The sequence below is a fragment of the Prunus avium genome, chromosome 8 (genome assembly GCF_965620075.1).
Source record: "Prunus avium chromosome 8, drPruAviu1.hap1.1, whole genome shotgun sequence".
NCBI lineage: Eukaryota > Viridiplantae > Streptophyta > Magnoliopsida > Rosales > Rosaceae > Prunus > Prunus avium.
In genome coordinates, this window is record NC_142291.1 from 30,856,965 (window position 1) to 30,977,617 (window position 120,653).

Consider the following 120,653-nt stretch of genomic DNA (forward strand, 5'->3'; position numbering starts at 1 on the left):
TTTCAAGTTCTCTGGAAGGGGTTTTAGCAGACTATTATCTACTCCAGATTATTATCTACTCCAGATTTGGATTTTAGAATAGGGAGCTCAGGAGTTGGAGAAGAAATGAAGAACACAGAGAGATTTCAAAATGAGCAGATGAAAAATTGGTAGAAAAATGTGAGTCTGTAATCTCACTTTTTAATTCCACACTCAAACACGCACACTACATGCTTGATATAGAAACAGTTAGGAATAAGAACATTCCTCTCTTACATCAGCTCAATCTAACCATTCAAACCTCTACCCTATGAGATAAGAGACACATGGCAAATACAAACACTCATACCTCAGCTTAAGATCCTAGCCATCCATTGAACTATGATTTAATGGTTCATATTTAAACACTCAGCTAGCATACTTACAGAACCTAAACAGAACATTTCAGCTAATTACACTTATATTTCAACAGTTGCCGCTAGCACTTCTTCTGTTCCTCCTCAACTGCCACATTGTCTCTTCAGCATCCACCATCAAGACCCTGCCGGGCTTTTCCGGCGAATCCCGTTCGAACTTGAAACCGGGTTCGTACTTTTTAAACTGAAATATAAAATTATAGGCTTAGTCAGTTGTATACAATCTCGTATATACAATTTTATACATTATCATGTTGGTTCCAGCATGAATATTATTATATCAGTTCATACGTACAACACATCGATGAGAATAAAAGCTATGGGGTTTAATGATATGAAGGTACCTAGGGGTGGGCGATTCAGATGATGTGCAGCTCTTTTATTACTTCGTGGAGTCGGAGAGAAATCCCAAGGAAGATCCTCTAGTGCTTTGGCTCACCGGAGGTCCTGGCTGCTCTTCTTTTTCTGGGCTTGTATATCAAATTGGTACATGATCATAAGCTCACTTCTTAACCTTGTCCTCTACTTTTGCTGATGGATTGAGTTCTTTCTTTTTTGGAAGGTCCATTGGTATTTAACTACGCAAATTCTAGTGGGAACCAACCAACATTTGTGTTAAATCCATACTCATGGACAAAGGTATGTATGCGTATAGTTAGTGCCAAAACTTTGTGATTTGCTAATAATTATTTTACCCACCCTAAGGCACTGAAACTTTTTCAGCTCGCGAATATAATATTTTTGGATCAACCTGTTGGTACTGGATTCTCATATGCAAAAAGTTCTCAAGGATACATGACAGGTGATGCATTATCAGCAGCGCAAACTGATGAATTTCTAAGGAAGGTGAAATAATGGATTAATTAAGTTACACTAATGGATTGAAAATTATGTATAAATCTCATTAATTAATTTACTATTTAATTTACTATATATATACAGTGGATTACAGGTCACCCTCAATTTCTGAAAAATCCACTGTACATTGGTGGTGATTCATATTCAGGCAAGACCGTTCCCATCATTACTCAAGAAATATCCAACGGTAAACTTTTGTTGTGGATGAAGACGTTTTCACATAATGTTACTGCCTTTTTATTTATTTATTATGAACAAGTCTTCTTATATCTAAACTGTTGTAGGAAATGAGGTTGGGCTTGAACCACCAATGAATCTCAAAGTACGTAAGAATTCAATCTGACTTGAGATGCTTGTTTTTCATTTTTTCTTTTTACTTTTTCTGGATCAAAAACTGATATTCTAAACTAAAAGGAAGGGGTTTTCTCTCACACACAACTAAAATGTCATGGGGGTTCAGACATGAGGTCAGTCTTCAAGTCAAAAATTGGTTTAAAGACGCTTTTAATCATTTGCTCGTAGACTCTTTGTTTGTATATGTTGTGGTCTTCTTCATATACCCCCTCCTTATCTTATCTGTCTCCGCATGTTACACGTGAAGAGAGAGAGAGAGAGTGAGGGGCAGAACAATGTAGAAGGCTGCCAGGCTTAGCTGGCCGAAAATCCCAATATTTTCTTCATGCATCAGCCGTTCTTTTCGAGCTTTCTAGCTTTCTAGCCTAGCCCACTCCAGCCCATGAGGACAAATTTGTTTTAGCCCAAGGTAACCCAGACTTAAAAGCTTCACTGGTGCACATTCTGAATAAGGATGGTTTACCCAGCCCTCACCCCTAGTTTGCATAGAGGCATTTTGCAGGTGGCGACGTTTAGAGCAGCTCTGCCACGTCGGTGTTATGGCTACTTGCAGCTTGCATTTAGTTTGTTTTTGCTCGTCCTGTCTGTCTGGGACTTTTTTCCTTGTTTGGTTTCGTTTTGGTGGCTGCGTTTTGGCCTGTTAATGAAATCCTCCCTTTTGACCCAGAAAAAAAAAAGCTGGTCCAATCACTGAAAATGCAAATAATGCTAGGGGATATAAACCGGTGACATGCAACTTTTTATCCTTGTTTAAGCTTTGGGTTGTTGTCGTTGATTTCCACTCATCTGATTTAGCTTGGGATTAATGCTTTTCTTTGACCATCATAGTTCTTTGACAATTTGAAACCCCCAAGTCGAAAACCCAATTAATTTAGAAGGGAAAAAAATCCATGAAACTAATCAAAAGAATCAACTATGCTTCACTATCTCGCCGCCCACGGCCCGTCTTCTTTCTTTTCACTTCAATTGTTTCATTTGTGTAGAACATCAACAATTTAGAAAAAATGCCGCAAATTTTAGGCTTAAATTCATTTCTTAATGTATACTTTCAGCTTTGAATTTAGACTCAAACTTGTAAAGGTTGGTTTTAGAGTCGAACTCATCTCCTGCTCCTAAATGCCCCTCAAGTGACTCTAAAACCGACATTTGTGTATCATACGATTATGAGTCAGTTTTAGAGTAAAATCCGTCTCCTCTCGAAAAATTACTATAACAGTAGAACTTAAAAAACAAGGGTCATTTTTCTTTTGACTTATTGAACTAGGTGATTTGAAAATAACCCCGAGAGGATATATGTGAAGCATATGTTTCTTCAATCTATATAGTAGACAATAGAAATATAAGGGGCTTTGTAGCTCAAGAAGTTAAGAGCACTTATCTATGCATTCAATGTCTCAAATTCGATTCCCCCTCTCCAATATCGCTTGTATATAATGTTTTTATATATAAAAAAAAGTATACAATATCGCTTGGGTATATGACTATTTCACTTTAAAGTTTAACTTCAATTCCTCATTTTTATTTATTTATTTCAATTTAGATTTAAAATTCTTGATTACGTTTTTCATTGATAACTAAATGCTCTTTTGTATTGAACACAGGGTTACATATTAGGCAATCCATTTACAGATCCAACATATGACGTGAATTCACGAATTAAATTTGCTCACAATATGGCCCTTATATCTGATGAACTCTATGAGGTAATAAATATTCTCAACTATATTTTCCTTTTTCTGCTTATAATTTTTTAAATACGAGACTTGAACTCTTTTTTCTCTATAGATATATGTTTCTAGGTATTTGTATTATTATTGCACTGACAGAAGCACATTTGTATTTATAAGTTATAACTTAGGTATTCAGACCCCAAAAAAAAGATATATATATATATATATATATAGTAATTATTTTTCTGCCTTTGTTAGTGAATTAGATTAAATTTAAAGAAATATGGGCGGATTAGTATAGAATGTATGTAGCAAATAATGTAATTTTCGTACGAATAATGTTGGAAAAGAGAAATTAATAATCAATTTTTATTTATTATTGATAGATAATATAAGATCTAATCACTTGGTATTATAGTCAACTAAAACAAATTGCAAAGGGGAGTATGTTCAAGTAGATCCAAGCAATGCACCTTGTGTGGAAAACCTTCAAGAAGTCACTCAGGTGAGAATTACCTCAATATTAATGTTCTTGGTTTACATTTATTTATTGGCCTAATGATCGATTTGCCACTCGAATAAACTTGTAGTGCCTTCAAAAGATAAATAGTCCCCAAACATTGGAGCCAATATGTAGCACATTGTCTCCAAAACCAAAAGGATCCAAATGGGATCAAAATTTTGTTGGGGAGAACTTCTTAGATATGCCTCATCGCTATCCAGAACCATGGTGTCGTGTAAGTTTTTTGCTCATTCTCTCTCTCATTTATACCTAACAACATAACTAAAATCCCCAAAATTGAAATGGCATAAACAAAAAATGAGTCATATTATACAGACTAATTAAAAATATAGTTTACAGACTAATTAAAAATATAGTTTAGTCATATATTTATATACATCATTGAAATATGCTGCATGCTAATATCTTACTACCCTTACTTTCTTTGCAGGCTTATAACTATCTGTTCTCCTTCATTTGGGCTAATGATAAAACAGTCCAAAATGCTCTTCACGTTCGAGAGGTAAGTTAATTAATTTTGAGAATTACAATACCTATATAAAATATTCACGATTTTATTTACCATTACAACCTGCAGGGAACAATAAAGGGTTGGGAAAGATGTAATCAGAGCTTCTCTAGCAGTTATGCACATGATGTTAGAACTAGTCTTGACTATCATCGAAACCTCACCAAGAAAAACCTCAGAGCACTGGTTTACAGGTACACCTATTTCCACCCCCTAGTCTATTTCCCCACCCAACTATGTAAATTTGAAAAAACACAATCCTATCATTCCATCCACTATTTTTCATAAAATACTCTTTAATTATTAATTCAAACAAATTCTCTTTACTAATAATTAGTAGTTGAGATATGGAGACGATCAAGTTGTGTTTGACGTATTGGATAAATATTTTAGTCTAATATTTTGATTTTCTAGATCTTTTAGTTTTTTATTCTTTGCCTTGTTTTTTTTTGTCAAACATTAGAATAGGTGGGTTACATGAGTTGAGGTTTTTTCCCCAAGTCCTTAGAAGTCATTTTACAAAGGGGTAAATTTGTCTTAATTTTTTTTGAAAATAATGTAGATGGGAAAATAGAACAGAGGTGGTAATAATAGCACTGATCCTATTCTTAATATTAATTTTCCACATTTCCAAGTGTTGTCTATTCTTAAAGTACCACGAACGTCATGCCAAAACTTATATAGCTATGAGCTATTTAAAAAATTTGCAAATAATTTGATGAACAATATCCCACAAACGCTAACTACTTGTTTTGCCCTACTCCACAACCATCTCACATAATTCGAACTTTTTACTTTTTAGGTCATCATTGGAAGATGATCCCTGCAAAAGTTCATTTAAATTAGAGAACGTTTAGTTGTGATGAAATAAATAGATGAACACAATATTTTCAATAAACAAGAAAATGTTCACGATACCAATTATTGGGTGAATGATTTCCAATTTGGATGAAATTTCGCTTGAATGATTTTTCAACGAGGACCTAGAAATTAGTAGGTTCGGATTATAAAATTATATTGTTAGTATGACCAAAATAAGTGGTTATTATCGGACTAATTGATTAGTGTTTGAGCTCTATTGAATAGTTGAATAATTCCTCTCTCCTAAAGATCAAAGTTAATTTGTAACAGTGGTGATCATGACATGCTTGTTCCATACGTGGGCACTGAAGAATGGATAACATCTCTAAATTTGAGTATTGATTACACTTGGAGATCATGGTTTGTCAATGGCCAAGTTGCCGGGTTGGTTTTGCTACTATCAATTTCACTCCATCATATCATTGTTTTACAATTCATAATTTCACTGCAATTTCTAAATACATTATTATTATTATTTTTATTTTTATTATTTTTATCACAGGTATACGAAAGCATATACAAGGAAAGCGTACAGTTTGACATATGCGACTGTAAAGGCAAGAAGAGAAAATTAATCCTTCCCAATTATGTTTCTCAAGAAGTAAATAGTGGAAATTAACTTTTGTTTAACCTGTACAGGGAGCTGGCCACACAGCTACAGAGTACAATCCTAGGGAATGTTTTCCCATGATTGATAGGTGGTTTTCATATTACTATATTTATCCCATTAATTAGCTGCAAACTTTATGATTGAAAAGAGTTAAGAAAATTCGTGCATTGGATTTGGAGGTGAAACTTGGCTATCTCACCTATTATTACCTTGCTTGGCTATCAAGGCTGCAGGAAAGAAATCAATAATTGCAACTTGAAACTAAAGTTTCAATATTTTGTGCCCCGGCTTCTTTGATGCTGCAGCCTGTAGTGCTTTGGTGAATAAATTTGTAAGAATATTGTCACTTAGATGCTCGTGGCGATTGCATTTTCTTGTTTTGTTTTAGTTGTTAGGGTTTAGTTTATTTTGGATATTCTGGATTTTTACTAGGAAAATGCTAGGCTTACCACATTTTTCATACCACATTCATACCACCTCTCTAATAGAGGTGGGCCCCATTGTATTGGTGGGCTCCACCTCTATTAGAGAGGTGGTATGAATGTGGTATGAAAAATATGATAAGCATAGCATTACCCTTTTTACCATGTTGGGCTTTATTTGTAACCCTTTTTAACAAATAAAATTGTCACTTAGATTAGATGTCAATATCAAGAAATGAATAATTGATAAACATTTAAAGTTACAAGAGAAGGCCTCAGTAAAGCTCTCAATTGAAAACCCCAATAGCTCAAGCCCAAAACAACAAAAAGCCCCCAAATTACAACAACCCTAAAATCAAACCCCACACGAATGAAGCAGTCGCTGCCACAAGAAGACCAAAGTCCAAAGAAATCAAGGAACGAGATCTGTAGAGGATAGGTTTGGGTTTGAGCACCATTTTCTTTTATGCTCTTAGCTGCAAAAAACACAAATAATTGTGGTCTATGTTCGAAGGCCGTGGTACAACCATTACTAGGCTGACGATGTTGTCTATAGGAATATATTCATTGCTATAGGACACGAAAGAAATATTCGTGTAAGACAATATAAAGCATGAAAAACAGTATTTGTACTTGTATTCTGCTAAGTTACTTCAGTGACTTCATCAATTGATTAAACATATGAACATGCACAATTATAGAATCGTGCTCAATGCTATATATTTTATTTTAAAAAATATTACAACCCAAGTGCACACGCGCCTAGACTGGATTCCACTTTTTTTTTACACACTAAATGCAAACATGCCGGAGCAAAAATTATAATAAAAAAAATGCAAACATGAAAAATATTGAAGAATATAAAGTCCCACATCAGAAACTTGACAAAATAAACTACAATTTATAATAAGTGGTTCCACTTCTAATAACATCGAGGCCTTTTGTGATAAAACTCCACACCTACTGGGCTTTGTAAATGGTTAAGTTAAGGACAATATCGGTGTTGCTAGTAGCGGGCTTGTCTCTCTGAAAATTAACAAAAAATTCTAAATAAATACAATGACACATAAAAAAAAATAATCTTACGTGTCATTGTGTTATTAGTCAGGATAATAAAAAGTGATATCTCCGTTATATGAAAGTTTCTCTCTTAAGTCGCCACCGCTCCACTACTTGCCTCTATGACTGTTGGAAAATGAATATGAGAGTTGAAATCTCTTTTTTGATAGTCACACACACCCCATGTGCACTACTTTATCAACACTTTTTTTTTTCTTTATCAAACATTCTCCACGTCAGCACCCAGCATTTCATAATCAAGATTATTATATGTCATTATTTTCCTATATTTTGAAAATTTTATACTTTAGTGATTTTCAACTTTGGAGAGGAAGGAATTGGTGAGGAGAGAAGGGGAAGCCGAGAGGAGAGATGGGTGGTGGTAAGGAGCATGTCTTTCTTTTCATATCGTCTTTTAGAAAACATGCATAGAGGTTAATCAAATTTGTACATACATCACTTTTAGGATTATAATTTATCGTTTGAAGAAGAAGAGAAGGAACATGAAAGTGAAAAATAAAGCGATATGGTCAGTCTCACAATAATTTACGGTCATATGAGTAGATTTATCTAATTATAAAATAAAAGTTTGTGGGAAGTGTTAAAATTGGGATGGAGTGACAACCACACAATTTTTTCCTTTCATTAATAGAGAAGTATATATCAATACACAAATGACCACTTTTGAAATTGTTGGCACTAAAACTGAACAGATAGAGATGAGTGCAACTTACAAGTGGTGAGGACGATCTAGCAGATCGATTGAGTGATAGATGCAGATTCTTCTTGTCCTTGGATGCAGATCCTGAATAGAAGAGAGTAGAGACTCGTGAGGTCTATGGAACCGGTGTGGAACCAGCCTAAGACCCTCCGATGCTAAAGTAAGTTTGTTTTCTAAGAGCCCACGCTGTTGACAATATATTAGTATAAAAGTCAAGCTGGAAAGTCTTACCCCTGTATTGTAGTGAATGGGCCTATTTATAGAGGGGATTTTGTATGCTCTTAGCACTTAATTTCGATGTGGGACTCGTGGGAGGGCCCTACGAGGTTGACACGAGTCCTTAGATATTTCGGGCGGGTGCTTCGAGGTTGATTCTGCAGAATCGGTGGGGAATACTGATTGTAGACTGTGCTGGGCCTGTAGCGATCTTTTGCTGCTTTGAGATAGTACCATCGGTAGCCGATGCTGATTGTTCGGAGCCTTGGACACTTGGGGAGTTTAAGTGATCCACGTATCAATTGATAAGTGGAGGATCAGATATGGTACAAACAGAAATCATGTTTGATATTATTCGTTAATTTCCTTATCTTCCTTTGTTTGATGAACTTTTCAAGATCTGTGGCTTTGACTGTCTAGAATGCTTAAAGTGGACTTTTCTCGTCGTTTTGTGAACATCTTCTCCCTACACAACTCTACTTTCCTGGTCGCATGTTCTTCAGAAAGTCTCGAGAGCTATGATGTAAGCGATTATGTCACCTTGAAAAACCCCTCTGTCTTCTCCATTTGGGCTGTCAATTACCTTTCGTTCTTTCTCGATAATCACAGCATGCATTATGAAGAAACTCATACACGCATCTATTATCCATGCATCACACTGAGATTGTCTAAAACTATATCGTGACAACAATATCGATCACATATCGACACTTATTATCCAACTTCGAATTTGTAGTATTCTTAATCAATCTCATCACATGACTAGTCAATTAACTTGACTAAATCAACAGACGTATCCAACGGGGAAATGCAAAATTTTCTTCCTCAGTCAGTATACCAAGGAAAAATCCCAACTCTTCTTGATAACATCAAATTCTCACATAGCCTACTTCTATATTTGACGTTCATGTCGAAGCTAAGTATCACAAACACGAAGACCAATTTCATCATAATTTTTATAAAACCTATACTTCATCTTCTTTTCAACTCCCAAACATGGCTAGCCAAAACCGACCATTCCATGTATTCTTGTTCCCTTTCATGGCTCATGGCCACATGATACCAGTCTCAGACATGGCAAAGCTATTTGCAGCTCAAGGAGTGAAGACAACCATAATCACAACCCCTCTAAATGCCCCAACATTCTCTAAAGCCACCCGATCAAGAAAAACCAACTCCGGTGGCATCGAAATTGAAATAAAAACCATCGAGTTCCCTTCTCTAGAGGCTGGGCTGCCAGAAGGGTGTGAGATTCTGGACTCACTCCCCACACCAGAATTACTCTATAGTTTCTTCAAAGCAGCGGGCTTGCTCCAGGAACCGCTCGAACGGCTTCTACTTGAAGACCAACCGACTTGTCTTGTGGCTGACATGTTTTTTTCTTGGGCAACTGATGCCGCTGCAAAATTTGGCATACCAAGACTGATTTTTCATGGGACTAGTTTCTTTTCCTTGGCTGCATCAGATTGTGTGGGGCGATATGAGCCTTTCAAGAACACTTCATCTGATTCAGAACCCTTTGTGATTCCCAATTTTCCAGGGGAGATCAAGATGACAAGAGCCCAGGTGCCTGATTTTGTTAAATACAATATTGAAAATGACTTGACCCCGTTGATAAAACACGCTAAGGAAGCTGAGGTGAGGAGCTATGGGATTGTTGTCAACAGTTTCTATGAGCTTGAACCAGTTTATGCGGATTATTTCAGAAAGGTATTGGGGAGGAAGGCATGGCATATTGGTCCTCTTTCTCTGTGCAACAGGGACAATGAAGAAAAAGCATACAGAGGAAAGGAAGCATCCATTGATGAGCATGAATGTTTGAAGTGGCTTGATTCAAAGAAACCCAATTCAGTGGTTTATGTTTGCTTTGGGAGTGTGGCTAAGTTCAACAATTCTCAGCTCAAAGAGATTGCAATTGGGCTTGAAGCCTCTGGGGTGGAGTTCATTTGGGTTGTGAGGAAAGGCAAAGATGATTGTGATGTGGGCAAAGAGGATTGGTTGCCTGAAGGGTTTGAAGAGAGGATGGAAGGAAAAGGGCTAATCATAAGAGGGTGGGCTCCACAAGTCCTGATTCTTGATCATGTGGCTGTTGGGGGTTTTGTGACTCATTGTGGATGGAATTCAATGTTGGAAGGAATTGCTGCTGGGCTGCCTATGGTGACATGGCCAGTGTCTGCAGAGCAATTTTACAATGAGAAGTTGGTGACCCAAGTGCTGAAAATTGGAGTTGGTGTTGGTGCTCAGAAGTGGTGGATTAAAGTTGTGGGGGATTGTGTAATGAGGGAAGCTATTGAGAAAGCTGTGACTCAGATTATGGTGGGTGAAGAAGCAGAGGAAATGAGAAGCAGAGCCAAGGGACTAGCAAAGCAGGCAAGAAGGGCTATTGAAAAGGGAGGTTCATCACATTCTGATTTGAATGCTCTCATTGAAGAGTTGAGTTCTCATAGGTAAAGGTGGACCTCACATACGTACAACATGAGATATTACTTTGATGGGGAGGGGTTGCAGGGAAGATAGGGTGTTGTGGTTTTTTTCCCATAGTTAATGCAATTTTGCATATCGTTTGAAAAAGAAAAGCATAAAACCGATATTAGGTTGATGAATTTGTAAACTTTGATGAGAAGAATGGTTAAAATGTTTACTAGTTGTTGGATTTTTGAAATAGCCCCTTTGTGTTGATGGAATATGAGAAGATGAGATTATGAGAAATGAAATTATGAGAAGACGAGAAGATGATGAAGCAGCAGAGCCAGAGGGCACCTCTTGCCCCAACTGCTGCCAAAAAAGACGATTTTGCCCATCGATTTTACGGAATAATTGATAGGACTTTGACGGTAGGATCGTTTTGATACTAAATGGAAAGTGGAGAACTGTTGAAATGAAAAATTTAGTCTGTGGATTAAAATGAAACTTGAGCAACAATTGGGAGACCATTTCGGTCAAAAACCCTAATTTTATTCATAAAAATAAATACGATTAATTATGTTTCCTTAATGTTACCGAAAACCTAGTCATATTTCGCTATAAATAGATTTCGATATACTAATATACTATAACGGGTGTGTGCGTTTCTGCACCTATTTGGGTACGTGACAGTGGACATACAACTTGGACACCTAGATTTTCTCCATGCAAAATTTGCATGAAAATGTTAGGAAGCAGCACCTACCTTCTTCAAAGGCCCCATTGTTTAGCGTGGGTCCCTTCCACCTTCATCATCAGACCCTTGAGGGCCAGACACAAGCATCCCAGCTTCATCACTTGCCACCACTCCACTATTTGCCGTTAGAGTTTTCTTTTGTTATGGCAAAAAGGGATCTAAGCTCCAAAAACAACCTTCACTCAAGGAAGTGGATCATGAAATTGGTCGAGCCCAAAGGCAAGATTTACTTGGGCAAGTTGACATTATGCTAACATCATCAACCAATTTAAATACCAACAAAATTTTTATAAAAAAAGGAAAACAAAAAACAAAAAAATAAGAATTTTTTTTTCTTCTATAAATACATAGCCGTGTTCTTCACTTTTCACACCAAAATCCATACAAATTCCTCTCCTCACATCTTATGTGAATAGTGATTGTCCTTGGATTGCTATGGCAATGGGTGAAAATGCATTCAAAAAATTGTTAAAGCAGTCACTATTCATTGCCCTTGTACTTTGTCATGTTACAACAGATGATGAAAGTGCTCTTATATATGACTTTTGGAAAATGAATATGAGAGTTGAAATCTCTTTTGATAATCACACACACCCCGCGTTGCACTACTGCATCAACACATTTTTTTTTCTTTATCAAACATTCTCTATGTCAGCACTCAGCATTTCATAATCAAGATTATTATATGGCATTATTTTCCTATATTTTGAAAATTTTATTCTTTAGTGATTTTTCAACTTTTGAGAGGGGAATTGGTGGAGAGAGAAGGGGAAGCCGCGAGAAGAGTGACGGGTGTTTTTTATTTCTTTCGAATCGAATAATTGGTCAATATACTTGTTCTGAATTTCAATTTAACAAACTTCATACAAACTTCATAGTGGAAATAGAACATGTCTTTCTTTTCATCTCATCTTTTATAAAACTTACATAGGTGAATTAAAATTTGTACATAAATTGCTTTTAGGGTTACAATTTAACGTCCAAAGAAGAGAAAGATGAATATAAAAACGAAAAATGAAGCGATATGGCCAATTTGTCGATAATTGAGGGGAACATGAGTAGATTTATCTAATTATAAAAGTTTGTGGGAAGTGTTAAAATAGGGATGGAGCGACAACCACACAATTTTTTCCTTTAACTTCTTCATTATAAAGATCAGTGTCAAATACACAAATGACCACTTTTGAAATCATAAGTTCAATATTATTCATTAATTTCCTTATCTTCCTTTGTTTGATTTTTCCTAGATCGGTTGCTTTGACTGTTTAGAGTGCTTACTTTTCTTCTTGTTTTGTGAACATCTTCTCCTACGCAACTCTACTTTCCTGGTCGCATGTTCTTCAAAAGTCTCGAGAGCTATGATGTAAGTGATTATGTCACCTTGAAAAGTCCTAATATTATGTGCTTACCAAGTAAGTTCCCCGTGTCTTCTCCATTTGGGCTCTCAATTTGTCTACATCCACTTTAAACCAAGCGCAATTTTCCCTTTTCAGGAGTTAGGAATACCTTCTACTTTTTTTAATGGCAAAGAACTTTTCAATTTCTTTTACATTAAAAATCTAGTGCACGTCTATCTTTAGCAAAATGCCAAATGCCAAACTTAGTTTCAAACATACCATGAAGATTAGCATTTGTACTCTTGGCATCCGTCATTTACCAAAAATTAGAAGAAAATGAAATCGCTAAACATTTAAAAAAAAAAAAAAAAACTATAATTAGAATCGTAAATCAAGTGAAGTGGTGTAGTATGAATGTGAGTGCATTATTCATAGTCTGGAACGTGCATAACTTGATAAAATGTAAAGATTCCATAAGTTTATGTTCCTGAACTTTTTTAATGATTTGATTCCATTTACCTTTCGTTCTTTCTCAATATTCACAACATGCTTTATAAAGAAACTCATACACACATCTATTATCAATGCATCAAATTGAGATTCTCTGAAAATATATCGATAACACGTCGGTACATATCATCACATTATCGATCCACACTTATTATCCAACTTGGTATTTGTAGTTTTCTACTAATGAATCAACTTGACTGACAGACTTTTATCAACCGACGTATCCAACGGGGAAATACAGAATTTTCTTCCTCTGTCAGTATTGGAAAGAAAAATCCCAACTCCTCACATGGCCTACTTCTATATATGACATTCATGTCGAAGTTAAGTATCACAAACACAAACACAAAGACCAATCCCATCCCAATTTTTATAAAACCTATACTTCGTCTGCAATTCAACTCCCAAACATGGCTAGCCAAAACCGAGAGTTGCATGTATTCTTGTTCCCTTTCATGGCTCAGGGGCACATGATACCAGTCTCAGACATGGCCAAGCTATTTGCAGCTCAAGGAGTGAAGACAACGATAATCACAAACACTCTAAACGCTCCAACATTCTCTAAAGCCACCCGATCAAGAAAAACCAACTCCGGCGGCTGCGGCATCGAAATCGAAATCAAAACCATCAAGTTCCCTTCTCAAGAGGCTGGGCTGCCAGAAGGGTGTGAGAATCTGGAATCACTCCCCACACCTGAATTAGCCAGTAATTTCTTCAAAGCAACGGGCTTGCTCCAAGCACCACTCGAACAGCTTCTGCTTGAAGACCAGCCAACTTGCCTTGTGGCGGACATGTTTTTTCCTTGGGCAACTGATGCCGCTGCAAAATTTGGCATTCCAAGGCTGGTTTTTCATGGGACTAGTTTCTTTGCTTTGGCTGCATCAGATTGTTTGAGGCGATATGAGCCTTTCAAGAACACTTCATCTGATTCAGAACCTTTTGTGATTCCTAATCTTCCAGGGGAGATCAAGATGACAAGAGCCCAGGTGTCTGATCTTCTTAAGGACAATACTGAAAATGACTTGATCCGGTTGCTGAAACAGTCCAGGGAAGCTGAGGTGAGGAGCTACGGGATTGTTGTCAACAGTTTCTATGAACTTGAACCAGTTTATGCCGATTATTACAGAAAGGTGTTGGGGAAGAAGGCATGGCATATTGGTCCTCTTTCTCTATGCAACAGGGACAATGAAGAAAAAGCATACAGGGGAAAGGAAGCCTCCATTGATGAGCATGAATGTTTGAAGTGGCTTGATTCAAAGAAACCCAATTCAGTGATTTATGTTTGCTTTGGGAGTATGGTCAAATTCAATAATTCTCAGCTGAAGGACATAGCATTTGGGCTTGAGGCTTCTGGGCTAGAATTCATTTGGGTTGTGAGGAAAGGCAAAGATGATGATGAAGTGGGCAAAGAGGATTGGTTGCCTGAAGGGTTTGAAGAGAGGATGGAAGGAAAAGGGCTAATCATAAGAGGGTGGGCTCCACAAGTCCTGATTCTTGATCATGGTGCTGTTGGGGGTTTTGTGACTCACTGTGGGTGGAATTCCACATTGGAAGGAATTGCTGCTGGGCTGCCTATGGTGACATGGCCAGTGTCTGCAGATCAATTTTACAATGAGAAGTTGGTGACCCAAGTGCTGAAAATTGGAGTTGGTGTTGGTGCTCAGAAGTGGGTTAGGCTTGTGGCAGAGAGTGTGAAGAAGGAAGCTATTGAGAAAGCTGTGACTCAGATTATGGTTGGTGAAGAAGCAGAGGAAATGAGAAGCAGAGCCAGGGTACTGGCAGAGCAGGCAAGGAGGGCTATTGCAAAAGGAGGTTCATCACATTCTGATTTGAATGCTTTAATTGAAGGGTTGAGTTCCCAAAGTTAAATTTGTACCAGATATTCAAATAAGACTTCACTTTATGAATGTATATTGTGATACTTGATGAATACTTAGAATCAAACAGTCTTAGCTAGAACATTTATTCAGAAAAGAATGATGCATTTTGAGGATTGGTTTCTATGTTAATTTATTTTTCATAGTTTTGACTAAAAGTTGTTTGTTTTTGTCTTTTGAACAATTATGAGGAGAGAAACTTACCAACACTTGGGATGCAATTATAATGGTATCTCAAGTTAATCATGCACTATCACAGTACGTGACTCATTTGAGATACCGTCACACAAATGACATTCTCGTTTTTAAAAAAAAATTGTAACATTTTCTATCCGCTTTTACTTTGACCATTCTTGACCATGCATTTTTACCTGTCTCAGTGCTAGAAATGTCTTCTCCATTTGGATTGTTAATTTGTTTTTACATAGAAATTTAGTTGACAAATAGTGAATCACGTGCTTAATACGTGACATTCAAACGAAAAATTGGATAAAATTGCATGAAAACTACCTACATGTGCTTTATTGGCTATTTAAAATAGTATGAAGGCTAAATTAACTGAAAAAAAATCATCTAAGGTGTTAAATTCAACAAGAGTGATAATTCAGGAGGTGTTCGTCAGTTTACCTTTGACAAAATGGCATGTTGTTTTTTTCATCATCACATAAAGAACACTTATAAATTTCTTCCACACTGAAAATCTAGTGCGCCTCTAGCTTTTAGCAAAAAGCCAAATGCCAAACTTACCCTAGTTGTAAACACGACCATGAATTGTCATCCGACACATCTGTGGCATTGGGAAGACTTGTGAGACGCCTAGCTGGTCTATTATCTGACATCGACATGGGCAATTTCAGCCAATGAATTGGTATTCTAACATCAGCGATTATTTCTTTCCTCCATTAAAAACTTAATCGAAGTTTTTGTTCTTATCTCCCGTGTCACATGACTAACAAATCAAAGTATGTTATTTTTGTCAACAACAGTGTACAGTCAGCCAAAATTTTCTTCCTCTTCGTGGTAGCTTCGTATCCTGACAGAGCCTACTTTTATATATAATCTTCATGTCCATCAAAGTTTCACAACCACAAATATAAACACAGTACATCTCCACCCCAATTTTTCTAAAACCCTATACTTCTTCATCTTCATTTCTACCCCCAAACATGGGTGGTCAAAACCGAGATTTCCATGTATTCTTGTTCCCTTTCATGGCTCATGGCCATATGATTCCAGTCTCAGACATGGCCAAGCTATTTGCAGCTCAAGGAGTGAAGACAACCATAATCACAACCCCTCTAAACGCCCCAACATTCTCTAAAGCCATCCGATCAAGAAAAACAAACTCCGGAGGCATCGAAATCGAAATTAAAACCATCAAGTTCCCTTCTCAAGAGGCTGGGCTGCCAGAAGGGTGTGAGAATCTGGACTCACTCCCCGCCACACCAGTATTAGCAGATAGTTTCTTCAAAGCAGCGGGCTTGCTCCAGGAACCGCTCGAACGGCTTCTACTCGAAGACCAACCGACTTGCCTTGTGGCTGACATGTTTTTTCCTTGGGCAACTGATGCCGCTGCAAAATTTGGCATACCGAGACTAGTTTTTCATGGGACTAGTTTCTTTTCTTTGGCTGCATCAGATTGTGTGAGGCGATATGAGCCTTTCAAGAACACTTCATCTGATTCAGAACCCTTTGTGATTCCTGATCTACCAGGGGAGATCAAGATGACAAGAGCCCAGGTGCCTAGTTTTATTAAGGACAATACTGAAAATGACTTGACCCGGTTGCTGAAACAGTCCAAGGAAGCTGAGGCGAGGAGCTATGGGATTGTTGTCAACAGTTTCTATGAGCTTGAACCAGTTTATGCCGATTATTACAGAAAGGTGTTGGGGAAGAAGGCATGGCATATTGGTCCTCTTTCTCTGTGCAACAGGGAAAATGAAGAAAAAGCATACAGAGGAAAGGAAGCATCCATTGATGAGCATGAATGTTTGAAGTGGCTTGATTCAAAGAAACCCAATTCAGTTGTTTATGTTTGCTTTGGGAGTGTGGCTAAGTTCAACAATTCTCAGCTGAAGGAGATTGCAATTGGGCTTGAAGCCTCTGGGGTGGATTTCATTTGGGTTGTGAGGAAAGGCAAAGATGATGATGATGTGAGCAAAGAGGATTGGTTGCCCGAAGGGTTTGAAGAGAGGATGGAAGGAAAAGGGCTAATCATAAGAGGGTGGGCTCCACAAGTCCTGATTCTTGATCATGGTGCTACTGGGGGTTTTGTGACTCATTGTGGGTGGAATTCAACATTGGAAGGCATTGCTGCTGGGTTGCCTATGGTGACATGGCCAGTGTCTGCTGAGCAATTTTACAATGAGAAGTTGGTGACCCAAGTGCTGAAAATTGGAGTTGGTGTTGGTACTCAGAAATGGATTAGAGTTGTGGGGGATAGTGTGAAGAAGGAAGCTATTGAGAAAGCTGTGACTCAGATTATGGTGGGAGAAGAAGCAGAGAAAATGAGAAGCAGAGCCAAGGGACTAGCAGAGCAGGCAAGGAGGGCTATTGAAAAAGGAGGATCATCCCATTCTGATTTGAATGCTCTCATTGAAGAGCTGATGAGTTCCCATAGTTAAATTTGGACCCCACATTGAATAATGAGACCTCAGTTGATGAGTATTCTAGATTAACAATCTTAGCAAGAACATTTACTCATAAAACAATGATGCATTTTGAGGAGATTGGTTTATTTTATTTGATTTTCATAGTTGACTTGTTTTGTATGCTTTTGGCTTGGTGGCGCCCTTGAAATATGGAGCATGATGAGTCAATCAAACATAAAATCCCAACGTCACATTTCTTTGCGTTTCAGTTTTGTCTACCAAGGTGCTACGGTGCTCAGGGGGTTTGAAGATGAGATCATTAGTCTATAAATCAAGATCCTTTTGCAACCGGAATAGACTCCATTGATGGAATAATTTTTCTCCTTTAATTCTGTGGTCTAGATTATGTTGTGCCCTACACCAGGCTCTCCTCTGTTTTATGTGAATAATATCCCAAATCATCTCCATCAACCTTTGACTGAGAATACAAACAAGCATCTCATCAGCTTTTTACGGTCGTCCCAATAAAACAAGCTATAGAGGTAGGGACCTTTGTAGATCTTAAGAAAGTGAAAAATAAAATTGTAGGTATTAATATTGATCAACAAAGCTTTTCTTTTTCTTTTGTCTTTTTTAATTCACTTCGGCAAGTATGTAGATTGACCTAAAAAAAGTAAAAGAAAGCTGCAATGTGAACAAATGATGTAAGACAATACGTATGCAATGATAACAAGCCATATTTATGGGTCTCGCTTTAACTTAAAGAATCATTTTTCCTCGTCAATTAACCACCAGAAAATCTTCGCCTTAATCATTATTTTTTATTTGGCTTTTTATCACAAATAGTCCTTTAGTTTACAAAATTATCACGAATCATCCTTTAGGTTTTTTTGTGACACTAATAGTCCTTCAGGTTATCATCTACCCGTCAAAATGGTCCTTCCAGTTAATTTCCGTCAAAACTAACGTTAAAAAATCACTGCCCATTCGACCAAACCCAACCCTCAGAACTCTGTCCCTCCATTTCCTCCTGGGTCCTTCCATTTTGGCGCCCCAGTACATAACCAATCTTGAAAAGTAAATTCTAAAGAAATTAAAACAATCCAAGCTCAAGAGAAAGACCAACAATGGAGAACTCCAGAGAAAGACTAAATTCATACTCATGGATCAATATGAAATATAGAAGAAGTCCTGCAAATTCATTATCGATGGCACATCAAATACTGAGTTTTTTGAGTACTGATGTGATTCAATAGTTTTCAACATCCAGTACGGAACAGAGTATGACTAAGACTTCATTTATAGCTGCAAATCTCAACGTGGCCGCCAATTTATTCACACCTAATTATGGTTACCTTTCAGTACCAAGCTAAGCTTTTGCAGAGTGTCTTAATCTTGTGGCTAATTGCTTATAGTTGTCCTCATTCATTATGATTACCTAGGGGAAGAAAAACATGTGTAAAAAGAAGAAGACAGTAGAGTAAGCTTAAGACATCAAATATACAGTTTGTTCATAGCTAACTCAACTCTGTTTCTTTTTTTTTTTTCTTTTTCTTTGGTCTTCTTTTCCCCTTCTGCTTTCCTATATAAAGGCACACAATGCAACAATTAGAGCAAGCTCTTTGATTCTTTGGAGTGCCCTCAAATCCTCACACACTCCTTAGTTAAAAGAGCTTAACTCCCAGAATGGCAGCCCCTGATGCTTTCCTCTTGGCCTCTGTTTTTGGCGTTCTATGTACCCTAGCTACTTAGTTCTTCTACCTCCTCTAACCAACCCCCCCTGTATTAATAATTGGGTTACTTTTTCTTTTCAATTTTGGCTTGGTTTTCAATTCTAAATTCTCTCTCTCTCTCTTCCTCTGTTTTTCATTTTCACAAGTAACATCGTGGCCTTCGTGGTGTACCTAGCGCCACTGTAATCTCTCTCTCTCTCTCATGCACATATGGGATTTCCTGCATCGTCTGTAATTGTTGTCTAACTTTTTGCTTGAGCTCGGATTGTTTCAATTTCTTTAGAATTTACTTTCCAAGATGGGTTATATACTGGGGCACCAAAATGGAAGGACCCAGGAGGAAATGGAGGGACAGAGTTCTGAGGGTTGGGTTTGGTCGAATGTGCAGTGATTTTTTAGCGTTAGTTTTGACGGAAATTAACTTGAAGGACCATTTTGATGGATAGATGATAATCTGAAGGACTATTAGTGTCACAAAAAAACCTGGAGGACGATTCGTGATAATTTTGTAAACCTGAAGGACCATTTGTGATAAAAAGCCTTTTTATTTTTGGCTTGTCAAAAAATAAAAAATTATGAAAAAGAAACAACAAAGCACTCCCTCCTAGTCCCAAGACCTTACTTATGCTGAGTTTTATTAATTTTTTAAAGGAGTTTGTGCTAAAATAGCCCCCTTTCACAACTTTTATTCTATAATAGTCCTACCCCATAGAGTGTCTCCTTGTTGTCCTTATAGTTCATTTTTGTTTTTGAGTACAAACGATATTCTAAATTAGAGGGGAGGGGGATTTCTCACACACACACAACTGTGGTATCGTAGAGATTCGAACCTGAGACTTCTAGTATGGAAGTTAGTGCCCTTTTTCATTGGGCTAGACTCCGTAGGCTTATATTTCCCTCTTTGTTGTCCCTATAGTTCTTTGTTTGTTGTTTGTTCTTATGGTGCGTCTTTAACGTAAATGGGGTATTTTAGAATAGAAGTTGTGGAAAGGGGCTATTTTAGCCAATTTCACTTTTTTAAACTATTCCAATGTATTGAAAAGAGGATCGAACTCAAGTACAAAAAACCGGCATGCTGCTTCCCCAACTGACCTAAACTTATCTGCTACTTCAGCACCTTAAAACTTTGTGCATCACAGCTATATCCTCCCAAGGCCCCATGGAAATTGAATCTCATCGGCAGCTTCACATGTTCTTCTTTCCATTCATGGCTCAAGGCCACAACATACCCTTCATAGACATAGCCAAGCTATTTGCTTCTCATGGTGTAAAATCCACCCTAATAACCACCTCTGTCAATGCACCACTCTTCTCCAAAGCAATCCAAAGCAGCAAAAATTTGGGGTTTGAAATTGAACTTCTTGTCATCAAATTCCCAACTGAGGAAGTTGGGTTGCCTCAAGGATGTGAAAGCAGTAACTTGGCTACAACAATTGAGATGAAGGAAAAGTTCTTCAAAGCCACCTTCCTGCTTGAGCCACAGATTGAGCAGATTTTAGACCAGCACCGCCCTCACTGCCTTGTTGCTGATTCTTTCTTTCCTTGGGCTACAGATGTTGCTGCCAAGTTCGGAATTCCAAGGCTCAATTTTCAAGGGACTGGTTTTTTCCCTTCGTGTGCTTCACTGACTGTGATATTGCATCAGCCTCACAAGAAGGTGGAATCTGATTCAGAACTTTTTACTATTCCTAATTTCCCAGTTGAGATCAAGATGACACGAACCCAAATACCGAGATTTTTTGAGAAAAATTCTGAATCAATAATGACCAAATTATTCAAAGAATCCAGAGAGAGTGAGGAAAGGAGCTATGGGATTATTGTTAATAGTTTCTATGAACTTGAGCCAGATTTTGCAGATCATTACAGGAATGTTTTTGGGAGGAAGGCATGGCATATAGGCCCAGTTTCTCTATGCAACAAGGCAGCAGAGGATAAAACAGAGATAAGGGGAATGGAAGCCTCCCTTGATGAACATGAGTGCTTGAATTGGCTAAACTCTAAGAAACCCAATTCAGTTGTTTACATATGTTTTGGAAGCCTGACCAATTTTGCTGATGTTGAGCTGCTAGAAATTGCATTGGGGCTTGAGGCTTCTAGGCAGGAATTCATTTGGGTTGTGAAGAAAGAAAAGAAAGAAAAAGATGAGTGGTTGCCTGAAGGGTTTGAAAGTAGAATGGAAGGTAAGGGACTAATTATAAGAGGTTGGGCTCCACAAGTGCTGATTCTTGAGCATCAAGCAATTGGAGCCTTTGTGACTCACTGTGGGTGGAACTCTATCCTTGAAGGAGTGTCTTCTGGGGTGCCAATGATCACGTGGCCGGTGTCCCCCGAGCAGTTTTACAATGAGAAGTTGGTGACTGATATACTTAGAACTGGGGTTTCTGTTGGTTCTAAACAGTGGGCTTCATTTGTAGAAGTGAAGAAGGAAGCCAGTGTGAAGAGGGAAGCTATAGAGAAGGCTGTGACTCTAGTCATGGTGGGTGATGCAGCAGAGGAAATGAGAAGCAGAGCCAGGACACTTGGAGAGATGGCAAAGAGGGCTGTTGAAGAAGGTGGCTCATCATTCTCAGATTTAACTGCTCTAATTGAAGAGTTGAGGTCCCTTGGAGCTTAAAGATTTCGCCAAAATACCAGCATTTGTTTGACTAAGTAAGAATTGTTTGTTCAAAGTTTAGAACAAGCTTAGAGCCTTATATTGTTGTTTCTTTCTGTGAGTATCTTCAGCATATCTTAGACAAGTTGTCGATCCTATTTTCCTTTCGATAAAATATTCTCATATGGCAGGCTAACTTTAAAATAAAAAATATCAAAAGAAAGTAAGTCTTCATGCTTAAAAAGCTTTTTGTAGATCTATCAAATTCAGCAGCTCCACCTCCAATTGTGCTTGGGGATCAAGGGGGTTAGGAGATGTTGTGATATTCTATGGAATGTCTTGGTGGAAGTTGAGCGGTTATGCCCTCCACTCTTGGGGTGTTTCCTGTCCCATGAAATTTGAGAGATTTTTCTCTATCTTGATCTTATTAAAGCACAGGATGCTGCAGAATTAGGGTCATCCTCATCTGTAACTCCTTGTTAGTTGGGTTTCAAGTTATATATTTGTTTTCTAACTATCTTGTAATACTTGTGTTTAGTTAGTGTTGTTGTTACAGTCTCTGTATTGCAAGAATCTCCTTCCGGAGCTGTGTTCTTACTATTGTATCCTGGGTTTGTGCCCTATTCTTCAATTGAATCTCTACTATTTCGAAAAATTAAAAAAACAGCTTTTTGTACAGAGTATAAAGCTAGTGAATTTCATACTTTAGAGCATCCAAGAGAAAACTAATTGACTACGGATGAAACTTTAAACTACTGTGACTTGTGTAGGGGCTTTTTTCTCCCGGCAACAAGTGGGCTGGGCTGATGCAGTTATCCCCTCTGTTTGAGTTCGAAAATTAAGCCCCAAAATGCTTCGAAAGGGCAGCAGAGCCTTAGGAAGTATTTTGGTTATCTTCTCCAACAAAAATAATAAAAAGTTACAGATAATTTCTTCACATTCACAGATGAACTTTTGGACTTGGCATGAGGGGCATGTGACATGAGAGCAAAATTACCATGGGTTTAGCACTTTGGGAAAGGAAAAGTTTGTGGGTTCCTATGAAGGTCAGAGGTTCTAATGGAAGAGAGGAGAGGTTCTAAGGAGGAGAGTTTTGGGTGATTTTCGCAGCTTCCGGCAGCTCGACAGTGACTCTGTCAGAGCTGTAGCAATTTTGCCAAAACAGGGGAAATGGGCTAGCAAAGCACGAAAATTGGCTGGGTTTGCAAGAGAGAGAAAGCTTGCTCTCTGAAGGTGGTGGGTTGGTTTGTGTTGGGTAGGAGAAGCCATATTTATAGTTGCTGGGGTTTGTTCTTCTTCAAGAAACCCTAATGGTTTCTTCCCATCTTAGCTAAGTTTTCCTCTTCCTTTCTTCTCCTCCTTCTTGACTTATCTCATGGTGGCAAAGCCAACTCTGCCCTATCCCACAAAATCAGAGATTTTGGGTGCTCTAAGTTTCTTCCAGCGGCTACCTCAAAGGGGAGCCTCCCCTTTTCACCCATCTTCTTTCTCCTCTTTCTTCCTCTTTCCATGGCCAAACCTGATGAGGGAAAGGAAGTAGATGTGCCTGCTGGTCTAAGAGATGGCATCCTCCCTTGCGTGCCAAAATCCCTTGGTTTCTTGAATTCTTGCATTTGGAACTTGTTCCCAGCAGCCACCCACGTGTAGATTTCCAACGTTCCTTGGTGGTTTTGTCTCCAAACTGGGTGCCAGGGCTTGAGCTGTTTTTTATCCTAATTATGTTGGCTTTTGGGACAACCACAAGATCTATCCAATGGATGGGATAACTTTGTCAAGTGTTGGGCTTATTTTGGCTAGTTTGTTCTAATTGGGTCAATGGGCTTATTTTGACTAGGTTATTCTAATTGGGTTAATGGGCTATTTTGACTAGTTTATTCTAATTGGGCCAATGGGTTATTTTTTGGTTGAGGCAATGGTCCATCTTCTTTCTTGTGCTTACCCATGTTTGGGCCTAAGAAAATGGGCTTGAGTCGAGGCCCCCCAAGCGACCCGAGACTTCCATTTCTTGGCCCATCGATGGGTCCCATGATAACTTGTTACCATCCATACCACAACCCACTCAAGCAAGCCCCGGGCATTTGAGTGGCTTGGGCCCACTTAAGCTTGCAGTGCAATTGGGTGTGAAATAACGATTTTGCACTTGGCATGGCATGTTGCTCGGCATGCTTTTGATTACGATGCTTGATAAGACAATTAGCATGGATTCGCAGAGCTAAATGCTTTTTATGCTTTTAATCTTATTTTCTAGCATAATGGATTTTCATTTGGCATGGCATGGAAAGTATAACTCGTGCATGGCAGATTTTTGCGTGCTCCAAATTGAGTCTTTTCTCGATAATATATCGCTTTGGGCTTATGAATTTACCCGGGCCCAACCATAAAACAACTTGGAATTTTTAATGTGAGATTTAATATGATATAAAAGCTTCATCAGCTATTGGGTTTAAAATATTGTCCCTATATTTGGAGTGATGAACATGGATTGAATCTTTGTCGGCATAATAATACAAAAATAAAGATAAAAATTGGAGGGTATCGAACTCTAAACTTATGAACCCTCTTGCACCACACGGGCTAACCACTGGTCAAGATTGCCATGTCAACAAAGATTGATTAGACTATGGAGCAGTAGTGTTAAGAGTCAGTCTATTTTCTTAGAGCTAAAAGCTTAATCTCAGTGTATAAATACACTTGTAACAACACTTCTACTCATTCAGATGAATAGAAGAATCAATTTAGCATTTTCTCAATCTGTCTTCTCTGTTTTCTTTCTACTCTTACATGGTATCAAAGTCAGGTTCATCCACATGTTAAGTTTGAAATTTCGCCACACGTGGGGTCACGCCGGGCATTTGTTCTATCTATTTGTCTCTTCTGAATTCATTCAGCATATTCGGTTGTAATCAGATAACAAAACCATTTTTGTCTTGCCTTAAGAACCAGCTTTGCTTGTCACTCATGTAATAATGTTCACTTAACAAATAATTTATTGCAATCCAAACTTGTTTCCGATCGAACCCAACAACAAAGCCTTGCCAAAGAAAAAAAACAAAAACAAAAAACACAACAACAACAAGGCCTCCCAAGTCTAAGTATCTTACTTATATAAATGGATACTAAACCCATCAGAAGCTTCACATTTTCAGTTCATTTTTAATGGTCAATTCAAACTTCATCACCAAAATCATTGTGTAACAAATGGAAACTAAACCCCATCAGAAGCTTCACATTTTCTTCTTTCCATATATGGCTCAAGGCCATATCATCCCCCTCATAGACATTGCCAAACTATTTGCTTCTCATGGTGTAAAATCCACCTTAATAACCACCGCTCTCAATGCACCGCTCTTCTCCAAAGCAATCCAAAGCAGCAAAAATTTGGGGTTTGAGATTGAAATTCTTGTCATCCAATTTCTAGCTATTGAAGTTGGGTTGCCTCAAGGATTTGAGATTTCTAGCATGGCTACAACCCATGAGATGCAAGAAAAGTTCTTCAAAGCTACCTTCCTGCTTGAGCCACAGATTGAGCAGATTTTAGACCAACACCGCCCTCACTGCCTCGTTGCTGATTCATTCTTTCCTTGGGCTACAGACGTTGCTGCCAAGTTCGGAATTCCAAGGCTCATATTTCATGGACCTGGTTTTTTCCCTTTGTGTGCTGCAACCATTGCCATATTGCAGGAGCCTCAAAAGAAGGTATCATCTGATTCAGAAGTTTTTACTATTCCTAATCTCCCGGTTGAGATCAAGATGACACGAAACCAAGTACCGACTATGTTGGAGAAAAATGCTGATACAATATTGTCCAAGTTGTTCAAAGAATCCAGAGAGTGTGATGAAAGGAGCTATGGTATTATTGTTAATACTTTCTATGAACTTGAGCCAGCTTTTGCAGATCATTACAGGAAGGTGTTTGGGAGGAAGGCATGGCATATAGGCCCGGTTTCCTTATGCAACAAGGCAGCAGGGAATAAAACAGAGATAAGGGGAATGGAAGCCTCCCTTGATGAACATGAATGCTTGAATTGGCTCAATACTAAGAAAATCAATTCAGTTGTTTACATATGTTTTGGAAGCCTGACCAATTTCAGTGATCCTCAGCTCCTTGAAATTGCATTGGGGCTTGAGGCTTCTGGGAAGGAATTCATTTGGGTTGTGAGGAGAGAAAAGAAAGAAAAGGAAGAGTGGTTGCCTGAAGGGTTTGAACAGAGAATGGAAGGCAAGGGACTAATTATAAGAGGTTGGGCTCCACAGGTGCTGATTCTGGAGCATCAAGCAATTGGAGGCTTTGTAACTCACTGTGGGTGGAACTCTATCCTTGAAGGAGTGTCTTCTGGGGTGCCAATGATCACATGGCCTGTGTCCGCCGAGCAGTTTTACAATGAGAAGTTGGCGACTGAGATACTAAGAATTGGTGTTGCTGTTGGTTCTCAAAAATGGGCTTCATTAGTAGAAGTGAAGAAGGAAGCCAGTGTGAAGAGGGACGCCATAGAGAAGGCTGTGGCTCAAGTCATGGTGGGTGATGAAGCAGAGGAAATGAGAAGCAGAGCCAGGGGACTAAGAGAGCTGGCAAGGAGGGCTATTGAAAAAGGAGGATCATCATACTCTGATTTGAATGCCCTAATTGAAGAACTCAGGTCCCATAGTTAGTATTGAAAAGGATTTCAGTTTTTTTTTTCCTGTGTCTTATGTCTTATATATAAGAAAAATTTGAGTGACAAGTATATTTGAGGGACACCCTTGTAGGGCTGTATTTCAATAATCCGAACTGTTTAGTTTTTAGATATTCTCTCAAAGATCATCTTTACAAAAACTAAAAAAAACTATAAAAACTATAAAAAAAAACTTGGATCCGAAATCATTTGATCACTCAATTAGATGGTTGTTATTATTGTATTTTCTTGAAGTACCGTATTCATTTATTTTGTAGGTCCCGACTAAATGCCGGAATGATTTTTAATTTTCCTGATTTTTGGAAGGATGATCTATGCAATTGCAAGGAGCTCACAATCGTTGGAACCAAATTCAGTTCTGTACATATGTTTTGGAAGCATGTTCAATTTCACTTGTGAGCTCCTTGAAATTGCATTGGGGCTTGAGGGTTGTGGGAAGGAATTCATTTGGGTTGTGAAGAAAGAAAAGAGAGAAAAGGAAGAGTGGTTGTCTGAAGGATTTGAACAGAAAATGCAAGGTTAAGGGACTAATTATAAGAGGTTGGGCTCCACAAGTGCTGATTCTTGAGCATCAAGCAATTGGAGCCTTTGTGACTCACTGTGGGTGGAACTCTATCCTTGAAGGGGTGTCTGCTGGGATGTCACTGATCACATGCAGGGGCGGAACTAGCCCAAGGGCTGGAGCCTAGGGACGGTTTTGGGGAAAAAAATAACTAAACATATATAGCCTAATATTTTAAACTAAAAAAAAATAAAAAAAATATACAATTGTATACCCTACCACACCAATAGGCATAGTCAAAGGTGTTCCACATTTGTATTTGGTTTCAGAGCTTGTCCCAAACATCAACTTTAACAATGGGCTGAATTTATAGAGGTGAAGAAGAAAGCCAGTGTGAAGAGGGAAGCCTAGAGAAGGTTGTGACTCAAGTCATGGTGAGGGATGAAGCAAAGGAAATGAGAAGCAGAGCCAGGGCACTTGGGGAGATGGCAAGGAGGGCTGTTAAAGAAGGCGGTTCATCATTCTCAGATCTAACTGCCCTTGTTGAAGAGTTGATGTCCCTTAGAGGTTGAAGCTTTAGACAAACATGCCAACATTGGAAGGAATTGCTGTTGGGGTGCCAATGATCACATGATGAACAATTTTTTAAGGAGAAATGTTCAAAATTGGGGTTAGTGTGTTGAGTGTGTAAATCCCACATTGGAAAATTAAAGTCTCGAATAAGAGTTTAAAAAATTTGATAATCACATTCTAACATGTGTTGGTGATCAATAAAGGAGAAGCTTTTGTTAAAGCTCTAGTTGAAGAATTGAGTTCCCATAGTCAAAGTTGGACCACACATTCCAATTAGAGTTCACTTGATAAATAATTTAGATTAGCAGTCTTTTTTGACACAATCTAGCAAGTATATTTTCTTTTAAGATAACGGTGCATGTTGACGATGGAATTTATTTAATTTTCATATTTTGACTCAAACTTGTTTGTTTTCTTGAATCAAACTAAAATATTAAAAAATTACTAAACCAAACTCGTAATGTTAATAAATGATGTAAGAGCCTTGACCAAAAAAAAAAAAAAAATGATGTAAGAGACTACGCATGCAATGAGAAAAGTCATTCTTGGCTTTCCTTAAAGAAGCATTTTTGAAAAAGAAATAAGCACTTCATCTTCATCATTCTTATTGTGCCAGTCTGCTTTGTGCACTACAACAACAGTACTTCCATCAAAGTCCCCATGGAAACAAAATCCCATGAGCAGCTTCGCATTTTCTTCTTTCCATTTATGGCTCAAGGCCACAGCATACCTCTCATAGACATAGCCAAATTGTTTGCTTCCCGTGGTGTAAAATCCACCTTAATAACCACTCCTCTCAATGCACCACTTTTGTCAAAAGCAATCCAAAGCAGCAAAAGTTTGGGATTTGACATTGAAATTGTTGTCATTAGATTCCCAACTGAAGAAGTTGGGTTGCCTCAAGGATTTGAGATTACTAGCATGGCTACAACCCGTGAGATGAAAGAAAAGTTCTACCAAGCTACCTTCCTGCTTGAGCCACAGATTGAGCAGATTTTAGACCAACACCGACCTCACTGCCTCGTTGCTGATTCATTCTTTCCTTGGACTACAGACGTTGCTGCTAAGTTTGGAATTCCAAGGCTCATATTTTATGGACCTGGTTTTTTCCCTTTGTGTGCTTCACTTAGTGTGATATTGTATCAGCCTCACTTGAAGGTATCATCTGATTCAGAAGTTTTTACTATTCCTAATCTCCCGGTTGAGATCAAGATCACACGAAACCAAGTACCGACGTTTGACCAAAATGCTAATCCATTCTTGTCCAAGTTGTTAAAAGAAACCTGGGAGTGTGAGGAAAGGAGCTATGGGATTATTGTTAACACTTTCTATGAACTTGAGCCAGCTTTTGCAGACCATTACAGGAAGGTGTTTGGGAGGAAGGCATGGCATCTAGGCCCAGTTTCCTTATGTAACAAGGCAGCAGGGGAGAAAACAGAGATGAGGGGAATGGAAGCCTCCCTTGATGAACATGAGTGCTTGAATTGGCTCAATACTAAGAAACACAATTCAGTTGTTTACATATGTTTTGGAAGCCTGACCAATTTCAGTGATCCTCAGCTCCTTGAAATTGCATTGGGGCTTGAGGCTTCTGGGAAGGAATTCATTTGGGTTGTGAGGAGAGAAAAGAAAGAAAAGGAAGAGTGGTTGCCTGAAGGGTTTGAACAGAGAATGGAAGGCAAGGGACTAATTATAAGAGGTTGGGCTCCACAAGTGCTGATTCTGGAGCATCAAGCAATTGGAGGCTTTGTAACTCACTGTGGGTGGAACTCTATCCTTGAAGGAGTGTCTTCTGGGGTGCCAATGATCACATGGCCTGTGTCCGCCGAGCAGTTTTACAATGAGAAGTTGGCGACTGAGATACTAAGAATTGGTGTTGCTGTTGGTTCTCAAAAATGGGCTTCATTAGTAGAAGTGAAGAAGGAAGCCAGTGTGAAGAGGGACGCCATAGAGAAGGCTGTGGCTCAAGTCATGGTGGGTGATGAAGCAGAGGAAATGAGAAGCAGAGCCAGGGCACTTGGGGAGATGGCAAGGAGGGCTGTTGAAGAAGGTGGATCATCATTCTCAGATTTAACTGCTCTAATTGAAGAGTTGAGATCCCTTTGAGCTTGAAGCTTTATAGAAAAAATACCACCATTTTGTGTTCTTTTGCTTTTAACATTGTGGGTGGAACTCAACGATTGAAGGAACTGTTGTTGGGGTGCCAATGATCACATTGCCGGTATGTGATGAGCTATATATCTTATAATGATAAGTTGGTGACCCAAGTGCTAAAAATTGGGGTTGGTGTGATGAGAGTGTAAATCCCACATTGCAATTCTTACATGAGAGTTTAAATGATATTGGATATCTCCAATTAATTCTGAGTTTGATTTGAATGCTCTAATTGAAGCACTGAGGTCCCATAATTAAGGTTGGCAAGAACAGTTTCTTATGAAAGAATTATGCATTCAGCACTGATTTTTTCTACTTAATTTTCATATATTGAATAAAAGTTGTTTGTTTTTTTGTTGACCCATGATGAGACATTCATTCAGCATATTCGATTGGTAAGGTCGGTGGATTAAATAAATTATTATAATCGTTCCTATGTAGATAGAATCAAACTAATATCTTAAAAGAATACTTAAATAAACCTGTAATGTGAACAAATGATGTAAGAGACTACGCAAGCAAAGAGATAGCAAAGTCATTTTTGGCTTGCCTTAAAGAAGCATTTTTTAAAATGAAACAAGCCCTCCCCTCCCCTCCCAAGTCTCTATATCTTATACTTCATCAGCATCATTATTATTGTGCCTGTCTACCAGAGTTCCCATGGAAACAAAATCCCATGAGCAGCTTCACATTTTCTTCTTTCCATATATGGCTCAAGGCCATAGCATACCTCTCATAGATATGGCCAAAATATTTGCTTCTCATGGTGTAAAATCCACCCTAATAACCACTCCTCTCAATGCACCACTTTTCTCAAAAGCAATCCAAAGCAGCAAAGAATTGGGGTTCAAAATTGAACTTATTGTCATCAGATTCCCAACTGAAGAAGTTGGGTTGCCTCTGGGATGTGAAAGCGCTAGCTTGGCTACAACCAATGAGATGAAGGAAAAGTTCTTCAGAGCTACCACCCTTCTCCAGCCACAGCTTGAGCAGATTTTGGACCAACAGCGCCCTCACTGCCTCCTTGCAGACACTTTCTTTCCTTGGGCCACAGATGTTGCTGCCAAGTTTGGTATTCCAAGGCTCATATTTCATGGCACTGGTTTCTTCCCTTTGTGTGCTTCACTTAGTGTGATATTGTATGAACCTCACTTGAAGGTTTCATCTGATTCAGAAGTTTTTACTATTCCTAATTTTCCAGTTGAGATTAAGCTGACAGGAAGCCAAATACCGGCTTTTCTCAAGACAAATGTTGAAACAGAATTCACGAAGTTGTATAAAGCATCCAAAGCCTGTGAGGAAAGGAGCTATGGGGTTATTGTTAACAGCTTCTATGAGCTTGAACCAGTTTATGCAGATCATTACAGGAAGGTGTTTGGGAGGAAGGCATGGCATATAGGCCCGGTTTCGTTATGTAACAAGGCAGTAGAGGATAAAGCAGAGATGAGGGGAATGGAAGCCTCCTTTGATGAACATGAGTGCTTGAATTGGCTTAATTCTAAGAAACCCAATTCAGTTGTTTACATATGCTTTGGAAGCATGACCAATTTCACTGATCCTCAGCTCTTTGAAATTGCATTGGGGCTTGAGGCAAGTGGGAGGGAATTCATTTGGGTTGTGAAGAAAGAAAAGAAAGAAAAGGAAGAGTGGTTGCCTGAAGGGTTTGAAAAGAGAATAGAAGGTAAGGGACTAATTATAAGAGGTTGGGCTCCACAGGTGCTGATTCTTGAGCATGAAGCAATTGGAGGCTTTGTGACTCACTGTGGGTGGAACTCTATCCTTGAAGGAGTTTCCTCTGGGGTGCCAATGATCACATGGCCCGTGTCCGCCGAACAATTTTACAATGAGAAGTTGTTGACTGAGATACTGAGAATTGGGGTTGCTGTTGGTGTTCAACAGTGGGCGACATTTGTAGATGTGAAGCAGGAAGCCAGTGTGAAGAGAGAGGCCATAGAGAAGGCTGTGACTGAAATCATGGTTGGTGATGAAGCAGAGGAAATCAGAAGCAGAGCCAAGGCGCTTCAAGAGATGGCAAGGAGGGCTGTTGAAGAAGGTGGTTCATCTTTCTCAGATCTAACTGCAGTTATTGAAGAGTTGAAGTCCCTTAGAGCTTGAAGCTTTAGCCAAACAACTAACGTTTTGTGTCTGTATGTGTGTTTTTGTTTTTGGTTTTTTATCATTGAGAAGGAAAAGTATCTATTCTAATTATTTAGCAACAGAATTGTGAGTACAATATGTTAATAGAATCCTAATGCAAAACTGGAGGCATCTATGTATTGGGAAGAAGATACAAGCCTTGGCCCTTTAAGATTCAGTTAAATAAATTATGTATGTACAAAAATAAGATAAATACAAACCTCCTTGTTTTGAAGGGTACAAGGAGAGGAGATTAGATTATCACTACTCTTCTTCATTAGGAGCCAAATAAGAGAGAGAACAAAACCAAAAAGTATACATTTTCAAAGGCTAGGTTTAGAACTGACAGATTAATCTATTGTAAATCATTGACTACACAAACTGGACACATTTTTTTTAAAGCCCTCTGTGCCTTTCCTCCCAAGTCCCAAAGTACTATAATATACCAAGTGTATCTCCTATCTCTTTCAGTCAAGCCTTATCAGTTCAATCTCTTCTCCAATCATAACCATCAGTTCAATCACTTGTTGGAATTTTATGAAGTAAGGGTGAGAGAAAAGAGAATCCAAGAAGGAATTCTAGGGTATTTACAAGGACATTAGAGGGTTTGAGTAAGGGTGAGAGAAAAGAAAGTTAGGGTTCTTGTGAGAGCTAAAGGGGTTCTAGATTGTAACCAAAGCCATTTTTACATATACTAGTGAATTTCTTGGGTGGATCCCCAAGATGACGTAGACACGAGGCCAAACTCCTATAAATCTTTGTGTTCTTGTGTGTTTGTTTTATTCTCTTCGTGGTGTGTGCGCTTTATTCTCAAAGGAGTTTGTATGTGTACTTTATTCTCAAGGGGTTTGTGTGTGTGTCGTTGTATAGTTCATCAACGACAAAGTCTTGGAGTGTTTCCACACAACACTCTTGGCTAATTCTCACCACCTTGAGTTAATTAGCTAGATAGCTAACTTATTAGAGCATCCGCAATGGGCTCCATAAACCACCTCCTTAGACAAATTTTAGGGAGGAATTGTAAAAATGCAACTCCAACCATGCTCCCTATCCACCTCCTAAAATAGGGAGTCCTCTAGGAGCTCCTAAATCTGAGGAGAGAGAAAGTACTCTTAGGGGCTCCCTATAATTTAATGCTGTCTTATTTAATGAGTATTTCAAACCTTTATTTAATGCTAACTTTTTTTTTTTTTTAATAGAGATGGACCAATCAAAAAAGAGTTATAGCATTTATGACTCTCCAAATTAGGGAGTATGGTTGGAGTTGAAATTTTTTAGAGAGCTCCTAAAATAGCTTTCTTATATTTTTAGCTAAGAAATAGAGAGCATCATTGCGGATGCTCTTAGTCTTATTAGTTTAGGTTGCTAGCTTCTAGCTTAATTACAATGAGTAGGTTTAATGCCTATTTATAGATTATTGAACCCACTAGATAGGTCGGTTGTATAGCAAACCGACTTCAACATGTAATTCTAGCCGGAGTATATTGTGGCTCTTGTCTAGAATTTTCTACTATTTTCATTTATGTTTATGGGGTCATCTTCTAGTTTGTGAGACTATTGTATAATTAATCATAAAATTTTGAGTTCTTACATCATCACTAATATTTTTCACCATTGTTGTCCTCGTTAGCACACTACCTCTATTAGCATTCTACAATGCATTATCTAACAAATAAAATAGTCATTTTCTCAATGTAATCGTGTGTCGTTTGTGTGAGCAGAGAGATAGACACAAAAAATAAAGGGTAAATTACTCAAATGGTCCTCAAATTTGTACTCGATTTACATTTTGGTCCCTAAACTAAATTATTCATTCAAATGGTCCACCAACTCTTTATTAATCGTCGCTTTGGTCCTACCATTACATTTTAGGGATCTTTAGTAATATACCCAAAATAAGGGCTGAAATTATAAAAAAAACCCCACATGGAATGCACTTTATAAACATACCCAAAAACCATTTACTACATAATAAATGAGTGTTGAAGTTCCTATATATTACATCTCTACCATTAATTAACTTAAAACAAGCCCAACACAAAAAGCTCAAAAAAAACTCAAAACAAGCCCAACCCAAATTTTTTTCAAAAACCCAAATTTAAAAAAAAATATCGCGAAAATCAAGGAGCTTTCCTTACAACCCTTCTCCATCGAACCTTAGTACATTGTTAATACCATTTCATAGAAGTACACTGTTAATACCATTTCATAGAAGCACATTGTTAATACCATTTCATAGAAGTACATTGTTAATACCATGTTATAGAAGTACACTGTTAATACCATATCATAAAAGCACATTGTTAATACCATTTCATAGAAGTACATTGTTAATACCATTTCATAAAAATACATTGTTAATACCATGTTATAGAAGTACACTGTTAATACCATGTCATAGAAGCACATTGTTAATATTATTTCATAGAAGTACATTGTCAATACCATTTCATACAAAAAAATTAAAAAAACCCAGCAAGACATCCAATATCTTTTGCAGGAACCACCTCTAATTGTCCAAAGTTTCACCACATATAATCACAAAGGCAAAAGGAAATACCTCTACAAGAAAGAAAAAAAGTACACTGTTAATACTATGTCATAGAAGATGTCGTGAGTACTAAATTCTCCAGAAGCTCTGATTACCACCTAGTAAAACAACATCCAAACTTACACAACTACGTAGTGCTTACATTATCAATGATAGACTCAAGAAGATCTCTGACAATTTCAAGTCAGATTCCATCATTATGGCAATCACCATTTGCTTAACCTGAAACCAAACAGAGGCTGCTTAATTTAAATATCGTGTTCATGTTCATACAAGGTATCGAACGTAAAAATACCCATAAAAACATAAATTTCCTTGGAGATTTAGACAGTAAAAAAGTAGTACAAGACTCACTTCTTCTCGCTCAATGAACCCGGTTTGTCTTAGATCATAGAGCCTAAATGCAACTGCAAGTAATTAACAAACAATATAAGATAACAAGAAAGACACACACACAACATTTAGCTTTGCCTCTTATAACAGTAAGACTTACAATCAATTTTATTATCTGTATGGGCATATGGATGGAAGACATTGAGTGCATGAACAAACTCATCAAATTCAAAGACACCATTTCTTTTCATCAAAGAGATCAAAAACCTGGAAAAGCAAAATACAGTTCGCGTAAGTAGGTGCAGGGAATAATATATATATATATCCTAGTCAATTAGTTCAAGATGTTGGTATGAAGCATATACCCTGTCCAGGAAAAGATTTTCACCATAGGGAATAGTGCTAGTTGAAACTCTTCCTGCAACAAAATCATCATTCAAATAATTACTACAATGCATGAAACTAGAAAGAAACAACAGATTTCTTCATAATTGAATTTGAATGATTCAAAGAAATTTGGCTGACCTTATGAATCTATATGTAGTCAATAATTGAATTACTCAGCTTTTTAAATAGCTCCTACAATACCTCCAGCTCATTAACAGTAATTGCATCATGATTTCATGCAAGTAAACATCACAAACAACATTCAAAATTCTTATTAACTAATCATTTATTTCTTCTTCTTCTTTTTTTCCCAAAATTCCCAAAGCAGAAGGAAATAATTCACAATTCAAAGTTCTGCATATATATATAGTTTTCTTAATCTTCTGAATATTTTAAATAAATAAAAATTCATACATATGGTTTTATCGGAGAGGACAGACATATCGTCGAATGCAAAACTGCGTTTGGTTGGGCAGGGATGGTCGCTGAAGCAATCGGTCATAGCAAAAATCAACACCTCTATGATCGCCACAAACGATATAAATGCCTTGCAGATCCAGTCGCCCGATGATAAAGAACTCAATCTTTGTCTCAATCCCCTGCTTAATTAATCAAAAAATAAAAAATTAAGCATAAACACTGAGAAATGAAAATTCGCCCATTTTAATTTTTACCGAGAAATCCATTGTTGTCTGCAACACGAGATTGGGCCTCGTTGACGGTGATGTTATGGCCGTCGAGGTTCTGGCCGTTTATGCCTTCGATTGCGTCCTTCATGGCCTTATCGTTGTTGAAGGTGACGAAGCCGAAGTGCCTGGACCTCTCGGTCTCACGGTCGTTGATGATCTTCGATTCGGTGGTGGAGGAAAGAGTCGGCATCATGGATCAGGACCTGAGTCCACCTCCTGAGTTGTAAAACGACCTTGCCTGTGACTGAGATGCGAGATGCGATTGAGCTATGAGATCTGGAAATAGCTGCAAGATCTGTGAGAAAGTGAGTGAGAGATCTCACAGACCAGCTCTGAGATTTTGAAGGAGCAATCGTCGATTATCTTAATTGAGCCTCAGAGCTGGGTTTATTTTGGGCAAAAGGGCAAAATAATAATCCAACATTGCTATTAAATTTAAAAAATCTACGGTTGTCAATTTTTGGGTTTATTTTGGGTGTGTTTATATACAGTAAATAGTATAGGGTATATTTATAGTTTTATGTCTAGAAATGGGTATTTTACTAATTTTCTATACATTTTATGTTAAATTTAGTCATGTGAGCAGCACATGCTACATTTGTGGGGGTAAATAAGACTTTTGACCTATTTATCACCCCTTTATCACCACTTTATCAACACTTTATCACCTATGTATCAGTGTATCACCACTTTATCACCTATTTGGGGAACATAGGACAATTATGGACAGTTTTACCCTTACATTTGACAGCAACATTAGCATAATTTAACGGTAGGATCAATGGAGCAATTAATATAGAGTTGATGGACCATTTGAACGAATAATTTAATTGAGGGACCAAAATGTAAATCGGGTATAAGTTTGAGGACCATTTGAGTAATTTACCCAAAAATAAAATACACCAAATTGCGTACAAGTTAGTTTGCTCATATAGGATTACATGGTTAATATTCTATCACGAAACATAAGTTATAGCATCAGTGACATGATCAAGTTTGATTTCCTTAAATTTTGTTCAAGAACATGATACCATATATACATATTTAAGGAAATGAATCAACTTAGAAGTATACATAGATTTTCAGGCTTCTTGGATTCCATACCACTAAGCTTGCAGCCATAATCATGCTCTCGGAGGAAGCCGTCTGAAAAAAGACTCAAGCCAACATTGATGATAGCAAGCACAGAAAAAACTTGACATTATCTAGAGCTATGGGTGCACACTTAATCGTACATACTGCATCTTGTACTGCCATGCTCAAACCAATCCAATGAAATAAGTGCTTCCCTATGTCTATACACTACAAGAAAATGGGCTTTAGTTGACACTTAATAGCTGACGCTTTTTGCAAAACCATCACCTCTTCTATGAAGCTTTGACGCTTTTTAAAAAGCGTCAACTACACAGCATGTTTTCATGACGTTTTACCTGAAACGTCAAGTATGTATCACATTCCTTGACATTTTTATAAAGAGCGTCAACTCTATATCACTTTTCCCTGACATTTGAGAAACAACGTCAATTAAAACCCTTATATATCTGACACTTTAAAAAATAAAAGTATAAACCGTCAAGAAAACATACTAGTATTAGAACAAAAAAAAAAGGGAATAAAAAAAGAGGGAAAGCTGGTAGGTTTCTCTTTCAGATCCCAAATTCACTAACTGTGTTAGGGTAGGATTATTTTTTTAGATTTCACCCTCGCGCTCGCCTCACTGTCTCTATCTGCAGCTCTCTCTTCTCCATAGCTCTCCCTTCGTTTCATCTCTGTAGTTCCATGGTCTCTCAATCTCCTTTCCAGACTTCGTTTCAAAACCAAACTTAAATACCCAAAATCTCAGCCACAATCGCGCCCCTTTGCTCACATCAAATCTCACTGTCTCCATCCACAAATCGCCCCTTTGATTTGCCAAACTCTTATTGTCTCCATCCACAAATCGCCAGTTTGCTCTCCCTAACTCTCATTGTCTGCTCCTCTTTCCTTATCTCAATTCCAGAACTAAACCCTAAAAACTCTCATCCCCAATTTACAAAAAACTCAAATTCACCTTACTGTCTCACACTTTTATTATCACCTAGGACAAGGCGACAAGTGATTGATGATGAGAACCCCCAATTTGTTTCGTATAGTTCGCACCGAATGGCAAATACATTCTTGCACTTTGGATGATACTTTGGTAAGCCCAATTCTTCCTTTTTCTTTTTAATTATGTTTGTTGGGTTGTATTTGAGTGGCTTTCACTGCGAATGCTCACTTCAACATATAAAATTGAGCTCTTAAAAAGTCATGGGTTGGTTAAAGCTAAATGGAATAAATTTATGTTTTTGAATTTTAGGTTTAGGAGAGGAAAGTAAAAGCTGAGTAATTGCGTATTTTATCAGCTATTTTGATTAGCTTCATATAAAGTCTTGTCCAGACTCTGGGTATTTGTAACTCTTGAACTTTGTAAGTTGGGACTGAAAAACTGATGTTGGAAAGGGATCTTAACAATTAATTTTTTTTGAATGTTAAAGCAAGCACTATAAAAAAAATTGATTATTTGCGTCAGATTTGTTGTTTCAAGCAAGGACTATAGAAATATGATTATTATTATTATTTTGTTTTTGTTGTTAGTGTAATGAAAATGATCCAGATTCATACACTGGGTACAGCTCTAATTTGGCCAAATCCCTACACTCTATCAATTTTATTATTTTAGTTTCTTCATATTTTCAATTATTATAATGCTTAGATAATCCGACACTTCAGCATGACTACGAATTTCTCTTACAAGCCACATGGCTAGAACTTGTTTCACCAATTTACATTTTGATGGCAGGAACATCAGTTACTTGATCTTCTGGCCCTATTCATACAATCAAGGGTTTACTTCTTGATGGATTAATTCAATTAATTTAGTTATGGTATTTTTTAAAAGAATTTAGAGGCATTGGTATCTTGCTTTATTCAAAGTAGGTATGACTTTGAGGATAAATTTGTGACTTCTGTATGTGTAGGGTTAAGTGGAAAGCCTTATGGAGATACTGGAGTGCATCCTCAACCAGGGCAGCTGCATGAGCCTTTGGAATTGAGGCCAGGAAGGGGAGTTATCTGCTTTGTGAGTATCACTCATCTTGCAGCCCATTTCTTCTTAATGCTTTTTAAGGTCATCTTGATTCGCATATATTTCCATTGTTTTGGGTTTCTTTTCATATATATTTCTACTGTATTGTGTAGCAGTCTCAAAGAATATGCTACCTCGTCAATTTCATCCCATTGGGTGTTGTTTGGTAATATTTAATTTTCTTTTAAACCAGAGAAGTTTCTTAATAAATTATTGCTTATTTTTCTGAGACCTGAACTTCCTCTGCTCAACTGTTACTCCTCATTTTCCTATTATTTAGGCTCTGAGTTTTTCAAATTTTATTTTGAGTTTAGTTCTCTAACTTAGGTTGTGATGTGTGCATGTTCTGTTTTATAAAATCTAGATAGACCAATCTAGATAGTTCTTTAACTTAATTTAAATTGTTTTTCTTACTTCATTTAACTTTTAAGCATGCAGATGCTAGCATGACTTTTATTTTTTTTCAATAGACTGATTCTCTTCCCACATATAGAATGCTCTCTAGGTAGTTCAACCCACTTGGTGACACTTACTTTGCTTGAGAAATTTCGTACTTCATAATTTACTGAAAAATTATTAGCAACATGATAGTACTAACATGTGAAATGGCTATATAGACACATAAGAAGATATTTGTCTATTTATATACTCTTCTTTATGGATGATTCTAGGACTTATAAGTCTTGTGAAGTACTCGTAATATGTGTTTTAACCTGAGTAGGAATTTATTTCCATGCCACAAGAATTGTCCATCAAATTCTCATAGGTTTGTCAATAGCACTAGCATGCACATATAGACACTACAAGAACTTTGTTTCTTAATTTTGTTTCCTAAAGATTTGTTGGCATTGTGCAGATGAATAACAAGTTCCATTTTGGAAGCCCATACATCAGTTGATTAAGCTAGTCTCTCTGCCCTCTATATCTCCTTTTTTCTTTTTTACAATTCATATTCTACTTTCTGTTTTCAACCAGTAAAAATTGATTTTAGACATGGGCTAGCCATTGTCTTCTAAATTATGTGCAGAAAATGGTTGCATTTATAGAATACCCATGGGCTTCAAGTTGCATTTATAGAATACCCATGGGCTTCTAGTCACTGGTTAGTTGTTGATTTGGCATTGTATATTACTCTTGGACTAGTTGTTGATTTGGTTTAGACTTGGTTTAATTATCAGAGTGGTTGTTGGTTCACCAAAAAGATTTGGCTTAGTTTAATTATGCTTGGCATTTGAGGACCCAATGCTTGCTTTTATGGTTTATACATTTTATTGATCGTTTCATAATGCTAATTATGAACGTTTAGTTTCGTTGTGCATTTAAGAGTACACATTTTGCATATGTAATTCGAAAGTTTGTCGCTGAAATTTCTGAGAATTTGAAACTAGATTAAGCACACATTCCACGAAGTTCGTATATTTTCTTCTAGCAAGTCTGTCTATTAACCCCCCTTATCTGAAATTAATTGTTAAAAGTTCTGATTCATCTTTAATCATTATCTTACCCTTGTTGAATAACACTCCGCTTTCTAATTTTTATTTGAAGTTTGAGGTTTCAATTTCAATCGTGGGCTCTGATTTTACAGATTTTGTTTGTCAATTCAGTTTGGACAAAGCATATGTAACAAGGTAAGCATTTTTTATGTTAATTTTGAACTAGGTTCTAATTTGATTTCATTTACTAGGCTATCATTCAATACTTTTGATCATAAAACTTCTTTGGTTGATATTATCTTTGTTAACTTTACAGTATCTTAAATATCTAAGAATGTGTATGTTTAACTATGACGTTAGAGTGAGGACTTAACAGGTTCGTAATCTCATCACTATATATATATTATTAAAAATTAGAGATTATTTAAGGCTTCATCTATTATCAGAATTCTGTTTACTTTTAGTTCCATGTGCATTAATTTACTCTTTAATTCATATGTTTACATCTTAGCAGATTGATGTGATTAGTGCGGCTCATACCACAAAGGCAATTTTATGCTCATCAAGTGCTAAGGAATGTCAAGCTTCCAAGTGACAAGTTCTACATAGTTTGAGACTTACTGGATATTAGATAATTTGGTTCATTTCCATTTGTTTATATGTTTTTAATATCATTTGCCTATATAGTTGACATGTTATAACATTTTTGTAGTGCTGAATATTTATATATATATATATATATATATAATTTATTTTAGTGGATGTGAGATCTGAGTTTGTTGTTTTATATAATTATTTAGCAATTTAATTATTCCTTTGCAATTAATTTTTTTTTTGGACAGTCATACTATTGTTGACGGCTAAAAACCATCAAGAAACAACTCTTTAAGTTTATAAACAAAAAAAATTGTTGATACTTAAAAAGCGTCAAGAGAACATAGTTTCCTGACAGTTTTGTGACATTTCATAACCGTCAGGAAATATTAAACATTGACGGATAATAAGCGTCAAGAAAGGGGGGTAACTTTTGTTGACACTGGTATTCCTGATGCTTTTTGAACTGTCAGGAAATGGCTAACGTGACGCTTTTTAGGTGTCAACAAAGGGTGTTTTTCTTGTAGTGATATCATCATGATTTTGAGGCAATAATTTTTCTGATGATTTTTTCTTATCTCTAACATCATAATGGGATTGAGTGGCATGGAGAAGGCGATGGGGATGTGGAGGAGAGGGGAAGAAATGAGGGAGGTGAGAATGATAAGGTTCAACTGACTTGGGCACAATGAATATCATTATTACCACCATAAGTTTATTCATTGCTGTAAGGCCCAAGCTTCAGTGATCACAGTTTGCTGGAGCAAGGTGAGAACAAATTTATTTTATAACTTAAACTTCTTTGGATGGGTTGCTTTCATAAAGTAGCTTTTGGGCATATAGAGTTAATACAAACTATAATTTTTTTTTTTGGTCGAAAATACAAACTATAATTGTTTTGTAAATTCTGAGGATATTTGTGAACAACCATTTAGTCCTGTGATACTTCTCTTTACTTTATAGAAGAGGTTCCAAATTCAACTTTTGGGGGTGAAAGGTCTACATTTGTTTGTGGTTGGACCAACTTGGAATTGCAGTCCAGCATAGAGAACTTTTTCGCTCTTTAACACCGTCATGTGTTGTTAGCAATTCATCAATATTGTCATACGAATTTCAACACATGAATTAGTAACACCAAATGGCGGCATTATCTTAACGCTAAAAAGAATTCATCTGGACGATCATTTGAATTTTTTTTTGTTAATATAACAATAACTTTCTTTTTATCAAAGCCAATCACATCAAATATGTCACATGAGCTAAAAAATTCATGAATATTTACAGGTTTACAATACTGATTTCTTATTGCGTCTAAAGGGCATAGGATTATTATTCTTTTCCTCAGCTTTTGTTTTTTTTGTTTTTTTAATATTATACAGCCCTTTTACATTTGCCTCTGAACCGTGACACTTTATTTCTTTAGAAACAGCTCGTGGTTTATACAGCCCTATATAATACACATAAGCCAAAATATATATCCCCATGGCATCATAGTTGTGTGTGTGAGAAATCCCCATCCCCTATAGTTTAGCTCCCAAAAAAAAGTATATATTCCAATTAGGACTGAGGAGGGGCAATCCTATGGAGCCCCAATTCTTGAATCAAGGCATTCAAATCCTTGTAAGATGATCCACCTTCCTCCACGCTCTTTCTTGCCATTTCCCCAAGCGCCTTGGCTCTGATTCTCATTTCCTCTGCATCTTTACCAACCATAACCTCTGTCACAGCCTTCTCTATATTTTCCTTCTTCACTCTATCCCCTCCAAACCTAGCCCATTTTTTAGCACCCTCAACCACTCTAACCCCAATTCCAAGTATTTCAGTCACCAATTTTTCGTTGTAAAACTGATCGGCGAACGCAGGCCACGTGGCCATTGGCACACCGGCAGTCACTGCTTCCATGGTGGAGTTCCATCCACAATGAGTCACAAAGCCTCCTGTTGCTTGGTGCTCAAGAATTGGCACCTGTGGAGCCCATCCTCTTATAACAAGTCCTCTGCCTTCAACTCTGTCCTCAAACCCTTCAGGCAACCAGTCTTCTTTATTTTCTTGATCACTCTTTTCTTTTTTCACTACCCAAATGAATTGCTGCCCTGAAGCCTCAAGACCCAATGCAATCTCAAGGAGCTGAGCATCATCAAACTTCACCACACTTCCAAAGCTCACATAAATTACTGAATTGGGTTCCTTAGAACTTAGCCACTTCAAGCATTCATGTTCATCTAAGGACGCTTTGGGTCCTCTGTTTGCCTTATCTTCAATCTCCTTATTGCATAGAAAAGTAGGTCCAATATGCCAAGCCTTGATTCCCAAAAAGTTCCTGTAATGGTCAGCATAAGCTGGTTCAAGCTCATAGAAGCTGTTAACAAGAACCCCATGGCTCTTCCACTCAGATTCTGCAGCTGCTTTGCCAAAACTTCTCAATTCAGATTCTTGTTTCATGAAATCTGGTATTTGGTTTCCTGCAAGCTTGTGCTCATGTGGTAAGTTGGGAATGACAAGAGGTTCAGAATCAGACACTATGGAAAGGTCCATTTTCATCAAATGGTGTGAAACACATAAAGAGATGAAATTTGTGCCATGGAAAACAAGCCTTGGGATTCCAAATTTAGCAGCAACATCAGTTGCCCATGGGAAAAATATGTCAGCCACAAGGCAATTGGGTTGGTGATCTTTGAGGAGCTGCTCAAGTTGTTGAGCAAGCAAAGTTGTGGCCTTCAAGAATTTTTGGAGCTCTTCCTGTGTTTCAACCATGTGAGCATTCTCACACCCTTCTGGCAACCCAACCTCCACAGCTGGGAATTTGAGAGCAAGAACTCCGATTTCGAAACCCGAAAGTTTGCTTCTTTCAATTGCTTTGGAGAAGAGGGACAAATTATGAGGAGTAGAAATTATGGTTGTTTTGATGCCTTTGGAAGCAAATAGTTTGGCCATGTCTATGGTTGGTATCATGTGGCCATGACTCATATAGGGAAAGAAGAAAATGTGAGGCTGGATGGTTTTTTGATCCATTTTAAGTTGCAAGAGATTTGTGATTATGGAGAAGATGGTGAAGCTGAGAAGTAATGAAACTGCAAATCATTCAAGGCTTGACTGAAAGAACTGGTTGATAGAGTTGGTATATAACAGTACATTTGACCTGGAAAGCAAGTCTCATGGAGCTTAAAAAATTGTGTTTGGCTTGTTATTTCCATGGGATACAATTAGTTTAATCAGTCAACTATGAACAAAATCTTTGAATTTTAGTGCGATAAGGTATCAATTTTTTAAACGAAAGTTTGGGGAACAAGACATTGACTTACTTAATAGTTCTAAATCTTATAAAATAAAATAAAAAATGTTTAGAAGCCTTTGATGTGTTAAAAGAAAATTAATTTTTCAAATTTCACAATTTTTTATGCTTTTAGATGTTAATAGCCGTCACAAACTACCTATCGCTATCGATTGTAACGGTATTGTTTTTTCGATCGAATTGTAATGGTATTGTCATTTGTACTAATCAACATATGTTTTGGTAGTAAAAACTAATTATTACTACTATATAGTGAAACATTTTATTCTTCATAAAACCAAATCTAAATATAACGTTGTCATCAACCACTAAAGCTGGGTTGAGAGAAAGTAAAGATGCCACCTTCCATAGAGTTTGGGATAAAAAAGGAGATGCCCAGTTGGGGCAAATTGGTCCAAACATTTCTCTTTTATTTTAGGTTTTTGGTACGGAGTTTAATCATCTTCAAATTGTAACAAAGAGAGCAAAAGGAAAAATATATATATTGGTGGTCAGCATTAAGAAAAGGAAGAGTGGTTGCCTGAAGGGTTTGAACAGAGAATGGAAGGTAAGGGACTAATTATAAGAGGTTGGGCTCCACAGGTGCTGATTCTGGAGCATCAAGCAATTGGAGGCTTTGTAACTCACTGTGGGTGTAACTCTATCCTTGAAGGAGTGTCTTCTGGGGTGCCAATGATCACATGGCCTGTGTCCGCCGAGCAGTTTTACAATGAGAAGTTGGCGACTGAGATACTAAGAATTGGTGTTGCTGTTGGTTCTCAAAAATGGGCTTCATTAGTAGATGTGAAGAAGGAAGCCAGTGTGAAGAGGGACGCCATAGAGAAGGCTGTGGCTCAAGTCATGGTGGGTGATGAAGCAGAGGAAATAAGAAGCAGAGCAAGGGCACTTGGGGAGATGGCAAGGAGGGCTGTTGAAGAAGTGTTGGCGAGTCCTAGTCCTATTCTATTTGGGTTTTATTTATTTTACCTTTTGTGTAGATATTATGTAATTAGGATTCCACTTATTTCCTAATTAAACCCTACTAGGGTTTGCAACCTGTATTATAAATACCTCCTTTCGGAGAATGAAATATATCTGAAAAATATTCTACCATATTGTTTGACTTGGTATCAGAGCCTAGTTTCTGGTGCCTGTGTGTGTTGTGCCCATCCGTGTTCTACTCTGTGCCCTAAATTCTTTTTAGGGTTCTTGTGCCGTGTTCTACTCAGTGCCCTAATTTCTTTTTAGGGTTCTTGTGCCCGTGCCTGTGTTGTGTTTGTTTCCGCTGCTATCTATCATGGGTGATGATTCCATAGTTGTGACTGGTACTAGTGCATCTACACCGAAGGAGGCACGTCCCTCGCGTGATTACTCTACCCTGATTACATCTGACAAATTGGATGGCTCCAATTATGCCTCTTGGTCTCGTGGTGTGCGTATTACGATTACTAGTCGTCGTATGGCAAGTTGGATCAATGGGAAGAAGCCTGCTCCGTCTCAAGACTCCGCTGACTATACCGAATGGGAAGAAGATAATTGTCTGGTGCAGTCATGGCTTCTAAATTCCATGACTAAACCAGTTCGTGCCTTGTTCGAACATGGTGATACTGCTTTTGATATATGGGAGGCTGCTCGGAAGACCTATACTGTGACTCAGAATAGTTCTCGTTTGTTTCAACTCCGACGGCAATCCATACTTATAAGTCAGAATGGTGAATCTGTGAAAGTGTTTTATGAAAAACTTCATGCTATCTGGAAAGAGATTGATTGTCTGCGTCCGCATGAGTTTAATTGTTCTACTGATGGGGCTCGTCGTCTGAAAGAAATTGAAGCCGATCGAGTTTATGATTTTCTTGGTGGGCTAGATCCACCGTATGATGGTGTTCGTAGCCATATTCTTGCTCTTAGTCCTGTACCACCCCCTCTCGAAGCCTATGCAATGGTCATGGAGGAAGATACCCGCCAGTCCGCGATGCTTGGAGGAGGATCGCTGGCTCTTAAGGTGGATCCAGCACGTCACCGACCGGTCGCCCCGCAAGTCGCGACCGGTCGCCCGCCGCAGAAAAAGTTTGGATCTTCTGCTGGGTTTCGTCCTTCTGCTTCCACCTCTCTTGAAGGTCCGCCTAAGTGCCGCCATTGTAATGGGGATCATTACTCTGAAAAGTGTTTTAAGGAGCATGGTTACCCTGATTGGTTTGTTGACTACAAAGCTCGTATGTATGGTCCCAAGGCCACTTACACTGTGACTCCCGATGAGGCCCGTCCTCCAACTCCATCTGCAAATCTGTGTGCTTCTGATACTATGCCAGGTATGGGTTCTACTACTTGGATAATTGACACTGGTGCTTCTGATCATATGACTTATAATGATAAAATGTTTGATGAGTTTTTGCATAACCCTCGTGACCCATATATTACTAGTGCTAATGGTTTACCTTCCCCAGTTACCGGTGAAGGTACCATCCATCTTACTCCTTCGTTACCCCTGTCTCATGCACTCTTGGTTCCCAATATTCATTGCAATTTGTTATCTGTTGGGCGTTTACTTGATACACTTAACGCTTCTGCTACCTTCTATTCTACCCATTGTTTTTTCCAGGATCTCAGGACTCACGAGAAGATTGGGCATGGTAAACGGATAGGGGGGTTATATTACTTACAGTTGCCGGCTGCAGCAGTTCGTGATTGTGTCGCTAATAAAGCTCTGAGTGGCAGTGTCAAGGACAAGCACCAACTTTGGTTATGGCATCGTCGCTTAGGACATCCGTCGTTTGGTTATCTTAGACATTTGTTTCCTTCATTATTTAGTTCATATGATGAGTCTAGTTTCAAATGTGAGACTTGTGTAATGGCCAAGAGCCACCGTACTGTTTTCCCCTTAAGTAATAATAAAGCTGCTTTGCCTTTTGAGTTAGTACATTCTGATGTTTGGGGTCCTGCTCGTGTGACTTCTCACGGTTTCCGTTGGTTTGTGACTTTTATTGATGACTGCACTCGTTTAACATGGGTGTATTTGATGAAGACTAAACATGATGTTGTCTCTATTCTTCCTGACTTTTGTGCCATGGTGTCTACTCAGTTCCATGCTCGCGTTAAAGTATTTCGCACTGATAATGGCGGTGAATATGTGAATCATACCTTGGCTCAATTCTTTCGTGATCAAGGTATCATTCACCAAACTACCACTCCTTTTACACCTCAACAGAATGGTGTGTCTGAAAGGAAGAATCGCCAGTTACTTGAAGTTGCTCGCTCTCTGATGTTGGATATGTCTGTTCCCCATCACCTTTGGGGACATGGTGTCTTAACCGCCGCCTACTTGATTAATCGTACTCCTAGTCGGGTTCTTGATTACAAGACTCCACTTGATGTGTTATGTGCTCTTACTCCTCCGGTTTCGGTCTCTAAGTTACCTCCGAAGGTATTTGGGTGTGTTGCGTATGTTCATGTTTACTCTCATCAAAGGAGTAAACTTGATCCTTGTGCTCTCCGCTGTGTCTTCATTGGTTATTCTACGACTCAGAAAGGTTATAAGTGTTATCACCCGCCTACTCAGAAGGTACATGTCACTTTGGATGTCACATTTCATGAAGAAGTACCCTATTATGTGTCTCCCTCCTCTTCAACTCAGGGGGAGAGGGGGAGTGAATTGAAGAGTTTCGGAGTGGAAAATAAGGAAAATTTTCCAGAACAGGATGAAAACGACCGGTCGCTCATAGGTCGCGACCGGTCGCTCGCGTCGAGCTGGGACTACAGTAACGAAACGAGCGAAGCGACCGGTCGCAGTGAGGACGCGACCGGTCGCGAACGAACCTGTAACGATACGACCGGTCGTGTGGAAGTGGGCGACCGGTCGCTAATGAATCTGCTTGGAAACGACCGGTCGCACATAGGCAGCGACCGGTCGCCAGACCAAAATTGTGATTTTTCCGAGCCTCTCTCAGAAGGACATAACAGTGATATTGGCGACTCTCGTACAGATGAAATTGATAATATACCCCCCTCTGCCCTGCCATTGCCTCAATCAAGTTGTGATAATGAGGTACTTTCTAGTGATATGCCTACCTATTCTTTGCCCCCACGTACTACCCGTGGGAAACCTAAAGTACAATATTCTCCTGATATACATGCCAAATCTAAATATCCCATTAACCATTATATGTCAACTCATCGCTTATCTAAGTCATATGCATCATATTTGTGTCAATTATCTAGTGTATGTGTGCCAACTAAGTTGCAGGATGCTCTATCTGATCAAAACTGGGTAGATGCAATGCATGTTGAGATGGAAGCCTTGAACAAGAATGCTACTTGGGAGTTAGTTCCTTTACCAAAAGGAAAAAAGGCAGTTGGGTGCAGATGGGTGTTTACTTTGAAGCACAAGGCTGATGGTTCCATTGACCGTTACAAGGCAAGATTGGTAGCAAAAGGGTATACTCAGACATATGGAGTGGATTACACAGAGACTTTTGCTCCGGTAGCTAAGCTCAACACTGTACGCGTACTCTTATCCTTAGCTGCTAACCGTGACTGGCCGCTGCTACAATTTGATGTCAAAAATGCATTCCTCCATGGTGATCTCAAGGAAGAAATATATATGGATTAAAGCACGGGTATCCCTGTGACTTCTAAGGAGGGTGAGGTGTGCAAGCTACGGAAATCCTTGTATGGATTAAAGCAGTCTCCAAGAGCGTGGTTTGGAAGATTTGCTGCATCTATGAAGAAGTTTGGATATGTGCAAAGTAACTCTGATCATACTTTGTTTCTGAAGCGTCATAAAGGTAAATTGACGGCTTTAATTATTTATGTTGATGATATGATTGTGACTGGAGATGATCATGTAGAGATACAGAGTCTTCAGAAGTATCTGGCTTCTGAGTTCGAGATGAAATCATTGGGTGACTTAAAGTATTTTCTTGGGATTGAAGTTGCTAGATCTAAACATGGTATTTTTCTATCCCAAAGAAAGTATGTTTTGGATTTACTTGCAGAAACTGGAATGTTGGATTGTAAACCGATTGATACCCCTAGTGAGCAGAATCATAAGTTGGGGATATATCCCGATCAAGTTCCAACTGATAAAGAACGTTATCAACGACTTGTGGGGAAGTTGATTTATTTGGCTCATACTCGTCCAGATATTGCGTATGCGGTAAATATAGTGAGTCAGTTTATGCACTCTCCTAGTGTAGATCATATGGGGGCTGTGACTCGTATTTTAAGGTATCTGAAAGTAACTCCTGGTAAGGGGTTAATTTTCTCCAAGTATGGCCATACAAATGTAGAAGGGTATACAGATACTGATTGGGCAAGTTCAGCCACAGATAGGCGTTCGACATCTGGGTATTTTATGTTTGTGGGTGGCAATCTTGTTACGTGGAGGAGCAAGAAACAAAAGGTGGTGTCTAGATCTAGTGCTGAGGCTGAGTATCGGGGAATGGCCCATGGTGTATCTGAGTTACTATGGTTGAGAAGATTGTTGAAAGACCTTGGTTTTGGGCCTAATAAACCCATGGAGTTATATTGTGACAATACGGCTGCAATTGCAATTGCTCATAATCCTGTACAACATGACCGTACAAAGCATGTGGAGGTTGATCGAAATTTCATTAAGGAAAAGTTGGATGCGCAGATTGTGTCCTTCCCCTTCATCCGTTCAGAGTATCAGTCAGCTGATGTTCTTACGAAAGCTGTTTCTACAAGTATCTTTCTCAACTCGCTTGACAAGTTGGGCATGCGTGACGTCTTTGCTCCAACTTGAGGGGGAGTGTTGGCGAGTCCTAGTCCTATTCTATTTGGGTTTTATTTATTTTACCTTTTGTGTAGATATTATGTAATTAGGATTCCACTTATTTCCTAATTAAACCCTACTAGGGTTTGTAACCTGTATTATAAATACCTCCTTTCGGAGAATGAAATATATCTGAAAAATATTCTACCATATTGTTTGACTAGAAGGTGGTTCATCATTCTCAGATTTAACAGCTCTAATTGAAGAGTTGAGATCCCTTTGAGCTTGAAGCTTTATAGAAAAAATACCACCATTTTGTGTTCTTTTGCTTTTAACATTGTGGGTGCCAATGATCACGAAGGAATTGTTGTTGGGGTGCCAATGATCACCTTGCCAGTATCTGATGAGCAATCTTATAATGAGAAGTTGGTGACCCAAGTGCTAAAAATTGGGGTTGGTGTGTTGAGAGTGTTAAATCCGACATTGCAAATCTTACAGGAGAATTTAAATGATATTGGATATCTCCAATTAATTCTGAGTTTGATTTGAATGCTCTAATTGAAGCATTGAGGTCCCATAATTAAGGTTGGACCACACATTCAAATGAGATTAACAATCTTTTGTGATACAATCTAGCAAGAACAGTTTCTTATGAAAGAATTATGCATTGAGCACTGATTTTTTCTACTTAATTTTCATACTTTGATTAAAAGTTTTGTTTTTTTGTTGACCCATGAGACATTCATTCAGCATATTCGATTATTAAGGTCGGTGGATTAAATAAATTATTATGATCGTTCCTATGTAGATAGAATCAAACTAATATCTTAAAAGAATACTAAAATAAACCTGTAATGTGAACACATGATGTAAGAGACTACGCATGCAAAGAGATAGCAAAGTCATTTTTGGCTTGCCTTAAAGAAGCATTTTTTAAAAAGAAACAAGCCCTTCCCTCCCCTCCCAAGTCTCTATATCTTATATTTCATCAGCATCATTATTGTAGTGACTGTCTACCAGAGTTCCCATGGAAACAAAATCCCAAGAGCAGCTTCACATTTTCTTCTTTCCATATATGGCTCAAGGCCATAGCATACCCCTCATAGACATGGCCAAAATATTTGCTTCCCATGGTGTAAAATCCACCCTAATAACCACCCCTCTTCATGCACCACTTTTCTCAAAAGCAATCCAAAGCAGCAAAGAATTGGGGTTTGAAATTGAACTTATTGTCATCAGATTCCCAACTGAAGAAGTTGGGTTGCCTCCGGGATGTGAAAGCGCTAGCTTGGCTACAACCAATGAGATGAAGCAAAAGTTCTTCAAAGCTACCACCCTTCTTGAACCACAGCTTGAGCAGATTTTGGACCAACAGTGCCCTCACTGCCTTGTTGCAGACGCTTTCTTTCCTTGGACCACAGATGTTGCCGCCAAGTTTGGTATTCCAAGGCTCATATTTCATGGCATTGGTTTTTTCCCTTTGTGTGCTTCACTTAGTGTGATATTGTATGAGCCTCACTTGAAGGTTTCATCTGATTCAGAAGTATTTACTATTCCTAATTTCCCAGTTGAGATCAAGCTGACCGGAAGCCAAATACCGGCTTTTCTTAAGAAAAAGGTTGAAACAGAATTCACCAAGTTGTTTGAAGCATGCAAAGCCTGTGAGGAAAGGAGCTATGGGGTTATTGTTAACAGCTTCTATGAACTTGAATCAGTTTATGCAGATCATTATAGGAAGGTGTTTGGGAGGAAGGCATGGCATATAGGCCCGGTTTCGTTATGTAACAAGGCAGCATTAGATAAAGCAGAGATGAGGGGAATGGAAGCCTCCTTTGATGAACATGAGTGCTTGAATTGGCTTAATTCTAAGAAACCCAATTCAGTTGTTTACATATGCTTTGGAAGCATGACCAATTTCACTGATCCTCAGCTCTTTGAAATTGCATTGGGGCTTGAGGCAAGTGGGAGGGAATTCATTTGGGTTGTGAAGAAAGAAAAGAAAGAAAAGGAAGAGTGGTTGCCTGAAGGGTTTGAAAAGAGAATGGAAGGTAAGGGACTAATTATAAGAGGTTGGGCTCCACAAGTGCTGATTCTTGAGCATGAAGCAATTGGAAGCTTTGTGACTCACTGTGGGTGGAACTCTATCCTTGAAGGAGTTTCCTCTGGAGTGCCAATGATCACATGGCCCGTGTCCGCCGAACAATTTTACAATGAGAAGTTGTTGACTGAGATACTGAGAATTGGGGTTGCTGTTGGTGTTCAACAGTGGGCTACATTTGTAGATGTGAAGCAGGAAGCCAGTGTGAAGAGAGAGGCCATAGAGAAGGCTGTGACTGAAATCATGGTTGGTGATGAAGCAGAGGAAATCAGAAGCAGAGCCAAGGCGCTTCGAGAGATGGCAAGGAGGGCTGTTGAAGAAGGTGGTTCATCTTTCTCAGATTTAACTGCACTTATTGAAGAGTTGAAGTCCCTTAGAGCTTGAAGCTTTAGCCAAACAACTAACGTTTTGTGTCTGTATGTGTGTTTTTGTTTTTTGTTTTTTATCATTGAGAAGGAAAACAGAATTGTGAGTATAATATGTTAATAGAATCCTAATGCAAAACTGGAGGCATCTATGTATTGGGAAGAAGATACAAGCCTTGGCCCTTTAAGATTCAGTTAAATAAATTATGTATGTACAAAAATAAAATAAATACAAACCTCCTTGTTTTGAAGGGTACAAGGAGAGGAGATTAGATTATCACTACTCTTCTTCATTAGGAGCCAAATAAGAGAGAGAACAAAACCAAAAAGTATACATTTTCAAAGGCTAGGTTCAGAACTGACAGATTAATCTATTGTAAATCATTGACTACACAAACTGGACACATTTTTTTTAAAGCCCTCTGTGCCTTTCCTCCCAAGTCCCAAAGTACTATAATATACCAAGTGTATCTCCTATCTCTTTCAGTCAAGCCTTATCAGTTCAATCTCTTCTCCAATCATAACCATCAGTTCAATCACTTGTTGGAATTTTATGAAGTAAGGGTGAGAGAAAAGAGAATTCAAGAAGGAATTCTAGGGTATTTACAAGGACATTAGAGGGTTTGAGTAAGGGTGAGAGAAAAGAAAGTTAGGGTTCTTGTGAGAGCTAAAGGGGTTCTAGATTGTAACCAAAGTCATTTTTACATATACTAGTGAATTTCTTGGGTGGATCCCCAAGATGACGTAGACACGAGGCCAAACTCCTATAAATCTTTGTGTTCTTGTGTGTTTGTTTTATTCTCTTCGTGGTGTGTGCGCTTTATTCTCAAAGGAGTTTGTATGTGTACTTTATTCTCAAGGGGTTTGTGTGTGTGTCGTTGTATAGTTCATCAACGACAAAGTCTTGGAGTGTTTCCACACAACACTCTTGGCTAATTCTCACCACCTTGAGTTAATTAGCTAGATAGCTAACTTATTAGTCTTATTAGTTTAGGTTGCTAGCTTCTAGCTTAATTACAATGAGTAGGTTTAATGCCTATTTATAGATTATTGAACCCACTAGATAGGTCGGTTGTATAGCAAACCGACTTCAACATGTAATTCTAGCCGGAGTATATTGTGGCTCTTGTCTAGAATTTTCTACTATTTTCATTTATGTTTGTGGGGTCATCTTCTAGTTTGTGAGACTATTGTATAATTAATCATAAAATTTTGAGTTCTTACATCATCACTAATATTTTTCACCATTGTTGTCCTCGTTAGCACACTACCTCTATTAGCATTCTACAATGCATTATCTAACAAATAAAATAGTCATTTTCTCAATGTAACCGTGTGTCGTTTGTGTGAGCAGAGAGATAAACACAAAAAATAAAGGGTAAATTACTCAAATGGTCCTCAAATTTGTACTCGATTTACATTTTGGTCCCTAAACTAAATTATTCATTCAAATGGTCCACCAACTCTTTATTAATCGTCGCTTTGGTCCTACCATTACATTCTAGATCATCATGAACATCATGATTTTGAGGCAATAATTTTTCTGATGATTTTTTCTTATCTCTAACATCATAATGGGATTGAGTAGCATGGAGAAGGCGATGGGGATGGGGAGGAGAGGGGAAGAAATGAGGGAGGTGAGAATGATAAGGTTCAACTGACTTGGGCACAATGAATATCATTATTACCACCACAAGTTTATTCATTGCTGTAAGGCCCAAGCTTCAGTGATCACAGTTTGCTGGAGCAAGGTGAGAACAAATTTATTTTATAACTTAAACTTCTTTGGATGGGTTGCTTTCATAAAGTAGCTTTTGGGCATATAGAGTTAATACAAACTATAATATATTTTTTTTGGTCGAAAATACAAACTATAATTGTTTTGTAAATTCTGAGGATATTTGTGAACAACCATTTAGTCCAAATTCAACTTTTGGGGGTGAAAGGTCTACATTTGTTTGTGGTTGGACCAACTTGGAATTGCAGTCCTGCATAGAGAACTTTTTCGCTCTTTAACACCGTCATGTGTTGTTAGCAATTCATCAATATTGTCATACGAATTTCAACACATGAATTAGTAACACCAAATGGCGGCGTTATTTTAACGCTAAAAAGAATTCATCTGGACGATCATTTGAATTTTTTTTTGTTAATATAACAATAACTTTCTTTTTATCAAAGCCAATCACATCAAATATGTCACATGAGCTAAAAAATTCATGAATATTTACAGGTTTACAATACTGATTTCTTATTGCGTCTAAAGGGCATAGGATTATTATTCTTTTCCTCAGCTTTTGTTTTTTTTGTTTTTTTAATATTATACAGCCCTTTTACATTTGCCTCTGAACCGTGACACTTTATTTCTTTAGAAACAGCTCGTGGTTTATACAGCCCTATATAATACACATAAGCCAAAATATATATCCCCATGTCATCATAGTTGTGTGTGTGAGAAATCCCCCTCCCCTATAGTTTAGCTCCCAAAAAAAAGTATATATTCCAATTAGGACTGAGGAGGGGCAATCCTATGGAGCCCCAATTCTTGAATCAAGGCATTCAAATCCTTGTAAGATGATCCACCTTCCTCCACGCTCTTTCTTGCCATTTCCCCAAGCGCCTTGGCTCTGCTTCTCATTTCCTCTGCATCTTTACCAACCATAACCTCTGTCACAGCCTTCTCTATATTTTCCTTCTTCACTCTATCCCCTCCAAACCTAGCCCATTTTTTAGCACCCTCAACCACTCTAACCCCAATTCCAAGAATTTCAGTCACCAATTTTTCGTTGTAAAACTGATCGGCGAACGCAGGCCACGTGGCCATTGGCACACCGGCAGTCACTGCTTCCATGGTGGAGTTCCATCCACAATGAGTCACAAAGCCTCCTGTTGCTTGGTGCTCAAGAATTGGCACCTGTGGAGCCCATCCTCTTATAACAAGTCCTCTGCCTTCAACTCTGTCCTCAAACCCTTCAGGCAACCAGTCTTCTTTATTTTCTTGATCACTCTTTTCTTTTTTCACTACCCAAATGAATTGCTGCCCTGAAGCCTCAAGACCCAATGCAATCTCAAGGAGCTGAGCATCATCAAACTTCACCAAACTTCCAAAGCTCACATAAATTACTGAATTGGGTTCCTTAGAACTTAGCCACTTCAAGCATTCATGTTCATCTAAGGACGCTTTGGGTCCTCTGTTTGCCTTATCTTCAATCTCCTTATTGCATAGAAAAGTAGGTCCAATATGCCAAGCCTTGATTCCCAAAAAGTTCCTGTAATGGTCAGCATAAGCTGGTTCAAGCTCATAGAAGCTGTTAACAAGAACCCCATGGCTCCTCCACTCAGATTCTGCAGCTGCTTTGCCAAAACTTCTCAATTCAGATTCTTGTTTCATGAAATCTGGTATTTGGTTTCCTGCAAGCTTGTGCTCATGTGGTAAGTTAGGAATGACAAGAGGTTCAGAATCAGACACTATGGAAAGGTCCATTTTCATCAAATGGTGTGAAACACATAAAGAGATGAAATTTGTGCCATGGAAAACAAGCCTTGGGATTCCAAATTTAGCAGCAACATCAGTTGCCCATGGGAAAAATATGTCAGCCACAAGGCAATTTGGTTGGTGTTCTTTGAGAAGCTGCTCAAGTTGTTGATCAAGCAAAGTTGTGGCCTTCAAGAATTTTTGGAGCTCTTCCTGTGTTTCAACCATGTGGTCACTCTCACACCCTTCTGGCAACCCAACCTCCACAGCTGGGAATTTGAGAGCAAGAACTCCGATTTCGAAACCCGAAAGTTTGCTTCTTTCAATTGCTTTGGAGAAGAGGGACAAATTATGAGGAGTAGAAATTATGGTTGTTTTGATGCCTTTGGAAGCAAATAGTTTGGCTATGTCTATGGTTGGTATCATGTGGCCATGACTCATATGGGGAAAGAAGAAAATGTGAGGCTGGATGGTTTTTTGATCCATTTTAAGTTGCAAGAGATTTGTGATTATGGAGAAGATGGTGAAGCTGAGAAGTAATGAAACTGCTAATCATTCAAGGCTTGACTGAAAGAACTGGTTGATAGAGTTGGTATATAACAGTACATTACTTGGGAAGCAAGTCTCATGGAGCTTAAAAAATTGTGTTTGGCTTGTTATTTCCATGGGATACAATTAGTTTAATCAGTCAACTATGAACAAAATCTTTGAATTTTAGTGCGATAAGGTATCAATTTTTTAAACGAAGGTTTGGGGAACAAGACATTGACTTACTTAATATCTAATTTTGGCACCTAGGGGAGAAATCGTATTTTGACTAACGAAACCTGCACTTGATTCCGACGTGCTAGTTTATGACAATAATTTTGTAGGAAAATGCTGAAAAGTACCCAAACTTAGGACATGTTAAAGGGAATTATTATTATTTAGGAAAATGCTAGGGATACCAACTTGGGATACCAACTTATGTACCAACTCTCTAATAGAGCGTGGGACTCATTGTATTGGTGAGCTCTACCTCTATTAGAGAGTTGGTACACAAGTTGATATCCCAAGTTGGTCTCCCTAGCATGACCCTATTATTTAAGCCTCAACCGTACCTCTTGTCATTGACTCTGCACTTGTTGAAACAGCTAAGGGAATTCTCCCCTCCCCCAATCCTCGAGCCTAACCATGTATCTAAGGGAATTATTATTATTTAAATTCTAAGGAGACTTAGTTGTCCCAAATTTGTTTTTGGAGGTTTTAACCTTTCAAACATTGTCAATTTAAATTTCCTGACTCCGCCACGATTTTTCATTAATATATCATGTGTTTGCCTACGGGTAATATACTAATGATAAAAGCATGTGATTGGTTGAAAACTTGCCAAGTTTTGAAAATCAGATGAAACACATCATAACGCATGTGATTGGTTGAAAACTTGCCAAGTGTTGAAAATCAGATGAAACACATCATAACTCCAAGCTATACATATAGCTCCATCATAGTTAATGATATCCACTAGAACTGTTAGGTCTTAGAGTTCAAGTCTTCAAGACAACCATGGGAACCAAAAACCATCAGCTTCATATTGCTCTCTTCCCTTTCATGGCTCAAGGCCACATTATCCCAGTCATAGACATGGCCAAACTATTTGTTTCCAGAGGTCTCAAAGCAACAATAATCACCACCGCTCTAGATGCACCCTTCATCCACAAGAAAATTGAAAATTCAACTTCCCCAGTTCACATTTTCACAATCGAAGTGCCTACTTTAGAGGTTGGATTGCCAGAAAATTGCCAGAGCTTGCATTTGGCAACTTCGCCTGAAATGCAAATAAAGTTTTTCAAAGCTACAGGCTTGCTTGAGCCTCAGCTTGAGCAGTTCTTGCAGCAAAATAGACCCAATTGCCTTGTGGCTGACATGTTCTTTCCTTGGGCTACAGATGTGGCTTCTAAGTTTGGAATTCCAAGGCTCATATTCCATGGAACCAGTGGTTTCTCCTTATGTGCTACACTATGTATGTTTTTGTATAATCCTAGCTTACAGGTGTCATCTGATTCAGAAACCTTTTTTATTCCTAATTTACCAGATGAGATTGAGCTGACAAGAAAGAAGCTGCCTGATTTTATTAGAGATGGAGTTGAAAATGACTTTTCAAGATTGTATGATGAAGGTAAGAAAGCTGAGGAGAGGAGCTATGGGGTTCTTGTTAACAGCTTTTATGAGCTTGAACCTGCGTATGCTGATCATTACACAAATGTTCTGGGGATCAAGGCTTGGCATATAGGCCCACTTTGGATACGCAATGAGGGGGCAAAAGAAGATAAAGTCTCTATTGATGAACAACATGAGTGCATAAAGTGGCTTGATTCAAAGAAACCCAACTCAGTTGTTTATGTATGTTTTGGAAGCTTGTCCAATTTTGTTGATGCCCAGCTGCTTGAGATTGCAAAGGCTCTTGAATCTTCAGGGCAGCAATTCATTTGGGTTGTCAAGAAACAGAACAATGATCAAGAAAACCAACAAGACTGGTTGCCTGAAGGATTTGAAAAGAGAATTGAAGGGAAGGGGCTGATTATAAGAGGGTGGGCTCCCCAAGTGAAGATTCTCTCACATGAAGCAGTTGGGGGATTTGTGACACATTGTGGGTGGAACTCAACACTTGAAGCAGTGTGTGCTGGTGTGCCTATGGCCACATGGCCTGTGTTTGCAGAGCAGTTTTACAATGAGAAGCTGATCACACAAGTGCTTAGGATTGGGGTTGGTGTTGGAGCCAAAGAGTGGAGTAGAGTGGCAGTGGAGAGTGTGAAGAGTGATGCCATAGAGAAGGCTGTGACAAGGATCATGGTGGGTGAGGAAGCAGAGGAAATGAGGAACAGAGCCAGGGGTTACGCAGAGATGGCAAGGAGGGCTGTTGAAGTAGGGGGATCATCTCACGCAAATTTGAATGCTTTGATTGAAGAGTTAAGGTCTCATGACATTGCTCATGAGTAAAGATATGATAGACTTGGTTTGAGTTGTTCCTTTCTAGGTTTGTAGTTTTTCTTTTGTTTATTGTTCGCTTGCCTATTTCGCTTTTAATGAAATCAGATTTCGAAAAAAGGAAAAAGAGTAAAGATATCATAGAGGAACAATTTAAATGTAGCAAATTAGCAATTGTGTGTGTCTTAAATTCTTTACAGTCAAGTGTTTGGAATCAAACTTATACATATAATTGGTTTGTTATTGGCAAGTATGAAGTAAATTATGTGATCAGAGAAATGAACGTTGTGACAGAAAGGTCGTATGGCAAGTTTTAGTCTTTCCAAGTTTGTTGTGAAACAGATCCTTTGCATCCTGTGTGTGGTCTTGGACGAGAATATCAGGAAATCAAGCGGCGGACCATTTAGCGTCGCTGGCACTATCGAGGAGGAGCTCGGAGACCCGGGAAACCAGACCACCCACCTCACTAGTGCATGTTCTTAATAAAGATGTGCTCCCCTGCCCACCCTGGAATTCATAATTTGTTTGGCTTATTTGGGGGCGTTTTGACTTTCCTTATGGGATTGTCGCACCGTGTTTTCCTACTGTTACGTTTTTCACCAGTTGCTTTTCTGGGTTTATTTGATTGTTCGTGCGTGTTTGTAAGTGCTCACACTGAGAGCTGCTTTTCTCCTTTCTGCTTTATTGTATTGTGTTTACTTTCTCGTTGTATGATCTCTCTTTGTGGAATGAAAAGTGCAAGTTTCTGACCAAAAAGTCTGTTGTGAAACTTGAGCAGCTGTGGTGTCTTTGGCCCATTGCTGCATCATTTGGTCATATAAGTTTGGGCCCCAGGCTGAAACTTTCTGACTATACAACCATCTTTAATCTGACTTTCCTGCCTTGAAATGTGGCCTACTTCACTAACGTGACAAAAACTAGTGCAATATCATATTATTTGGCTCAAATAACTCTATAATCATATAACTCAGTGGACCAACCAAATAATGGGAAGACAATCGAAAACTGTATTTTTTTAATTGATAGGGACGATAGCATACTGAACTCACACACACTATATGGATGCTAGGATTGAAACCCATGACCTTTCATGTAAGGAGTATTTGCTCCAAACCACTACACTATAATCTTAGAACAAGAAAATCCTGCAAGGGTGTGAGAGTGCTCGCATGGTTGAAACACAGGAAGAGCTCCAAAAATTCTTGAAGGCCACAACTTTGCTTGATCAACAACTTGAGCAGCTCCTCAAAGATCACCAACCCAATTGCCTTGTGGCTGACATATTTTTCCCATGGGCAACTGATGTTGCTGCTAAATTTGGAATCCCAAGGCTTGTTTTCCATGGCACAAATTTCATCTCTTTATGTGTTTCACACCATTTGATGAAAATAGACCTTTCCATAGTGTCTGATTCTGAACCTCTTGTCATTCCCAACTTACCACATGAGCACAAGCTTGCAGGAAACCAAATACCAGATTTCATGAAACAAGAATCTGAGTTGAGAAGTTTTGGCAAAGCAGCTGCAGAATCTGAGTGGAAGAGCCATGGGGTTCTTGTCAACAGCTTCTATGAGCTTGAACCAGCTTATGCTGACCATTACAGGAACTTTTTGGGGATCAAGGCTTGGCATATTGGACCTCCTTTTCTATGCAATAAGGAGATTGAAGATAAGGCAAAAAGAGGACCCAAAGCCTCCTTAGATGAACATGAATTTTTGAAGTGGCTAAGTTCTAAGGAACCCAATTCAGTAATTTATGTGAGCTTTGGAAGTGTGGTGAAGTTTGATGATGCTCAGCTCCTTGAGATTGCATTGGGTCTTGAGGCTCCAGGGCAGCAATTCATTTGGGTAGTGAAAAAAGAAAAGAGTGATCAAGAAAATAAAGAAGACTGGTTGCCTGAAGGGTTTGAGGACAGAGTTGAAGGTAGATGACTTGTTATAAGAGGATGGGCTCCACAGGTGCCAATTCTTGAGCACCAAGCAACAGGAGGCTTTGTGACTCATTGTGGATGGAACTCAACCATGGAAGCAGTGACTGCGACCGTGCCAATGGCCATGTGGCCTGCGTTTGCTGATCACTTTTAGAAGGAAACATTGGTGGCTGAAATACTTGGGATTGGGGTTAGAGTGGTTGAGGGTGCTACAAAATGGGCTAGGTTTGGAGGGGATAGAGTGAAGAAGGGAGATATAGAAAAGGCTGTGACAGAGGTTATGGTGGGTGAAGAGGCAGAGGAAATGAGAAGCAGAGCCAAGGTGCTTGGGGAAATGGCAAGAAAGAGTGGAGGAAGGTGGATCATCTTACAAGGATTTGAATGCCTTGATTCAAGAATTGGGAATCCATAGCATTGCCCCTCCTCAGTCCTAATTGGAATATATACTCTCTCTTTTAGTACAAGAGCGATAGTCTAAACTATAGTGGAAGGGAATTTCTCATACACATAGCTATATGAGTGATAGTCTAAACTATAGGTGAGCGATAGTATAAACCATGAGCTGTTTCTAAAGAAATAAAATGTCACAGTTCAGACGCAAATGTAAAAGGGCTGTATAATATTTAAAAACAAAAACAAAAAACAAAAGCTGAGGAAAAGAACAATAATCCAATGCCCTTTAGACGTAATAAGAAATCAATATTGTAAACCCACCTGTAAATATTTATAAATTTTTTAGCTCATGTGACATATTTGATGTGATTGGCTTTGATAAAAAGAAAGTTATTGTTATATTAACAAAAAATAAATTCAAATGATTGTTGAGGTGAATTCCTTTTAGCGTTACGATAACGCCGTCATTTGGTGTTACTAATTCTTGTGTTGAAATTCATATGATAATATTGATGAATTGCTAACAACACATAACGGTGTTAAAGAGCGAAAAATTTCTCTATGTAGGACTGCAATACCAAATTGGTCCAACCACAAACAAATGTGGAACTTTCACCCCCAAAAGTTGAATTTGAAACCTCTTCTATAAAGTAAAGAGAAGTATCACTAGACTAAATGGTTGTTAACAAATATCCTCAGAATTTAAAAAACAATTATAGTTTGTATTCACTCTATTCGGCCAAAAGCTGCTTTATGAAAGCAACCCATCCAAAGAAGTTTAAGTTATAAAATAAATTTTGTTCTCACCTTGCTCCAGCAAACTGTGAACACTGAAGCTTGGGCCTTACAGCAATGAATAAACTTGTGGTGGTAATAATGATATTCATTGTGCCCAAGTCAGTTGAACCTTATCATTCTCACCTCCCTCATTTCTTCCCCTCTCCTCCCCATCCCCATCGCCTTCTCCATGCTACTCAATCCCATTATGATGTTAGAGATGAGAAAAAATCATCAGAAAAATTATTGCCTCAAAATCATGATGTTCATGATGATATAGATTTAGGGAAGCACTTATTTCATTTTTTAAGACAGCTTCCTCCGAGAGCATGATTTTGGCTGCAGGCTTAGTGGTATGGAATCCAACAAGCCGTCCAACAAGCCTGAAAATCTATGTATACTTCTAAGTTGATTCATTTCCATAAATATGAATGGTATCATGTTCTTGAACAAAATTTATGGAAATCAAACTTGATCATGTATTATGCACTGATGCTATAACTTATGTTTCGTGATAGAATATTAACCCTATAATCCTATATGAGCAAACTAACTTGTATGCAATTTGGTGTATTTTATTTTTTGTGTCTCTCTCCTCACACAAACGACACACGGTTACATTGATTTAATCACTATTTTATTTGTTAGATGATGCGTTGTAAAATGCCAATGGAGGTAGTATGCTAACGAGGACAACAATGGTGAAAAATATTAGTGATTGTTGAGAGTGTTTGTCCCACATTGAAATGTTAAGGGACCTAACCTGGGTTTATAAGGAGTTTGGCTACTCCCTCCATTGCCAATTGGTTTTGGGGTGGAACCTCAACTTCTTTCATGGTATCAGAGCAAGGCTTCATGTGTTGGGCCCAACGGCCACACGTGCTCCCAAATCACCCAATATGTGTTGTCCACGTGTTAGGCTTGAAATTTCGCAACACGTGCGGGGGCGTGTTGAGAGTGTTTGTCCTACATTGAAATGTTAAGGGACCTAACCTGGGTTTATAAGGAGTTTGGCTACTCCCTCCATTGCCAATTGGTTTTGGGGTGGAACCTCAACTTCTTTCAGTGATGATGTAAGAACTCAAAATTTTATGATTAATTATACAATAGTCTCACAAACTAGAGGTAGTTTACTAGTGTCAGATGCTCCCTAAAAGCATTTGACACTAGTAAACTCGTACTTATTTAGTTTAAAAGATATACATGTTTGGAGAAAATTTGAAAGACAAAAACCATTGTCATTATTGAAGATGATCAGAAATATATTATACTTACTAGGTTTAATTAGTACTTAGTTAGGAGTAGTGCTATGGAGCCCCAATTCTTGAATCAAGGCATTCAAATCCTTGTAAGATGATCCATCTTCCTCCACTCTTTCTCGCCAATTCCCCAAGCCTCTTGGCTCTGCTTCTCATTTCCTCTGCTTTCTCCCCCACCATAATCTGTGTCACTACCTTCTCTATGTTTCTCTTCCCCACTTTTTCCCCTCCAAATATTTCCCATTTTTGAACACCTACCCCAACCCCAATCCCAAGTATTTGAATCACCAACTTTTCATTATAAAACTGATCAGAAAAAGCTGGCCAAGTGGCCATTGGCACCCCAGCAGACACTGCTTCAATCACTGAGTTCCATCCACAATGAGTCACAAAGCCTCCAACTCCTTGGTGTTCAAGAATTGGCACCTGTGGAGCCCACCCTCTTAGAACAAGTCCTCTGCCTTCAACTCTCTTTTCAAACCCTTCAGGCAACCAGTCCTCTTTTTTTACTTCATCACTCTTTTCTTTCTTGACAACCCAAATGAACTGCTGCCCAGAAGCCTCAAGACCCAGTGCAATTTCAAGGAGCTGAGCATCACCAAATTTGATCACACTTCCAAAGCTCACATAAACTACTGAATTGGGTGTCTTGGAATTTAGCCACTTCAAACATTCATGTTCATCTAGGGAGGCATAAGTGTCCTTATTGCATAAAAATGTGGGACCAATATGCCAAGCCTTGATTCCCAAGAACTTCCTATAATGGTCAGCATAGGCTGGCTCAAGCTCATAGAAGCTGTTGACAACAACCCCATAACTCCTCCTCTCTGTTTCTGCAGTCCATTCTAAAAAATTTCTCAACTCGGTTTCTTGTTTGAGGTAATTTGGTATCTGGGTTCTTGCAAGCTTGATCTCATCTGGTAAATCAGGAATTACTAGAGGCTCAGAATCAGACTTCAATAATGTTGAAGAGTCCATCTTGATCAAATGCTGTGAAATACATAAAGAGAAAAAATTTATTCCGTGGAAAACAAGCCTTGGAATTCCAAATTTGGCAGCAAGATCAGTTGTCCATGGAAAGCAATTATCAGCCACAAGGCAGTTGGGTTGGTGTTCTTCAAGAAGCTTTTCAAGTTGTTGATCAAGTAAGGAGGTGGCCTTCATGAACTTTTGGAGCTCTTCCAGTGTTTCAACCAAGTGACCACACTCACAGCCTTCTGGCAATCCAACCTTTACAGAAGGGAATTTGAGAAGAAGAACTCCGATCTCAAAACCCGAATCCTTGCTTCTTTCAATTGTTTTGGAGAAGAAGGCAACGTTTTGAGGAGTAGAAATTATGGTTGTTTTGATGCCTCTTGAAGCAAATAGTTTGGCCATGGCTATGGTTGGTATCATGTGGCCAGGTGCCATAAAAGGGAAGAAAAAAATGTGAGATTGCTTGGCTTTGGTAACCATATTATCCCTTTAACTCTCAGAAGAACCCAGTTTTCTTTTCTCTCATCTCATCTTTACTCAAACCCTTTGATGCCCTTGTAAACACCCAAGAATTCCTTCTTGAATTCTCTTTTCTCACACCCTTACTCACTTCAAAAAATTCCAACAAGGATTGAACTAATGGCTATGATTGGAGAAGAGATTGAATTGATAAGGGTTGACTAAGAGCTAGGAGATACACTTGGTATATTAGGCCATCTCCAACCCATGAGGCCAAACTCAAAAAATCCCAAATTATTGCCCAAAATCTCTCCCAACCCAAGCAAACGAAGGGGCCAAAATTTGGGAAAATCCAAACTTTGACCCAAATAGCTATCCAAGTATTGCCTAAACCTTAAAAAAATTAGTGGAGCCCACTTGCTGTATCAGCCGTCCATGTGCAAGCTTTCCTTCGCTGGGGCCCGCCAACAGCCCATGTGGAAGATACTGCCTTTGGCTTGTAGTGATGTTATTTGTTTATATTCTAATATTAACTTAGATCAACGATATATATTAAATCTAAACTATTTTAACGGTAAAAAAAAAAGATCCAACGGTTGAAATTTAAATCCAAAGATCAACATAAAATTTTAACTTAATCTAAATCAGATCCAACATCAAAACTCACCCCAAACTCTATAAATACCCACTCATTTCTCAAATAATCTACCAAAAACATTATATTTGTAGAATTTCAATTTTTTAAGGTCAAATTGTTCAAAAAATTAAATTATGAAGTTATTTAAAAAGGTTAAATGAAGAAAAGTTATCCATTAAAAAAAAAATTTGACTTAAACAATTCTTAAACAATTTAATAAAATTGCGGACTTAAAATTTGAGTACGAAGGGTTGAGAGAAAAAACGATTTGAGTCCGGGCAAAACCCAAATAGTTACTTTTTGAAGGAGGAAATTTTTTTAGTTTAGCCCCAAATGAGTTGGAGAAGGCCTTATAGGGCATGTTTGGTAGGCCTCACTGGACTGGACTGGCTTAATTAATACTTAAAACCCATGTTTGGTAAAAAGAGGGACTAACTTAAATGAGACTATATAGTCCAACAGTACCAAAAATGCCTCACTCGCTCGTCCAATCTAACGAGCCTGAAACATGGCTCGCAAAATAGCGACCTCGCTAAACAAAACAAGCGAGTCCGAGCCCTAGAACGCCTTTCTCTCTCTCGCTCTCGTTTCCTTCAACATCGACTCTACTCTTCTTCAAAGTTGTACTCAGGCAAGTTTTTTTTTCTCTCCCTTTACATACCTCTCTTATTCCTTCATGGGTATTGTTAATTTGGATGATTTTTTATACGATTTTTCTGTTCCATCTCCAAAGCAATGGCGAAGAACATGAACAAGAAGAAAGATAAACGATTCCGCTTCAATGGACATCACTGAAGAGCCCGTTTCAGATTTGCCTCAAGATATCAAGTCCTGTTATTCTAATTTCATCAATTTCTATGATTATAGCTTTCTTCGAATCCCCCTCTCTCTCTCTCTCTCTTACCTTTGCTTTTGGAGAATTTTGATTTTGATTTTTCTTTTTTTACATTGGTTGTGCAGCAATGGACACCTCAGAGTCGGGGGCTCACAACCGAAGTGGTGGTGCTTCCAGTTTGTAAGTATCAAGTATTACCAAGCAGTCACTTTTTTTATAAGATTATTAGGTTTTTCTATTAGTGGAGTGATAATCAAGACCACAAATTTAAATTCTTAAACCTTAAAGACACATTTCTACATGATTTTCTTCGACAGATTAATTTGTGGTCTTGATTTGTGTGTTAATTGGGTATTATAGCTATTGCTAAAAGATTATGGGTGAGGTTTCTTTCTGGGTGCAACAGGGTCTTTAATTTTTGTGGATGTTTACTAGTCCTCTTTTGTGAAAATATAGGTTGTTTACTTTATAAATGGTGCAGAGTTTCAAATATAACCGAAATCGATTCCATTCATAATTAAGCTTGGAATGTATTTTTTTTTTATTCACTAGGTAGATGTGTTAGATGGATTGGTATTACATGACAAACCTTGCAAATCCTCACTTTGAGGAAGGGGAGGGTAAGGATTAATGTGTCTCTTTTTCTTAAGGACTAGACTAGGGTGGCTAACGATGAATGAAGAAATTCTACCTTTTCCCATTAACCTATATGTTGTTTGTTCAATTTACCCATTAAATGCTTCTGTGATTGAAGAAATAGATTTGCCTATCCTGGTTTCATTTCATTTCCAGCTGCTTTGTTAATTGCATATGTATCATGTAATTAATTATTCCTTTTGCTGCAAAGTTCTATTTGATGAGACTTGAGATGTTATATGCGTACTTGCAGGCTTGAGAAATTTTCCCATGTTTCGAGGTCAAAACAACTTGTGTAGGCAACCATGCATAATTTCAGAGTTGAAGTTGATGGTGTCTTTTGAGCCAATGGATTTTTCTAGATATCAGAAGTGCAATGGAAAATTAACGAATTGATCTAGACAAAGAGTCAAACATTTTTTCTGTTGGATGCTGGAAGTGCCTCATATAATTATTGACTAAGTTGCAAGATGTGGTGTCATCAAATGCAGAGAAGAGAGACCTCAAGTGATGCACATCGACCATTTTCTGTGGTGCTTTTTTGTCTCAAGAAGGGTGGTCTAATTTTGCCTTGTTTGCTTTTGGTTTGTAATATGTTTCTCATTGGCTGTTCTTGGCTTTTTTTCTTTCTTTCCTTATGTATCTCCTAGAACTTGGCTTTTGCCTTGTGGAATTGTGGATGTTTATTTGTATGTATTAATGGTGGATTTGTGTGTGGTGAATTGAATTTCTAATTTCGAGTCCTGTGGATGGCTTTTGCATATATATGAAGAATTCTTTGTTATTGATACATTAATTGAATTCTTTGAGTTTGCATATACTCAATTATTATATATAAATTTTGTGAAAAAGAAATGAACATATCAATTTGATAACTATAAAGTATGTTCATAGTTTTAAGATCTTAAATTACATTTAATTATCTTAAAATTATTATTATTATTATTTTTTTTTTTTTTTTTTTTTTTTTTTATAGTCCGACTCACCACCAAACATAGGTCTTCACTATTTTTACAATCCAGCTTCTTAGTCCGACGCAGCACCAAACGTAGGTCAGGACTTAATCCAGCTTAGTCCAATCCGAGCTAATCCGAGACAGTCCCAGGATTTAGTCCAGTCCATGACAGTCCGCCGTACCAAACGACCCCATAGTACTTTGGGACTTGGGAGGAAAGGCACACAGGACTTTAAAGTCATTTCTATAGATTAATCTGTCAATTTCTGAACCTAACCTTTGAAAATGTATACTTTTTGGTTTTGTTCTCTCTCTTATTTGGCTCCTAATGAAGAAGAGTAGTGATCATCTAATCTCTCTCCTTGTACCCTTCAAAACAAGGAGGTTTGTATTTATTTTCTTTTTGTACATACATAATTTATTGGATTAACTACATAAAAGTACCCAAACTTTAGGGGTTGTTTCAAATTAGTACCCAATTTTTAAAACTTTTCACGGGCATACATGACCTTTCGTAAAACATACAAATTAGTCACTCCGTTAGTGGAGGCGTTCAATGATGACGTGGCTGCTTTGATGTGGCTTTTTTTGCTGAGGTGGATACCATGTGGATTAAAAAATAAATAAAAAATTCTTGACAATTGTTCACCCGTTTTGATTTGTCTCCTGTGACGGTAGGGTAAAATTCCCCATTGTCTTGAAAACCATTGACTGGTCAACAAGTCAACTTTCTTTAGTGTGCGAGCGTGCCACTGCTAGCAATGAAAATCCTAGCAGATTTCTTTAAAAATAAATAACTTGCGCCCCAAGTTACTAATTTTTGAACAAGCGATTGTGAATTTGGGTGAGGAATATCTCCCAAGTAAGTTCTTTTCCTGCCTCAGACTGGTGAGGACTTCACAATTTTTCACAGTACAAAACTGGTAGTTCTTGCCAGAATAAATGATAACAGAGTGAACCGCTTTCAGGCAGAACTCCCTTTCACAAAGCTCAAAAGGGAAAAACTGACTACAAAAAGACAAAAAGAGGGTTGTGCTTCCATTTCTGTCTAGGTAGATGCTTCTGATCTGGGCTGGACTAGGTATGCATGTGCTGGACTGGACTTTCAACAACTTCAACTGCTAGGCTCCAGCTGCAAATCGATACCAAAGCTTGAGTTTGGCAGAGCTTTAATCTATTTCAAGCCCTGGAAGGCTTTTGGACGGGCAGAACTGGGACTTCTTCAATCTAAAAAGGGGGCATAAGTGGCTGGACTTAAGCTGGAGCTGTACTGTGGTACCTGTCAGGGCTCTTCATAAATTTGTTGAGGTTTTCGTATTTGTGAAAACTCAAACTCTACTTGCCTTGGCTTTGCTGAACCAAATTTGTAACGAGAGAAATCTCGTTTTAATTGATTTTCTTCTAAGTCTAAAAACTGGAAGCTTTGACTTGTAGCTGGCTTCTCTTCTTAGCTAGCTTTTGGTTGCTTCAATTTGCTTGAAGGTTCTTTGAGATCAAGTGATCATTTTGAGTGTTTGTCTTTTGACTAATTTTTAGTTATGTTGATTGAATGTTTTTGCTCTGTTCACTCTCTCTTGTATTTATAAGAAATGCTTTTGGGAGCGAGAGTTTTAATAATAATGGGCGGCAAACAATCTCAAAAGATCTTTTAGTTTTTAAAAGAAAAAGATAGGGAATTCTATCCATTTTCTGGCAGTTAGGCCATCAATGATCATTTCCTGAGACAGTCACTTCCCTGTATTTTGATGGGGCGCCATACCTCATTTTTCCAATCTAACTGCTTTTCAAACTGTGATGATGAGTGTGATTTTCCATTTCAGCAACCCCCTGTTTCCTGCTTATCTCTCTTTTTAGAAAACACAATCTGCGTATCCTTTGAGAATAGTGCCTGCCGAAATTTTCTATATATATATATATATATATAAGGATTTTGATCTTTCTCTGCTTGTAAAAGATTGGAGAAATTTTCTGCAAGTGTGTATTCATAAATTCCTGTAACTTCTCTTTGTGACTTTAGTTGAAATTTTTGACTTTTCAAAGTCAGGTAAGTCACGTGGGTGTGTTTCTCCCCTGGGCTTCTCTTTTCTTTCTTTTAATTTAAAACCTGCCAAGCCCATCTTTGGTTTTCAAGCTCAATTTGGGTTCCTTTTGAGGCCCAAGTTTTTTCTCGATTTTGACTGCTTCCAGGCCTCCAATGTTTGGGCCGAGTGTATCGCTTTGGCCTGTTTATTTGTTAACGGGTTGGGCGCGTCGATGGGTTGAGTGCGTCAATTTTAGGTCCAAACAGGTGGCTTGAAAAAATGATGTGGGCTTTTGACTTTGGATTGGGCGCGCCAAATTTAGGCCCAAACAATAATAATAATGGAATGGATAACCACCCTACTTTCTTAACTAAAGTTGGTTTTAATATACTTCAAACCCTATAACTATATCCTAATCGGAAGCAAAATACAAAACCAACATAATTTCAAATCCCTTAAACTTAAAACATGGATTTAACTTAGCAAACAATGATATTTGGCCTAAAAAGTCTATACGTCACGGCAAGTGAATTCCAAACATGCGCGGATTGAATTTAATTGTTTCTAAATTTACACATTTCAAGTTGCTCCTTGATCATTTCGACTAACTATTCTAGGTCACACATAGAAGAGATAACAATCATAAATTCCTCATATTTCAGATTGTGATTGCCATTCATTTAATTGACCTTCTATTCATATGGTGACGATTTCTTGTAAATGAATGTCCCCAAATGGGTCAAATGTCCATTTGTCACTTTCACCTCAAATTTTGAGACTAACATACATGGGATGGGAGCTGCACAAAATACAAAGATGCTAGACACATTAAAACTTCAAATTGAAAACAAACGTAAGCTTGTAGCGCAAAGTAATTGCAATTTGCAACATTCCAATCCCGCCTAAATATCTCAATCCCAGGCCATACCCTTTCTGCCAAAATTTACATCCACTATCCATTTATGTCCAATTTCCCGCAAACTGTCTCTTTCTTTCTTCCTTTTATCCCTCATGTGGGATCTTGACTCACATTTTTGTATTTACCCTCTCTCCCCTCCAAGAAGGAAACAAATTTACCAAAGAATATGCTTACAATTAGACCAACAATGGTTTCATATATTGTTTATTTGGAGAAATGATTGTATTATACTGGAATACACACGTTAGTGTTTATTTTAACATCGGGATGATTTATACCATATGGCCATACTCAAGTATCATACTATAATTACTCGTTTACGTAATTCATAAGGCCTCGTATAGAATCTTGAATTAAATTGGATAAATTTTGAATTAGACGGGATTTACGTTAACAATAATGCTATTTGTACCACATTGCTAACCACCGAAATTGTTAACAAGAATTATGTCAATCCACCAAGATATTTTAGTAGTCCAATTTAACCCACGGGTGCTTTCACTAAAATATCTTGGTGATTTTCTTGTGTTCTTGTTAACAATTTCATCACCCAACTAATTGTCTCGGGCCTTCGCCTTGTTAATGGGCCGGCCTCAAGCAAAGAACTTCTATATTCTACCCCTGAAATATTAAGTGCCCCCTTGACCCTCTCTTTTTTCCAAAGTACCCCCTCCAACCTCCCTTTTATGACAAGACGCCACCTCCTCAAGACCTGAACTGTACACATTTGGCATTTGTGTCCCACTCAATCCCTCCGTGATTTCTCTGTCGCTCTCTCTAACTTTCAGGTAATTGAAATCATGAAAGAGAAGACAGAGAGAGAGAGCTCAAGAAGATGAAAAACAGAAAATAAAAAGTAGCCAAAAATCCCTTTGTCGTAAACTCAATCACAACCTCATCACCTCTCTCTCTTTCTCTCTCTCTCTCTCTAGAAATGAAGACCAACACCACAACAACCAACACAAACACAAAGCTCATCCTCCTCCACCCCTCATCAATCCACAAATCCAGCACAAATGGAGGAAGCCCTCACCGGCTATGGCTGCTCTTCTTCTTCACCTTCTTCACCCTCGCATTCACTCTCACTCTCATAAACACCAGCATCCCACAAACCCTCCCCAACTCCTCCCTCACGCCCACCTCCACAATCCCACTCCCGCCGCCCATCCTCGACGCTCTTCTTCACTACGCCATTTCGTCGAACACCTCGTCTACACCCCACATGTCCGCGCCAGAGCTCACCACCATATCCTCCACCCTCACCCGCCTCTGCGCACCCACCTGCAATTTCCTCATTTTTGGGCTCACCCACGAGTCCCTCCTCTACCTCGCCCTCAATCTCAACGGCCGCACCGTCTTCCTCGACGAGAGCGAGTTCTTGGTCTCCAGGTTCGAACAGTCCCATCCCCACCACACCCCCGAAGCATACGACGTGTCGTACACGACCCAGGTCAAGGACCATAAACAATTGCTCTCGACGACCAGAAGCCAAGTCAAAAACGAGTGCCGGCCGGTCCAGAATCTGCTGTTCTCGGACTGCAAGATTGGGATCAACGACTTGCCGAACCACATATACCAGGTCCCTTGGGATGTGATTTTGGTCGACGGGCCACGTGGGTACTCGCCGGCGGCGCCGGGGCGGATGTCGGCGATCTACACCGCCGGAGTTTTGGCTCGGAGCAAAAGGGGCGGCAGAGCCACGACCCATGTGTTTGTCCACGATTTAAACAGAGAGGTTGAGAGGGTTTTTAGCGACGAGTTTCTTTGCCGGGAAAACTTGGTGGAGGCTGTGGATAGTTTGGGGCATTTTGTTGTGGAGAAAATGGAAGATCATAATAGCTTTAAATTTTGCAGAAATCCAACATCATCGCCATCGTCAAAGGGGGATGAAGATGATTAATTGAGATTGGTTTTGTAAATTATATTATTTTATGTTAATTAATACATAAGTTTTTCTTCTTCATTTTCTTTGCAGCTTTTTAGTGTTCAGTTTGGTGCTTGGTCTTATCTGGTTTTTTTGGAAAAGCATAGAAATTTTGGATTTTCCCATGTAACCGCTCCAAATCAAATTATTAATTCCCCCACTAAGAAGGATAAACGCTATTAATTAGTTTGTTTTTTAGTCAAAAGTGTCAATTAGCTAAGGTGACACTGACGTTTCACTACTTTAACCTCCACTAATCCCACCATCCCCAAGAAAATTCGAATTCAAAAATTTTCCAGCATTCCATTTTCTCGAGAACCAAACAAGACGAAAAGAATATGCTGTAGAAAAAGAAACTCTAGTGTCGGTGACCACAATCTTTTTTTTTGTTCTCGTGTATTTTAAGATATATGGAATTTTAGTTAATATTAGTTTATGTCGGGGGCATTCGTACGCGCTGAAATCCGATATGGAATGAAACGAGTGAAATGACTGGGCGAAGTGCGCGAGTGCAAGCGAGAAGCTTCGGAGGATTTAGCGGGATTGGCGAAAGCTACGTAGAGGACGAGGGACAGTCGCAGTCCTGTCTTAATAAAAGTGTTTTTGTCCGGTCACGTGACTCATCGTGACTAAAGCGTACGTTACGCCTCACATTACAATTCGCGGGAAAGTGTCGGTGTGGGCGTTGTCATGCCAAACGGTTGGTCTAGTGGTATTTATTTTCGTTTGATATAACGAAGATTCAACTACATACAACAATATATATTTGTAAATGATTTTGATGTCTAATTGTAGTTAGGTGATTGTAATGGCCTAACTTTCTTGCGGGTAAAAATATTATTAAACTTGACAGATTTTAGTTGACAATAAGAAAATAATTAAGATTCTGAATTTGACATTTGTTGATGGTGTCTCTCTCAGAAATTTCATTTTAGCACGTAAGATATTGTTATATTAATATTGTATGTGACATGACTAAAATTGTTGGTACGTAATTGATTTTAGCATATAAAACAGGAATGTACTAAAATTGTAATAGAATAAAGGGTATTAAAGCATGTCCAACCGAGATGCTATTTGATAGGTGGGGATTGCATATTGGTTCACATTTATTTTGAGACAGAGTTAAATATTGGTACACATTTAATGAGCCAAGAATTCTTGCATCTTATGGTTATGAGCTGGGGATTGCCCCACCAGGATGGTTTATGGATCCATTTGTGTTTGGAGGAGTATCCAAAAAGCATGAGAGACTTGGTGAAGGAGAGGCTGCCTTGAAATGAATCGAAATTGATAAGGAGTTGGTCAATGATGCTCGAGCATGTACTTGTTTTGAGTGCTTATTAAACTGAAATTCCATGATTTTTAAAATCGTTCATTGTACAATAAAAAACAACACCTTTTTTTTTTTTTTCTTCTAAGTTAAATTTGAAGTTAAATAATAAAAAAATGAATTATATTATAATAACAAAAAAAAAAAAACCTGACTTGAACGATCTTGTGTTAAGAGCTAAATTGACTAAAGGAATGGGTCATAATTATTACAGCAAGCCCGCATGGCCAAATGATCTTTTATTTATTTTTCCAGTAGTAATTTTAGGTAAACCTTTACTTAATGTGACATTGGATCTATAAATTTTTAAATGTCAGAAATTTTCGATATAGTAAACTTGTAAATGAATCATATATTTAGACACTAGATGAATCAATAATTTATCAGAATTTTTATAATCAATCTAAAGAAGAGAAAATGATGGTCAAGGGAAGTTTAGATTTTCTTGGGATGAATTATTACGTATCAAGTTATGCTAAAAATAAGCCACCATCTCCAAATGAGGGGTTGCGTTGTGCTACACGACGTAGTAGTAGCCGAAATCATAGCTGACATAGATGCTCTTGGCTTAGGCCATGGAAATTGGCCAGAAGAGCTTGAGAAATTGATGAACTAGTTAAAGGACAAATACAATAACCCCAAAGTCTACATTTCCGAAAATGGAGTTGTTGGTGCCAAGAATGATGCTCTTGACCTTGATGTCACTTGTACTGGCTCAACAAGGCAATTAAGAATGGAGTAAATGTCAAAGGGTACTTTCATTGGGCTCTAATGGATGATTTTGAATGGGGCATGCGGTTTAGGACCAGATTTGGAATTTACTATATTGATTTATGTTGATGCCTAAAATTGGTTAAACAACAAATCACCTCTTCGAGATCGAGGTCGGCAATCCTTCCAAACCAACTTGGCATGACCAAGCAGCTCGTCCCCTAGAACAAGTTTTAGTTCTTAGGGACTGCACTTGTAAATAGAAATTAAGTAAGAATATTCAATCAAGCGACATAAGAGATTACATGGTTCACCCATAATCGGGCTACGTCCACAAGATGTTTGGTATTTTCACTATTGAATGAAGAAAGAACAAGAGATACAAAGTGTTTGATCCTCACAACCCATATCCCAATTACACCCATAATACTTATAATTATGATGAAGAAGATCAAATATTGATATAGTAAGGTTGATTTATCACCGGAGGAACCCCTCTCAAGTTTGAGAGTTGTCTTTATATAATAGCTTGGAGATAATCAAATCCTTGTAGAAGTAGGCTTCCTAATTAGCCTCATAGTAGAAGTCAATATCTAAATAGAATTCCAATTTATATGAAGGTCGGCCTTAGGGTAATTTTACCCACAAATAGAAGTCCCCCAAGTCCCTAGAGAGGAGTCTTGTTTGGGGAGATGCATAAAAATTGTTGATGATGCTGAGCTAAATATTAATTGCTTCAAAGTTGTAGATTAAGCTGAATTCTGGTGTAGACAAATATCTGATGTAGACGAATTCTTGATGTAGGATGTTGTGCACATCATGATGTCGATAAACATGATCACTCAATAGATTGGACCTTTCGTCCCCATGAGCTTGTCAATTGCACGATTGGACCTTTCGTCCAACTGATCTCAAAATATTTGCAAGTTTATTTAAATTTTTTAAATAAATAATATAGCCGCACGGCTATAATTGGGTTTATTCCAAGTTTTTTTAATAAATAGTATAGCCAAGCGGCTATACTGGGTTCTTTATTTATTTATTTATTTATTCCTTGAATTTTGTTTATCGATAAGAGTAATTTAGAAAATACACTTTTTTTTAAAAGCAAATGTACAATACATGTACGTACGTATGTTTCATGTCTAATACACAAGTTTTTTTTTTTTACAAGCTTTTCAATTTCAAACAAAGATTTATGGGTATAGTAGTAAGAGAGAAGGTAGTATTCTTCATATAAAGTGTTGTTTAAAAAGTGAAGCATAAGTAAAAGCATGCCATGTCCTAAAATCCTATGTCCCGTATCAAATACAAAATGCTTCTCTACATGCCTTTAACAGATGAATGCATCTTTCTATGTATAAAATACTATTATAATTAAAATAGTATAGCTGCGCGGGTATACTAAAGGGTTTTTAAATGTTTTTCTAATAAATAGTCTTGCCGCACGGCTATACGTCAGTTAATTTCTAAATTTTTCTAATAAATTGTATAGCCACGCGGCTATACCTTTTTTTATTTATTTATTTTATTCAATAAATAGTATCGCCGCAACTGTTTAAATATAATATAAGTAAATAGTATAGCCGCGCGACTATACTTCAGTTCTTTTTTTATTATTTAATAAATAGTATTGCCGCATGGCTATACTCGTTAAATATAATATAGTTAAATAGTATCGTCGAGCGGCTTTACTTCAGTTATTTTCTCAATTTTCCTAATAAATTGTATAGCCAACCGGCTACATGTGGGTTTTTGTCACTTTTTTTAATAAATAGTATAGCCATGCAGCGATACTAGGTTCTTTATTTTATTTATTTATTTTTGTCCTTGAATTTCATTTATTGATAAGAGTAGTTTAGAAATACACATGTTTCAAAAAGCAAACGTACAAAACATGTACGTATGTACGTTTCATGTCTAATACACATATTTTTTTATAAAGAATTTTCAATTTCAAACAAAGATTAATGGGTATAGTAGTAAGAGAGAAGGTAGTATTCTTCATATAAAATGTTTCTTTGAAAAGTGAAGCATAAGCAAAAACATGTCATATCCTAAAATCCTATGTGCGTATCAAATATAAAATTCTTCCCTACATTTGTTTAACAGATGAATGCATTCCTCTACGTATAAAATACTATTATATTTAAATCGTATAGCCTCGTGGCTATACTTAAGTTTTTTTTTAATTTTTTTAATAAATAGTATAGTCGAGCGGCTATACATTGTAATTATAATATAACGTATAGCCGCGCGGCTAACCTTCAGTTCTTTAAAAGTCTTTTTAATAAATTGTATAGCTGTGAGGATATAGTCTTTAAATATAATATAATTAAATAGTATAGCCGCTCGGATATACTGAAGTTTTAAAAAGTTTTTTTAATGAATAGTATAGCCGGAAAAAAAAAATACAACCAGATGAAAACTAAAACTAAAAAAAATGGCTGAGAAGGGAATAAAACTAGAACAATGCATCATCATACACGTCAACCCCTAGCTGAGAGAAGGCAATCAGAAAGAGAAAAATAAAATCTGGCATGAAATACTGTGTTTCTGGGGAGAAAAATTTAAAACCCCGAAGCTGCAAAATTGAGTATATTTTAATAATAGTGATACCCTTACTTAGTATTACTTATTATTTGATTTAGGATCAATATCAAAGAATTATGTTGAACGTTTTTGTATCATTAGTTAGATTTAGGACATATCAAAAAGAACAATATTGTCCAGTTGTATAGTTAAAAACTTTCAAAGTATGGAAAAAGGGATCGTGGGGAGATCGATGAATGTTGTTGGTTTTTTTGGTGAGATAGAGTGTATTAGGGTGTACCGGGAGTATTTTTGGTAGTAAAATAGGGTGTACTTAGTTAATTTGACATTTTAATTTAAATATTAGGGTGTACTTAGATTATAGGGTGTATTCAATTAATTTTAGAGTTTGTTTAGCAGCACTCATAAAATACTAATATAATTAAAGTAGTATGGGGGCGGCTATACTGCTTCAGTTTTTTTCTAAATTTTTCTATAATAAATAGTATAGCCGTGGCTATACTTGGTTTTTTTTAATTATAAACTTTTATAAATAAATAGTATGGCCTTGTAGCTATATTTTAGTTTTTTTTTTATAACTTTTCTAAATCCTATGTGCCGTATCAAATACAAAATGCTTCTCTACATGTCTTTAACATATGAATGCATTCTTCTATGTATAAAATACTATAATAATTAAATAGTATAGCCACCCGGCTATACGCAAGTTTTTAAATTTTTCTTTAATAAATAGTGTAGCCGCGCGGCTATACGCTAGTTATTTTATAAATTTTCTAATAAATAGTATAGCCGCGCGGCTATACGCTAGTTATTTTATAAATTTTCTAATAAATAGTATAGCCGCGCGGCTATACTTTAGTTATTTTTCTAATATGGGTTTTTGTAACTTTTTGTAATAAATAGAATAGCCATGTTTGGGTTTTTGTAACATTTTTTTTTAATAAGAGTAATTTAGAAAATACATTTTTTTTAAAAGCAAACGTACAATACATGTACACTGAGGTAGTCTTCTTTACTCTGCCAATCACATGAGGGCTTGTGGCATATTTCTACCAATTCTCAAGCCCACATGGTAGCACAATGGTGCACATGAGCATACCTGATTGCAATTGTGAAGCATAGGATGCCAACCTGTGATGGAGAACAAGACCCTTTCAGTAGTAGTACTCTGAGCCTTTCTTGGACTTTAGTTGGTCAATCAAGGCCCTTCCAAAAGAAGTCATTCTCCGTTGTCACTAAAAACCAACCATCCCAATCCCTCAAGGCAACAACAGATGTGCATGAGCACGTCGTCCTTTAGAATCTATAAAGGTTCTTTTTTCTTTATCGAAATCTATAAATGTTCAAGCACGTACGAGGAAAAAAATTAATGCAAAAGAGTTGAATTAGAGAGGCTGGCACTAAGAGGACACCAGCTGGGTTTTGAAAGTCTGAACAACCTGCCTCCAGAGTGACCATAGATGTTATTAAGGATCAAAGTAAATCCAGGCCTGCATTGTTGAAAATTGGGCTCTACTTCTATTAGCCTCAAATACTTGAAAAGAGCCATGCGAATGCGAGTTGATGGTCTTGCAATGCATCAACGATTTACAATCATTCACGAGCGCATAGACAATTAATATTGACATAATTCTAATTATACTCACTAATTTGCAATTAATATTGCAAATAAGCTTATGATTTACTCACATTCTCATAAACAATTGATACTAACATGATTCTATTGGCAACATTTAGTTGATTCTAGAGCACACTACAAGTCCACTAAGCCTGAGATGACATACAGCAAGAATTAATATAATAATACAAGCAATATTTTCCTATAACTACAGGAGACAAATGACAAATTAGTAAATGCCCAAACAATGATCTCGTGATATGTGGTATTAGGAGTAGTTATGTGGCTAACCAGTGTTCTAGATAGCGTGGTAGCTGCCGCATGTCACCCAGGTGCAAAATGAACAAAAACAAAAGAAACAAAACACTTTTTTTTTCCCAGTTGGAAGAGAGTTTGGTGGAGGTGGCAAACAATCATGCTTATGCCACACACATCCAGGAGCCTCAAAATCCATCAAGTAGTTCATTGATCTGTTTGTCTCCACACTCCTGGGATAAGGTTTGCTGAGAGTGTGGCAATAGAAGAAACTTCTCAACACAATCATGCAAATCTTGGAAAAGAGAAAGGTCTTGTACTTTGCAGTTGAATGTTCAATTTGGTGTTTCAGTTTGTTTTCCTTCCCTTTGGCATCTGCCCAATATATATCACACGGTTCGGGAGACAAGAGCAACTCATCCTCTTCACAGCTGAATCAGTCACAATGTGATTTCAATCTGGATCCAAAAATTATATCAGCAATGTTTATGCATTGTCTCCCCACCACCGGATCACAAACCCCATCAGCACCTATATTTTACTTATAATATATAGCACGAGTATCTTCAATTCGGTAACAATATCATGGGATGCATTGCATAATCAACCATAAAATATGCAGAACACGAGTGGTATTGTACCATCTCTCTCTCTCTCTCTCTCTATATATATATATATTTATAAAATATTAATGAAAGGGAATATTTTTGCATTAATTTATATTCATGTGGTACATTGTCTGTGTCAGAATCATTTATCACCTTCCATTTCCTACCACCGAGCTTTTTTTTATACATACACATGGATATGCTGCTAGTGTTTGGAAAATGGGCCTGGGCGAGTCTGGGAGCCTAGGCGGATCCTTCATTTCCGAGAGCTTTAGACGGCACCATGTGGTAAGCTAAGCGAAGAAGATTTGGCTGGATCTGCTCCACGAGCTTGCGGCGGCAGCACCAGGTGGTAAATGCGAAGAAGTTGACCTAATGGAATACGCCGTACGCTTCGTTTTGTCGGGTAGGAGTTATTAAGCTATACGTATCGTTTTGGTGGGTAGGAGTTATGGGCCCAACAAACAAAAACCCTTTCGGTCTATACCCAAAAACTGAAATGTAATATTTTAAACTAATATGTTAATTGAAAAAAAATAGTGTATTATTATATGCTTTATGCTTAACTTTTTCCCCATATTTTATATTAATTATGGTACTTTCTATTTTAGGCCTCTAATTTATATATCATTTTATTTTGCATGATTTTGGTATTAATTTATAATTTATAATACAAAATAATTATAAATAATAATAAAAAGAAACGCTTAGGCCCCGATTACTCCTTTAGGCGCTAGGCCCCTGCCTACCGCCTAGCGATTTTGTGAACATTGGCATTTTCATGTTTTTTTTTCCTAGATGAAATGCATGTTTCTTTATCATACAACGCCCAGACAATAAGCTTGCTTGCATTAACAAGATTCTCATAAGGCACCATGAGTGTTTGGCTAGACAGACTTGATATGTAGGTATGGGAGGTGCTATTGGTTTACATTTCGACAAAAATGAGGAAGACAATCCGTAAGATGAGCTAGACTTAGAAATCATTTAGCAACTCAATTAGTCGGGCATTCAGATCTGTCACCCAAAATTCAATATACAAAGAAGGCAGAAGGTGAGAAATTATGGTGACAGACATTTCTTGTATCAAAGAAAGTCAATGCCACTCGTGCACTGCATAACAAATGTTAAAAGAAATGGGTGGTGAGTTGGACAATTGGAGGAGGTAGGGAACACGTCATGAACATTATTGAGATAGGTTAAGAAATTCTTGGCAACCAGGAAGATGATGGAAAAGGCGATTCGCAAGGGCCTAGCCCAAAGGAGTAATCGGGACCTAGATGGGGCCTAGGCATTTCTTTTTTTCTTTAATTACTTTGTATTATAAATTATAAATTTATACCAAAATTAATACAAAAATGTATATATATATATATGAGTCATATGATATATGCTTTGATATAAAGCAGAGGGTTGAAATAAAAACACAATTAGTCTCGTTTTCCTGGACCCCTGTAGTCCAAGGAGTTTGTGGTCACTCACCCTTGGATCTAATCTAAGGGTGTAGAAAAACTGATTTAAAAATTCAAATAAATATTTATATTATTTTAACTTACCCAAAATATGTTTTCTGAAAAGAGAAAAGAAAAACAAAGAAAAGAAGAAGAACACCCGTTGTTTCTTCTTTGTTCGTTGCTCATGAAAATCTATGATTGTTCACAGCCTCCTCCATCCAAAAGTGTGACCAACCCCTCATTAAAGATCCATGATTGCTCAGAACTGGAGCCCGTATTGACGACACTTTCGCAGTCGAAGATCAACAAGTCTTGATCTTGGGCGGTCTCTAAGGCCGTATCTCGCGTACCCAAATTTGTAAATTGATTGCTGAGTTCATCTTCTGATGATTGTCAGAAGAGAAAGCTGTAAAACCATGAGGTTTATTCCCATCGATGAAAACAAAGGATAATCAATCTTGAACACTGCTGCACGCTATTGCAATCAAACCCAGAAGAAAACTGCAACAGTAGAAGAAAATCTATTGTGGTTTACTATCTGTAACCAAGGAAAATAGTATCTGAAAACTAAAGATGAATATGTATGAGAGTTTCGTGGATGTTCAATGATGCGTTGGTCACACTTTTTGGAATCGGCGATGCTAGGTTGTGTAATTGAAGCCGCACCTCCCTCCACTGCGATGGCAAAATCTGAGGAGGAGGCAACGGACAGAACAAAGATGCAAGAAGTGTTTTCTTTTTTTATTTTTTTCTTTTCATAAAACGTATTTTGGGTAAGTTAAAATAATATAAATATTTATATGGTTTTTTTAATTTTTTCTACACCTTCAAATTAGATCTAAGGGTGAGTGACCACAAACTCCTTGGACTACAGGGGTCCAGGAGAACGGGACTGAGGTTATGTTTTAGTATATGGGTCCAAGCTTATAAGAGAACCTTGTTAAAATACCAGCCCATAAGTGAAATACTTAACCCTATCTTCACTTTTTTGGACGAGAACCCTATCCTTGCTTATCTCTCATCTCTCCGCCTCCATCCCCTCCCATCTCTCTCTACCTACATCGTCTCTCCTCTTTCTCTACCTCCATCATCTCCTCTTTCGAGCCTTTGAAATAAGATGAGCCCAGCAGCAGCTACAAAGAAAAGAAAAGAAAATTCAAAGATACCTCTGACGAGTAGAAAAGAAGCCATCGTTGCCACTGGTTGGGTCGAGAAGAGTAGAGAAGCAGCCACCCGCCCCACCCAGACCCCCAGACCAGCCCAGGCACTGCCTAACTCCCTGGCGCCTACCCCTAACGATTACGGTGAAATGGCGGCGGCGTCCTCCCGCCTAGTGCCTAGGCGGTGTCCTCCCGCGTAGGCCGATTTTTCGAACACTGATTTCAATTGTCATGCTATCCAAGGCGTCAATTAATGCAGAAAACATCTTCCTAAGAGAAGAGTTCAAAGTTTTGAACAAACAGTGACCAAGCTTAAGGAAAATTACAAAGAAGAAAAAAAAAATTTGAAAACAGCTATTAGATAGAATGTGGGTGTTCAGGGCAAGCACTGATATCACATGGGATTTATGCTATGGTATCCGAACGTACTGGGCGGAGGTGATTCCTATGGTAATCCGAACTTAATGGGCGGAGGTGGTCTGCTCTTGACCTGAATGCCACCTTTTTAGCCCACGATGCCAAACCCATTCCTCCCAACCCAACTCAATATTCCTCTTTTTTCTTTTTCAAGTTTAATTTCTAATTTTAAATTGAACATTTTGTTTTATTCATTTAACTTACTTTTTCTCTGTTTTCTTTTCGTTTTTATGGCATTAATTTTTTTTTCTTCACATAGCCCATATATCAAGCAAGTGAAGAAGGATTGAATGCCTATTTTGGCTAATTGTTGAACAAAACAAGAGTCTCCTTCTCAACATCCTAAACCACTATATATAATTTTGATTAAAAAAAAAACCACTATATATAATATATAATTTTAAAAAGCAAACGTACACATATGTTTCATGTCTAATACACGTGTTCTTTTTACAAAATAGTCAATTTCAAACAAAGATTTATGGGAATAGTAGTAAGGGAGAAGGTAGTATTTTTCATGTAAAGTGTTGTTTGAAAAGTGAAGTATAAGCAAAAGCATGCCATGTCCTAAAATCCTATGTGCTGTATCAAAAGTAGCCACACGAATCACATTGGGGCATACATCAGCAAGCAAGGCAATCAGAGGGTTTTTTTGTGTGTGTGTGTGTGGTCATGAATCGAAGATTTCATTGAAAAAAAGACACAGACTGTAGATAGGCTAACCTTGTCAACCCCTGGCTGAGAAGGCAATCAGAGTTGTTTGTTGGTTTAGATATTCGATTCATTAAAAAAATAAAATCAGAAAGAGAAAAATAAAATCAGACGGAATGAAATACTGTCTTTCTTGGGAAAAAAAATTAAAACCCCGAAGCTGCAAAATTGAGTATTTTAATAAGAGTGGTTCCCTTACTTAGTATTACTTATTATTTGAATTAAGATCAATATCAAAGAATTATGTTGAACGTTTTTGTATCATTAGTTAGATTTAGGATACATAAAAAAGAACAATACTGTCCAGATTGTACATTTAAAAACTTTGAGAATCAAAGTATGGAGAAAAAGGGATCGTGTGGAGATCGATGAATGTTGTTGGGTTTGTACCATGGGTATTTTTGGTAGTTAAATATGGTGTACTTGGTTAATTTTACATTTCAATTTAAATATTACGGTGTACTTAGATCATAGTGTGTACTCAGTTAATTTTAGGGTTCGTTTAACAACACTCATAAAATACTATTATAATTAAATAGTACCGCCGCGCGGCTGTACTTCAGTTTTTTTTAAAACGTTAATAAATAGTATAGCCGCACGGCTATACTTGGTTTTTTTAACATTTTTAAAAACTAGTATAGCCGCACCGCTATAATAGGTTTTTTATTTATTTTTTCCTTGAATTTTGTTTATCGATAAGAGTAATTTAGAAAATACACATTTTAAAAAAAGCACATGTACAATACATGTATGTACGTATGTTTCGTGTCTAATACACATGTTTTTTTTATGCAAAATTTTCAATTTCAAACAAAGATTTATGGGTATAGTAGTAAGAGAGAGTAGTATTCTTCATGTAAAGTGTTGTTTGAAATGTGAAGCATAAACAAAAGCATGCCATGTCCTAAAATCCTATGTGCTGTATCAAATACAAAATGCTTCTCTACATGTATTTAACAGATGAATGCATCCCATCCCTCCTTTAAGAACTATATGCCACTGAAATAAACTCATGAACACAGACAATCACATTGTTCTAATCAGGTAGGTCATAAAATGAAGGAGCTAAGAGAAAGCTAATCGGCAATGTTTGACAACAATAGTGGGAAATCACTTCAAAAGCCTCAAGACATGGATTCATACTATTAGCATCTTACTAGCTCTTAATGCATTGATATAGAGAACGGGAAAATAATAAATTAAAAATTGATACATAAGTACTTACAGATGCAGCTGTCTTCCCCCTGCTGTTTCGATAGCCTCTGGATCTACAAAATGTAATCCGACGAGTGAACACTACCCAAAGTTTATTCCAAAGCAAGCTCAATCATTTTCACGAGGAAACTCACACTAAAAAGTAAACAAGACTACAAAATAGAGTTATAAATGGACAAAAGGGAAACCATCATCTGAACCTGTTTGAAGGGTTGTGTGCACAAGTAGAGGACCTAAGAAGCTGCCACCGATGCCAATTACTTCAGAATTCAGGCAATATGATCCCAAAATGGATACTAAAAAAAATTGTAGTAATTACCCAAGAACTTCCCAAACATCTGGGACCACATTTTTCCCATCACTATGTATAAGTATAACTGCATCCCTTGGAGCATGAAAAGCTACATGAAGCACTAATCTATTTTCTGTGCTGTTTATCTGAAGGCACCACCCAGAAAAAGAAAAACGCAATGCAAAAGACCAATGCTGATATACTGTGAGGTTTTTTTTATTTAATAAATAGTATAGCCGCACGGCAATACGATTTTGATATAATATAATATAATAGTATAGCCGCGCGGCTATACTTGGATTTCTTTTTTTAATTTTTTTTTAATGAATAGAATAGCCGGGCATAGTTAAAGCGTATAGCCGAGCGGCTATACTTGGATTTTTTTAATAAATATTATAGCCGCTCGGCGATAACGGATTCTTTTTCTTTTCTTTTTAAAAAATTTATCGATAAGAGTATTTTGTAGCATTATCAATTAAAATTTGGCCATTACCGGAGTCTCTATTGTCCCCTTTTGTTTTTTTACTTTTCTAGAGTTATTACTTGTATAAAGAATTTAGCATTTTCCAGTTTAATACTCATATTATACACATACGTTGTATTTTTCAATAATACTTCTGTTTTCCCTATACGTCTTAAAGACTTCGGTAAAATACACATTTTTTTAAAAAAAGCATACATACAATACATGTATGTATGTATTTTTCATTTTTAATATTACACGTGTTTTTTAACAAATTTTTTAATAATACACCCAAAATTAACGTATTATACACAAAATTTTCAAATATTATTGAATAAAAATAATATGTATTAAAAAAATTATATCAAAATATTATATAGTGGCTAAACTTTTCAATTGTAACTTGCTAAAATTTTACCGAATAAAAAATATATGTATTTTATTCGTATTTTTATCGTTCTCCAAATGAGGGGTTGCGCTACACTCACTACTACATTTTTCTATTTGCGCGACGATAGTTTGCGCGACGAAGACAAAATTGTCGCATAAAAGATCATCGCGCGACGGATAATCATCTGCGTAGCGCAAAGCAGAGCGACGAAGAACTTTCGTCGCATAAAAGATCATCGCGCGACGGACAATCATATGCGTAGCACAAACAAGCGCGACGAAGAAATTTCGTCGTATAAAAGATCATCGTGCGACGGACAATCATATGCGTAGCGCAAAAAATAGAGCGACCAATAAATTTTGTCGCGCCAAACAACTTTGCGCGACAGAACAAACGACCGTCGCGTAAAACAAGGGGAAAAAACCGCGAACAAACATTCTGGCGCCTAATTCTTGCGCGACGACTGAACTTGTCGCAAATGACATCTTTGCGCGACAAAACACTATCCGTCGCGCAAAGTACGATATACAAAACCATTAATCATAAGCCTTAATTTTAATTTTGCCATCTAAATCATATATTTTTCATTGATTTTAGTGAAGATCATCATTCATACCCTTTTAATTATGGGAATGGTAGAGGAGAATCTTTTTTTATGGTTATTAACCTCCATACGAATAAATTTCAGGGTTATCAATTTCCCTATAAAGAGAACAGCGCGAAATATGTTTTGAAACTAAAAAGTGTTCATTCAACTCTAGAAAACTAATTTCAACGATCCAACCGTTAAACGTGTTTGTATATACTGTGAGATTGTATACCCCAAAAATCGCAAATAACAAATATTCAGAGATCTAGAAATGGGACAAAATATTCAAATGTTATAAATCAACACGTTTGCGCGACAACAGATTGCGCGACGAGGACGTATTAGTCGCGCTAGGAACTTTTGCGCGACGATAAGTTATTCGTCGCCATATGATGTTTTGCGTGACCCAAAAATCCATACGTCGCGTAAAATAAATTGCGGGAAAACAAACAGTGTTCCAGGTGTTTCGCGCCACAACTTTGCGCGACGAAAATAAAGTAGTCACGCAAGGAGGCTAGCGTGGCTGCGTGCGTGTAAAACTGAACTTTTGCGCGACGGAAATTCTCTATTGCGCGACTAAATTCTTGTGCGACGAAACGATTTTGGCGTCGCGCAAAGGTGTGATGTCGGCAGGTCTTTGCGCGCCAAGCATGTCGATGTTGCGCGACGGAATTTGGCTTGTGCGACGAATAATATATTCGTCGCGCAAAGATGTGATGTCGGCAGGACTTTGCGCGTCGCTGAAATGGAATTTGCGCGACTTATTTATTTGCGCGACGAATTAAGCCTTCGTCGCGCAAAGCCGTCTTCTATAACAGATTCATTTCTGCCATTGCAGAGGCAAACTGAAAAAATCAGTTTGCCTCTGCTTCTGTCCCTCTCTCTCTCCGTTCTCTCCATTTTCTCAGGTGCAAATCAGTTCAGGACATATTGAAGAAGGTATTTTATTTGTTTTGTATTTATTTAAAATATCAATTTAATTTATTTATATATTGTTTTTGTGAAATTATATTTGTATTCTGTTGTTAAATTATGCACGGCAATGTACGAAGTTAATTGAAATTAACTTCATACATTTTTTTATTGTAAAGCTTAGTTCCCGTTCGAGGTTAGTTGGACCGCGCATGGGTGGGTAAACCACGACTACGGTCCAATTAATTCTTGAATTGTCCCATATTTTGGACAGTTTGGAAATGTATAGTCGTGTCACGTAGTTTACAGCTACAGGATTAGGTTTCGATTGTGGAGATTTCGGTGTCATCTCGGTACGTTCTTCGGGTGGTACGTAGGGATTTGATATCTACGGTATACCTCAAGAACTGTAGCGAGATGCTGCCGAAATTCATCCACGTCGAAATCTAATCTCATGTAGCTGTAAATTACGTGGCATGACTATGCATTTCCGAATGGGATAGGGCCCTTACCGGAGGCATAAGGTGACGTTGTGATTTTCTAAGAATACAACATAATTGTTGTATTGTGATTGTGGTTCCAGGAATTATGAGCAGAAGGTGGATACAGAACCCTAACGGGTGCGCAGACGAATACTTGGATGGAATCGAGGAATTTATTCACTTTGCATGGTCACACAACCCGGGTGCAACTAGAATCAGATGTCCTTGTAGGAGGTGTAACAACATGTTGTGGGATACAATTGAAAATGTTCAATTTCATTTAGTAAGGAATGGAATGATTGAGACATACAGCAGGTGGAACCATCACGGGGAACAATTAGACATTGGTTCGTCTTCAAGGGCCACAAGAGTGGACAATGTTGAACCTATTGTGGATGCTAATGAACAAGTCATGGATATTATACATGATGCTTTTCCATTTGCATCAACCAGCAGCAATCAGGAAGGGGAAGATGACGTGCCTACACCAATGGATAGTGCAGAGTTTGAACAGTATGAAGAACTGTTAAGAAATGCCAACCAAGAGTTATATCCGGGGTGCGAGAGCTTTTCCGTTCTTACGGCGATTGTGGAGCTAATGCACGGAAAAATAAAGTATCGTATGTCGAACCTGTGTTTCGATTACTTTTTGGGGGTTTTCAAGAGAATGCTTCCGACGGACAATTGTTTGCCGAAAGACCACAGACATGCACAGAAGATGTTGAGTGGTCTTGGATTGGGTTATGAAAAAATCCACGCTTGCAAAAACAATTGCATGTTATTCTACAAAGAGTATGAAACATTGGATACATGCCCTATATGCAATGAGTCGAGGTTCAAACAGACGTCTCAGAATAGAATGACTAAGGTTCCACAAAAAGTGATGCGTTATTTGCCCCTGAAGCCAAGATTGCAGCGATTGTATATGTCGACGCATACTGCCACAGACATGAGATGGCATAAGGAAAAACGGGTAGACGACGATGTGATGCGGCATCCTGCAGATGGGGAGGCATGGAAAGAGTTCGATCGAACGTTCCCCGAGTTTGCTGCTGATCCCCGAAATGTTAGGTTGGGACTTGCCACTGATGGATTCAATCCGTACGGGGTTCTAAACCAACACCACAGCACTTGGCCGATTTTCGTATTCCCATATAATTTGCCGCCTTGGAAATTGTTGCGTAGATACAGCTGCACCAAAATGGATTCAGTTGCATCCTCACCTTGTGATACTCGCAAGTGCACGAACCGTTGGTAGTTTAGCGTATGTAAGTGCGAGGTCGATTCCACAGGGATTGGTGATTGAATGATCCAATTTAGTTTCCCTACACAAAACAGAAATGAAAAAGAAAGGAAATAAATAAAACAAGGAAGAAAGAAATAACTAACTCAAGCAGATAAGTTCCCAAGTTCAATTAGATTAACGGATTGATTCTAGCTAAAGTATGATTAAGCCATGGTGTTTGGTCATAACCTTGTGTTCCTAATTCCCTAATTTGATCATTTGTTGTCTAACCTAAAATTAAGCATTAGGAACCCATTAAGCATAGAAGAACAATTTAAACAACCAAGCATGTATCTAATCCCTGTTGTCGAATGTCCATACATACTCTTCCTATTCATAGTTCAATTCGAATTAAAGCATGGTGTCTACTCTTAATTCAAACCAAGATAGCTAACATGCAAGCCTAAATGGTGATCAATCATTCAAACTAGCATATTAACTTATAAGCATAATGAATAAGAACAAAAATCATAATTGAAACTTGGAAACTAATCAAACTTGAATACTTAAGAAAGAATGTACATTACAAGAAAAATAAATTACAACTAAGAAAACATTAAAGAAAGCTAGAATTGAGAACTAGAAAGCAAAACTAAGAGAATTTGAGGGAGAGAAGGGAAGGGAGCTCTAGAGAAGTGTTTGAGAGCTCCCCCCCTTGGGGTGTGTTTACAAGCTTAGAGAACCTCCCTATTTATAGGCCTAAGGAAGTGAAAAATCTGAATTCAATATGGCTAATGCATACAACACTTGTTTTATAAAATCTGAAATGGTTGATGCACTTGTATTAGAAAATCTAAATTGGGTGATGCACTTGTATTAGAAAATCTTGAATTGGTTGATGCACTTCACCAATAGATCCCACCAGCAGCCCTAGCTCATCTTCATGTCACCATGACCAAGCTTCCAACCAGAAATGATAGCTCATACCTAGCTCACCATGACCAAGCATCCAACCAGCACATGCTGAGGTCAGCATGACCAGCAACTTCAAGGGCTTACAACTTGGGCTTCTCTTAATCAAATTAGGACTTTAAGCACTCGAAATTGAATTTCAGAATGTCTTCTTTCCATCCATATGTTATTTGGGCCAATCCAAGGTCGGAGGAAGAAGTTAAGGCCGAAACAAATTGCTAACTCATTTTCCGCGCTGATAAGATCCATCCTGAGCATGGTTCTGTGTTTGCTAGGTAACGGACTCCAGATTTATCCAATGGGGCTGAATTTTGGATATGTTATAGTACACACCCATTGGAACAACTTTCATGAAGAAAGCGGCCTCATCCGATCTGTGTAGGTTGCTGAAACAAAGCTTGCAATATGACCTACGGAACTGGACTGGCAGGGGTTTGTAGCCAAAATGAGTTTGTCTTTTAAGCTCTTCATCCATTCATCCAAATTAGGCCTTAACATGCTTGAATTGCATGAATTATGCTCTCTTGCTCTATTTGCCTACAAAACACACAAAGGGAGGCAAATAACTTAGAAATCTAAGAAACTAAGCAAAAGAAGTAAGTAAATAGGGCATGTATATGTATGAAATTATGAGCTTAACAGAAATGCATGAAAAAAGAGTACATGATGATGACTGTTTTGATAACTGAGGATCCTGGCAGGTCAATCGATGTGTACTTAAGGCCGTTGGTTGATGAGCTCAAGGATTTATGGACCAACGGTGTGCGTACGTACGATAAATCCACTGGGAAGATGTTCACTTTGCGGGCGGCAGTTATGTGGACTGTGAATGATTTTCCCGCATATGCAATGATGTCGGGGTGGAGCACAAAGGGTTATATGGCATGCCCTGTATGCAAGGAAGATGTAACTTCTGGTTGGCACGCTGGAAAAGTGTGTTACCTTGGGCATCGAAGATGGTTGCCATGGGACCACGAGTGGCGGGAAAAGGATAAAGAGTTCGACGGGAACAAAGAGCGTCGCGCAAGACCTAGAGAATCGTCCGGTGATCAAATCTTGGAACAGCTTAATGGTTTGGATTTTGCTCCGTTTGGGAAAACAGTTAGTCGGACAAGACCTGCTACACATATGAACTGGACGCACAAGTTTATGTTTTTTGAGCTTCCATATTGGTCGAAACTAAAATTGAGGCACAATCTCGACGTTATGCATGTTGAGAAAAATGTGTTTGACACATTGATAGGAACTATTCTAGATATCAAGGAGAAGACAAAGGACACGATAAAAGCTCGTCTTGATTTGGAAAGAATGGGCATACGAAGGGGTTTATGGCTGAAAAGGGGCACTGATAAAGCTATAAGAGATCTTGCATTTTTTTCAATGAAACCGAATGACAGAAAAGAGTTTCTACAGTTTGTCTCGTCTGTTAAGTTTCCTGACGGATATGCTTCTAATATCGCACGTTGCGTGAATGTTGACGGGGGTAAATTTACTGGACTCAAGAGCCATGACTGTCATGTGTTTATGCAACGCCTACTTCCTGTGGGGATTCGACACCTATTGCCGGAAGATGTAGTGAAGCCAATCATATTGTTGTCCAGATTTTTTTCCCAACTGACGGCAAAAACGTTGCGAAAGACAGACATTGATCAGTTGCGCCATGACATTGTCCAAGTCTTATGCAAGTTTGAGATGATATTTCCTCCGGCTTTCTTCACGAGTATGATTCATGTGATGGTTCACTTACCAGAAGAGGCATTGCTTTCTGGTCCAGTCAACTATCGCTGGATGTATCCAATAGAAAGGTATATAATCATCATCATTCGTGTAAGCATCATTATCTCATGCTTCCTACTTGCTAATTTGCATCTTTTCATTTTATTTTGGCAGGCTACTCGGAGAGCTGAAAAAAAGCGTACGCAACAGAGCGAAGCCCGAAGGATCAATTGTAGAGGCTTGGGTTCAATATGTGGCGCTTACTTTTTGTGGAATGTATTTAAAAGACGTGGACACGGCTTTCAATCGACCTCAGCGCAATAATGACGGAGGTGTGAGAAATGAGCAACTTTCTGTTTTTGCCCAAAGTGCACGACCCTTTGGAGATCCTGTACGAGGAGAGTCGTTTTCCAAAAATGACATGGAGGTGGCGCATTGGTTCGTATTGAACAATTGTGATGAGATAATGCCATATTTAGATGAGCATGAAGAGATGATGAAGCGAGAACATCCATCGCATTTGTATTCCAAGAAACACCGTGAATTGTTTCCAAAATGGTTTTTGGAATATGTAAGTTTTAAGTGTTTTGTAATTGACATATATATTGTAGTATTTCATTTTCTCAAACTAACATGTGAATGTTGTTGTATAATATTAGGTGAATAAGTTGAAATCAGATAATTCCCCCACTTACAGTGAAGAGTTGTATAACTTGGCATTCGGCCCAATTCGAGCTGAATTATTCTCGGGTTGTCATGTTAATGGCGTCAAGTTTTTAGGGACTGCACGAGATGACAAGTTGTGTACGCAAAACAGCGGTGTCCATGTTCCAGGTGGAGGGGAAAGTACGGACATTGATTCCTATGGCAAACTCACAACTGTCGTGCAATTGCTTTACAAAGACCGATACCAAGTCATCATGTTTAAGTGTCGATGGTTTGATACAAACCCAAATAGGCAGGGAAGTGTTAAAATCGATCAAGGGTTACTATCTGTGAACATGAACAGAACTTGGTACGATGACGACCCATACATTTTGGCAAACATGGCAAAACAAATTGTCTATGTAGATGACCCTAAAGCAGGGAGCGGGTGGAAAGTTGTTCAGTAAATGGATCACAGGAACGTATATGCTATACCAGAACTAGACCCATCTGACGTCGATGTAGCTGACCAACGGTCAGAATCTGGCATGGAAAATGATGCGGAAACGCTTCGCGATACAAATGTTGTTCAGGAACCATTTCAGCTCGAAGGAGTGTCTTCAAGAGAAATACCAATTCAATCCATTACAATTGACCTCGGTGATCTTCCTAGATACGATGTAGTTATGGAGGAGGAGGAGGAGGAGGAGGAGGAGGAGGATGAGGATGAGGATGATTGGGAGACTGAAAGTGATGATAGCGAAGACAACGAAGGTTATTATAGTTCGGATGATGAATAATGCAATTTATTTGTTGCTTCATATGTTTTAGTATTGGTAATTTCTTGCAATGTAATTACGTTAGTGTAAATATATTGGCAACTCTTCTTTTGTTGAATATATGTACTTGTTATATCTAAGTTCCAATTATATATGTATGTGGAAAAATAAAACGAAGTTTAAAAAATTTGGATATACTTACTGAGAAGATTAATGTAAAAAGCAATGAACTCAAGTCATTCATACTTTTGTAATTAAATTATTTTACATATAATTATGGCGTAAATGCAAATTATTACGGTTACGAAATGAATCTCGTGTCTGAAAAGTTGCACGTCTTCCCAATTGGTCAGCGACATCTCAAATTGAGAAAGAATCTCAATGCTCATGTACTTGAGTTGTACTAAAAAAAAAAAACTTTTGTCTAAAACGACTGGTCGTCATTTTTGCGGGACGGAAATCTTCATCCGTAACTGTTTTTGACTTTTGGTCCGCTTACTGTTGTTTGTTTTTCTGTGCTGAATCCAACCGTATACAGAAATCGAAATTTGAACATACGGTCAGAAAGTTATAGATTAAAAACTGAACAGAGGTTGGAATTGCAAAAAAGGCCCAAAGAATCTGTTTAAAAACGACCGGTCGTCTCTGACCGGTCTCATTTTTGCGCGACGAATACTATTATAGCGTCGCGCAAGAGGGTTTTGCGGGACGAAAACTTTCGTCGCTAAAGTTAACAAATATGCAATAATCTTTGATTAATAGAAAATAATCCTGCGCGACGAAAATATTTACCCGTCGTAAGAGGAGGTTTTGCGGGACGACGGATTTCGTCGCGGCAGTTAACAAATATGCAACAAATTTATGAAATAATAGAAAATAATCTTGCGCGACGACAAACTTTACACGTCGCGCAAAAGACATGTCCCTAAAAATCTCAACTTAGTGCGAAATAACAGAAAGAACGTTGTGCGACGAATACTGTCGTCGCACAGATAATTGCGCGACCATGTATACGAACTCGTCGCAATAATCGTTTAAAAATTATTTATTATTTTCTGTTTCACTTTGCGCGACGTATATAATCGTCGCGCAACGTTTGTTTAAAAAAAAAAGTCGAAATTAAACTGTAAATATTTTTAAATGAACATCAAATTCAGTTACTATATTCATACGGGGTCAAGGTTTGTAGACGTAAAAAATCATCAAATTTGGAGTTAAATTAATCGTTCAAATTTCATTTTTCTTTTGTAACTGTCGAAAATGTTGGTCCCGTTACATCATGTGTGAGTGTATATTTTTCCTAAATTTTGGCGTGTACGATCTCTGAGTATAAACCAACAACTCTACCGGTTGGATCGTTGAAACTACTTTCCTAGAATCCGTGTGTCATGAAAACACTATATTAAAAAAAAAATGAATACATTTTGTATATGTTTGTTAAATAGAACATACAATTTTGTGGTATCCACTATTGTAAATATCTTTAAATGACGATCCAATTCAATCATTGTATTCATATACAGTAAAGGATGTGCACCCGTACAAAATCATCAAAATCGGAGTTAAAAAAACCGTTAAATCGTGATTTTTAGTTTATACCGTCGAAAATTTTGATCCCGTAACATCATCTATGAATCTTGCATTTTTTCAATTTTTGGTGTGCACGATCTCTAAGTATAAACAAACAAGTTTGACGGTTGGATCGGTGAAACACCCATCGTACAATGCGTAGCCCCATTAAAACAACATATTCACTAACATTTTATATTGTTTACTGTTTGTACTTTGCGCGACGAATATGTATGTATCGTCGCGCAATAAGTGATAGCGCGACGTAATGAAATTGCCGTCGCTCAATGTACTTCTCAGGATTTAGGGTTCTGAAAGGGTTTAGGGTTTAGGGTTTAGGGTTTAGGGTTTATAGTGCGCGACGATTTTGTTAATGTCGTCGCGCAAGTTCTCAAATTTTGGCGGTTGTAATCCCGCGTATTAAAAAATGCTTGCGCGACGCCATTTAGTTATCCGTTGCGCAAAGTAAGAAATTTAACATTGCGCGACCGATGTAGTTTCGTCGCGCAAAGACGCAAACATTTAGGGAAAGAAACGCGCAGTTTTGGTCTGTCTTCAACCTCTCTCACTCTCTCAGTCTCGACATCAAAATCGCACCCTCCATTTCCGATTCGAACCCTAACTCGCAGCCGCTCTCTCTCCTTTCCCTCTATCTCAGCCCTCTCTATCCCTCTCTCCTCCGTCCCCACTTATCCCTCTCAGTCCCTCTCTCCCCGGACCCCTCTCATCCCTCGCATTTCGTGGCTCCTCCGGCCCACTCTCTCTCCTCCGTCCCCACTCATCCCTCTCAGTCTCCTTCGTCCCCACTTATCCCTCTCAGTCCCTCTCTTCTCCGTCCCCTCGCATCCCTCTCAGTCCCTCTCTCCTCCGTCCCCTGTCAGTCCGTCGCCTCCTCCGTCTCCGCTCATCCCTGTTAGACGGCGGCCCCCCACTCTCTGTCTCGCTCGCCACCGCCGAACTGCCGTGCTCTCCGGTCTCCCTCGAAACCCAGTTGGTAAATTTCCCAACGCTCCCCGATATATATTTTTTCAATTTTTAAGTTTTATTTCAGAAATTTTCGGATTAAGTTTGGAATTGTTTTGCTGTTTCAATTTGTATATTTATTTTGTAATTGTTTAAATTGCTGCTTAGTCTGATGGTTGGTTAGGATTTGTATTGGATTTGTATTGCGGCATGTGAGTCTGATGGTTGGTTAGGATGTGAGTGTTTAAATTGCTGTTTCAATTTTGTTTTTTTATTGGATTTGTATTTTTTTTTTCAGATTTGTTTTTGTATTGAAATTGCATTGTGGTGTACGATTTGTGAATTTGTAGGTGTATTGTTGTTAGATTTCAGATTTGATTGGAGCATTTGCTGCTGTTTTTTGTATTTTTATTAATTTTCGGGGGCTTTAAACTATGTGCTACTAAACCAACTATTTCAAAATTGGGCAGCAATTTAATTTTTCTTTATTATGTGCTTCTGATTTTTGTAATATCATACATGTTTCTATTTTGTTTGCTTTAAAAAATGTGCTTCTGTTTTTTGCCATATAAAGAATACATGTTTCTGTTTGTTTTTTAAATATTGAATTTGTTGTTCTTTAGGCTTTGAGGTTTTTTTTTTTACAAAATAATAATTTTACCCAAGGATGTTTTTTTAACTGTAAGACCTTATCAGATGTCACAACTTATCAGACGTCGTAAGACGGTGATGACTTCACCTAGTTCAGCTCCCCCGACTGCGGTGTCAGTTCCCACTGGTGTAGCACAGTCACAGGACATGCCAGTTTCTCCCCACGTCTCCCGGGCCCCGGTGTCATCAGAGTCATCAGTGGCGCAACCAGTTAGTGCCAGGCGGCATCACCGGCCTCCCATAACGACCGACACCACGTCGCCATCTGCTGCTAGTGCGTCGGGGTCACAACCAGGTAAAGATTTTCCTTCAACTCTATTTGTTTCAGACCAAGAATGTTAGTAGGATTGGTTATTTAATGTTAATTTTATATTTCTTTGCAGCCAAGAAGAACACCCGAGGACCCTGTCGCCAGTTGATGACGGCCAAAGTCACCCGGGTGAACAACAGTCGTATCAACATCGCATACGACGCGCGACATCGGGCTGCACCAACGGCTGACCAGCACAGCTCGTTGGCCCATGACATTGGATCCGTCGTTCGGACTTATTGCCCGATCAAATGGAAGTCCTGGAGGGTCATGCCTGATCAGGTGCGGATGGAGATGTTAGGACACCTATCGGTATGTATTTTATACATTTTCATTGTTTTTCCCTTCAAATTTTATTTCTAATATTTAATGTATGTAATGAATTTATTTTAGACAAACTACAATTTGGAGAACGTCGGCGAAGAGTTGTTAGCCTACATCAACAGACTCTTTGCTGACAGGTACAAGCAGTGGAAGAGCGACCTGCATCACCATTTTCAGGCATATGATGATACGCAGGTTGCTCTTCAAGAGGGTTGCCCGAAGGAGCTTGAGGGCCGGGAGGATAGTTGGCAGTGGCTCTGCGGTCATTTTCAAGAGGCCGATTATGTGGTATTTTTATATATTAAATTGAAACTTATTACATGTTTCTTACTAATGTGTATTTAATTTTTTATAAATTCACTTTCAACTAATACTTTTTATTTTTTGTATAACAGAAGAAGGCCAAAGCAAATAAGGGCAATAGGCAGAGGAAGACTCTTCTCCACCATTCAGGTTCCAGGCCCTTCTCTTATAGGATGGAGGCGCGGCGCCAGGTAATAATACAGTCGTTTTTATTTATTTTTTAATATGTCATTAATATTAATTTTTTTTTTTCGTCCTAACATTTTTTTTTCTGCTCAATTTAAGGGGGGGTCCAAATTCCCAGAGATTGACGTATTTGGCGACGTTTATGTTCGACCTGGGAATGAGTTGGCGGAGTCCCTTCATGTAAGTAGCCTTTAATTTAAATTATTATGTAAGCGTTCAGGTTTTTATAGTTATTATATGAATGTTTTAATTCATATTTTATGTTATGTTCAACAGACGACTATGATTGAGAGGAGCCAGTTGGTTCTTCAGGAGTCCGCCTCCCAGCTTCCTCCCGATACGCCGCTCGAGTCCGTGGTTCCTCCATCGGATGCAGGGTTTCAAATCCTGACTGAAACCTTGGATCAGAGTCTCGGGAGGCGCTCAGGGACATATTGTCGAGGGATGGGGAATGCCAGGCAGCGGCCACCTAGACCCCGTGAATCATCAGAGTCAAATGAAGAGGTGACTGCTTTGAAGACAGAGGTGGCGGACCTCAAGAGTCATTTGTCTCATATTCTACAGTCCCTCGCTCACTCCGGCATTTCAATCCCGCCTTTTACTCCCCCGTCGACCTCCGAGCATGGCAACCACACCTCTCCCCCTGTCAACAATGTCCAGACCTCCGAGCTGCATTTGCCAGACGACAATGTAGATCTTGGAGGGTTGTTTGATTAGATTTTAACATTCTTAATTATATTTTAAATATTTCTATTGTACTAAATACATTATGTTATCACATTTTACATATTTCTCTTTATTACCTTTTTCTAATTGCAATTTCATTTCATTAAAAAAAAAAACCAAATTTATTTTTTTTACCAAAATAATTCAATTTAATTTTAAATTAAAAATAATATATTTATTTTTTACGCGACGATAGTTTCTGTCGCGCAAAATTTAAAAAAAAAATTACACAACCGTAAAATTAAATTTTAAAGAATTTATTTTTTTTGCGCGACGAAATAATTTGTCTCTCTAAGTTAATGCGACAAAAATATATCGTCGCGCAAATATTTTAAACACGAATCTACTCGTCGCAAAATACCTGCGCCACGAATGTTACTCGTCGCGCAGTGTCCTTACAACGACTATATTTCGTCGCGCAAATATTTTAGACACAGATATACTCTCGTCCCTCTGCTTTAGCGCGACGACAGTTTCCGTCGCGCAAATTGTTTTTGAACATACACAACCGTAAAAATAAATTTTAAAGAATTTATTTTATTTTGCGCGACCAAACTATTTCGTTGCGCAAATATTTTAATCACGAACACACTCGTCGCACAGTACCTGCGCCACGCATGGTAGTCGTCGCGCAGTGTCCTTACAACGACTATATTTCGTCGCGCAAATCTTTTCGACACGAATATGCTCTCGTCCCTGTACTTTTAGTGCGACGCTTATGATTCCTCGCGCTATGTTAATGCAACGAATGTATATTCGTCGCGCAAAACTTTGACCGACGAAATATCTCATCGTCCCGCGAAAATACGTGCAACGAAGGATTACCGTCGCTCATTGTGCGCGACAATTTTAATATTTTCGTCGCGCAAAGTGTATCTTTACGATCTTTGCGCGACAAATTTTGCGCGACGAATATGCTGTCGCATTACTATTTGTGCGACACAAATGTACTTTGCGCGACCAAAATTCCTTCGTCGCGCAAATAGAAAAATCTAGTAGTGACTCTCGACATAGCAGCTGAAATCATACCTGACAAAGATGCTTCTGGCTTAGGCCATGGAAATTGGCCAGAAGGGCTAGAGAAATTGTTGAACTATGTAAAGGACAGATACAACAACCTCAAAGTCTACATTTCTGAGAATGGGGTTGCTGGTGCCAGGAATGATTCTCTTGACCTTGATCAACAAGGCGATTAAGAATGGAGTGAGTGTCAAAGGGTACTTTCATTGTTGACAAATAAAAAATAACAATATAAATTTTTAGAAAGAAAAGCTTCAACTGTTGGCTTAGGCTTGATTTCTTTGGTGTCTTGTTAGGCTTGTTGTTGGTGCATATCGGTTGGTCTTCGGCCTTTGTGCCTTTAATTGGACCTCTTGCAGAGTGTCCTGAGCCTTGTCCTTTTTCCCTCGTTTGGGCTTTGCTTTTTGTCCTTTTCTTTTCCTTTTTTTTCATGGTTTTATTAAATTCAAGTACAGTTTGTTTAGTCTTTCAAGTGTAAATACAATCTCTTGTTTTCTTGCCAATGATCAAACATGGGCTCTTTCTATATATGAAATAAGGCATCGTGGAGTCTTTTCTTTTTGGGTTCCAACTAATTCCAAACTAATTGTGGTTGAAGTCTTCTGCAAACCATGATTGGTTTCTGTCGTCTTTTTTTTAGTTGGTCACTTACTTTAATTGTTGCCATGTTCTATCGATTCCGATAGTGGTAAGTGGTGCACTAATGTTTTTGTTCTGATTTTTCTTTCTTTTCTACATAAGCTTGTAGTGGTTCGACTGGTCTGTGATCATCCATGATATTTACCAAATTTTAGGGTAAACATGACTTTTCATAATTAACAAATAAAAATAGACTTAAAATAAATACATTTGCATAAAAGAGTTGTCACTTATTAAGGAGTAGGTGTACCCGGAACATATAAAAATTTCTCCTTATTAAGAATATTCACTTATGCATCCGAATATCTTATGTTTCATTTAATCACATAACATTAACAAGTATTCTCGTATCGATCCCTACTACATTATTTATGATCTATACCCTGACCAGCTATAACCCTATAGCAAGTCCTCACATTAATCTATGCCGCGAACGAGCAGCATAAGAATCCAAATGTCCCTTCTATTTTGGGGGAACCTTACAAGGCATGAAACTAAAGCTCTCCGGATGCTGGCAACTTCTAGGGTGCAAGGAAAACGAGGCACATTCCTCCACTGATCTTTGATCTGCAAGATCACGAATGCAGTTCTTCCTCAAGTCAAGAACCCCACTTTTAATCAGCTTCCTACAAATTGGCTCAACCATCGTAAAATAGTTGTTAGACAACGATAAATTGGCCAAGTTCCCTAATTCACACACCACCTCCGGCACCTTTCCGTAGAGGAAGTTTCCGGCGAAATTAAGCTGCTCAATCTTCTCCAAGCATCCCAATGAACACGGCAATGGGCCTGTCAATTGGTTGTTTCCAGCATCAAAGAGTGTTGCATCTTTTAGAAACCCTAGTTCATAAGGGACGCAACCCGTTATCAAATTGTTCATGAGTAGAGCTTCTATCAAAGTTGATGAAGCGCTGCCAATGCTTTTTGGGATTGGCCCGGTGAAATTGTTGTTGGCTAAAGTGAGATAACGGGCTGGTGTAGCTCCAAGGTTGTCTGGAAGTTTTAGTGTGAATTTGTTGTTGTTAATGAAGAGGACGTCTAGGGTTTTCTTGAAAATTTGTGGTGGTACAGACCCAGTAAAAGAGTTGAAACGAATGTCCAAAAATGATAGGCTATTCATGGTGAGAAGAGCCGTGGGGAAAGGGCCAAAGAAGTTGTTGTTGCTTATGTCAAGCTCGTACAGATATTTGAGATTTGCAATTTTTGGAGAAATGATACCTGAATTAAACATCAATATGAACACAAACATCGACTTCAGGGTTTAAAATTTAGGATATACATCGGCAGAAATTAAGAGTATGAAAATGTTGACTAAAATGTACCGAAAAAAATTGAAGATATTATTCAAATTTTCAGACCATATCGTACCTGAAAAGTTGTTAGAGTTTGCATGGAAGAGTGCAAGGTCAGGAAGTTGGTCGATGAAGCCGTCGATACTGGGAGCACTGAGTTGGAAGCCATTGAAATCGATGGAGGCTAGAGCAACGGCGCTTTGATTGTCTGGTGGTTTATCACAGTAGAAGCCCTTGTAGGAGCATATATCCGAGCCAACCCAGGTTTGAGTGATGCCTAAAGGGTCTGAAGTGATGATGTTCTTGAAGGCGTTTATTATAGGGTACACCAGAGCTAGTCTTTGGTCTGTGAAGTTCAAAAGCTCAGGGATAATTGGAGGTAATGAGGGGATTAGTGGTAGTGGAGGTAATGGGGGGAGTAAGGAAGATAATTGTGATGGGCTTTCAAAATTTGTGCAAATTACACTGGTGAAGAAACAAGGAAGGACGATGATCATTAAGGCTTGAAGAAAACGGTTAATTAGTAAAAAGAAGCTTCCCATCTTACAAATTTAATTGAATGGCCTCAAGTGCAAGAGTTTGACAGAACAGAAGAAGATTATAGTTAAAAGGACATTTGATAAGTGTTCTCTACATATATATCTATATATATATATAAATATCTTCTGGATAGATTTGAAGTCTCAGTGTCATAATTAAAGTTTGTGCACATGATTAGACTTTTTGGTAGTGGCTTTGACCCGGAACACTAGTTTTCCCACTCTTTTTGGGTAGGCGATGTTCCAGAGCGTTTATGCAGACATTTTTGGGTCCTTTTGTCTTCATTGCCTCCCTTATTTTTCTCTCTAGAAGATATGAATCATATGGTTCATTAGTTACATGCGTGGAAATTAATGGAATTCTGACGTTTACACATGGTCTGTGTGGGATTGGAAAATGTTACAATTACCTAACTTTTTTCACAATGTATTCACTCCCTCTTATGCATCGGAGATAGGGTTCTATATGGATTCCATTTCAGGTGAAATAGTCATAAACAAGTCATCACGAGGAGAGGGTTCTAAAGCATTTTTCTTAGGATTTGAATGTTTTTTCATTTTGTGCTCGCGTTTCAAAAGCTTTGGTAGCTAGTTGTTTTCAAACCTTGACAGCTTGACTTAGGATAGCAACCCAAGTACGTAATGATGAATAAAATATTTGTATCACATTTGTTAATTATATTGATTCATATTCCTATGTTTTTTTTTCTTTTACAAATGACAAGATTCAAATTTAAGATATCAATCACTTTTTTCAGTAACTCCAACGTCACGTTTGATATAATTATGCATTATGTTGATGCGTGAAATTCGCAGCACCAATTAGAGTGCATCAAACTCAATCAACCCTTCCCCAAAAGTGGACATGGTTCTGAAGTCGCACTTCTGTATGTCTCAAGTATGGTGGCTGGTAACTCCAATCTCATGAAAAGAAAACATGAATGGGTCACTGAAGAGGTGGTGGGTTCACCGACCACCCTCTAACAGTCTTTTTCCCTCGAAGGAGTCTTATAAAAGTATTGTTCTCAAGTATGGAGAAGTACTCCCTTTTATATATAGGGAAGATGAGACCTCACAATTGTCTTTCTCCAATGTGTGACTCAAGAGAGGTTGACAACATGGCACCATTTTATTGGGCGATCGGTGATAGACTGACGTACGTATGCCCTTTCTTTTTTAGGAAATAGACGTCAGTGGGATATGATGTGAGCCCATTTTAGCGCTTCTTCTTCCCACGTGAGGGCATCTTGGGAGAGGCGTTTGGGTTAGTGCAATGGGTCATGGCATCGTGGGCTTTGGATGGGCCTGGGCGGCCTCCCTTTACCTCATTTAGGCCTTTTTAAGTGTGAGGTAAGGTTGGTGTATTCTATTAGTCGATTGGCCCAGCTACTTCCTCAAGTGGTATGGGCCTTTGCCCTTTAGGCTCTTTTGGACTGGCCCTATTGATATTTGGTATTGACACATTGAGTGATTTTGTTTGATCTTAAAAAATTAATTTCAATGTCCTTGGTTCAATGAGTGTTGCTATTTCCACACCCTTGTTCTATTTCCCCACCCACCATGTAAATTTGAAAAATAAATAAAAGACAACAACACTCTTTCATCGCACCTTGAAGATAATAACTTCTTGTTTTCCCATCATATAATGGAAGAAGATATTTTGGCCTTGAGCTGCCTCCATCTCTGCCCAAGCTATAGGTTGTTGATAGCTCTCTCTATGCCTTCCCTATTATTGTAGCACATTGCCCAATTTCTCAAGCACCTCTTCAGGCCATTGCTTCAATTGCAACTTTTTGCAACTTTTTCCCCAAGTTATGTGATTGTTCTATCAAATGCCTTCTTTCTTAGTCTGTGAGAACACTAGAATTGTGCTTTTTCAAATTTACATGGTGGGTGGAGAAGTATGACGAGGGATGAAAATAGCAGCACTCGAGTTCCATTCCCCCTCCCCGAATAGTGCTTGTATAAAAAATAGTAATTGAAGTTCAATTATATGCTTTATATAAATAAATAAAATTAAAAATCCTTTAATAAAATAAGAAAATGCTAGGGAGACCAACTTTAGATACTAACTTGTGTATCATCTCTCTAATAGAGGGTGAGATCCGTTGTATTTGTGGGCTTCATCTCTATTAGAGAGATGATACACAAGTTGATATCTAAAGATAATCTCTCTAGCATGACTCAATAAAATATTAAAAAAACTAATTCCGTCAATTCTTCCATCCATCTTTTCCACTTCCCACGGTAGTCATCATGATCCCCACCACGGTCTTGGCCCTTTTTCCTTGTTTCCAATCGTGCAATTATTACTTGGAGTTTTCAAAGATTGTTCTTTTTACGTTAAATTTGGAATAAATAAAGATACAATAATAATTATTTAATAGATAGAGACAGACTATTTAGGATCAACCAAATCATTTTGCCTCTAAAGTATGAAAGGAAATTGAAGTGCGCCGTCCAATTAGAAATCGTGGGAAGTGGAAACTACTGTAATGAGCACTGAGCACTCATCTCCGGCCAATTCAAAGCTGGACCTCCAAATACACAGAAAGGTACATGCCCTAGAAAACATGTATTGAAATCAATAAGTTATCAGAAGCTACACGCTTTATTTCAAAACTTTAATCAACACATTTTACAGATGGATTGGATTTTAAACATATATATATATGGCCGTAATCATCTATATACATCAAGCCAGACAACGAAATGATTCATTTTATCCTGCTAATCCCACCACTTTTCAAAGCGTACGGACGAAGCTGAGGGTGGTTAGGCACACAGTGGCTATATGTTGTGATCAGTGGGGTCAGTTGCCCCCCACTGAAATGTATGTTGCCTTGTTTCATCTGTATACAATGATGTATATATGGTTTGTTATTGATACACGGTTGAATTTGTTTTCATACAAGCGATAGTTTAAACTACTCTAAATCAAATCTCAACCCAACACTCTCCGCTATATGCAAATTACAATGAAGGCATTCTCATTCACAAATGTAAATATATAAATAGATGAGCGGTCAAATACTCTCTAGTTGTGAGATCATATGCACTAAACTTTTTTTATTTTTGGAGCTCTTTCATAATTTTATTTTCCTAGTGTTCCTTTTAGATCCTCATTCAAATATCATCTTTAAAAAATGTATTATATAAAACAATATTACTTAGTTATTTAACTATAATCCATTAGATAGACAACACAATATTTTTATTTAACACCAAACTTCATCCAAGATCATAAGTGATCAAATGGTTTGCAATTTTTGCTGATATTTTTTTTCTTTTCAACTTAATGAGCTTTGGCAAATCTTGTGTCCTTTTTTTACCTCATCAATCAATTTCTCACTTCTAGTGCTCCACAGAGAAGAAAAATGCACTTATTAAAGGAAATATACACTTTATACATGAAGGAAAGCAAAAGTAGTTTACGTTGTCCTTCAATTTATCCACCACGCATATGAGGTTTTAGATTTTTATTTTATTTTTTGGTCTGAACCATAAGGTGGTCCTGGATAGGCCCCAACTATGGGTGGCACCTTTAAGCCTTAACCACAACCCAGACTAATCCCCACTCACACCGGGTCGGCCCGTAAGGGGTAAAGTGTTGGCCAAAGTGGTGACTCCGTACGAGAGCAGGGATCGAACCCCTGACCTCTCTTAAGGAATGAGAGTGCCGAATCACTCACACCAACCACCTTGGTTGTATGAGGTTTTAGATTTAATTCCTCCCTCTTTCAATATTGCTTGTATTTATTAATTTATTTATTTAAAAAAAGAAGCACGTTATATATAAAGGAAAATACCCAATAATTGAAAGTATTCGACCTATCCATTTTGTTCCTCACACTAACAACAATTAATTCTTTTTTCTTTCTATAAAGTAGTTTACTTTGTCTCTTTTTCTTAGTATTGTCATCTTTCTATTTAGCTTTTGCCTCCGACGATCGAGGTCCATCATGTCTCTTCTTATTACATAAAAAAGAAAGTTGTTTAATTAGGCCCATGGCAGATTAGATTACGAGTATACTCCTGTCGGTGATCATCAATATAAAAAAAAGCCCAAAGAATAATAAAGGTTGCCGCCTATAAATGTCTTTATCCACCCAACCGAGTACAAGAATTCTTTTTACTGACAGTTAAATCGTAACGTGGTGTTATTAGTTCACTTACATCATATCATGTGTATTTATTTAAGTTGGTAAGGGCATATGGCCATGATCCAAAGAACTCTATTTCTGTCTCTTTAACTTCCACCGACATAGGCCCAGCATAGACAGATATTTCTTCTTTTAATCACACGGTTGTACGCAACTAGGTCTATCTTCTATATCTAATCGTGAATCGTGATAGAGAGAAATCCCTCTTTTATATTGCCAGCATCACATGATTCATGCTTCAATAAACTTGGAAAAGGAAAAGAACAGGAAAAAGAGAAAGGGAAAAGAAAAGGCTCAAGAGTCAGGACCCATCTGGCATTATATGTTTCATTTTTTTTTCACTCTCTTTCGAAAGCAATATGCTTCTTCTTCTTCTTCTTTTTTCTTTCTTTTTTTTAATGTTTTGTTTTTGGCGAATTTCAAAAAGGCATATGCCAAAGAAGGATAATGCAAGCATCGTCCTTCTTTCTTGGTAAATAAAGCTGAGCTTGGTTCCCTTTTTCTTTCGTGAATGAAGCAAAGCTTGGCTGGTTCCCATTTACGTTCCATTTTATTATAAAGAATGAAGACAAACTATCACATAGACTAACTTATTTTTTGGTCAAGCATAGACTATAAATTATTAGGGTTAACAACTTTGTAGAGTAGTCTATGTCAATGACTCATCAATTATTTTTTTTTTTTTTTTTTGAGTCATTTAGAGATCTCAAAATTTGATTTTTCTGAGTCATTTATTTGTCATGCACCATCCAACCATAGTGAAAGTAGTTTCAACATATTTATTTTGGTTCTTACCAAACTTGATTTACCAATCTACAATACCTAATACAATGTCGATATTGTATTAATTTTGATGTTAGTGGAGGAGCTCTAGATGGTATTAATTTTGATGTTAAATCGCTCCGTTATTGTAATGGTCCTTTGTGTCTAGTTTGTATTGGCCCTTTGTGACTAGTGCCTTTTTTGGTTGAATTATAAATGCAATCATAGAATTTCTTTATATAAAAAAAAATACAATGTTGATATTGTGTCTGTCAAAAAATATGCTGTCCATTCTATTTGAAAGTGATAGGACTGAAAAATACAATGTTGATATTGTGTCGGTCACAAAATATGCTGTCCATTCTATTTGAAAGTGATAGGACTGAAAAATAAATAAAAATCATTATTCTGCAAATTTGCATATGCTTAATTAGGACTGCCTCTGGCAATCAGGGTGCATTGATCCATAAAGTTATACATTCAGCTTACAACAAATGAAATCAAAACACACATGCTAGATAATCCCAACAAAAAGAAAAAGAAGCACACATGTAGATAATAAAATTAAAACCCAAAAAAAAAAAAAAAAATCAAAACACACACATGCAAAATAAGAGAAGACCCATCACGACCACTTATTTTGGATGAGCACAAGTACATGATGCAAATCAATGCCCATGCGGCATAAGAGTAGCATAAGTTCGTGGGGCTTCAGCTGGTGCTTGAATATTATATGCTTTGGTGGTCAATTGATCTTCATTAATATCTGCGTTCGTCTCATTCAAAGCTGAAGGTGATCTTCTACAAGGAATTATACTCAACGTTCTCGGTCTGGGACAAGTTCTGGGTATAGAGAAGAAGGCAGCACATTGAGCAGCTGTCTTTTGATTTGGAAGCCCCGGAATGCAGTTCCCTCTGACATCAAGAATCTTCTTCGTGATCAATGCCCTACAAGCTGGTCCTATCCGACTGAAATAGTTGTTTCTCGCGGAAAATCTCTCTAGATTACGCAACCTGCACACAGCCTCAGGTACCCTCCCATAGAACTGGTTACTGGCCAAGCTCAGATACTCCAGCTTCCCCAGGCAAGCAAAGGAGTTTGGTATTGGGCCTGTTAAGATGTTGGAGCTCACATCAAACACGGTTGCCTGTTTCAGGAACCCGATTTCGTACGGTAGACACCCTGTAACGAATCAAGGTGTTAAATATCGATGTTACCGAAAATGTATCGAACCTAAAAGATATCAAAAATTTGAGCAATTTCGAGGACATTGTACCTGAAAGCCGGTTCCCTAGGAAGAGAACCTCATAAAGGGTGTTCCTAGCTTGGCGAATGCTTCTTGGGATTGAACCAACGAACTTGTTGTTGGCAAAGGTAAGATAATGGGCAGGTGTGGAGCCAAGATTGGCTGGAAGTCGCTGCTGGAAATTGTTGTTGTTGAGGAAGAGGAGGTCAACATCTAGGTTAAACACTTTTGGTGGAACCGTGGCGTTGAACGAGTTGAACCGGAGGTCCAAGAAGGTCAAGTTTGTGGCCCCAAGAGTTTCATTTGGGAAGCCTCCAGTTAGCTTGTTGTTGCTGAGATCAAGCTCATAGAAGAATCTGTGCCTGGCAGTGCCTCTAGGGACGGTGCCCGTGAAGTTGTTGGAGTTCGCATGGAAGAACACCAAGTCCTCCAACCTGTCAATGAAGCCATTGAGAGGCAGCCTGTTGTTAAAGCCGCCAAACAAAGCTCCATTGAAGCTGACTCCAATGACCGCTAACTTCTTCAGGTCAGGGACAACTGCGCAGGTGAAGCCCTTATATTTGCAGACGTTGTTACCCACCCATGTTCCTGTGTAGTTTTTGGGGTCGGATTGGATTCTGCGTTTGAAAGCTTGGATCACATTGAAGGCATTTCTAAGTCGGTTGTTTATAAAGGGGCCTGGTTGGGCTTCAACCTCTTGTTGAAAACACAAATGTAGAAATAGGGTTGCAAGCAGAAGGGAAGCACAGAAAGAGATGCTGCCCATGTTTTTGTTTTAGCTATTGGGATGCTCAAGAGTAGCTAGGAATAGGGAAGTGATGAGAGAATATATAAGTAGGATAGGAGCATCTTCAAGGAAATGATAGTGGCAATTATTGGAGCATACAGTGTCATCCCCTAACTTATGTGACAATCTTCCCATAAAAAATTTCTACCTTAAGCATATTTGTCACTTGAAGCCCACGGTGTTTTTTATATTTTTTTTTATCAAACTTTGGTACAAAGAGACAGACACACTACCTTGGCCAGCTGAACTAACCTACGTTTCAAAATGAACATTTAAAGCCAAATTAAATTCATACCTCACTCTAAGTGAGATTTAAGGACCAAATTATAATATGTCATGTAATTTCTCTTTCCATCAAATATAATTTATATGTCTGTCTTTTGCTTTACATGAAAAAAGTATGGTCTTAACCAAGGTGGTTGGTGTGAGTGGTTCGGCACTCTCATTCCTTAAGAGAGGTCAGGAGTTCGATCCCTGCTCTCGTACGGAGTCACCACTTTGGCCAACACTTTACCCCTTACGGGCCGACCCGGTGTGAGTGGAGATTAGTCTGGGTTGTGGTTAAGGCTTAAAGGTGCCACCCATAGTTGAAGCCCATCCAGGACCACCTCATGGTTCAGACCCAGAAAAAAAAAAAAGTATGGTCTTGGGTTCTTTCCCCCCTGTTCCATAAAAAAAAAGAAAAAAGTATGATCTTCCCCACCCAAAGATTAGTCCTTGATTTTGCACGTCATGGGTGTGACCTCATGAAGTAACTCAAAAAGTTAAGAGGGATCCTATCGCGACATGAAAGGGCAGATCACTCAACCGCACTCCTGAACCTGCTCATGAAAGTTTTTGGTCTGGATTTCAAATTTTGCCCCTATGATTTATCTACTTTTAAAACAATACAAAATGCAATTTAAAAATTATATAAAAAAACCCAAAAAATAATGAAAAATAAAACTAACAATTAACTATTTTATTATCTGCGGCATTATATATATAGGATTCTTTTTTAATAGGCTTTTTATCACAAATGATCCTTAACGTTTACGAAATTATAACAAATGGTCCTTGAGGTTTTTTTGTGACACTAATAGTCTTAACATTTGGACTTTTTATCACAAATAGTCCCTACCGTCAAAAATTATGTTAAGTGTCTGATGTGGAAGATAAGTGGAGCTCACATGTCCAATCACATCGTGACATGTGGATTAAATAAATAAAGAAATATTTTTTTAATGAAAATCCATTAAAAAACCATTTAGCCTCTCTCTCTCTCTCTCTCTGTGTGTGTGTGTTTTCCCTCTCCCTCTGTTTTTTTTGTAGCCTCTACAGCCCATAAAACCTAAATAATCATTTGTTGCCTCTGTTTCAATTCTTTTGCACTAAATGGCTTAATCATTTGGATCAAACAAACTTTTGATATAATTTTTTAGAAAGCTAATTAACTTTCAGACTATATGTTTAAGGGAGAGGGAGAGCAGAGGGGTAGAGAGAACAAAGGGAGAGGGCAGAGGGAAAGAGAGAGAAGCTAGAGGGAGGAGAGAGAGGACATCGGGAGAGAGAGACTGAGTATAGAGAGGGGATGGGAAGTTGCACAAAAACATGGATTTTTATTATATAAAAATATTTCTTTATTTATTTAATCCACATGTCACGATGTGATTGAACATGTGGCTCCACTTATCTTCCACATCATACACTTAAGAGTATTTCTGACGGCATGGACCATTTGTGATAAAAAGTCCAAACGTTAAGGACTATTAGTGTCACAAAAAAACCTCAAGGACCATTCGTGATAATTTCGTAAACGTCAAGGACAATTTGTGATAAAAAGCCTTTTTAATATTTGAAAAAAAACAATGGTCATAATTTTTTTTTTTCAAGTTTAATCAATAAGGTTCTATGTAGTACTAATTTCATGTCACAAGTCAATCACTTCATGACTTTTTGAATTTGTAAAATTTTCATTTTACCCCTAAACAACGACTATGTGTCAATTGCAGGCAAAATTGAAGAACACCCAAAAAAGATGGTACCGGCCATGGGATCCACATAAGAGTAGTTAGAAACAGTAAGAGATATATAATAGGGGAATGCTAGAAACCTTCTCTCTAACATTTTCTTTTGGACCTTCTCCCTTCTTCTCATGACAAGTGTCACTTTCCTTAGACTTGAAACAATGTCATTAATGCATCACACAAACTAGTTTTTGTTTTCAAAGTTTACCCTTATTAAATGTATTAATTTTTTTACAACTTTCTTACCATCTCATTAAAGAATAGTCAATCCTAATTATTATTTTAAGACAAGTGATAGTCCAATTTTTTTAAATTAATAACCTAATAATTTACAGAAATGGAGATTTGAACTTGAATGCTGGGGTGAGTACAATGCCTTAATCAATTGGCTTAACTCACGTTTGCAATAGACAATCCAAGTTAAATTCTAATATTTTAGTTGTGTGTGAGCACATGACGGGCGAACGTTCTCAACTAAAAGTCCCACCCCATCCAACTAGAAATACGTAATCCCTCAACAAATACTAGTTCTAAGAGAGGACAAATTGGATAGAACAGGGCATAGGGACATGAGTAATCAAAAGTCTTTTAAATTTGATTGAATCTTTTATTTGTGGTGTACAAGCGACCATGGAAAGCAGTTTCAGCATTCATATTTGATCACATGACATTAATTCAATAAATCATATAAGAGAGCCGCCCCAATAAAAATGATCTCATCGAAAAAAAATTCAGAACAAGTAGTAACCTCATTATTCTATAAACTTGCATGCTTAAATTAGGGCTATGCAGCAGGTTATTACATTGCTCCATAAAATCATTAAGAAAGAATATATATATATATATATATATATTAACAAAGGACCCATCTAGCTCATCATCTTCCACGAGCTCAATTCCAGCATATGAAATCAATCAAAGCCTGTGTGGCACAAGACTGCCATAAGACAATGGGGCAGAAGCTTGTTTCTGATGCTCAGGCTTCTTCTCATTTGAACCCAAGTTTCTTTTACAAGGCACGAAGGTCATTTCCTTCTCGTTGGGGCACTTTCTAGGCTTGGAGAAGAAGGCAGCACATTGAGCCTTTGTTTTCTGGCTTGGTTCGCCCAAAATGCAATTATGCTTAACATCAAGAAACTTCTTCTTGATCAATTTCCTGCACTCTGGGCCGACCTCTGTGAAATAGTTGTTGGCCAAGGACAAGTTCCTCAGATTAGACAAGGTGCAGACCTGCTCTGGCACTGGTCCATAGAAACTGTTGCTGGCCAAGTTTAGATAATCAATCTTGGCCAAGCAGCTGAATGAGTGTGGTATTGGGCCGGTTAAGTAGTTGGAGCTCACATCGAACACCGTGGCCTGGTTTAAGTATCCAATTTCATACGGCAGGCACCCTGAAAAAGCAAGGTATTAAATGTCGGTGTCCAAGAAAATATCAAAGGTATTATATATTGAGGGATAATAAATGAAATCGGAAGTAATTGGCTAGTACTGGTTACCAATCTATTTTACATATAGGATTACGTATCTATTTGGTGTGTTGGATTATATAACTGGATAAGATCCACAATCTAGTTAGATGTTTGGTGGCCTAAAGACAACTTGGATTGGATTATGTCTCGTAGGCCCAAATATAGTAGGATTATAAATCCAATCAAAAGGTCGAGATTAAGGTGGATGAGATTGAGTCATTCTATAATGAGGGCCTTATCTCTGAATCGTTAGATCAAACTAACCAATTTGATCCAACGGCCAACCAATTAGATTATGTTTAATCCCATTAGGTTATGTAATAGCATATTTCATTTAATCCAGTCTTTAATTATGTATAGCACCAAACATATCATTAGATTAGTGTTATCATATTCAAGCAAAATAGTGTTATCCTTAGTTTCTTTGTATTTTGGGTACTTAAAACAGAGAAAATGGGGGAAAATTCCAGGATATTATAGAAATTTCGAAGCATACCTGTAAGGCTGTTCCCAAGGAAGAGAACCTCAAAAAGGGTTTTGGATGCTTGGCCAATGCTTCTTGGGATTGGACCAGTGAACTTGTTGTTAGCGAAAGTGAAGTAATGGGCTGGCGAGGAACCAAGATTGTCAGGAATCTTCTGATTGAAATTGTTGTTGTTGAGGAAGAGCACATCAACATCTAGTTTAAAGACTTCCGGTGTGACTGAACCTGCGAAGGAGTTGAACCGGAGGTCCAAAAATGTCAAGTTTGTGGCCGCAAGAACTTCATTAGGGAAGCCTCCGATTAGCTTGTTGTTGCTGAGGTCAAGCTCGTAGAAGAATTTTAGTTTGGAAACGGCTTTTGGTACTGAGCCTGTGAAATTGTTGGAGTTTGCGTGGAAGAAAGCCAAGTCCTCTAACTTGTCAAGGAAGCCATCCAGGGGGAGTTTAGCATTACGACCGCCAAACAGAGCGCCATTGATGTCTAAACCAGCAACTGCCTTCTGCTTGTAGTCAGGATGAATAGCGCAGACAACGCCCTTGTACTTGCAAACATCAGTGCCCTTCCATGACTTTGCGAAGTTTTTCGGGTCATCCTTGATTAAGCGACTGAAATTTTGAAACACATGGAAGGCAAGTTCAATTCGCTTGCTCTCAAACGGTTTTGGGGGAGGTGGTGGAGGACATTTTGGCGGTGGTGGCGGACATTTTGGGGGTGGTGGAGGTGGCGGCAATGGTGACGGTGATGATGGTGGAGGTGGCAGTGGTGGTGACGGTGATGGTGGTGGAGGTGATGGTGGTGGCATTAGTGGAGGTGGTGACGGTGATGGTGGTGGAAGTGGCGGTGATGGTGGCGGAGGGCATGGAGGGGGAAGAGGAGGAGGGCAATTTTCAAATTCAGGAGAAGGGGTAGGAGGAGAACCTCCACCTATAATGATTTCCAAGGCTTCTCTATGTGTGCTGATCAACTGATCATCAACACTTTCAACCTCATGGTACAAACACAAATGTACTAAAAATATTGAGATCAAAAGTGAAGCAAAGAAAGAAAAGGTAGCCATGCCTTTGTTTAAGCATGAGTTGCTAGAAATAGTGAAGAGATAATATTATGCATATAAAGGAGGAGGAGGAGACTTAAGGCAGACTTAGACTTATGTGAAGAATAGTCAAGGGTCATGAAAAGATAGCATTGGCCCAAAAATGTTTGTCTCTCGGGGATGAGAGTTGAGAGAGAGAGAGAGAGAGAGAGAGAGAGAGAGAGGCTTGTGAGTTGAGCTCTCATTGTCAGACAGAGAGACACTTCTGTTATACACTATTGTCTGCCACACTGCAATGTAATATTTTTAACTAATATGTTAATTGAAAAATAGAGTATTATTATATGCTTTATGCTTAACTTTTTCCCTGCATTTTATATCAATTATGATACTTTCTATTTTAGGCCTCTAATTTATATATAATTTTATTTTGCATGATTTTGGTATTAATTTATCTATTTATATATATAAAGCAAAAGACAGAGAATGGTGAAACATTCAAAATACCAAAAATTGCCCTTGGTTAATACAAACATTAAGAATTGAAATTATTAATTAAATGAGGATAATATGGTAAATTCACACTTTTTCATATTTAAAAAAATTAAAATTAAAAGAAAAATAAGATAATGGATCTTATTTTTATGGAACACAACTACCCATTATCTTTTTTAATTCTAAAATAAATTTAATTTTTGTTTTTAAAAAAGCATCTCGCAGGCGCAGAAGCGCGTGCAGAGAGGCTAGTAATTTATAATACAAATGAATTATAAATAATAATAAAAAGAAACGCCTAGGCCCCGATTACTGCTCTAGGTGCTAGGCCCTTGCTTGCTGCCCAACTACTGCCTAGCGATTTTTTGAACATTGGCATTTCCATGTTCTTTTTTCCTAGATGAAATGCAGGTTTCTTTATCATACAACGCCCAGACCAATAAGCTTGCTTGCATTAACAAGATACTCATCAGGCACCATGAATGCCAGACAGACTTGATATATGCAGGTCTGGGAGTTGCTATTGGTTTCCATTTTGACAAAAATGAGGAAGACGATACGTAAGATGAGCTGGACTTAGCAATCATTTAGCAACTCAATTAACTGGGCATTTAGATCTGGCACCCAAAATTCAATATACAAAGAAGGCAGAATGTGAGAAATTATGGTGACAGACATTTCTTATACCAAAGAAAGTCAATGCCACTCGGGCACTGCATAACAAATGTTAAAAGAAATGGGTGGTGAGTTGGACAATTAGAGGAGGTAGGGAACACGTCACATACATTGTTGAGATAGGTTAATAAATTCTTGGCAACCAGGAAGATGATGGAAAAGGCGATTCGCAAGGCCTTAGGAAATTTGAAGGGTGTTTCTTGTCAAATTTTCCAGGTTAACGGGCCGAGGGCCCACTCCAACAACATCGATACTGTCCCCATTTTACCACCTGCACAATCCTCAGGTGTGGGGTTTTATCACAAAAAGCCTCGGTGTTAGTTAAAGAGGGGTATTTCTATTTAAACTATTTTCTCTTTGGCCCTCTGGCCGATGTGGGACAACAATGAGTTCCAACACTCCCCGCACGTGAGACCCCATTTTTATGGGTCACACGTGGAGATCCACATCGGCTGGCAACCACGTGGAGCCATGTAGGGACTCACTCATCGTGCGGGGCCAAACGGGGACCCACCCATCACGTGGCACCTTTGGCCTACGTGGAGCCAAACGGGGACTCACCCATCGCGCGAGGCCAAATGGGGACCCACCCATCACGTGGCAGTACGGGCCCGCAACCTGGCTCTGATACCATGTCAAATTTTCCAGGTTAACGGGCTGAGGGCCCACTCCAACAACACCGATACTGTCCCCACTTTACCACTTGCACAATCCTCGGGTGTGGGGTTTTATCACAAAAGGCCTCGGTGTTAGTTAAAGATGGGTATTTCTATTTAAAGTACTTTCTCTTTGGCCCTCTGGCCGATGTGGGACAACAATGAGTTCCAACATTTCTCCCTTTAGTAAAGAGACTGAGGCTGTGGCAATGGTTAGCATGCCGAAAGAGGTGGAAGCAGTTACTCATACTATATTTAAATCAATGTTCTCTTTTATCTCGGGTCCAAAGACACAATCAAAGCAAAGTGGATGGTCACTCATGGTCTCCAATTTGATACACAATAAAAGAGTAGCAGCATATAGGGAAGAAGAAACAGATGCAAATGAATTTGCAAATGTGGATGCAGCTTTGAACTCATTTGTTGGTCACAAGACAGCAGAATCTGATAACATCATTGAGAACACACAAAACCAACTGCAAAATTTGGAGTTGTCCATACAAGATCTAGAAGAGTCACTTGAACACCTGTTCGGTTCATTTTTACACATGATTTATCATGTTATTCACTCATTATTTTGAGTTAGTTCTTGATATTTTATAGCTTTTTACTTCCTTTTTGTGTTTTCATAGGTTTTACTTTGGTTAGAATGAAAATGAGCTAAAAGTGCATTATTGGTTATAAATTCTGATTTTGTTCATTTTCGTAGGTCAACTTCTTGGCCTTGGATCAGCATGCTCCAGTGCTCGGATGAGGTGAATATCTTCATGAAACTTGTTCCAATGGATGTTAACTACAACATATCCAAATTTGAGCTCCATTGGACAAGTTTAGCCTATCCAACTGATCCTATATGTTACAGCAGCTCTGGAAATCCGAAGTAGGCCAGTTTTTTACCTCCATAATGTTATCTTGATTCTTCTTGTTACCATAACACTTGGTAACAAGAAATTACTTTGGTTGAGAGATATTTTCTGAAACAAAGAGCATCTTGGTGAAGACAATAACAAAAGAACCCATCATGGCATGGGTACAAAGGCTAAGGCTTTAACAAAGGTGGTAGTTTTATATTAAAAGTAAAAGCTGGAAAGGAGGAGAGAGGAGAGCAAAGAGCATCAGCCATTGCAATGAGATTTATTTATAGAATTTTGCAGAGATTTTGGAGTTGGAGATGAAGCTTGGAGCCAGGGAGCTCAAGGAGGAAGACAAGGGCAACTAAGCAAAGAGTGGAAGAGATTTCCACCATTGAAGACCTTGAGCTCCCATGTTCACAAAATCTGTAACTTCTTTCTAATTTTGTTTTGAGTTTGTATTTGAAATAAGTATGAGCAACTAAACTCCATAGCTAGGGCTTAGGTTGAAGCCCTAAACATGAAAACCTTATTGTTTTGATGCTTGAGTGTATGAATTTCTAGATATTGTTGATGAATTCCATTTCACCAAATTAATCTATCATTGATGTGTGTTTTTCCTTGGTTGGCCATCTTTGAAAGCATGCTTCTTGAGATTGTTGGGATTATGTGTATCTTCATGTTATCCTAAGCAATAAATGGATGAAGTAAGAATCATCCATGTGAATTGGTTTCTTGAATACCTAATGTAAACATCATGCTATTAGGGTTCTTGTGGTGTTCATATTCTCTTTGAGCTTAATGGGTTTTTCTTGTAATTGAATCAAAGTACTAAGCACACCTAGATTCGGTTATAGGGAAGGCACAAGCATTGTAGCACTAGTACTGCACTTTACGTATATTAGAGAGAATCAATGCGTCTTGAGCCACTAGTACTGGTCTTGATTGCGAACATCTTCATCAACACGTTTAGAGTTCATCACTTGAGTATCCATGAACATGGGTACAATTGTTTAGGGTGGGTTCCGAAACCCTAGTGTTTGTTACTTGGTACTTTCACTTTTTGATAATTCATCTCTGCCATTCTCATTTAATTTCAAAGTCCATTTACTTTCATGCAATAGAAATAGGTCACTTGAACCAAACCAAACCCCCCCCCCCCCCCAAATGTGTGTGTGAGTTGTGTGTCTTATTTACTGAATTTTGTTTGTTTATGTAATTGTTTTTTACTTTTGGTCCACATTGTGTTCTTCCATTTTCTGTGCTGAATCCAACCGTATAAAGAACGTAAAATTTGGATAAACGGTTGGAAAGTTATAGGTAAAAAACTGGACAGAGGTCGAAACTGAAAAAAAAAAAAAGAACGAATCTGCCCAAAAACGACCGGTCGCTTTTGCCTTGCGACCGGTCGCGCGTCACACAAAAATCAAGTTTCGAATCTGTACAAAAACGACCGGTCGCACTGTTCATACGACCGGTCTCCAGTCACTGTTCACATCACTGTTCGCAGGTGATAAATAGGTGATAAAATGGTGATAGAAAATGCTGTTTGTGTTTTTCTTTAGTTTTCTTGTTTTGTTTCTTTTCTTTTACCTTTCTTATTTCATTTTTAGTTCCCAATTTGTACTGTGTTTGTGTGTTGTGTTAAATTAGTGTTCTTTACGTACTCAAATTAGAACTTATAAGAAGCCGACAAGTTCTTCGTGGGATCGACCCCGTACTTACATAATCTATACGTCAATAGATTCGTGCACTTGCGGGTATTTTTAATTGGTTGTTTGCACACTAATTTGTGTCCTTTTACGAGTACAACAACACCTTTTAAGGCGTTTGTTCAAAACTAGAGTTTCCTTCCTCAACATCCTCAATCACTAGCTTAGGAATCATATTAACTTAGTTCTGGATGATTCATCCAAAAAAAATTTGGTTCATGCTTGTACATGAACGATATAGACGCATACAATATACTTTCTTAGATACTCAATCAATACTTTTCTCTCCACAATTTACTTCAATTACAGTATGTTTTGTTCTCATATGGTTTTGAGCAAATTTGAAAAATCACTAGGTGGTAGGCGGGTGGCAAGCAGGGGCCTAGCCCAAAGGAGTAATCGGGACCTAGATGGGCGCCTAGGCATTTCTTTTTTTCTTTAATTATTTTGTATTATAAATTATAAATTTATACCAAAATTAATACAAAAATGTATATATATGAGTTATATGATATATGCTTTGATATAAAGCAGAGGGTTGAAATAAAAACACAATTAGGTTATGTTTTAGTATATGGGTCCAAGCTCATAAGAGAACCTTGTTAAAATACCAGCCCATAAGTGAAACACTTAACCCTATCTTCACTTTTTTCAGACGAACCCTATCCTCGCTTATCTCTAATCTCTCCGCCTCCATCACCTCCCATCTCTCTCTACCTACATCGTCTCTCCTCATTCTCTGCCTCCATCATCTCCTCTTTCACGCCTTTGAAATAAGATGAGCCCAGCAGCAGCTACAAAGAAAAGAAAAGAAAAAATCAAAGATACCTCTGACGAGTAGAAAAGAAGCCATCGCTGCCACTGGTTGGGTCGAGAAGAGTAGAGAAGCAGCCACCCAACCCACCCAGACCCCCAGACCTGCCCAGGCGCCGCCTAACTCCCTGGCGCCTACCCCTAATGATTACGGTGAAATGGCGGCGGCGTCGAACACTGATTCCAATTGTCATGCTATCCAAGGCGTCAATTAATGCAGAAAACATCTTCCTAAGAGAAGAGTTCAAAGTTTTGAACAAACAGAGACCAAGCTTAAGGAAAATTACAAAGAAGAATTTTTTTTTTTTGAAAACAGCTATTAGCTAGAATGCGGGTGTTCAGGGCAAGCACTGATATCACATGAGATTTATGCAATGGTATCCGAACGTACTGGGCGGAGGTGATTCCTATGGTAATCCGAACTTAATGGGCGGAGGTGGTCTGCTCTTGACTTGAATGCCACCTTTTTAGCCCACGATGCCAAACCCATTCCCAACCCGACTCAATATTCCTCTTTTTTCTTGAGATTTTCTATTTAAACCCCACACTTCTCTTAGTTCACCCCATGTTCTAAGTTCACCCCATTTTTTAATTTAAATTTTCATAATTTCTAAGAAAACCCCACTGTCTTCCCAAACTACCCTTAAATACACCCCAAACTGAAAAAATGAGAAATAAAAGAGATTTTCTATTTAAACCCCACAATTTTCTTTGTTCCCAGCAGAAAAAAAAAAACAAACATATGGAACCCCAAACCCTTAGGTATTGTTGAGAGAGAGAGAGAGAGTGAGTTTGTAAACAGGAAGTTGGGGTGTGTGTATAGATATACTAGAGTTAATTATTAAGTTGGATGACCTTTTTTTGTCTTTTTACACAATAATAAAACTTACAGCTTAATGATTTAAGTATTGGGGTTAGGCCTGGGCACGGTCCGGTTTGGACCGGTTCTCAGGCAAATTAGAACCGAAACCGTACTGTTCATCCGGTCCGGTCCGGTCCGATTCTGACAAAAACTCATAAACAAAATCGACCCAATCCAGACCTACCGGTTCCGGCTCGGTTCTTGCGGTTCCCGGTTTTGAAGCTTCAAAACAGAAAATAATAGAAAATAATAAAATCAAAGAAAAAAAGACCACAAAAACAAAAGAAAATATCTTATCTTCAAAAATCATATACCTCGTTTTCACAATAACAACTTAAAAAGAATCCCCATATCTACAAGATCTTAATCAAAATATACAAACTTAACAAGAATTCCCAGATCTACAAAATCTTAATGAAAATATACAAGAACTTAACACATATATGTACACTGCATAGAAAGTAGAAACAAAAAACAAACTAGAAAGAGGAAGAAGAAGAAAAAGGAGAAAGAGAAAGAGGGATGAGAAAATAAAAATAGAAATCAGAACCACCATAAGGGGGATGAAGAAGAAGAAGTAATAGAAAATCAGAGAATGAGAGGAAGAAAAAAGAAAATAAAGACGAAATGAGAGGAGAAAGAATAAGAGAGAAGAAAGAAATAATAAGAGGGAAAGAAGAAACAAGAACTGAGAGGAAAAGAGTCAGAAGAGAAAAGAAAGAAAGAAGAAAAAAGAAGTTGAAGAATCGAGAGGAAAAGAGGTGGAAGAGAAAAAAAAAGAAAGAAAAAGATGGTTAAAAAATCTGAGAGGAAAAGAGAGAGGGTGTGAGATTTGATAGAAGAGAGAGAGGGCGTGAGA

The 120,653-nt window shown here is 38.1% G+C and overlaps 14 protein-coding genes, 2 long non-coding RNA genes and 6 pseudogenes across 23 annotated transcripts; 15 read left to right on the forward strand and 7 right to left on the reverse strand.

Annotated features, from left to right (window-relative positions):
- The first annotated feature begins 209 nt into the window (after positions 1-209).
- LOC110765136 (serine carboxypeptidase-like 18) lies at positions 210-5,904 on the forward strand. The gene is given in 16 exon segments (XM_088245852.1): positions 210-227; positions 392-536; positions 539-563; positions 736-881; positions 958-1,034; positions 1,119-1,241; positions 1,338-1,440; positions 1,538-1,575; positions 3,209-3,310; positions 3,696-3,782; positions 3,868-4,014; positions 4,231-4,302; positions 4,378-4,502; positions 5,440-5,553; positions 5,672-5,726; positions 5,809-5,904. Coding segments are annotated over 16 exon segments (1,473 nt in total).
- Positions 5,905-9,030: 3,126 nt separating this feature from the next.
- On the forward strand, positions 9,031-10,841 carry LOC110765152 (putative UDP-glucosyl transferase 73B6). Its single transcript, XM_088246376.1, has one exon. It carries the CDS (start codon positions 9,194-9,196, stop codon positions 10,646-10,648), a length of 1,455 nt encoding a protein of 484 aa, XP_088102502.1. The 5' UTR covers positions 9,031-9,193; the 3' UTR covers positions 10,649-10,841.
- A 2,645-nt stretch (positions 10,842-13,486) lies between these two features.
- LOC110765154 (scopoletin glucosyltransferase-like) lies at positions 13,487-15,199 on the forward strand. The gene has a single exon (XM_021968228.2). The coding sequence runs from the start codon at positions 13,615-13,617 to the stop codon at positions 15,070-15,072; it is 1,458 nt and encodes a 485-aa protein (XP_021823920.2). The 5' UTR covers positions 13,487-13,614; the 3' UTR covers positions 15,073-15,199.
- Positions 15,200-16,046: 847 nt separating this feature from the next.
- LOC110765151 (scopoletin glucosyltransferase-like) lies at positions 16,047-17,836 on the forward strand. Its single transcript, XM_021968224.2, has one exon. It carries the CDS (start codon positions 16,248-16,250, stop codon positions 17,703-17,705), a length of 1,458 nt encoding a protein of 485 aa, XP_021823916.1. The 5' UTR covers positions 16,047-16,247; the 3' UTR covers positions 17,706-17,836.
- A 2,608-nt stretch (positions 17,837-20,444) lies between these two features.
- Positions 20,445-22,188, forward strand: LOC110765153 (UDP-glucose flavonoid 3-O-glucosyltransferase 7). The gene has a single exon (XM_021968227.2). It carries the CDS (start codon positions 20,565-20,567, stop codon positions 22,017-22,019), a length of 1,455 nt encoding a protein of 484 aa, XP_021823919.2. The 5' UTR covers positions 20,445-20,564; the 3' UTR covers positions 22,020-22,188.
- Positions 22,189-24,738: 2,550 nt separating this feature from the next.
- Positions 24,739-26,724, forward strand: LOC110765167 (UDP-glucose flavonoid 3-O-glucosyltransferase 7 pseudogene; annotated as a pseudogene).
- Positions 26,725-26,947: 223 nt separating this feature from the next.
- LOC148292530 (UDP-glucose flavonoid 3-O-glucosyltransferase 7 pseudogene) lies at positions 26,948-27,745 on the forward strand (annotated as a pseudogene).
- A 580-nt stretch (positions 27,746-28,325) lies between these two features.
- On the forward strand, positions 28,326-30,211 carry LOC110765142 (UDP-glucose flavonoid 3-O-glucosyltransferase 7 pseudogene; annotated as a pseudogene).
- A 283-nt stretch (positions 30,212-30,494) lies between these two features.
- LOC110765159 (UDP-glucose flavonoid 3-O-glucosyltransferase 7-like) lies at positions 30,495-32,300 on the forward strand. Its single transcript, XM_021968233.2, has one exon. The coding sequence runs from the start codon at positions 30,561-30,563 to the stop codon at positions 32,013-32,015; it is 1,455 nt and encodes a 484-aa protein (XP_021823925.2). The 5' UTR covers positions 30,495-30,560; the 3' UTR covers positions 32,016-32,300.
- Positions 32,301-34,449: 2,149 nt separating this feature from the next.
- Positions 34,450-36,137, reverse strand: LOC110768208 (calcineurin B-like protein 9). Of its 7 annotated transcripts, none has more exons than XM_088245197.1 (7): positions 35,722-36,133; positions 35,446-35,499; positions 35,286-35,338; positions 35,081-35,187; positions 34,942-34,994; positions 34,730-34,809; positions 34,476-34,598 (listed from the first exon to the last, which is right to left on the reverse strand). In XM_088245197.1, exons 3-7 carry the CDS (start codon positions 35,309-35,311, stop codon positions 34,562-34,564), a joined length of 303 nt encoding a protein of 100 aa, XP_088101323.1. In that variant the 5' UTR covers positions 35,312-35,338; positions 35,446-35,499; positions 35,722-36,133; the 3' UTR covers positions 34,476-34,561. The 7 variants fall into 7 exon arrangements, 6 of the variants coding, with proteins under 6 accessions (XP_088101324.1, XP_088101323.1, XP_088101321.1 ...); XM_088245195.1 differs by having other exon boundaries at positions 34,477-34,598; positions 35,446-35,906; positions 35,982-36,137; XM_088245196.1 differs by having other exon boundaries at positions 34,477-34,598; positions 35,446-35,909; positions 35,982-36,133.
- A 1,465-nt stretch (positions 36,138-37,602) lies between these two features.
- Positions 37,603-41,297, forward strand: LOC110765160 (uncharacterized). Of its 2 annotated transcripts, XR_002527994.2 has the most exons (5): positions 37,603-38,175; positions 38,818-38,902; positions 38,996-40,730; positions 40,852-40,911; positions 41,050-41,297. It is a non-coding gene; the product is annotated as an uncharacterized LOC110765160 (long non-coding RNA). The 2 variants fall into 2 exon arrangements; XR_002527993.2 differs by lacking the exon at positions 38,818-38,902 and having other exon boundaries at positions 37,605-38,175.
- Positions 41,298-42,365: 1,068 nt separating this feature from the next.
- LOC110765157 (putative UDP-glucosyl transferase 73B6) lies at positions 42,366-44,201 on the reverse strand. Its single transcript, XM_021968231.2, has one exon. It carries the CDS (start codon positions 44,139-44,141, stop codon positions 42,687-42,689), a length of 1,455 nt encoding a protein of 484 aa, XP_021823923.2. The 5' UTR covers positions 44,142-44,201; the 3' UTR covers positions 42,366-42,686.
- Positions 44,202-51,145: 6,944 nt separating this feature from the next.
- Positions 51,146-52,859, forward strand: LOC110765143 (UDP-glucose flavonoid 3-O-glucosyltransferase 7 pseudogene; annotated as a pseudogene).
- A 1,919-nt stretch (positions 52,860-54,778) lies between these two features.
- LOC110765162 (UDP-glucose flavonoid 3-O-glucosyltransferase 7-like) lies at positions 54,779-56,617 on the reverse strand. The gene has a single exon (XM_021968236.2). It carries the CDS (start codon positions 56,553-56,555, stop codon positions 55,101-55,103), a length of 1,455 nt encoding a protein of 484 aa, XP_021823928.2. The 5' UTR covers positions 56,556-56,617; the 3' UTR covers positions 54,779-55,100.
- A 956-nt stretch (positions 56,618-57,573) lies between these two features.
- Positions 57,574-59,780, forward strand: LOC110765163 (UDP-glucose flavonoid 3-O-glucosyltransferase 7-like). Its single transcript, XM_088244983.1, has 2 exons — positions 57,574-59,085; positions 59,379-59,780. The coding sequence occupies exon 1, from the start codon at positions 57,615-57,617 to the stop codon at positions 59,046-59,048; it is 1,434 nt and encodes a 477-aa protein (XP_088101109.1). The 5' UTR covers positions 57,574-57,614; the 3' UTR covers positions 59,049-59,085; positions 59,379-59,780.
- Positions 59,781-60,180: 400 nt separating this feature from the next.
- On the forward strand, positions 60,181-61,484 carry LOC110765135 (UDP-glucose flavonoid 3-O-glucosyltransferase 7 pseudogene; annotated as a pseudogene).
- A 1,869-nt stretch (positions 61,485-63,353) lies between these two features.
- LOC110765164 (UDP-glucose flavonoid 3-O-glucosyltransferase 7 pseudogene) lies at positions 63,354-65,169 on the reverse strand (annotated as a pseudogene).
- A 767-nt stretch (positions 65,170-65,936) lies between these two features.
- Positions 65,937-67,671, forward strand: LOC148292531 (uncharacterized). The gene is made up of 4 exons (XR_015826178.1): positions 65,937-66,097; positions 66,200-66,294; positions 66,427-66,481; positions 67,191-67,671. It is a non-coding gene; the product is annotated as an uncharacterized LOC148292531 (long non-coding RNA).
- Positions 67,672-71,540: 3,869 nt separating this feature from the next.
- Positions 71,541-72,795, forward strand: LOC110765174 (protein IRX15-LIKE). Its single transcript, XM_021968246.2, has one exon. The coding sequence runs from the start codon at positions 71,767-71,769 to the stop codon at positions 72,730-72,732; it is 966 nt and encodes a 321-aa protein (XP_021823938.1). The 5' UTR covers positions 71,541-71,766; the 3' UTR covers positions 72,733-72,795.
- Positions 72,796-100,238: 27,443 nt separating this feature from the next.
- LOC110765166 (uncharacterized protein At4g06744-like) lies at positions 100,239-101,843 on the reverse strand. The gene is made up of 2 exons (XM_021968240.2): positions 101,317-101,843; positions 100,239-101,166 (listed from the first exon to the last, which is right to left on the reverse strand). Exons 1-2 carry the CDS (start codon positions 101,780-101,782, stop codon positions 100,412-100,414), a joined length of 1,221 nt encoding a protein of 406 aa, XP_021823932.2. The 5' UTR covers positions 101,783-101,843; the 3' UTR covers positions 100,239-100,411.
- A 5,284-nt stretch (positions 101,844-107,127) lies between these two features.
- LOC110765175 (uncharacterized protein At4g06744-like) lies at positions 107,128-108,808 on the reverse strand. Its single transcript, XM_021968247.2, has 2 exons — positions 107,982-108,808; positions 107,128-107,887 (listed from the first exon to the last, which is right to left on the reverse strand). Exons 1-2 carry the CDS (start codon positions 108,715-108,717, stop codon positions 107,373-107,375), a joined length of 1,251 nt encoding a protein of 416 aa, XP_021823939.1. The 5' UTR covers positions 108,718-108,808; the 3' UTR covers positions 107,128-107,372.
- A 2,652-nt stretch (positions 108,809-111,460) lies between these two features.
- On the reverse strand, positions 111,461-113,986 carry LOC110765140 (uncharacterized protein At4g06744-like). The gene is made up of 2 exons (XM_021968213.2): positions 112,710-113,986; positions 111,461-112,135 (listed from the first exon to the last, which is right to left on the reverse strand). Exons 1-2 carry the CDS (start codon positions 113,752-113,754, stop codon positions 111,660-111,662), a joined length of 1,521 nt encoding a protein of 506 aa, XP_021823905.2. The 5' UTR covers positions 113,755-113,986; the 3' UTR covers positions 111,461-111,659.
- Between the last annotated feature and the right edge of the window lie 6,667 nt (positions 113,987-120,653).

Bases quoted from the DNA above. Each gene is read 5' to 3' on its own strand.
- LOC110765152 (XM_088246376.1), top strand. From the start codon at position 9,194: ATGGCTAGCCAAAACCGACCATTCCATGTATTCTTGTTCCCTTTCATG.
- LOC110765154 (XM_021968228.2), top strand. From the start codon at position 13,615: ATGGCTAGCCAAAACCGAGAGTTGCATGTATTCTTGTTCCCTTTCATG.
- LOC110765151 (XM_021968224.2), top strand. From the start codon at position 16,248: ATGGGTGGTCAAAACCGAGATTTCCATGTATTCTTGTTCCCTTTCATG.
- LOC110765153 (XM_021968227.2), top strand. From the start codon at position 20,565: ATGGAAATTGAATCTCATCGGCAGCTTCACATGTTCTTCTTTCCATTC.
- LOC110765159 (XM_021968233.2), top strand. From the start codon at position 30,561: ATGGAAACAAAATCCCATGAGCAGCTTCACATTTTCTTCTTTCCATAT.
- LOC110768208 (XM_088245193.1), bottom strand. From the start codon at position 35,356: ATGATGATTTTGTTGCAGGAAGAGTTTCAACTAGCACTATTCCCTATG. The intron at 35,188-35,285 runs GTATATGCTTCA...TTGCTTTTCCAG, and splicing joins AAAATCTTTTCCTGGACAGG to GTTTTTGATCTCTTTGATGA. The intron at 34,995-35,080 runs GTAAGTCTTACT...AATTACTTGCAG, and splicing joins TACAGATAATAAAATTGATT to TTGCATTTAGGCTCTATGAT.
- LOC110765157 (XM_021968231.2), bottom strand. From the start codon at position 44,141: ATGGATCAAAAAACCATCCAGCCTCACATTTTCTTCTTTCCCTATATG.
- LOC110765162 (XM_021968236.2), bottom strand. From the start codon at position 56,555: ATGGATCAAAAAACCATCCAGCCTCACATTTTCTTCTTTCCCCATATG.
- LOC110765163 (XM_088244983.1), top strand. From the start codon at position 57,615: ATGGGAACCAAAAACCATCAGCTTCATATTGCTCTCTTCCCTTTCATG.
- LOC110765174 (XM_021968246.2), top strand. From the start codon at position 71,767: ATGAAGACCAACACCACAACAACCAACACAAACACAAAGCTCATCCTC.
- LOC110765166 (XM_021968240.2), bottom strand. From the start codon at position 101,782: ATGGGAAGCTTCTTTTTACTAATTAACCGTTTTCTTCAAGCCTTAATG. The intron at 101,167-101,316 runs GTACGATATGGT...TGTTTAATTCAG, and splicing joins AAACTCTAACAACTTTTCAG to GTATCATTTCTCCAAAAATT.
- LOC110765175 (XM_021968247.2), bottom strand. From the start codon at position 108,717: ATGGGCAGCATCTCTTTCTGTGCTTCCCTTCTGCTTGCAACCCTATTT. The intron at 107,888-107,981 runs GTACAATGTCCT...GATTCGTTACAG, and splicing joins CCTAGGGAACCGGCTTTCAG to GGTGTCTACCGTACGAAATC.
- LOC110765140 (XM_021968213.2), bottom strand. From the start codon at position 113,754: ATGGCTACCTTTTCTTTCTTTGCTTCACTTTTGATCTCAATATTTTTA. The intron at 112,136-112,709 runs GTATGCTTCGAA...TTGCTTTTTCAG, and splicing joins CCTTGGGAACAGCCTTACAG to GGTGCCTGCCGTATGAAATT.